Here is a 126,772-nt window from a genome sequence, read left to right on the forward strand (position 1 = left end):
CTTTTCAGTCATAGAGTTTTTAGATGCCCTCTCCCCACCAAGATATTAAATATATGTTGTTGACAATAAGAGTTAGCAATAAATAGTTTGCATCAACCCTAGGTGATTATTTTTGCTCATCCATATCTTCTTCTTTTCTTTTTCCTTTGTTTATATATATATTTTACAAAAGCAAAGTTTTACTTCAAAAAGAAAAAAGGAAAGTTACTGTAAGGGTGTGGACCGTGTGGTGATTGATTTGTGAATTCTGAAAACTCCTATATTTTATAAAGTTGCTTAATAAGTTAATATAGCCTATAAATATTCCTTTAAAACTATATTAAAGTAGTATAATCTTACTTTGTCCGCTTGTTAATGTGGCATAATATTTTACGTAAACTATCTTCAATCGTGTCACCAACTTTTAGTAGAATGATCATAATTTATAAAGTAATATTGCTCTTCACACTATATTTTTATAACAGCTTTATACCTGATATGACGTGTTTTAAATAATTTTTTATATCAATAATTTAAAAGAAACAAAAATGTTAGGCACTTAAAATACGTCACATCAGTCGATTGATGTGACGTATTTTAAATAGCTTTTTATATTAACTTAAAAAATTTGAAAGTATTTTTTAATTTAAAAAATGTTACATCAAGTAGAGTGAAAGTCTGGCGTAAATAGTAACGTTACTCCAGTTTATAATATATGAGAAATGATCCCTACACTCATTTCTTACAACAGCTCCACAACAAGCTAACGTGACTGGTAATATTTTATTATTTTTTTGTTTTGTTTTCATTTCTTTTTGTAAAAAAATAATAAAATATTACCAGTCACGTCAGCTTATTGTAAGACTATTATGAAAAATAATTGTAGGAATCATTTCTCATAATATATATAGTCTACTCACTCATGAGTCATGAACCACGAGAAAGTGGCAAAAGTTTCTTTATACTTGCCATTCAATTTTTATAGCAGGTGACAGACAAAAATCCAAAAGCGAACCAAGGAAAAGTAAAGAAAACTTACTTTTATTTTTTACTTTTTATTTTTTGTTCTAGATTTTGACGAAGTCTCCTTTAACTTGGTTGGCCCTTTGTGGGGGCAGATGGGAGTAAAAGGTGACAGATAACTGTATTAATGTAGAAGTTAATGAAGAAGAAGAATTATTTGTTTTGGACATTTTTATTATGCATAAATTTTGGTGACTTATTATTGTTGGAAATCTTGAATTGGAATCCTGATTCATTAACTCACTTTTCATTTCAATTAATTAGATATTATATATATTGAGCTTCACTCGAGAAATAGTTAAAATGATTATTAAATGATTAAATTTATCATTTTTCTAACAAATTAAGCTTTTAGATCAAGTATGAGAGTACGTAGGAGTGTTAAAATAGAGTTTTTACGTGTTTTCACACCCGGTTTAGACTCTCAAAAAATGGACAAATTCCATATATTTTCTAATAACGTACAAGATTTGTCACTGTAGAAAGAATAATGGTAATCCCGCCATTAACAACTTCATTTAAGAATTTCATAGCAATAGAGATACACATCCGAGGAAGACGGAATTTAAATGATTAGATTCATTAGTTATTTTTATCAATTTAAACTTTGAGAATAATTGATTATCTATCTATTATAAGCTTTGGTGTCCGAAAATCTTTTGAAAATTATTGACAAGAACATGTTTCTCTGACTCTGACGACTAAGGTGGATCCAAATCATTTAGAGCACTCATATTGGATCATGTAAAAGCCCCTCTAAATCTATAATAGATAACAAATTCACAAAAACACCCCTCCATTGGATTATCTATCCTAAATCTAAAATAGAGTTTTGGTAGATTTGTGAATAGTGCAACTCTACATGTGGAGTTGCACTATTCACCAATCTATCTATTATTTTATTGTTTTGTACATACAAAAAGTGAAAAAAGTAAAATGACAAAAAGTAAAAAAAAAAGTAAAAAGAATAAAATAAGAGTAAAAAAAGAGTATAGAATTAAGAATAGATAATCGGATGAAGTGTGCATTTTAAAACCCATTAGCTAAACTAGATAAAGTGAATTTTAATTACCTATTTTAGATTGAAATATACACGATCCAATGTGAATGCTCTTACGTTAGAATACATGACATAAATTTTCTCAACTTTTTGTCAATCAGCTTCGGTTTCAAAAATTTATGATTACCTTTTGTTTCTCATATTATATATATATATACACTATGTCAGTCGTAAACTGCCTCCCCACGTGGTCAACATTGCTTACTCTCAGTGTGAACATAAAGGATGCCCAGGCATAATTTGGAGCTAGGGACAGAAAAATCTTTGCCTACAATATTTGATATAATTTAGAGTTTTTTTCTACTTAAATCCAGTCTATGATACACAAAATAGCCTCTCGGACTATGGTATAACCAGCCGAATTTGCAACCCTCTTGACATGTGCAACACTAGCTCTATGATCTCAACTGGCGCAAACTCATTTTGCTTACTCTCAGTGTGAACATAAAGGATGCCCAGGCATAATTTGGAGCTAGGGACAGAAAAATCTTTGCCTACAATATTTGATATAATTTAGAGTTTTTTTCAACTTAAATCCTGTCTATGATACACAAAATAGCCTCTCGGACTATGGTATAACCAGCCGAATTTGCAACCCTCTTGACATGTGCAACACTAGCTCTATGATCTCAACTGGCGCAAACTCATTTTGATTTCATCAACTATGTGTCCAATTTGGCTCCAATTATTTCCATTCGCTTTAATCGTCGTTACAATTTGTAAGGTACCCCCTTCAAAATAATGTCATTAAAACCCATTTCTCTGCTTAACTCAATTAACGGCATGTAAAGCGGCCAAAGTTTCGGTCACAATTGGTTCAGGCAACACGTTTTTAGTAATTCTACGAGTTGCTAAGGCAATGCCTTCATAGTCCCTCATCCCAATTAACTTCGTTAATTAATAAAGCACGAAGTTTAAGAGAGCTTAGAGGATCTTCCACTGACGTAAACATGACAATGAATGAAGCTTGACATTAAAATAGTAACAAAAAATGAAGCACAAGATAGTAAGAGTGGGAGACCGGCTGAATTAAGTATTAATTAAGTTAGTGATAACTATAATTATATTAGAAAATTAAGACTATGTTTCAAAAATAAAAATAAAATAAAAAAATGTTGACGATGTTTTGAAAACTGTCCATAAAATAATAAATTACGACGGTTTCAATTAAATTGTCTAATTTTTTTTTCCCTGTTTTATTTTCAAACAGGTTTTTTTTTTTGGTTAAAAAAAAGAAGAAGAAGAAAGAACTAGATCTCTCTCCCTTTAAAATAAAATAAATAAAATCTCTCTCTCTCTCTGGCCGGCGACTGAGATCGGTGACGGGAACGGCACGACGGGATCTAGACACGGAGTCGGTGACGTTGCTGACGTTGAATTTAAAGCAGAAGGTCGGATCTCTGACCGAAACCCACGCCCGATTGAAATACGTGCATTTCAGGCTTGTTCTCTCTTCCTCTCTCTTTTTCTCCTCCCCTCCGGCCTCATCATCACCATTCTCTTCCAAACCACCAGACAAATCTTGGTTTTTTTTTTTGGGGGGGGGGGGTAAGTGAAATTCTTCAGTTTGATTTACATTTTGTGTTTGTTTTGGATTTGGATTGTGATGATTCACGGCTGGTTTGGATTGTTTTGGGTTTGATTTGTGAAGAATTTTTTGACACCCGGGATATGTACCCAGTGACCGAATCTTCTGTTGATTTCCGGTGGAACCCGAAGGAGACGAGCAGTGACCTGTCGAACTCAAGAAGAATCGAAGAAGCCCGATTCTCTGATGAATTTTTGGTAGAACCGGAGCTGCTTTTCGATGGATATTTCGGTAGAACGTAGAAGCTTTGACCGCTGGACACAAAAAATAATAATATTCATAATAATAATAATAACAAATTGTTGATGGTTTTGTCCAAACCATCTGAAATTGCATATGGTTTGGCCTAAACCGTTTATAACACAGAATAGTAACTTATTTTTCTGGACGGTTTGAAACCATTAAAAATAAAAAATAAAAAAAATGTATGAACCTTTTTTACGATGGCTTTTTGCAATTTCAAATGCTTGAAATTTTTGTAGTTAAAGATCGGTGGAAGCATAATGATCGCACAACATTCTCCAAAGTTTAGGTAGGAAAATGGGTAGCTTTTATGATTTTCAAACTCCATACTGTAGGAAAACATGGACACATGCAGCGTCTATTTTCTTCTTCTAATTAATGGGAGCAAAAAAAACCTACTCCTGTCTCTTCAATCAATTGTTAATGGGTATTGCAGTGTACGTGTCCACAAGATTTCATATATTTGCATGTTGGGAAGGGTGTGAGTCAATAATAAAACGGAAAACATGGATTTAGTAGTCCCATGCACCTCAAGATCAGAATCAAAAGCAACAATTAATTAATGATAATTAAGATCAAGGGATCTGAATTCCATTGCTGATCATGCTTAGTATTTATAATATGATTAGTAAAATTGCATCTAGTAAAAACTTCATTTATTACTTTTGATTTTTTATTATTTTTTATAATTATATCTTTAAATTTTAAAAAATATCAATTTAATTAATGTATTCATCTTTCATTAATTCTTAACTAACGCTTAAATCATTGTCATTTTTTCTCTTTTTTTTATTTCCTAAAAAAAAATGAGGAATATTTTAAGAATTTTGACGCTCCTTAGTTAGGATTGAACGGAAATTTCTAATGGGGTGAAATAAAAAAAAAAAAAAAAAAAAATTGGAATGGAAGAGAAATACACTAAATTGACATTTTTTAAAATTTAAGAGTATGATTACAAAAGTGATGAAAGATCAGAGGTGATAAGTAGAATTTTCTCTTTATAAGATTTACACTTGATGATAATCATAGGGAAACAAATTTCAACAGATGAATTATGTTGATGTAGGATGAACTGATGACTGGACTGCTGAGTGTAGCTGATGTAGCAGATGCTGAATGGTCTGCTGCACTTGTTGAAGTGACAAATGAATTATCTGCATTATTAGCAGCATATACGAGAACATCCTTAAAAAAATGAGGTGGTTGTTCTATAAATACCTCCTCTTTTAAAAAGCAATGTAAGAAGGGAAATAATATTTACACTTTTTGTGCACAACAATTACACTCACACAAGACACATTGGAGTAGGGCCCACACACTGAGCCCCACTCCAATGTGTCTTGTGTGAGTGAAGTTGTTGTGAAGGTGATGTGTAAGTATCATTTTCCATGTAAGAAATTAGCATTAGACAAATCCAATTGTTTAAGAGGCCAATAAAAGAACAGCAAGAGCAAATCATGATCTGATGATTGGTAGATGGTCAAAGCACATCAGATATATGTTCTAAGAATTGTATAATCTGGAAGTTTATTGAGAAGAGTTAGTTTATAAAACTCCTATACTTTATAAAGTTGCTTAATATGGTCTATAAATATTCCTTTAAAACTACATTAAACTAGTATAATCTTACTTTGTCAGCTTGTTAATGTGGCATAATATTTTACGTAGACTATCTTCGTGTCACCAACTTTTCGTAGAATATGATCATAGTTTATAAACTAATATTACTCTTCACATTAAATTTTTACAACGGCTTTATACTAATTGATATGACGTGCATGTTTTAAGTGATTTTTTATGTTAATAACTTACAAGAAACAAAAGTGTTAGTTATTTAAACACGTCACATCATCTGGTAATACTAAATTTTTAGACCTACTCAGGGGCGGAGCCAGCCCCCCCAAGTTGGCCAAATTGAAAAAAAAAGTTTTGAGAGGCCAAAATTAGAAAAAATAACAAAATTTGGTGTAAAATTTTAATTTTTTTAAATTTTTTTTAGTTTTTTTGGGGAGAACCTTGGGGCTTGGGGGGGCCAGGTGGCTCCGCCCCTGGACCTACTTCATACCAACTGATATAATGTGTTCTAAGTGACTTTTCATATCATCAACTTAAAAAAATTAAAAATATTTTTCAATTTAAAAAACATAACATCAGTTAATGTGAAAATCTATTGTGAATAGTAACGTTACTCTAGGTTATAACATATATTATATATATTCTACTCACTCATGAGTCATGAACCACGACAAAGTGGCAGAAGTTTCTTTATACTGCCATTTAATAGTAGGTGACAGGCAAAAATCCAAAAGCGAAACAGTCAAGGAAAAGTAAAGAAAACTTACTTTTTTAATTTTTTAACTTTTTAATTTTTTAATTTTTTGTTAGAGTTTGACGAAGTCTCCTTAACTTGGTTGGCCCTTTGCCGGGGCAGATTGCCGGGAGTAAAAGGTGACAGATAACTGTATTAAAGTAGAAGTTTTTTTTTTGATGAATTGTATTAAAGTAGAAGTTACTGAAGAAGAAGAATTAATTGTTTTGGACATTTTTATTATGCATAAGTTTTGGTGACTTATCATGGTATTGTTGGAAATCTTAAATTCGAATCGTGCTTCAATTCAGTACGTAACTCACTTTTCATTTCAATTAGTTAGATATTATACGTATAGAGCATTACTTAAGAAATAGTTAAAATACTTATTAAATGATTAAATTTAATTATCGTTTTTTTTTTATCAAATTTAAACTTTTAGATCAAGTATGAAAGTATGTAGAAGTGTTAAAATAGAGTTTTTATGTGTTTTTATGCCCTTCTAGACCCCGAAAATGGACAAATTCCTTTTCTTTTTCTAATAACATGCAAGGATAATGATCTTGGTATTAATTACTTCATTTATGAATTTTATAGTAATAGAAATACATGTTTGGCGGAGACAGAATTTAAATGATTAAACTCATTTTTTTTTAATCAATTTAAACTTTTAAAATAATTGATTATCTAACCATAAGATAATGATTTCTCTTCTATCAGAGTTTTCTTACTAGACTATAAATTATAAGCTTTGGTGTCCGAAAATCTTTTGAAAATTATTGACAAGAACATGTTTCTCTGACTCTGACGATCGATAATGGTGGTTCCAAATCATTTACATTAGAAAACATGACATAAATTTTCTCAACTTTTTGTCAATCAGCTTCGGTTACAAAAATTTATGATCACCTTTTGTTTGCCCTGCATGTCTCATATTAGTCATATATATATACTGTGTCGGTCGTAAACTGCCCCACCACGTGGTCAACATTGAATACTCTCACAGTGTGAACATATAGGATGCCTAAGCATAATTCTCGAGGTAAGATGTGACACATAAAATAACCTTTCGAATTATGGTATGAGCAGTTGAATTCGCAGTCCTCTTAACATGTTCAACGCTAACTCCATGATCTCAACTGGCGCAAACCTATTTTGATTCCATCAACTATATATATGTCCAATTTGGCTCCAATTAATCTCATCCGCTCTAAACGTCGTTACAATCTGTAAGGCATTCCCCTCCAAAATAACGTCATTAAAACCATCTCTCTATTTAACTCCACGGCTTGTAAAGCAGCCAAAACTTCAACCACAATTAGTTGAGTTAACACGTTTCTAGCTAGGAGTACTTCGTGAAGCTAAGATAATGCCTTTATAGTCGCGGACAACAATGCCAATTTCAATACGTCCATGATTCTTATCCACAACATTATCCTAATTTCGTTAATTAGTAAAGCACAGGATTTAAGAGAGATTAGAAGGTGATCTTCCATTGACGTAAACATGACAATGAATGATGCTTGAAATCAAAATAGTAACAAAAAATGAAAAATTCACAAGATATTAAGAGTGGGACACCGACTTAATTAAGTATTAATTAAGTTTGTGATAATTATAATTATATTAGAAAATTAAGACTACGTACGCTTTCAAAGATCGGTGGAACAATAATGATCACACGACAATCTCCAGAGTTTAGGTAGGAAAATGGGTAGCTTTTTATGATTTTCAAACTCCAAACATGGACACATGCAATTGTCTGTTTTCTTTTTCTAATTAATGGGAGCAAAAAACACCTACTCTTGTCTCTTCAATTAATTGTTAAATGGGTGTTGAAGTGTACGTGTCCACAAATTTTATATATTATTTGCATGTTGGGAAGGGTGTGAATCAATAACAAAACAGAAAACATGGATTTAGTGAGTCCCACCACAAGGTCAGAATCAAAAGCAACCATTAATAAATGATGATGAAGATCAAGGGATCTGAATTCGATCCATTGCTGATCATGCTTACTAATTATAATATGATAAGCACAGTTGCATTTAGGAAAAATTTTCATTTATTACCCTTGATTTTTCATATTTTTGCAGTCATATACACTCTTAAATTTTAAAAATTGTCAATTTAGTATATTCATCTTTCATTTTTTTTTTTTTTTTTTTTTTCAGTTTCACCTATCTGTTACGATTTTTCATCAAGTCTTGTCAAAATTTTCAAAATAAACCTGTTTCTATAGATAAAGATTCATGCATAGGTATTTTTGTAATTTTTTTTAATCCTTAACCCACGCCTAAATCATTGCCATTTTTTTATCTTTTTGTTTTTTTTTCCTAAAAAAAATGAGGGATATTTTAGGAATTTTGACGCCTTTTCGTTAGGATTGAATGGAAAATTCGAATGGAAGGGTGAAATTGAAAAAAATTGAAATGAAAGATAGATATACTAAATTGACACTTTTTAAAATTAAAAGGTATGATTGCAAAAGTGATGAAAGATCAGGGGTGTGGTAAGTTGAGTTTTCTTTACACTTGATGATAATCATAGAGAAAAAAATTTACAATAGATGATTTATATTAATGTAGGATGAATTGATGACCGGATTGCTGAGTGTGCTGATGTAGCAGATGCTGAATGGACTACTGCACTTGCTGAAGTAACAAATGAATTATCTGCATTATTAGCAGCATATATGGGATGTTGCTGATACGAGAACATCCTTAACAAAACGAGGTGGTTGTTCTATAAATACCACCTCCTTTAAAGAGCAATGTAAGAAATTAACATTAGACAAATCCAATTGTTTAAGAGGCCAATTAAAATGAACAGCAAGAGCAAATTACATGAGCTTATGATTGGTAGATGGTCTAAGCACATCCAAATGTTCTAAGAATTATATAATCTGGAAGTTTATTGAGAAGAATTAGTTTGAGGAAGATGAGAATGTACTAAAAGTGCTAGCTAACTCGGTTTCAACCAAGTGTCTATACTTCCTCTTTGCTATGCCATTCTGTTGGGAGGTGTAAGGACATGAGATTTTGTGTATAATTCCATTGGATTCCAATAAGTGTTTGATTTGATTAGAAGTGAATTCCCGGCCTCCACCATCGAACTGAAATGCTTTGATTTTGGTAGGAAATTTATTTTCAACAAAGCATTTGAATTTAATAAAAGCAGTTAGTGCTTCATAATCATTGAAATGTCTAGATGATGGAGTAAAAGGAAGACGGTTACTCTTGGCCAATTGGCAAGACTCACACACTAAAACATTACTGGCAGTGCTCTTAGTAGGTAAACTACATTGAGAGTACTCTTAACAACTGAAGAATTTTAGATGATGGATGTTCCAAGAGGAAGTGCCAAATTGAATGATTAGCAGAAACTTGATTGGATACAACTCTTCTCTAGTTGGCCCTTGCAAAAGATTCTGGCCCTGAGATTGTCCTTCCAACAAAATAGTCTGAAATTAGTTTAAACCGGAAATTATTATTTTTGCAAAGTCTTTGAATGGAAAGAAGATTGGATGCTGCATCAGGACAATGAAGGATATTTTTCAAAGAAAATTGGGAGTGAGATTGTTTGGAAAGAGAAGAACCAATGTGTGTGATTATCAAGCCATAACCATTGCCTATTGCAGTTATATGGTTGTTTTGCTCCACTGTCTGCATACCACGTTTGATCCCCATCATGATTTGTTTTGGCATCCATAACTGCCAACTAATTAAGCAGGAGGATGTCGGCCTTGGTAAACAAAATCCATTCTATGGAAGCAAATTTGACAAGTAGAAACTAGAAGTCTGTGAATTGTTCTGTCTATGAGCATCTACATGTTTATTCTTGCGGTATGACTAGTTCTTGGGCTTTTGAGAGTACAGTGCAAAACTCCTTGCATCCTGCTCACTTGGGTGTCGATGGTTAGTAATTAACATCTCATAATTCAACAACTCAGTTTGAAATTCATCAAATGATAATGTAACATCTCGAGTAGCAAACGAGGAAGAAGTGATAATTAAATGGATGAAAAGAAGAGTTCAAACCACTTCTGACATTGTTGCATTCAACCAGCTTAACAAGTCTTGGTCCTTTTGCCAGAGAACAAAATCTGGATTAAGTTTGGAAGCTTCCTTGCTGTGAGAATCAGCAAGAACACTAGCTAATATGTGGACTGGCATCTTTGAGGCATTGATTTGAATCCGCATTCTTCTGAAAATTTTCTCCAATGGAAAAGAGACAAGCCATCCCCATCAGAGACAGATCCACAATGGGTATTAGCATGATCTATTTTAGGATAATTATGGATATTGAGATCATTACTCTAGTCTTCAGATCCACTATCAGGATCAACAGTAGCATCATAATGCTTCTCTACTGCCCATACAGATTGAGGACATAGTCCCCTAAATCATTATATAATTCTATTTGTTCACATTTTAAAAGATAGTTGAGGAAGTAGAACCTTTTGATCAGGATTTTATATATTGGACCTACTCGACCAGTAGAGAACATAATGCTTCTCTACTGCCCATACAGATTGAGGACATAGTCCCCTAAAAGAAAACCTGGTCGAGTAGGTGCAATATATAAAATCCTGATCAAAAGGTTCTACTTCCTCAACTATCTTTTAAAATGTGAACAAATAGAATTATATAATGATTTTTAGAGAGATAAGTACTCAAACTTAGACTTCTTTTAACGAACACACTAGTACTTATGTTAATGTTTGCCTACACAACAATAATGAACAATATGCATACCTATCACTAAGGCAGGAGAAAACAAAATCAAACTCTTTCAATTAGATTATAATTAGCTAGTTTGAATTTTAGCAAACAAGTGTGCATGTATATATATATATATGAACTGAAGTGCTAGATAAATGTCATTTGAACAAAAAATGGTAATGCTTTCATTACATAAATAAAATTATTTTGGACACTTTGTTTTTCGGATAAACAAGTATTGAATTAAAAGAACCAAAATACAAAGAGAGATCAGCAAGTACCCACAAAAGAGAAACTCACCAAAAACCAAAGAGTAAGGTAGTACAAACAGTACTCCAGCCCAATGTTCACTCAGGTTCAAGAAGGACATGACAACAAAATAAAGATAAAGAATAGAGAATTGAGAAGAAGCTGCCAACCTCATCAAAGAAGACTCAAGACCGAGATGCTCCACATGAAACCAGTTCTCACATATATACAACACTCTACTGTCTCCGTTCACTTAAAATCCACATACAATCAGGGATATATCATATATGGTATAGGTGGTGGACACTAAATTTGCATTCACCACATTCAAAACAATAGTGGCAATCATCACATCTAGAGTCTTCAATCTTTTGCACAAAAGTGAGAGGGTGCGGGTGATATTCATTTGTGTTGCTACTTTCAATTGTTATGTATGGATAGTTCCCAAGAACACATTCATGTGAACGGAAAAATTGCATTCTTTATAATAATAGAACCAGTGCTTCCGGTCTCTTTCTTCTTCACAAATTAGACAATAATATTCTCTATAATCGTTTTCAAAGAAAATTGGGAGTGAGATTGATAAAGAAAACCTCAAAAAACCCTGTCGCGATGCTCTGCCAACTATCCACTATATTGGTACTCTCGTATTACTCTTTATGCCAAAAAGAATATGAGTCATTTGTTCTAATAAAAACTTTGAGATCTACAATAAACGTCACAACAATTTCTACCATTAATTTGTATAACATGAGTAAACTCTTTTTGAAATGCAATCATCTTAGAATATAAGAAAAATATTAGTGAAGGGTTGGTGATTATTATTTAATTCCAATTAGAGACTAGCTGAAGTCAAATTCTGACTCATGAGAGAACCATGCAGAGGGGCCACTTTTCCTCTTTTTCAAGAGTAGAGCATTGTTACTCAGGAAAAAAAAATGCCCCTGGTGCTGTTCCAAAAATGCCCCTGATGCTGTTCCGCTAGGGGAGGGAGGTTCGCATGCCTCCATCCTCCTAGTGCTGTTTTGACCTCCCACCCCTTAGGGTGATGGAGTGTTTTTTGGCCCTCCTTGGTACACCCAGTGAAGGCTAGGTTTCTCCCAGCCATTATGGCTGTGGTGTTTTTGTTCCATCCAGTAGATTGGTGGTGGTTGACTCTTTCCTAGCCTTTATAGGCTAAGGTGGCTTGTTTTGTTTTGTCTGTTCTTTCTTTCGTTTTTGGCAAGATAGTTCATCTCAAGATGTTTTCTCTGGGGGAGTGGTCGAGCTAACGTGTCGTCGACAGAGTGATTTTTGGCCGGTTTTTTCACCTTCTTTTCTTTGAATTTGGAAGCCAAATCTACACTTCTCTACCGACTTCTGCATGACATGCGCTCTCCAGTAACGTTCCTTGTCGTCTTCTGCTCCTGCTGCCGCAAGCTCCGGTCGTGTCAGTCGTCTGTGATCGGCACGTGGTGCCCACGCGCCTGGGAGCTTTCTGCTCTTTAGTGAGCGTGAGGACCACGCTCCGCCTTTTTCAGGCCGTGCACGGTGGCAACTGGTTCTACAGTGTCGGATCTTCTTCTGGGTGGTACCGCCGTCCAGCGTATTTGGCCTCCTTCCCCCACTGCCGACAACTTGTTTTGGGTGTTTCTGCTTGTTTGTGTTTGTGTTATTCTCTTGTTTCTCCAGTCACAGCCTGTTTATGTTTGGATCAAATTTTATGGGAATATTTGTTGGCTATTTGCTAGATCAGCCCTCTTTCTTCAGAAAGTGAGCATTATTGTAAGAGAAGCTCAAGTGTCATTCTTGTAAAATGCGTATTTATGCTTAGACAGCTGTTTTACTAAATCAGATCATTTTAGCTTAGAGAGTAGGGGGTCTTGTCCCTTACTTTCAAGTTATATGTCTTTGGGCTTTTTGCATAATTAATAATAGCTAGTACATGCTATTTGTTTAAAAAATAAAAATAAAAATTTGACTGATGAGGCATGCTGCATGTGTTGTGACACAGGACAACTTTTGTAACTTGTAAGTTTCATTTCTTGGTGATTATATTATTTAAATGGGATATGTCCACCGATAAAAAAAATGTTGCTACCTGCTAAAGGTTGTCAATTATATATTTTTGTGACTTGTTGCCATCATCCGTCAAGCTGGTAATCTTTACTTTTATCCTTTAATTGCAGCCGCTATCTTTGAATGTCATCCCTTGAATCCAGAAGTTCTGGTTATTGCCTTTATTTATTGGGTTCTTAATCTAATCCTTTTGCTTTTGTTTACAGCCTTGTGCCACTTTTAGAGAAGTCTGGATACCTTTTCAAAATAAAGGTTCTTAATCTAATCCTTTTGCTTTTGTTTACAGCCTTGTGCCACTTTTAGAGAAATCTGGATCCCTTCTCTCTCTCTCTCTCTCTCTCTCTCTCTCTATATATATATATATATATATATATATAATTATATATATAGTTACAGCCTTGTGCGACTTTCATAGAGGTCTGGATACTTTTTCTCATATATATATATATATATATATATATATATATATATATATATATATATATAAAAGGTTAAATACGTTTTTGTTCAGGTTTAAAGACTTTATTTTTTGTCCCTCGATTATGATTAAAGACAGAGATGATACTTTCGTTCAAAAATTGACAGAAGTTCACATCAACACCCAGTGGCAGAGCTAAGATTTTAATTGAGGGAGGTTAAGATTTTATATATATATATATATGATTGAAAAAGAAAAAACCTAAAGCAGAAGAAAAATTGATTAAAAATATTAAGAATATACCTAGTGAAATAAATAAACAATTTAATAAAATTTAATTATTATTTAGAACATATAAATATAACTTACAATTTATTTTGTCACTGTATCTAGAATTTGATTGGAGCTCAATAAAATTATTGTTGTTTTCTATAATTTCAAGTAACTATCATTATATATATATACACAATTAAAATATATACAAAAACTACATATATTCATAAATAATTAAATATAAAATTAATTATCAAAAATAGCAATTTAGATATTAAAAAAATTAATTTAAATGATCAATCTAAATATAAAAGCTTAATTAATGTAAAGTTTTGATTATACACCTGAATTTTTTTAAGAAATAGTGGAAAGGAATTTTTTAAGAAATATTCGCAAATGAGGCTTAGAAAATAAAATTATGTTTCACAATCTGACAAATCAATATTAAAGTTGGCGTCACTTTTCAGAGTTTGCCAATTTGGAAATTCATAGTAAAAGTTGCAATTAAAAAAACAATTGTTGACTCGTCTCGATTGACCACTATAGAATCTTATCTCTAGGGTTTTTTTTTTTTTTTTTTTTTTTTTTTTTTTTTTTTTTTTTTTAAAGATAAATCTTATCTCTAGTTGAACGTGTAGCCATATGCCCAAAGATTTCTCAAGTTGGCACATGTTTCTAAAAAGAGTTATGATTCACTACCACCTTAATATACAACTTTTCACTACTTTATCTATGTGGCAAAGTAGTTCTTCACCTTAATTTATTTTTAAAAAATAAAAAAACTCAAAAAGTAGTGGGCACCATCTTGCCACATAGGCAAGGTGGTGAAAAGTTGTATATTTGAGTAACATTGAATCATTACTCTTCCAAAAAAGAGAGAACAGATTTAAAGTCGCGCGGCTTTTGGAGTTTGTTATCATAGTTAAACGGTGCGTTTGAAGACATTAGTTAAACGGTACGTTTTGGAAAAAAAATAAACAATGATTGCGTCGTCTTCAACCTTCCTCTTCTTCGACCTTTAATTTCCTTAGACCTAGTTATTACAGAACGTCTGAAACAATCATTGAAAGAAAATCACGAATTCATGGGTCGTGAATTTCGATCATCCTGGAAACAATTTGCCCCCTGATAAGTGGCTGAGGGTGGGCAACCAAGGCATCAAGTGAAATTTTTTCAAAGGTAAGAAAATTTTTTGGGAGGTGAGGGGGGCATTTGACCCTCTTGACCCCTACCCTCTGCCTCTGTCAACACTTCTTTTAAAAAGTTTACACGTGTTCTATGCATAATTAAAAATAAAAATAAAATTAAAAAAACTTTAAGAAATTAAAAGCTTAAAAAAAAATTAAAAAAATTTTTTTGAAAAAAAAAAAAGGTAGGGTGGCCGAAACCACTCTCAATGGCCAAATCCTAAACCTTTTTTTTTTTTGGCCTTGTGGAAGTGACCGAATCACCTCCATGGGCCACTCCCAGTCCAAACAGGAGTAGTTTCGACCACTCTCATTTTACTTTTTGGGGGTGACCGAACCACCTCCAAAGGTTATGGGGTGATCGAACCACCTCCAGATCGGCCATGGAGCCGCCCCTCTTTTTTTTTTGTTCAAAAAGTTTTTTCTAAATTTTTTTTTAAAGCTTTTAAATTCTTTTAAGTTTCTTTTTTAGTTTTAATTTTTTATTTAGGTATATGACACATGTCAATTTCTTAGAGATGTTGACGTAAACTTTCGTCAATTTTTAGATGAAAATTAGATAAAAGTACCAACTTTATATTTAATCATAAACAAAATATCATCAATGATACAAAATAAACCACGACAAAATAAAATCTTTAAATCAAAAACGCATTTAACCTATATATATATTCTACGTTCTATACTTCTATAGTTCTATTATATGAAAGTTGATGAGGATGATGTAAGCTTTGGATTTTGGAGAAGACCGTCTGATCAAGGTTTCGGCGATACTTGTCAAAATCCTCAATGGATTATCACAACCCAAAAAATAATAAAAATAATGAGACAACAGTCTGCAACTCTGGCAAAAGATAGCAAAGAACATGAACGGATATTTATTGTTATTCCAAATGTTTTTTTTTTTTTTTTTTAAATCTTTAAATTTTTCTCCCATTTCAAATAGATTTTTTTTATTCACTCATATCATCCAATCAATTAATAATTTGTCACATGACTGCATCAATTAATTCTATGCCAATTGTATTTGTCACGTGACAACGTGGTCCGGTTATCTCTATTTTTTTTTTTAAAAAAATAAAATTAATTTTAATTTTTTAATTTAAAAAATATTTATAATTTAAAATAATTATGTCTTAACATGCACTTACAGTTAATACATGATATTCTATACAAAAACTACATAACATTAGTTTATTAGTCTGACGTTACATGCTGTTAATTAAATGGACGGTAAGTTAACGAAAAAAACTTTAAAACTATATAAAAATTTTATTAGTTTGACGTGACATGCCGTTAATTAAATGGATGGTAAGTTAACAAAAAAAAATTACTTATTTAAAACCATATAAAAACTTGAAGAGCTAATTATCGAACTTGAAAACTTGAAGGTAAATTGAAATCGCGTCAAAAACTATGAACTAAATTTAATTTTTCCCCCTAAATAAGGTTGCTTCATGTTCCAGTTGTCTTGAAATTAACAGTTATGTCAAAGAAATCAAAATACTGCTTACTGAAAAAAACCACAATCAATGGAGGATGCAAAAATTATTATTTTATACTTACTACACAGAGCCCATTAAATAAGTTTTTTAGGGGATGAATTTTTTTTTTTTTTTTCATTTGAGAGAAATTGAGTTGCTGTGGAGATCTGGGAATTGATTCTTGCTCACGCACTCTGTTTGCTTTAATTTTCTGTTTGCTTTAAAATTTTAATAAATAACTCAGTCACACAACTTTTTAAAAATATAAAATTAATTTTTATCTTTACGTCACAACAATATTTTTACAAATAAAAAAATATCATTTAAAACATATTAAAAAACATAGCATAGAGTTTTCTTTAAATTATTTGAAAAAAAAAAATTACAATTTCATCTATTAAATTGATATGTATTTAAAACACACATAATTCTCGCATGCATACATATATATACTCTATTAAAAATGCATATAAAAATCATATGTGTTGGACTTGTAAACCTGATACTTGGCTCAATATCAATCAATTGATCGACTTGAGGCTGAGATTAGTTGCATGGTATTATCACACATGGTCCCCTCACTTGACACGTCAATTATTGTCTTCATGATTCCCGACGAACATGAAGCAATCACATGATATAAGCATAGAAGTGACAAACATCAGGTAATTAAAAGAGGACTTTCGTTTCTTTCCTTTACACATGCATTGTCTTTACTTTCTTTAAGATTATTTCATTTGATTTCTATACAGACTTAAATATGGGATCTATCTCTTGCCAGTTCACTCCTACAAACCCTTACTAAATTTTTCTCTCTAGCTTTCATGTACTTTAATTCGATCGTGTTGAGATCTCAACACGTTGTTAACTGTTTTAATAGTATTCATTTTAAATACATATCAATTTAACCAACCGAATTGAAAAAAAAAAAAAAAAAAAAAAATGACTCCTAAAAAAACACTTATCCTTTTTTACCTACAGCATTTCCAAGACCTCACAAATCATCGAAGAGCCCTTTTACTACAAAGACGACTATGCCAAACAAACTTTGTGCCCCACTCACGAACCTCACTTGAAAAGGCATTGATGCATCAATCATGCATGCATTTCCTAAATACCTTTTCAAATACTAGCTTTGTTATTTTTTTAAGAAATAAATATAGGCAAAATGACTAGTGACTCTGTTTACTAATTATTTTTTTAAAAAATAAAAATAAAAGCATTCAAAATTACTTTCATCTTTATAACATATTAAACCACTTTTAACATCAACCACATTATCTAGTAATATTTCTAGCAACAGGGTGATGAATCGCGCAGAAAATAAGATGATTAATGACAGCTAGTGTATATGTTTTTCTCTTTAATTTCTTCACTGACAAAAATAAAAGTTAGTTAAGTCGCATAATTTCTTCTTTGTGATATTTGCAGCTGCAGTTGCAGTCACAGTACCAACTTGCAGCTTTCATGATTGGAGGAAGCTGTTCATGCATGTGAGCCCCCATGCTAGCTGTCGTGGAGGGGGCTGTCATATACTTATACATTAATCTTGTTGCTAGTATAAGGCTAACAATTCAAATTACAAAGCTCACCTGCAGAGATTGTGGTGGTCGATTTAGTGGATCATTACTTTGTCTGAAGATGTGGTTCGAACAGTAAATTGTTGGAGATTCGATCGGTCCCGTATACTTTGCATATACGGCGGTGGTTAATGCATGGATCATTACTTTCTTTGAAGATATAATTCGACCAGTAAATTGTTGGAGATCCGATTCCAAATATATAGAGCATTACTTTCTCTGAAAATGTGAGCCACTTGATTGGCACAGCACTTAACTGTCGTGGGACACCAGCATTTATAGATGATGAGGTAGCATTTTCACACCCTTCAAGCAAGTAGGAGGCTGTATTAATTATAGCGATAAGTTGATGGTGATCGATCATGATAGTCTTATGGATAGTGATATAGCATGTCACTCGATCTTGGAGTCTTGCTCTCCCAATATACAGCATTTAACTGTGATAACGTGAAAAACTTAAGAGAAATATCTTTTTCCGAGCAGGCCAGGAATCTGTGGCAGACTTAATTAAATCATTGATCATATATACCAACGCATCATCGTGGAATACCTGATCTGTAGGGAATTCATAATTATCGATCGTGACCCTAGCATCATATTTCCACCAAGTTTAATAAAAACATAAGTGCAGTAGGTCTGCAAATATATATCTTGATACATATTTCAGCACGGACAGACAGCAATGGTCACCTGCAAAAAAGAATAGAGGAGACAGCTAGGGTGTACAATATTGCTGCCCCGCTAGTGGGAGAGTCTTCAATGATTAAGTCAGATTTTTTTGTTCTTTTTTTTTTTGTTCTCAAGTAATGTGTCACTATCCTACGCAATTTATTGTTTTAAGAATATGTCATGGAATGGTCATACATCACTTAAACAATCAACTTTTTAAGAAAAAAATTTGAAAAGAGTAACATTTGTATTGATTGCTTTTGCTTGTCCTAGCTTGGATTTCCCAAAGGATTTCCCAATACTGTATGTAGACTTTGGTAACAAATGTTCTTGAATAGAGAACTCATATGAATTTTACTTGCCCAAGAAAATTTTGGGTTATCTATCCACTTATTTGGTCTGGTAAACTTCATAAAAACATATAATTAAGGATCCCTTACAATTTCTTGAAATTGTATATTTTAAAATTAGGAATAATTACACTTAACCCCCCTGATTTATCCACGGTGTGGCGATTTACCTCCCAATGTACCAAAATTGGTACATGACCCCCCCGAACTTGTCAACGTGTGGCAAAATCAACCTTCCGTCCAATCGACCGTTCGTTTGGACGGAAAATCAGTCACGTGCAAGTTACGTGACCGTTTAAGACAGAGACCCTCCCCAAGTCACGTGACTTGCACGTGACCAACTTTCCTTCCAAACGAACGGTCGATTGGACGGAAGGTTGATTTTGCCACACGTTGGCAAGTTCGGGGGGGGTCATGTACCAATTTTGGTACATTGGGGGGATAAATTGACACACCGTAGATAAATCAGGGGGGTTAAGTGTAAATTTGTAATTATCCCTTAAAATTATGTGAATTACTGTTGTTCCTTGCTTTCAATGGCTTGAAAAAATGCTACCTATTAAAAAAGTAGCATGTTTCCAATGAGAATTGAATATATTTTCATTAAGTTCTTGTGTTTTATGTTGTAAAAAAAACTTTGAACCAAAAGCTATTTTTTAATTTTCTGAAGAATAAGTGTATTTTCAAAAGTGAAAAAAGAACTATTTTGGGAGAAAATCATTTTTGGCTGCCTATATAATATGCCATATTTTTAATAAGTAGCATTTTTCAAACTGTTCTATGCAAAGATGCAAAGAACAGGTTGAATTCACATAATTTTATAATCTATAATTTATTTAAAATTATAAAAAACCGTGATCAATAAAACCATCATATTTATTGTTTGGATTACTATCCATCCGAATAGAATATTCTTTCAAGCATCATGAATATTTCATTAATTATCAGAATTGGCTATCGACTTCATGCAGTACTTCACATCATCGAAATTAAATGAAGTACCAATAATGCATGTAGAGCTAGCCTTGATTATCTGGTTTTCTTGGGGTCTCCAGTCACTAGCAAGTATGGAAAAATAACACGTACACCAATCCCTATAAAAATAAAAAATAAAAAATAATGTACATCAATAATATAATTCAAGAAAATTACAAATTAGCCTTTCAAACTGTCAGTCGTTTTGCAAGTAATCTTATGAACTGCCAAAGATTGGACTCTAACTCTCCAAACTATCAAAAAGTTTTCAAAATGCCTATTTTATCGAAATATGCCTATAATACCTCTGTTTCGTATTATTTTTCAATTAAAAATTAATAAAAAATTAAAAACTAAAAAAAATATAATTTTTTTTTAATTTTTAATTTTTTTAATTGAAAAATGACCAAATGCCAGGAGTATTATAGGCATATTTCGACAAAATGAACCCTTTCAAATCTTTTTGATAGTTTGGAGAGCCCGAAATTAATTAAACGTTGATAATTTGTAAAATTACTTACTAAAATGCTAAGTGTTTGAGAGGTTAAATTGTAATTTTTCAATATAATTCTCTGCACTTTATATATGGCATTATATGCTTCGTTTAGCTTAGAATTAAGTCCCCAGTTCCTGTCCTCCACACGTGTGCATGCTCTGATATCAAAGCCCTCCACACGTGTCATCCTACTCGAGAGGCCGGCCTATAAATACTCGAGGTCGAACCACTTGCACCCCATATCATACATCCTCAATAATGGAGGGTCTGATCATTAGCGGGTGCACCACGTCCACCGGCACCCATCGCCGTCCTCCCCTTCACAGCCTTGAGCCGTCGCGCCTGACGGGTTTTAATCGTGTGTTTGCTGCAGTTTATACATGTGCCATCCTCGCCTTGATCTATCACCGTTCATTCAAACTCATCCACTCCGCCACCTTACCCTCCTTCTCCATCTCCCTCTCCATGCTAATCTCCGATCTTCTTCTTGCTTTCATGTGGGCTGCCACGCAGCCTTATCGGTTGCGTCCAATCCACCGTAAGGAGTTCCCCGACAACCTCGGAGAGATCGTGAAAGAATCAGATTTCCCTGCACTCGACGTGTTCATATGCACCGCCGACCCCTACAAGGAGCCGCCGATGGGCGTGGCAAACACGGCCTTATCCGTGATGGCGTATGATTATCCAACGGAGAAGATCTCCGTCTACGTATCGGACGATGGAGGCTCGCAGCTCACTCTCTTTGCTTTCATGGAGGCTGCTAAGTTCGCAAGCCACTGGTTGCCGTTTTGTAGAAAGAACAACGTAGTTGAGCGGAGCCCAGAAGCATACTTTGCTTCGAGTAGCCCTTGGAGCTCTGAGGCTGAGAAGATTAAGGTAAAACACAGTAAATTAAGCTTCTTGATATATTCATAATTTGAGGTTTAAGATTAAGTTTCGATGTTCGATCATCTCGATCTGCTTAAATCACTTTTCTGAGTTTTCTCTGTTACTTATTACTTCTATTCATCTTCTTCGACTTTACTGGCTGAAGTCGATCTATTGAAAAATGATTGCTGTATGCATTGACCGGATCAGGAGTCCGGCATCAATTTAACCATTTTTAGGCATTGAAATACTTGAAAAATACTACAAGGTAATTGAAAAAAAAAAAAAAAAATCTTTCTGAAAGGATTTAGACTTTTAGAGACACATCTTACTTACAAAATCAAAATACAGTTCCGTGTGTAGAACTTTTTTATAATATAAAAGCAAGAATTTGATGAAAATATATGTAATTTTTAATTGTATGTAACATGCAACCTTTTTAATATATTGTATTTTTCAAACATTTCGTTGTTCAAAAATAGCTTAAATTGCATAGTTTAAAAATTTACAAACTTTAAAAAAAAGTGTAAAGAATCCTAATCCCCATTAACCATTTGGTAGCTGGTATTGACATGCGGTTTAATTGTCATTCAAGGTTACGTCCCATTAATGCAACTTATCTATCAAAAAAGAGAGAATATACAAAAGAACAAAAATGGCAAAAAAAAATAAAAAAAGAAAAGAAAGAAAGCTGCAGTAACAAGAACCAACTTGCAAGGAGTGTAGACAAGACGACAAAATTGAACCTGTACGTACGTAACAAAAAAACTTTGCCCTATTTTGGACATTTCCAATAATTAAGAAATTGAAAGTTACAATGTTGTCCAGAGTACTCCAAAGAGTTGGGTCACGATTTTGACCTTCTAGATACCTATTAGAAAAAATTATTCTTGGTATTTTTGGTATCTTGGTATATACCAAAGAGGGGAGAACGTTGCTGCCCATATTCTTGCTGATTGGGTGTTCAACATGATTTTAATAAAATAAGACTTGATTGTATTCTGAATTGTATTTGGGGGCTGTTTCTTCAGAGTCAGTACTCTGTTTTTGTAAAGTGTTTTTGGCTCTGTTGGTTTTTTTTGAATGAATTCTAGATCTATCATATAAAATAAAATAAAAATTAAAAAAAAAAAATGAGAATAATTATTCACATAGCAAATGAGAAAGTGACTACTCTCTAAATTAAAGAATAGAAATTCCGCAAACCAAACCAATCCTTAGTTTTTAAAATACTTATCGGTGAAACATGCAAGGAACCTCAATTTTTATTTTGTTTTGTATATGTTTTTAGTTTGGGTTAATTATCTTTAACCCCTTCAATTACCATTCATTTACACGTCATCGATCTCCATGAACTACAACTTGTCACATCCAAGTATCCAACCACCTTAAGGCTTAAACTACCAATCATTGGCCAAAAAAACCACCTCACGGCCTTTAGTCAATATATTGATCATGTGACATACACATGCTTTTTTGACTCGTAAAATAATGAAAGTACCCTGAGTTTTAAAACTAAATTTACTTAAATACTCCTAAAGTGAAAAAAAATTCAAAAAAGGGCCACCCTCACCCAAGGTCGGCCGAATCACTTCTAAACACACATGCTCTTAAGTGATTCAAACAAGTGTAGTTGGTCTACTCCCTTTGTGGTGGGGGGTTGTCCATATCACCCCCAAGAAACACCCCTCGAACCACCCCCATTTTTTTTTTTTTTTTTTTAAGTTAAAATTTAGTTTATTTTTTTTATTACTTATATTCTTACTTGAGGGTATTTTCGTCATTTTTTGTCAAAAACTTATGTGTCATACACACTGACATGGTTGAGATTAGGGGGTCAAAAGTAATTAACCCAGATTTTTATTTTTATTAAAGCTAATAGATAGCAGCAGCTTACACATCATGAGTAGTACTTTTCAATCCATCGACATTCCACTTCTTAGAACCTTTAATTAACACATACAAGTTAAGTTAAGTTTGATTTGATTGCATCAAATTAAAACTTGTATTATTTTATCTATAAATTAAAACAAATTTTTTTAGGTAATTTAGCATCCTTTTAAATGATAATATATAATCTCTATTTATGGCTTCATATGTTACAGACAATGTACGATAGCATGAAATTCAGGGTAGAGAATGCTGTCGAGAGAGGGAAAGTCGGAGATGAGTACATCACCGGAGAAGAAGAGCGCAAAGCGTTTCTCAAATGGACGGATGGATCCACACGCCAAAATCATCCCACTGTTATTCAGGTTCGTATTGTGAATATGGTAATTAATTATATATGATCCCTTGAGCCAACATATATGGTAATTTTTTCTAATTAACATAAATTTGAAAAATAGAAGAACTCATGATGTTAATTTAATAATTTTATTAAAGGAAAAACTGCACTTGTAACTTCTGATATTTCATCATTTTGCAATTAAATATTTAAACTTTGAAAAGTGTCAATTTAGGGTATTAATCTTTCAATTTTTTTTTTTTTTTTTTAATTTCAACCCTCTATTATAATTTTCTGTTAAATCTTGTCAAAATTTTTAAAATATTCCTTCGTTTTTTTAGGAAAAAAAAAAAAGAAGAAAAAAATTGCAAGAATTTAGGTGTTGGTCAGCATTTAATGAAATTTGCAAAAATACCCAAGCCTAAATTTTATTTTTTATATATATAATTAAATGAAAAATTCTAACGGATGGTTGAAATTGAAAAAATTGAAAAATTAAAATCCTAAATTGACACTTTTTAAAGTTTGAGCACTTAATTACAAAAGTGATGAAAAATCTGGAATTATAAGTGAAGTTTTTCCTTTATTTAATATTCTAACCTCTCTCATGTGTGGGCTTAAAATCTCCATCAATTAGTGAGGTCCAACATGTTGAAATGAAAGGTGAATTACGAAGATAAGATTCAAACTCATAACTTTTACTCTGATTTCATGTTAAATATCTATTTATTTCAAAAGTTTAAACTGATAATAAATATTGAATTTATTAAATTAATTAATATTCTAATAAACTATAATTAAGCAGGTTTTGTTGGAGAATAGCAAAGACAAAGACATCACTGGCCATTTGATGCCAAACCTCATCTATGTCTCTCGAGAGAAATGCAAGACTTCACCCCACCATTTTAAAGCTGGTGCTCTTAATGTCATGGTAAGCATCCCTACATATAAGCTAGTCATGCAGCATCAAATTGAGATTTCCTACAATTGAGATGTTCGAATTGACACAATTGGGGCAGTCTCAAAGAAAGGCGGACTGCGAGGCCCACCTGCCAAGTGCAACACCCCTCTATATGGGTTGCCTGAATTTTGTGCAATTTGAATAGCCAATTGTACGGAATCATCATTCTTGTTATATATTTTGTATACACAATTCGAAAAGCTAATCGTAAGAAATCTCATCTATGTTTCTTTTGTGACCATGTAGCTTCGGCTGTCAGCTGCCATGACCAATGCTCCAATAATCCTGACCCTAGATTGTGACATGTACTCCAATGATCCCTATACGCCTCTTCGTGTGCTATGTTACATACTCGACCCTCAAGATCGGTCCAAATTAGGATACATTCAATTTCCTCAACACTTTAAGGAGATTAATAAGACTGACACCTATGCTTGTGAGTTTAAAAGTCTGTTTCAAATCAATCCAGTGGGTTTTGATGGACTAGCTGGGCCTAACCATGTCGGAACTGGGTGCTTTTTTCTCCGGCGAGTGTTCTTTGGAGGTCCCTCGAAGTTGTTATCACCGGAAATCTCCGAATTGGGACCATACCATGTTGTGAACAAACCTATTCGATCCCAACCAATCATGGAATTGTCAAATAAGGTGGCGAGCTGCAATTATGAGAACCAGACCAAATGGGGTTCTGAGGTAAGCTTTATTTGTTGTGGTTATCTTTTTATTTTCTTCAAATATACCATTTGGGTTGTATCTTATGTTACGGTTCAAGAAGGCATTGACCACATTCACATGATATACCAAAGAAATCTGATAAGGATTTTCTGTATAATTGCCCGTATAAATTGTTGTAATTGTAATTCGGGTAACCCCATAGAGAGAAGGGTTGTTGGGTTGGATTGGGACTTCCTCTTATCAAGTTGTTCTAATTTTTTGTGTAAAATTCGGACAACTTAAGAGGGGAGTTGTGGGGTTTATTTGCTCTAGATAGGTGGGTCCCGCATCCTAACCTGCTTTCATTACCCAAGGTAGGTGAGCTTTGCAACTCCTATTGATACTTCGGACAACCCGGGGCTTCTACTTGTCTAAGACAGGTAAGCTTCGTAACTCGCTCTCTATGGGAGTACCTGGATTAATAGAATTTGGACAATAAATTGCAAATGATTCTAATCCAGAAGAATTAGTCATCTTTGAGACTTCCAATTGCTTTAACTTATAGGCTAATTCCACCTAATATACATTTTTTGTAAGACTTAATGCATGCTTATACAATACTCATAATTTAGAGTATGATCACATCTTACATGTTTGCAATTCTTAATTAATTGATCATTAAAAATTCTTTGTAGCAAGGCAATTTTAATAATAAACTACATTTAATTTTACCTCTTTTTTTTTTGTTCTTTGTAAAATGTACAGATGGGTTTCAGATATGGATCACTGGTTGAGGACTACTACACAGGCTACCGGCTGCAGTGTGAGGGATGGAAGTCCATATTCTGTAATCCCAAGAGGGCAGCATTTTTGGGTGATGCACCCATTACCCTTATTGATTTGCTAAATCAACAAAAGCGATGGGCCATAGGCCTACTTGAGGTGGTTTTCTCTAAGTTCAGCCCACTAACCTTCGGGATCAGATCCATGGGTCTTCTCATGGGCCTTGCTTATGCCCATATTGGGATGTGGGCATTTTGGTCGATCCCAATCACCATTTACGCCTTCCTTCCTCAGCTAGCTCTCCTCAATGGAATTACCATATTCCCAACGGTATATATGTACTTGCACCTGATTATTATAAGGACAAAAAATTTCTACAAATTAGTTTATAGAAAATTCCATACAACCCACATATAAAATTGACATGTGTCCCTTGGCATGTGAGAAGCACATGTTATTAAAGATTGACATGTGTAGAAAATTTCATACAACCTACATATAAGATTAACATGTGTCCCTTAGCATATGAAAACACATGTTATTTTAATAGCATGTGTTTCTCATATGCTTTTTTTTAATAGCATTAATAAAAAAACATGTGATTCTCACATGTTTAAATGACACATGTTGCTCGTATATGTGAGTTGTATGAAATTTCCTATAAACCAATTTGTAGGAAATTGTTGTCCCTATTATAACTCACTTTTCTTTTCTTACCCTCAATTCATGACTACTAGTAAACTCTGGACCTCTGCTTTGATATTTTGTAAAATCACTACTTATCCTAAAAAATTAAACTAATAAAAAATAGTAAATTTAAGGAGAAACTTCACTTAACTCCCCTAAACTTCGATCACTTCTACGATCTCCTCTCCAAAGTTTAAAAACTCTTAATTTAGTGTATTGAACTTTTAATTCTTTGCAATCTCACATCTCCCCTTAGGGTTTGAGGTTAATTAAGTTAAATGGTCAAAGAGTAAAATGATCGTTATTCCACCATAAATTTTGTAATATTATAAAATTACTCTTAAATTACTATTATTTAAAAAAAAAAAAAATGTAGGTAATTTTGAAATTTTTCCAAACTCTTCTGTTAGAGTTTGACGAAAAATCCTAACGGAGGGCCAGGTGAAATTGAAATTTTGTTAAAGTTTGATACACTAAATTATAATTAAGAGTTTTTAAACTTTGGGAAGAACACTACAAAAGTGATGAAAGTTCATGGAGGTTAAGTGAAACATTTCTTAAATTTAATTATTTAATTAATAATTAACATTTATCATGTAATTGATAATTGTTCTTTAATTATAAATATGTTGCAGGTATCAGAGTCATGGTTTCTATTGTATGTGTTTCTGTTCATAGGAGCCTACGGACAAGATTTCCTTGACTTTATCTTCTATGATGGAACTCTCCAAAGATGGTGGAATGATCAGAGAATATGGATGATAAGAGGAGTGACATGTTACTTGTTTGGATTCTCCGAGTTCTTTCTCAAGTCCTTTGGCATTTCCACCCTTGGTTTCAATGTGACAAGCAAAGTGGTTGATGATGAGCAAAGCAAAAGATACGAGCAAGGAGTGTTTGAGTTTGGAGTTCCATCGCCCATGTTTGTGCCCCTAACAGCTGCTGCAATTATCAACTTGGTCTCATTTGTTTGGGGGATTTTGCTGGTTTTCAGAGGCAGCAAATTGGAGGAGCTGTTTCTGCAGATGTTCATAGCAGGTTTTGTGGTGGTGAACTCTTGGCCAATCTACAAAGCCATTGTGTTGAGAACTGATAAAGGAAGGATGCCTGCTAGCACTGCCATAATTTCAACATTTCTGGCACGTGGTCTTGTTTTTGCAGGTTCTCTCGCTCTGGGAGGCTGAGATTATGAACTTCGCTTTTAGTATTTACTAGCTCATAACCAGCGCTATGTGCGGAATTCTTTGTTATAATTTAATTTCAGAATTTAAACATATTTTTATCATATTTTTTTATTATTAATCCATAAAAAGTAAACAAATTTAAAATATTTATTCATATAAGTCTAAGTTGAAATTCGACTTTTATATATGATAGTTATTAAAAGAAGAGAAAATGGTAGAAATTAGTGAGAATTTAATGATAATCAAATTTGACGTTTCTATTTAATGACAGTAAAATATGACGTTTCATCATATTTCATCGGTCCATGTATTTCACTTGAAATACATGGACGAATTCAATATAAATGTTACTTAAATGACAAGTTTTCTACTTAAATGACCAATTCAAAGTTTAAAAAATATATGTTCACTCTACGTGTCATAATTCTAGGCTAACTCTAAGTTGAAACTTGACTTTTATATATATATATATAAGTATTGCTTGCAAATTAATGTTATTGTTAGAATATTAATTAAATGATTGAATCTTTATTTTTTATTTAGTTTAAGCTTTTAAAATAACTAATAATTTAAACAAAAAATGCGAGGTTCTTTACGAACCAAAAAGCATATTGAGTGTGTGAAAATTGCAATGCCAAAGAGAAGAAAAATTGCAGCAACAGAGGGCACTCTATACAGCATTCTCCTCATGACCAGTACTCGATCCTGATCACATATACAGCATTCTATCATCTCTACATGTTCTTCCAAATTAAATTATGAATATCAAAATTTTCAAAATATTCTGATGTTTATTTTTTAAATATAATTTATCAAAATTTCTAAAGATTCAGGCATAGGTATTTTTGCAAATTCTATTATTAAATTCTAACCAACGTTTAAATCTTAACATTTTTTTTTTCTTTTTTTTTTCAAAAAAAAAACAATTTTAAAATTTTTGATAGAATTTAATAAAAAATCCTAACGAAAGATCCATAATTAAAATTTTCCGAAAAATAGATACCTTAAAAAATCCTAACGAAAGATCCATAATTAAAACTTTCCGGAAAATAGATACCTTAAAGAAACACACATTGGACCATGCATGGAGGTCCCATCGTACATGTTTAATTGGACTTAGGCCTGCTCGCCAGAGTCTTCTTTTTCTCGAGAATATCCTGCGACTACAAGAAAGAATTCATTAGAAACTAACTGGAAGCAGAAACCAGAAGGAGAGAAAAATTCAGTAAAAGCATCAAATTGCATAATAAATAATAAATTAGGAAAAGATCTGTCTAATTCATAACCCTAATTCAGATTTACACATTATTATTTATTATGTAAAGGTATCAAAGCAATCTATATGAAGGTAGATTAGCTTTACAATTGTACTTCTATTGCTTCCAGAAGCAACACTTGCCTTCCTTTCTGCTGGGAGCAGAAACAATTAATTTCCACATAACCAAACAGTAACTAAACTAGCCATTGAAAAAGCTTCAGTGCCAAGAATAAATGATTTAATTGGACTTATATTCAACAATATTTTTTGATGAACATGCATTGAATTAAAAGAAACAAAATACAAAGAGGGAGACCATTAGCAAGGACCCCCAAGAAAGAAACATAGCAAAAACCAGACAGTAAAGTAGTACAAACATCCCAGTCGAGTGTTCACTCAGGTTCAAGAAGGACAGGATAGCAGAATAAAGAACAAGCTGCCAACCTCATCAAAAGACTCAAGACCAAGATGATCCACATGCATGTGACGACCATTCCTTTCACTTAGTTTCCACATACAATCAGGGAAGTAAGGTCTAGGAGGATGTGTTAAAGTGTTCCACATTGCTAAGAGATCCTTGTCTTGTAAACTTTATAAGTCATTGACACTCCTCCTCTTTAAAAGGCGTCTTTTGAGAGTGAGTAAGGCCCATAAAGTTTTACATGGTATCAGAGCAGGTTCCTTTGACAATGATGGGCTTTTCCCTCCCGTTGTTGAACACGTGTTTGGCCAAAGATACAACACGTGAGGAGGCGTGTTAAAGTGTCCCACATTGCTAAGAGATTCTTGTCTTGTAGACTTTATAAGCCATGGACACCCCTCCTCTTTCAAGGCATCTTTTGAAAGTAAGGCCCATGGACTTTTACAGGATGGATACTGATTTTGCATTGAAAACATTCTAGTGCAACGTCATCAAATGGGTTCCGACAACCCTGACATTCGGGCGACTCTTTAATCTTTTGGACAAAAGTGAAAGGATGTTTGTGATATTCACTTGTGTAAGTACTTCCAATCATGATGCATGGATAGTTTTCAATAACACATTCGGGGTGAGCGGGAAAGTTGCAATCTTCACAGTAATAGAACCAGTGGTGTGGGCCTCTTTCTTCTTCGCAAATTAAACAATAAGATTCTTTATAATCTCTAACACAATACTATAAGTGAGTTGGAGGATATATGTATGATATTTATGCCTTGCAATTGGTGCATGCAAATACATACTTCTCGTTGTCCTTAGGACAAGCTTTGCATTTTCTTTTAGAATCTAGAGCAAGATAAAAGAAGTGTTCATGACCTTCGTGATCAAGGGTTTCTAGAATTGAACCGCATTGAACGTCAAGGGTACTTTTTCCATCAGGACACCAATCAAGGTCACGTTTGTAGGCGAAGCCACGATGATGTCGAGAACAAATATGACAAAAGAACACGACACTATTGGTAGGTGCCTGTGGGAGGAGGGTGAGCGTGTGAAAATCGTGACGTCGGTGTTGCTCAATCCTTATGGGAAGTTTAGTACATCGAGTATGAAGAAAGAAGTTACATTGTGCACAGCCGTAAAATGGGGCCAAAATTATTAATTCCACACATTCTTAACAAAGCTTATCATCCTGGATCTCATCATCGTAGAGGATTAACTTATGTTGTTGATGACTAAAATGTTGGATCTTCCTAGGATTAGGGTTTTTGTCATTTGCTTGAAAGAGCGCCTTGATCAAATGAGTTGCATGGCCAACAAATTTTTTGAGCATTAACTCACTAGTTGTAGGCAACTCTCAATACATATCCCAAAAACGTTTTACGCAATCCAAGTGGATAACATACCTACATTCTTGACAATGGTAAGCTGCATACTTCGTATTTACTTTTTCAAAACAAATTCTACAGAACATGCCGTCGCACTTCTTGATTTCATGAATTGAATAGATGAGGTTGAGAAAGTGATTGTGTAGCTTAATCTTGACGGTACGTGGAATTTTAGTACTTCTTTTGTAAACCAAGAGTTTGCAGATACTACATAGGTAGGCAATGTTCTTGATTTCCTTTCCACAAGCTTCGCAAGTGAACTGGAACTGCTTCAAGATGGGGGGAATCATTAGGAATAATTGGAAAGAAGTTAGCGCATTTGATGTCAAGTCGAAAGTTACAAGAATAACATTCATAAAAGAAAGGGCTATCGTGAGACATACAACAATCATCACAACTATTCTTGTATAGCCATTGGAGAGTAAGAGTATGGTCTGAGTGCAAAAGGGTGACTTATCTGCTGAGATAGCTCGGTGCATGATCTGTGAATGACGAAGTTGTGCATTCGGAGACGGAGCATTTGTAGGCGGGAGCACCCAATACTAGTCCGTGGCACCCGGAGCAAGCAACTTGGTTGTTGCCATCATTTAATTCAAGCTTTTCTGTGAAGTCCAAGCAATGATTGTCGCTGTATGAGATCCTGTGAACAAGGCGGTTACCACATTCCACACAATTTTAAAGGGAACCCCATATTGGTTTGCGGCACGACCTGTACGAGCAATCAATTTTCTTCTTACCATCTTTTTTTAGCTCTTCTCGATCTGTATATCAAGTGGTGCCAAGGATAGCAACTATCATGACCGTAGTACTGCTCTATCTCTATGAAGATATCTCACAAACTCACACTTTGTGTCTCTTACATATGAAATCTTGATACAAAAGATGGGTACGCACCAAAGCAATTGAAGAACGACAATTTGGAAGAGGAAAAACAAAAATGCTACCAATTTAGAGGAGCATCTAAAATGATATATATTAGTGCATTTTTTTTCTATATATTTTGGGTCTTTTAAAATGTTAAACAAATACAATTAAAGAATGATTAAGAGAGATAAGCCAAGCTTAGACATCTTTTAACAAACATACTACTTACGATATTTGGAAAATAAATGTAATGATGTCGATGTTTTACCGCTATGAAAGAAAACATTTGGTTTTTTTTTTTTTTTTTTTTTTTTTTTTTTTTTTTTTTTATGAACAATTATTGAATTAAAATAAACAACATACACGGAGGGAAACCATTAGCTAGGACCACCAAGAAAGAAACACCCAAAAAACCAAACTACATGCCCAGCTAATTGTTCACAAAGGTTAACGTTCACTTAATCTCCCATACATAATCAGGGAACTAAGGTCTCTTGATTTCCACAAACAATCAGGGAAGTAAGGTTTAGGAGGATGGACATTCATGAATTTGCATTGGCTACATTTTAGGACCACGTAATCTAAATAATCTTCGCAGGCAGAATATTTGGGGCAGTATTCAGTCTTCTAGACAAATGTGAGAGGGTGCGGGTGATATTAACTTGTTTTTGTACTTCCAAATGTCATACATGGATAGTTAAGTTTCCAAGAGGACACATTCGGGGTGAGTGGGAAAGTTGCATTCTTTACAGTAGTAGAACCAATGCTCCTTGTCTCTTTTTTCTTCGCAAATTAGACAATAATATTCTCCAGAATCATTTTCAATAGCGTAGGTGAGCTTGAGGAGATGTGTATCATATTTATGCTTCACTACCAGCGGAAGATTTGCACATCTGATTCCCAAGATGAAATCACAACTGGTGCATACGAATACATACTTCTCGTTGTCCCTGGGACAAGCTTTGCATTTTCTATTCTGAGGGTCCAGAGCAAGGCAAAAGAGATGTTGATGACCTTCGTGTTCAAGCGTTTCCGGAATTGAACTGCATTGAATGTCAAGGAACCACAAAAGTTCATGACTAATACTGTAGGCGAAGCCACGACGTTGACGAAAACAAACACTACAAAAGAACACCCCACTCATGGTATGTGCCCGTCGGAGAAGGGTGAGCGTGCAATAGTGGGCAAGTCGGTGTTGCTCAATTGTTGTGGGAAGTTCAGCACATCGAATATGGAAAAAGAATTGGCATTGAACACAGCTATAGAACGGGGCCGAAATTATGAATTCCGTACACCCTTCACAAAGCTTATCATCCTTGACCTCGTGATCGCAGAGGATTAACTTAAGTTGGTGATCATGACTGAAACGTTGGATCTCCCCAAGGTGAGGTCCTTCGTCGTTTGTTTGATTGAGCGCCTTGATCAAATGAGTTGAACGGCCAATGGAATTGTTGGGCACTGACTCACTAGTTGCAGGCGATGACTCCTCGTAAATATACCTAAAACGTTTTAGGCATTTCATGTGGACACGGTAACTACATTCCTTGCAATTGTAAGATGCATACTCTGTATTTATCTTGTTGCCGCAGATTCTACAGAACATGTAGTCGCGGTTATTGATTTCATGAGGAGAATAGATGAGGTTGAGGAAGTGATTGTGTAGCTTAATTCTGACTGTGCGTGGAATTTCAGCATATCTTTTGTGAACCAAGAGTTTGCAAATACTACATAGGTGGGCGATGTTCTTGATTTCCTCTCCACAAGCTTCGCAATTGAACTGGACCCGCGGCTTCCAAATAGGGGAGAATTCGTGTTGGTGACAGTCATTAGGATTAGTTGGCAAGCGATTAGCACATTTGATGTCGAGATTGAAATCACACGAATAACAATTGTAAAAGAAAAAGTGATCGTGAGATGTACAACAAGCATCACAACGTTTATTACGCTGCCACCTGAGAAAAAGGGTATGGTGTAGGTGCAGAGGGTGATTTATTTGCCAAGATAGCTTAGCACATGATTTGTGAATGACGAAGCCGCTGCATTTAGAGACGGAGCATTTGTAGGCGGGAGCACCCAATAGTACTGGTTCGTGGCACATGTAGCAAACAACTTGGTTGTAATGGCCATCATTTAATTCTAGCTTTTCTGTGAAGTCCAAGTAATGATTGGTTGAATTGTATCTGTGAACGGGGGCGTTACCACATTCCATGCAATTGTGGAGGGAACCCCATATTGGTTCGTGGCACCACGAGCAATCAACTTTCTTCTCACCGTCTTTTTTCAGCTCTTCTCTGTATATCAAGTGGTGCTCATCATAATACTTGTCATGAGTGCAGGACGTACTCCATCTCTCTGATTGAAGATGTCTCACACACTCACACTCTGTGTCTCTTCTTACATGTGCTACTCAAAGCACACAACCGAGAGGGAGAGGGAGAGGTGGTTAGAATTGAGGGATGATGCGAATTGCGAGATAAAAAAAGATGATAGGTGCAGTTGCAAAAATGTATTGATTTTGAAATTACTAAAAGGTATATGTTCTTGCTAGTGAGTCCCAGTTAGTTTGCCATTCAATTGAATCAATTTCACGAGACATTAATTTGAATTTATCTTCCGTCTTACACTATCCTTTGGGTTCCAATACTATTATCTTTTGATCGTTGCCTTTCTTTAAAGAAGATCTTTTAGCATTTACGTTTGTCCCAAGCTTTTAGCTTTATATATATATATATATATATACACGAAGCTTTTAGATTTGACTATGAAAGTTTTATAATTGCAATGGAAAAAGAGAGAAAAAAAAAATTATTGGAAAACTCCGCTTATTACTCTTGATCTTCATCATTTTTGCAATCATACTCTTTAAACTTTAAAAAGTATCAATTTAGTGTATTCCTCTTTTAATTTTATTCAATTTCAATCATCCTAATCGATGAGTGTAAAAATTTTCAAAATACACATTTTTTAATAAAAAATAATAATAACAACAACTGCAAATATTTAGTCATTAGTCATGATTTAATAGAAATTATAAAAATATTTATGCTTAAATCTTTGAAAAAAAATATATATATATATATATATATATATATATATATATATATATTTTAAAAAAATTAACAAAATTTAAGAGAAAACTTTAATTTTCTTTGAAAAGCTTTAGATTCCGTTGCTTTAATTTTCTTTGAAAAGCGATAGCTTTAGATTCCGTTGCTCGGTTGAATGAGGCCAATTGCGGTGAACTCCACACCATGTGATTGATTCAAAGGACTCAAGGAAAAATCAAATAAAGTAGGAAACTGATCATATATTTTGACACTTGCATTATTCGAAAAAGGAGACTCGTAAATCACATCATTTGGTAGTCTGTGGTGTCACCAACAAAACTTTTTTTTCTTTGTTTTTTTCCTTCCCTTTACAGTTTACGGAGTGAAAAGATAGATCTTTGGGATCATTCGTCAAAGGTGGCCAATTGTGGTCCATTGTTTTTGTTCTTTGGTTATTTTCCTCCTTGCCTTTTACACTCTGAAAAGAGATAACGTTAGATTCTGTTGGTCGATGAATGTTGGCCAATTGTGGTGGATCCACACCATGTTATTGGATTAGGATTCAGTGAACAATAAAAAGTTGGAAACATTTTCACTACTTGTATTATTTGACACAGAAAATTTGAAAGGGAACTTGCACTGAAGTCTTTGGAATCACCTTGCCAGTCCACCAGCTATGCTGTATATTATTTAATCATTTTTAATGACATGATAATCTGCTTATTATTGATACAGTTTTCAGCATGCCGACGATCCCCCTCCGATGCCTTAGTCAAAGAATATTGATTGTGATTTTTAGAGAGACAGTGTATTTGAGATAATTCAGTCCATTTTGTACTTGGGGTAGCAGCATATTTATAGGTATATAGTTCTCAACCGCATTGTTCCACATTCATATCATGATTGAGTGGGACTCTTAGTGGGATGAGATAGAGGTTGAGTAGGAGAGTGGGACACTTACTCTTCATAAGATATTTGAATCATGTATCTTATCTCATGTGTTCCAAATATAGCCTTCAAGGTGTTATAGGATTCTGTTAAATTCTAGTGACTGAACGGGTCAAGTTGGGCCATAAAGATCAACTAGGCCCTCGTTCGGAAATAGGCCTATTTGCCTAAAGGATGATAATTTTCCTAATGCTTATCATGTGACAATATACATATTATTATTAAATTTGTAAAATTTAATCTAAACTATAAAATTATGCTTAAATGGAAAGGATCCTTATCTGAGAAATTAGGTACGGGATCATATTACAATCAAGAAATTAGATTTTGGCCCTTGGGGGTGGCCGACCATAGGCCACAGGAGTTCGGCCATTTTTGGGCCTAGTCAAACCACCCTCGGTGCTTCGGCCACCCCCAAACGCCAAAATCTAATTTGTGTTTTTTCTCACTTTGGCCCTTGGGGGTGGCTCAGATTTTTTTTTTAAATATATATAAAATAAATCATTAAAATAATAATAATAATAATAATAAATGGTAGCCACGTCAGCGCTGAGGTGTCGCGCATATACGCCGACACCTATAGAATGACATGGCTGGACGTTAGTTTTTTATGGAAAAATAGACGAAGGTACCATTTCCGGGGGTGGTCGAAACCACCCCCATTTGGCCAAGCCACCCCCGTTAGGCCTGGGGTGGCCGAACCACCCCTGTGGCCTATGGTCAGCCACCCCCAAGGGCCAAAGTGAGAAAAAAAAACACAAATTAGATTTTGGCCCTTGGGAGTGGTTGAACCACCGAGGGTGGTTTGACTAGCCCCAAAAATGGGGGTGGCGGGGCCCAAAGGGGTGGCTAGAATTTTTATTTTTTTATTTTTTATTTTTTAAAAAAAGGCTTAAAATTAAGAACCACAATTCTTTTTTTCCAATAGATACCCCTGTAGTTTTATAAATTTCACGACGTGCCCCATGTGGTTTTAATAAATATCGGAAATGATACTTTGTTTTTGTAATTATATCACAAATGGTACTTTGTACACAAACAATATTTGGTATACCTGTTTTGAACCAAAAGTAACCTATATGCATGTTGTGTATCAAAATAATATGTTGACTAGAATTGAACTCTTCATAAAAATAAAAAAAACACACAATCAATCCTATGTAACAATTGGAAACACAAAATAATCTGCGCGCCCAATTGATATAACCCAAAAAATGAACAAATGTTTGTTACTTAAACACAAATTTTTTTTCCAATATATATCCCTATGGTTTTATACATTTCATAATTTGCCCCTTGTGGTTTAAATAAGTATCAGAAATGGTACATTGGTTTTATAAATATACCACACATGGTACAAAATTAATATATTTTTGTCCCCAAGAGGTAGCTTAATCGGTTGCGGACCACGCCTCATGAAATTGAGGTTACTTGTTTGAATCCCCCTCCTCCTCTTGTGTGAATATGTCAAAAAATAAAATAAAATCAATATATTTTGTACCATATATATATTTTAAAGATTTTTTTTCAAAAAAATAAAATAAAATAAAATTGTTGGGGTGGCTCGGCCACCCCTTTGGATCACATGGGGTGGCCGACCACCCCCATTTGACCTGGGCGTAGCTCAGCCACCTCCAGCTCGGCCGGTCTGGGGGTGGCCGAACAACCCCCGTGGCACATGGGGGAGGTTTGGCCACACCCAATGACCAAAACCTAGTTTGTGTTTTTTCTCACTTTGGTCCTTGGGGGTGGCCGAACCACCCCCATGGGCCACAAGGGTGGTTCGGCCACCCCCAAGCCAAATGGGGGTGGTTTCGGCCACCCCCAAAAATGGCTTAGCCACCCCAGAATTTCTTTTTTAATAAAAGAAATCATTAAAATAATAATTTTTTAAAAAAAAAAAAATAAAAATAGCCACGTCAGCACTAAGGTGAACCATGGGGACAGGTGTCGCGCATGTACGCCAACACCTGTAGGATGACATGACTGAACGTTAGTTCTGGCTTTTCCCATAACACATGTACCAAATTTGATAAAAAATAAAAATAAAAAATTGAAAGGATAAAAATAAAGGTCGTAAAGCACATGGATGTATTAGCTATTTAACCTTCTTTTTTTTTCAAGCCAAAGCTGTTGAAAAAGGAAAGATTTTCTTCCTGGTTTATCTCCCAAATTTTCCTTCCTCTATTAGGGTTTAACAAAAAAATCTTAATAGAATGGTGAGATTGGAAATTTTTTTAAAGTTCGATATACTAAATTAAGAATTTTTAAACTTTGGGAAGAACACTACAAAAGTGATGGAAATTCGGGGGAGTTAAGTGAAGTTTTCCCTAAATTTAATTATTTAATTAATATTTAACATTTATCATGTAATTGATGATTGTTCTTTAATTATAAATATGTTGCAGGTATCAGAGTCATGGTTTCTGTTGTATGTGTTTCTGTTCATAGGAGCCTACGGACAAGATTTCCTTGACTTTATCTTCTATGATGGAACTGTCCAAAGATGGTGGAATGACCAGAGAATATGGATGATAAGAGGAGTGACATGTTACTTGTTTGGATTCTCCGAGTTCTTCCTCAAGTCCTTCGGCATTTCCACCCTTGGTTTCAATGTGACAAGCAAAGTGGTTGATGATGAGCAAAGCAAAAGATACGAGCAAGGAATGTTTGAGTTTGGAGTTCCATCGCCCATGTTTGTGCCCCTAACAGCTGCTGCAATTATCAACTTGGTCTCATTTGTTAGGGGGATTTTGCTGGTTTTCAGAGGCAGCAAATTGGAGGAGCTGTTTCTGCAGATGTTTATAGCAGGTTTTGTGGTGGTGAACTCCTGGCCAATTTACAAAGCCATTGTGTTGAGAAGTGATAAAGGAAGGATGCCCGTTGGCACTACCATAAGTTCAATATTTCTGGCATGTGGTCTTGTTGTTGCAGGTTCTCTCACTCTGGGGGGTTGAGATTATGAACTTTGCTTTTAGCATTTATACATAAGCATTGCTTGCAAATTGACATTAATGTTAGAATATTAAATAAATGATTGAATTATTATTTTTTAATTAGCTTAAACTTTTGAAATAACTAGTAATTTAAACGAAAAATCCCTGGTTCTTTACGAAAATTGCAACGCCAAAGAGAAGAAAAATTGCAGCTACAGAGGGCACTCTATACAGCATTCTCCTCGTGAAGCCAGTCCTGATCACATATACAGCATTCTATCATCTCTACATGTTCTTCCAAATTATGAGTATCAAAATTTTCAAAATATTCTTGTATTTATTTTTTTTAAAAAAATTATCAAAATTTCCAAAGATTTAGGCATAGGTATTTTTGCAAATTTCGTTAAATTCTAACCAACGCCTAAATCAAAACAATTTTTTTTTCTTAAAAAAAATTAGGGGTATTTTAAATTTTTTGATATAATTTAATAGAAAATCCTAACAGATGACTCCTAATGGAAACTTTTCGAAAAATGAATGCCTTAAATTAAGATGTTTTGAAGTTCAAGTATATTATTTCAAAAAGGGTGAAAGTTCGGTACCTATAAGTGAAGTTTTTTTAAAATAAATTAATTAATTAATTAAAGAAAAAAAAAAAAAAAAAAAAAAAAAAAAAAAAAAACCACATTGGACCATGCATGGAGATCCCATTGTGCATGTTTAATTGGACTAAGGCCTGCTCGCCAGAGTCTTCTTTTTCTCGAGAATATCCTTCGACTACAAGAAAGAATTCATTAGAAACTAACTGGAAGCAGAAACCAGAAGGAGAGAAAAATTCAGTAAAAGCATCAAATTGCATAATAAATAATAAATTAGGAAAAGATCTGTCTAATTCATAACCCTAATTCAGATTTACACATTATTATCTATTATGTAAAGGTATCAAAGCAATCTATGTGAAGGTAGATTAGCTTTTCAAGTACTTCTATTGCTTCCAGAAGCAACACTTGCCTTCCTTTCTGCTGGGAGGCGAAACAATTAATTTCCACATAACCAAACAGTAACTAAACTAGCCATTGAAAAAGCTTTGCCAAGAATAAATGATTTAATTGGACTTACAGTGAACAATATTTTTTGATGAACAAGCATTGAATTAAAAGAAACAAAATACAAAGAGGGAGACCATTAGCAAGGACCCCCAAGAAAGAAACATAGCAAAAACCATACAGTAAAGTAGTACAAACATCCCAGCCGAGTGTTCACTCAGGTTCAAGAAGGACAGGATAGCAGAATAAAGAACAAGCTGCCAACCTCATCAAAAGACTCGAGACCAAGATGATCCACATGCATGAGACTACCATTCCCTTTCACTTAGTTTCCACATACAATCAGGGAAGTAAGGTCTAGGAGGATGGACACTGATTTTGCATCGAGAACATTCTAGTGTCACGTCATCAAATGGCTTCCAACAACCCTGACATTCGGGCGACTCTCTAGTCTTTTGGACAAAAGTGAAAAGATGTTCGTGATATTCACTTGTATAAGTACTTCCAATCGTGATGCATGGATAGTTTTCAAGAACACATTCAGAATGAGCGGAAAAGTCGCATTCTTCACAATAATAAAACCAATGGTTCGGGTCTCTTTTTTCTTCGCAAATTAGACAATAAAATTCGTCGTCACAATATCTTACAACAGTACTATAGGTGAGCTTGAGGAAATGTGTGTCATATCTATGTCTTGCTACCAGTGGAAGATTTGCACATCTTATTCCCAAGATGAAATTGCAACTGATGCATACGTATACAAATTCCTCGTTGTCCTTAGGACAAGCTTTGCATTTTCTATAATTAGAATATAGAGCAAGGTAAAGGGAATGCTGATGACCTTCGTGTTTAAGGCTTTCCGGGATTGAACCACATTGAACGTCAAGGGTTTTGCCCCCCAAACATGTGTTACATTCATAGGTGAAGCCACGATGATGACGAGAACAAATATCACAAAAGAATACGCCACTCTTGGTAGATGCCTGTGGGAGGAGGGTAAGCGGGTGGAAAAAATCAAGTCGGTGTTTCTCAATCCTTGTGGGAAGTTTAGTACATCGAATATGGAGAAATAAGTTGCACTGCACACAGCTGTAAAACGGGACCGAAATTATTAATTCCATACACCCCTCACAAAACTTATCATTGTTGATATCATCATCGCAGAGGATTAACTTATGTTGTTGATGACTGAAATGTTGGATCTCCCGAGGATGAGGTCCTTTGTCCTCTTCTTGATTGAGTGCCTTGATCAAATGAGTTTCATGGTCAACGGATTTATTGGGCACCGACTCACTACTTGCAAGCAACTCCCCGTACAAATTCCTAAAACGTCTTAGGCATTCCGTGTGTAAAGTATAATTGCATTCCTGACAATAGTAAGCTGCATACTCTGTATTCACCTTTTCAAAGCAAATTCTACAAAATATGTTTTCATGCTTCTTTTTGATTTCAGGAAGAGAATAGACGAGGTTGAAGCAGTGATTGTGCAGCTTAATTTTGATTGTGCGTGGAATTTCAGCACATCTATAGTGAACCAAGATTTTGCAGATATTACATACTCTGTACGCAAGGTTCGTGATTTCCTCTCCACAAGCATCACAATTGAACTGAATCCGCCTCAAGATTGAGAAGAATTCATGTTGGAGACAGTCATTAGGACTAACTGGCAAGGGGTTATAAGCACACTTGATGTCGAGTTTGAAACTGCACGAAGTACAACGGTAAAAGAAAGATCTATCGTGAGATCTACAACAAATATCACAGCAATTTTTGTTTAGCGGTTGGAGAGAAAGAGTACTATGAGGGTGAAGAGGGTGGTCTATATGATAAGATAGCTCAGTGCATGATTTATGAATTAGAAAGCTGCATTCAGAGACGGAGCATTTGTAGGCGGCACCCAATACTGGTTCATCGCACCCAGAGCAATAAACTTCCTTTTTGCCATCATTTTCCAGCTTTTCTCTGAAGTCTAAGCAATGCTCGTTGGATGACAGGTGAACGGGTTGGTTACAACATTCGACGCAATTGTGGAAGGAACCCTGTATTGGTTCGTGGCACCACAAGCAATCAACTTTCTTCTTCTTCTCACCATCTTTTTTCAGCTCTTCTCTGTAGATAAGTGGTGTCTACGATAGAAAGAGTCATGAATGCACAACTCCATCTCTCTCTCTCTCTCTCACACACACACAGTACTCAACCGAGTCCGAGAGGGAGAGATGGTTAGAATTGAGATTTGCGATAAAGATTAATGTTGTTACGGAATGTGCATGGCAAGTTCCTTTGTACAATGGCATATACTGTGAAAAGATAGAGCTTTACGGAGTGAAAAGATAGAGCTTTGGAATCATTACACCACACAATTCCACTTTTCTTACTCCAATTGAATTTACCGAGAAAATGGGGACTTATATGCTGTGGCACTCGAACGAAGAAGGCAATGGTTGAACAGTTCAGATGATAACTAAGCTACAATATACAAATCTAACGGTTGATATTAATTAAAACCATAACTGCCCTTTAAGCAATTATATACCCTGAGAAAATAAACCCCAACTGCTCCATTATGATGCATCGATCAGAGAAAAAGGCAAAGACATGCCTCTGATAACGGGCAGTTATTAAGTGTGGTCACTCGCACCTTATAAAACCGAATGGACGGTTGAAATGATAGGAACTCTACTGGTCTAATAATCCAACGGTTGTTAATCACAAAAATCTGGAAAAACGGTGTAAATGTTTTACACCCAGCTGAATTTCAATGCACTGACTGCGTCTTACGAGTCTAAGCATATTTATTAACAAGACAAAAGCTTAAAATTTTTTTTTAAAAAATAAACAGAAAAGAAGGTCGAATTACGATACAATGCGAGAGTGGTTGGGTGCACGCGGATATGTACAAATGCATCTTACGGACAAGATTTATTCTATTTACATTGTGATTTAGTCAACGGTCCTTACAAGCTCATACTAATGCTGAACGTTAAAGCGAAATACACCCAATTGCCTTTTGTATATGCGTCTGAAAACGCGGGTCCCACCATGTTAAACAAATGCAGCCGGTTTGAGAGTAGCAATAAATGCTACGAAACTCAAGATTCACACCTCTTATCATCATTTAACCTCGAAATTCAAACCTATTTTCAAAAAAGTATTCGGGTTTTATTCGGCATGGTTGCGGGTATCGAGTTTTCGAATAAAAACTCGGTTCGAATATTGAATTATATTCGAACCAAACACACCTAAATAACTCAAACTCAAACGTTGTTGTTTCTTTACCAAATGTTAACGTCATTTTTGTCATTTTGTTGGTCCTAATTAGAGGAGATTGACATTTAATTTTTTGTAGTTTAAGAAAAATATTGACTCAATTGACAATTTGAAAAAAAAATAAACATTGACAATTGAATAATAGTTTGAAAATAATAGTTATACTTTTTCAATTATAATAATATTTTTCTTCTAAACACCAAAATGCTATTAATTATTTACTAACGTTAACGGTTGTAATTATTATAACAAAGAGCCAAAAAGAGTATACATTACATGCACAGTCAATTGCTCTTTCTACATCACTCTCTCATAATTTAGAATGTAGAGGGCCATTTCCATCCAAAAAGTTTATCATCCTTTGTTGAGCCAAACGATGTCGCACTCTCAAAAGTAGCACGGCCTGATGGATGGCCAAAACAAAAGATGATGGAAAACCCTTAAGGCAATCTAGAAAGCATGTGGGTGGGTGAAAGTCGAAACCCCTTGTAATAGATGAGGACAAAAATTTCTAAGTCCTTTTGTAAAATATTATATACAACCCGCATATAAAATTGACATGTATTTTTTGGCATATGAGAAGTACATATTATTTTAATAACATGTGCTTCTCACATACTTTTTTAATAACATTAATAAAAAAAACATGTGCTTCTTACATGTTAAAAGGACACGTCATTCTTATATGTGGGTTATATAAAATTTCCTACAAACTGATTTGTAGAAAATTTATGTCCCATTAACAACATCTTCGTGGCAAATTCCATTGTTCAATTAAGGGCATTGTGATTTGTGAGAAGTCCAACCCAACTGGCCAAAACTCACAAACCAATGACCATACATAAGAGCTGCATATTCTTCATATAAATTGCAGCATATCACTGACAAACAGGATCCACTTGCCTTCAAAATATTGCACTTCATAAGAAAAACCCCAATTAAGTTTCTAAATGCACAAGCACATAATTTATACAGCAACGTGCTTTGTGCTGGTAGCAGAATTCTAATTTAGAACAGTCTAAAACCATGTCATGCTTGTTTTCTGAATGTTTTTGAACTTGGATAGCTCCACAGTCAACTGGGAAGTTTACAGTTTACACACAGGAAACTGCAGTAAAGATTCAACAAAAAACTCACTCTATGCGGCGGCGCTTCTTTGCAAGATTCTCGAAAACCTGGCGGACATCATCAGCTGTGATTGGCTTCGATGAGTCCTTTGACTCCTGAAAAGGAAAGAGAAGGGAAAAAAAAAATTACCAAACAAAAGGAAAATGCATATGCATACATGTTGTCACAGTACCTTAAAATAAAAAAATGGAACAAAGAAAACGCCAACTTCCATGCCTTCCCTTGGCCCATTCTGCACTATAAAAGCAGTATATAGGCCATTAAGAAGTCTATAATCAAGGACATACCAGGAAAGAAGGAAGCTCATCTTTCATATTTTGAATACCAATTAGAATCTCTATTTTCTCTATATGACCAAGTTTATTAAGTAAATTTAGCTCAGTTCCCTCCTGTTGCTGCAACTTTTCTTTCCTCTTCTGCGTTGCCATTTTCTCATACTCCGCAATTGAGTCCTCCTTGTCAAGCAGAAAAGCTATACGCTTCTTGCTGTAAAGAACTAAGCATTCTTCACATCTGCAGAGGACATCGCGCCAAGTTTTGGAAAGAAACAGAGGTTTACTCTCTAAAACAGGAGAAGCAGCCCCCAGGTTAACTCCAAGAACACAGGTTGTATATGGACAGGCATCTTTTATGCTTTGATTTGAACCTTCATTCTTCTGAGAATTTTCTCCCAGAGACAAACCTTCCCCATCAGAGACAGATGCAGAATCGGTTTTAGCGTGATCTTTTATAGGATAATTATGAGCATCGACGTCATTCTCTAGTTTTCCAGATCCACTAGCTGACGATGTACCTTCTGACACATTCTTATCCTTGTTAGTATCAACAATAGCATCACACTGCCTCCCTGCTGCCCATATGGATTGAGGATAGAATCCCAAAAAGGAAAAGGCGGTTGAGCAGGCCCTACATATAAAATCCTCATACAGAGGTTCACCTTCCTCATCTCTTGGAACTTGTGGTACAGTAGAAAGATGGGTATCAATTGAAAAAATGACAATTTGGAAGAAGAAAAAAAATGCTAAGCCAATTTAGAGAAGTATCTAAAATGATGTTGGTGGTTTTTTTTCGCCCCTTTTTTAGTCTACAGAAGGGGAGCAGAAGTTTTAAAATTGTGGCTTGTCTTTAAAGAATGATTCAACAAACCACTTAAATGGGAAAAGAAGTGGAATGACGTCGAAATTCACAGGCACAAAAAGGAACAGTTTGCATATACCTTATCCACTGTGGCAGGAAAAGTTAAAATGAAACTCTTTGAAATAGAATGTTAGTTTCAGTTTCAGCAAACAATTGAGTACATAAACAGGATGAAGTGTTAAATAAATGACATCTGGAAACATAAAAATAAAAAAAGGGTAATGCTTTCATTATGTTAAGGCTAACTTTCTTTCAATGAATGGTGGGCACAAACAAAACATAAAATTGATGATATCACATAACACACAAAGAGGCGAGGGCCTCAGAGTTTGTGAAGAAGAGAGGCTCCCAAAAGCTCGTCTAATTGCAACCGAAGCCTAAATTTCACATACAAACCCAAGGTATGCAACTATAGCCGATAATCAATAATTTTAATACAAAGTACAGTGATCAAAAGGGTTTATGGATGCTTAAATACAATATCAATATATTAACAATATTTCCTTTTATTAGGGTTGAGCTTAGAACATCACGGATCCAGAATAAACGAACCCTTTCAACTGATGACTTATGATCTTAAGCCACATCATTTAACTAATCAACTTTTATTTTTACAGTATAATGGGATGGGGTGAAGACAGTACCAAAAAGACAGCTTCAGAGAATAACCAAATTTCTCAACAGAAAATACCACCCACGACAGATGGTGAACCCCAAAACATGGACTGGCTCGTGGTTGCCATGACTAATTGTAGGTGAAACCATAAGATGATTCATGAAAGGTAAAAAGAACAAACAACAAAGGAAATAAAAATGATTTGGAGCCATTGTGAAAGCACAAGCAGCTAACCTCATCAGAAGGCTCAAGACCGAGATGCTCCTCGTGAAACCAGTCCTCACATATACAGCACTGTATCATCTCTACTTGTTCTTCAACAACAGGATCAGGATAGGGCCAACCACACGTGCAGTATGAACCTTTGAAGTTATGATTATACAAATTCTCAACATTCTCTATATCTTTATTTGGGAAAAGCTTGCAGAAGAACTCCCCAAATTTTGAATTTCCAGAGTCACACCTAAACTTTCACAGTTCCACAATCTTGTTCCAGTAGAGCAATAGAAACCACCATTAGATATAAGCATAGAGAAATTAGACAAGGTCAAGTATCCTTTAAAGTCTTTACAGAATTGATAAATATGATATGCTTAGTTTACATTAGTATTATAAATCTTCAGATAGTAGGCATAATGGATATATCAGTTCATAGCACAACAGATACCATCAAAGCAAAAGATTCGAGCAACGAGTGTTTGAGTTTGGAGTTCCATCGCCCATGTTTGTGCCGCTAACAGCTGCTGCAATTATCAACTTGGTCTCATTTGTTTGGGGGATTTTGATGATGAGCAAAAGATACGAGCAAGGAGTGTTTGAGTTTGGAGTTCCATCGCCCATGTTTGTGCCGCTAACAGCTGCTGCAATTATCAACTTGGTCCCATTTGTTTGGGGGATTTTGCTGGTTTTCAGAGGCAGCAAATTGGAGGAGCTGTTTCTGCAGATGTTCATAGCAGGTTTTGTGGTGGTGAACTCCTGGCCAATTTACAAAGCCAATGTGTTGAGAAGTGATAAAGGAAGGATGCCTGTTGGCACTGCCATAATTTCAACATTTCTGGCTTGTGGTCTTGTTGTTGCAGGTTCTCTCCCTATGGGGGGCTGAGATTATGAACTTCAATTCGCTTTTAGTATTTATACATAAGCATTGCTTTCAAATTGATGTTATTGTTAGAATATTAATTAAATGATCGAATCTTTATTTATTTTTAATTAGTTTAAGCTTTTGAAATAACTAGTAATTTAAACGAAAAATACTTGGTTCTTTAGGACCAAAAGCATATTGAATGTGTGAAAATTGCAACGCCAAAGAGAAGAAAAATTGCAGCAACAGATGGAAATGGTCAAAAGAAAATATCCAATAAAAGGTAGAACACAAAAAAAGGCGAAACAATTAATTTCCACATAGCCAAACAGTAACTAAACTAGCCATTGAAAAAGCTTCAGTGCCAAGAATAAATTATTTAATTGGACTTACATTCAACAATATTTTTTGATGAACAAGCATTGAATTAAAAGAAACAAAATACAAAGAGGGAGACCATTAGCAAGGACCCCCAAGAAAGAAACATAGCAGAAACCAGACAGTAAAGTAGTACAAACATTCCAGCCGAGTGTTCACTCAGGTTCAAGGACAGGATAGCAGAATAAAGAACAAGCTGCCAACCTCATCAAAAGACTCAAGACCAAGATGATCCACATGCATGAGACTACCATTCCCTTTCACTTAGTATCCACATACAATCAGGGAAGTAAGGTCTAGGAGGATGGACACTGATTTTGCATTGAGAACATTCTAGTGCCACGTCATCAAATGGCTTCCTACAACCCTGGCATTCGGGCGACTCTCTAGTCTTTTGGACAAAAGTGAAAGGATGTTCGTGATATTCACTTGTATAAGTACTTCCAATCGTGATGCATGGATAGTTTTCAAGAACACATTTGGAATGAGCAGAAAGGTCGCATTCTTCACAATAATAAAACCAATGGTTCGGGTTTCTTTTTTCTTCACAAATTAGACAATAAAATTCGTCGTCACAATATTTTACAACAGTACTATAGGTGAGCTTGAGAAGATGTGTGTCATATCTATGCCTTGCTACCAGTGGAAGATTTGCACATCTTATTCCCAAGATGAAATTGCAACTGATGCATACAAATACATAATCCTCGTTGTCCTCAGCACAAGCTTTGCATTTTCTATAATTAGAATATAGAGCAAGGTAAAGGGAATGCTGATGACCTTCGTGTTTAAGGATTTCCGGGATTGAACCACATTGAATGTCAAGGGTTTTGCCCCCAGAACATGTGTTACATTTGTAAGTGAAGCCACGATGATGACGAGAACAAATATCACAAAAGAATACGCCACTCTTGGTAGATGCATGTGGGAGTAGGGTAAGCGGGTGGAAGAAATCAAGTCGGTGTTGCTCAATCCTTGTGGGAAGTTTAGTACATCGGATATGGAGAAATAAGTTGCACTGCACACAGCTGTAAAACGGGACCGAAATTATTAATTCCATACACCCCTCACAAAACTTATCATTGTTGATATCATCATCGCAGAGGATTAACTTATGTTGTTGATGACTGAAATGTTGGATCTCCCGAGGATGAGGTCCTTTGTCCTCTTCTTGATTGAGTGCCTTGATCAAATGAGTTACATGGTCAACAGATTTATTGGGCATCGACTCACTACTTGCAGGCAACTCCCCGTACAAATTCCTAAAACGTCTTAGGCATTCCGTGTGGAAAGTATAATTGCATTCTTGACAATAGTAAGCTGCGTACTCTGTATTCACCCTTTCATAGCAGATTCTACAGAATATGTTTTCACGCTTCTTGATTTCAGGAAGAGAAAAGACGAGGTTGAGGAAGTGATTGTGCAGCTTAATTTTGATAGTGCGTGGAATTTCAGCACACCTATAGTGAACCAAGATTTTGCAGATATTGCATACTCTGTAGGCGATGTTCGTGATTTCCTCTCCACAAGCATCACAATTGAACTGAATCTGCCTCGAGATGGAGAAGAATTCGTGTTGGAGACAGTCATTAGGACTAACTGGCAAGGGGTTATTAGCACACTTGATGTCGAGTTTGAATCTGCATGAAGTACAACGGTAAAAGAAAGATCTATCATGAGATCTACAACAAATATCACAGAAATTTTTGTTTAGCGGTTGGAGAGAAAGAGTATGAGGGTGAAGAGGGTGGTCTATATGATAAGATAGCTCAGTGCATGATTTATGAATTAGAAAGCTGCATTCGGAGACAGAGCATTTGTAGGCGGCACCCAATACTGGTTCGTCACACCCGGAGCAATAAACATTAACTTCCAGCTTGTTGCCATCATTTTCCAGCTTTTCTGTGAAGTCTAAGCAATGCTCGTTGGATGACATGTGAACGGGTTGGTTACAACATTCGACGCAGTTGTGGAAGGAACCCCGTATTGGTTCGTGGCACCACGAGCAATCAACTTTCTTCTTCTTCTCACCCTCTTCCAGCTCTTCTCTGTAGATAAAGTGGTGTTTACGATAGAAAGAGTCATGAATGCACCATTCCATCTCTGTCTCTCTCTCTCTCACAGAGTACTTACTCAATGCACACAACCGAGTCCCAGAGGGAGAGATGGTTAGAATTGAGATTTGCGATAAAGATTAATGTTGTTACGGAATGTGCATGGCAAGTTCCTTTGTACAATGGCATATATTGTTAAAAGATAGAGCTTTGGAATCATTCCGTAATTGGCGGGTCAACTTTGGCCAATTGCGGCCCATTGTTTTTGTTCTTTCGTTTTTTTTTTTCCATGGTGGATCCCATTCCATGGTTTTTTTTTCTCCTTGCCTTTACACACTGAAAAAGAGATAACGTTAGATTCTGTGGTTGATGAATGTTGGCCAAATGTGGTGGATCCACACCATGTTATTGGATTAGGATTCAGTGAACAATAAAAAGTAGGAAACATTTTCTATACTTGTATTATTTGACAGGGAAAACTTGAAAGGGAACTTGCATGCACTGAAGTCTTTGGAATCACCTTGCTAGTCTACCAGCTATCCTGTAAGGTCCCCAAAAGAAATGGTCCCCCCAATTAAAAACACCCCCCCCCCCCCCCCCCCCCCCCCCCCCCCCCCGGGGCGGCGCACGGAAGAAAAAGCTAGAAATATATTTACCTTACTCCGAAGAAAGGATGCATGACCTATTGATGGACTCAACTCTTTTTAAATCCTAGGATAGAAATTAAGATAATCAGAAAAGAAATGAGTGTTTTCAGTCCGCTGAGCCACCACTTGGCCGGTTTGGTGGTCGAACCACTCCATGGTAGAAAAAAGAAAAAAAAAAATAATGTTTGATCGGTTTTGGCCTGGGGTGGTTGAACTACCCCCAAGAGCTACGGGAGTGATTCGGCCATCCCCAAAAGTCAAAACCCATCAATTTTTTATTTTTCTTTTTGCCATGGAGTGGTCGAATCACCCAATGAACCATCCCTCTTCTTCTTCTTTTTTATTCTTTTTTTTTTTCAATTTTCTTTTTTAAATTGTATTATTTTTTATTATTTATGTATAATTTTTTAAAGATTTTTATTTTTAATTTTTAATTTTTTTTTACATAGTGCCACGTGTCAACCTCAGCGACACGTATCGTTAATATTTGGACAAAAAATGTAACAGAGGTACCAAACAAATTTTTACCCCTAACTCAAGTACCACTTATAAAATAAATAAAAATTCAAATACTAAATTTATAAAAATCTAAAATTTATAACAAAGTGAACCAAAAAGAGTATATATGATATGCACCGCCAATTGCTCTTTCTACATCACTCTCTCATAAGCATTGTAGTTTCCAAGGCAATCTATTGAACTCAGATATTGATAGAAATAATTGACGAGTAGTCAGATTTATTAATCAAATTAGTGAAAGTTGTAAACAATGAAAAAAGTAAACCCACACTTAATCTTCCTTCCTACTAACTTCCCATACTACCCTTCGGTCCCAATATATAATTATCTTCTTGATCCTTACCTTTCTCTGGAAAATGTTGAAATAATTTAGGATGTAGAGGGCCATTTCCAAATTCCATCCAAAAAGTTTATCATCCTTTGTTGACCCAAACGATGTCGCACTCTCAAAAGTAGCACGGCCAAACAAAAAAATAATGGAAAACCCTCAAGGCAATCTAGAAAGCATGTGGGTGGGTGAAAGTTTAAACCGCTTGTAATGCTGAACGATGAATTGTTTTTCTCTTAGAATGCCTATTATTGTAACATTAGCCAGAAATTATAACAATGCCATTAATAACATCTTTGTGGCAAATTCCATTTGTTCAATTAAGGGCATTGTGATTTGTGAGGAGTCCAACCCAACTGGCCAAAACTCACAAACCAAATGACCATACATTAGAGCTGCATATTCTTCATATACATTGCAGCATAGCACTGACAAACTGGATCCACTTGCCTTCAAAATATTGCACTTCATAAGAAAAGCCACAATTAAGTTTCTAAATGCACAAGCACATAATTTACACAGCAACGTGCATTTGGTAGCAGAATTCTAATTTAGAACAGTCTAAAACCATGTCATGCTTGTTTTCTGAATGTTTTTGAACTTGGATAGCTCCACAGTCAACTGGGAAGTTTACAGTTTACACATGCAGGAAACTGCAGTAAAGATTCAACAAAAAACTCACTCTATGCGGCGGCGCTTCTTTGCAAGATTCTTGAAAACCTGGCGGACATCATCAGCTGTGATTGGCTTCGATGAGTCCTTTGACTCCTGAAAAGGAAAGAGAACCTTAGGCGTCAGGAACACGGGTCTTCTCATGGGCCTTGCTTTTGCCCAGCATCAGGTCCACAGTCGAGGAAGTTTTACATTTAACAAATGGATATATAGTTCTTCACGCGGCAGCATTTCTTTACAATATTATCAAAAACCTGGTGGACGTGATGAGCTATATATGAGAAGGGGAAAAACGATTCCTCCAATTCATTGCTATCCTTATGAACATATGAAATCTTGGTGGATTTTCTTTTCTATTTTGGGTCATTTAAAATGTGAACAAATACAATTAAAGAATGATTAAGAGAGATAAGTCAAGCTTAGACATCTTTTAACAATCATACTACTTATGATTGGAAAAGAAATGTAACGATGGATGTCAATGTTTTACCGCTACAACAGAAAACAATTTTTTATTTTTGGATGAACAATTTTTTTTTTTTTTTTTTTTTTGAACGAGAAGAAAGTGCTCTCATTAAAATCTGGAAAAATACATCAAATAATGATCCAAAAAACTAAGGATCTTAGGGACTTGGTTGTTCCCTAAAAACAATGCTACTAACACACATAGGAGTGTCATCCAGCCAACACAAATCTACAAACTTAGAAGAGGCCTCTTTTGCTAGAGTATGGGCTGCCATATTACAAGAACGAGGGATAGCATGGAAACTGATGGACCGAAAATATTGCTTCTCCAAATAAATACTCTCAATAAAATGGCCCACTTTAGAAAAACTTGACGAATTAGACTTTATCTCCTTTACCACTTGAGCCGCATCCCCTTCAAAGATTACATCCCAAAAACCCACTTCTTTACTGAATTTTACCGCATGTAGTGTTGCCATAAACTCCGCTGTTTTTGGATCCGTCCGGGCCCGTATCGTGATACATTTCGCACCCACACATAGACCATTACTATCTCTAGCAATGATACCCAAACCAACCCAATCCTTTGCCACATTTATAGACGCATCCCAATTTACTTTTAAGACCCCCGCAGGAGGAGGAGACCACTTATTCGGTCTATTTCTGTTCTCATCATTTCTCTCCACCTTCGAAAACACTTCATGATCTATCATATTACACCTTTTGAAAGACATCCATGCCTTCATAGCTTCACTGTAGACAATATCAGGATGCTCAAAGCGTTGTTCAAAGATCCAAGCATTCCGACGAAGCCAAATACGTCTTGCTGTGGTTGCCATTAGATCCAGTTCGTCCTTTGTACATCGGTCCATACAATAAGCAAAGAGACTCTGAAAATCAGCTCCTGCAAAACAAAATTTTTGGAAACAAGAAGAAGAACACCCCCAAACATCTTTGGCAGCTGGGCACGACCATAAGGCATGGAGAGCATCCTCATCTTCAACTTCACAGCACGGGCATAGTTTATTTTCTATCGCCTTCCTCTGAAATAGATTACATCTAGTAGGGAGGACTTCATTGCAAGCTCTCCAAATAAACATTTTAACCACATTAGGGGCCCCTAAACTCCACAATGTCTTCCAAATATCTTTATCCTTACCAGGAATTGAACATTGTCCCCTTTTTGATTCTTCCACTTCCACTCCCAAATGATAAGCGCTACGCACCGAAAATTCGCCATTCACAGTGCCTCTCCATATTAATTTGTCCGCAGGCAGTAATGGGTTTAAAGGAATACCTGAGATCATTTTTGCTTCCTCCTCCCCAAATTCTGCCTGAATGAGATCCTCCTTCCATTTCCTCAGGTCATAGTCTATTAAGTCAGCCACCAAACAGTTCCCAGTTAAGCTTCGTGGTGAAGACTGAACAGAATATGAGGAAGGGGTTGGTAACCACTTTTCACCCCAAATCTTTATCGATTGACCATCCCCTACCCTCCACTGTAGCCCCTCAATTAATAGCCCTTGAGCATTAAAAATACTCCTCCACACGTACGAAGGTTTGGATCCCAACTTTGCTTCAAGAAAGGAAGTTTGAGGAAAGTACTTGGCCTTTAGAATCTTGCCTGCCACCGAATCTGGGTCTTGCATTAATCTCCAGCCCTGTTTTGCTAATAAGGCTTTGTTGAAAATAACAAGATCCCGAAAACCAAGCCCCCCTTTTGTTTTAGATCGACCCATTTTTGACCAACTCATCCAGTGTATCTTTGAGTTTTTTGACATATGACTCCACCAAAATTGCTGCATCATCTGATTCAGTTCCTTACATAAAGTAATGGGAAGTTGAAAAACTCCCATACTATAAGTAGGAATGGCTTGCACCACAGCCTTCAATAAGACCTCCTTCCCTGCTTGTGATAAAAAAGAACACTTCCAATTTTCTAGCCGTTTTGATACCTTTTCAATAATATCTTTAAAAGTTTGTGTCCTGGATTTTCCAACAAACGTAGGGAGTCCCAAATAAGAATCAATCCGGTGTGCTTCTAGTAAACCCGAAAACTCCAAAATTTCTGATCTTCTGCTTTGGCTAGTATTCCTGCTAAAGAAAATAGAGGTCTTGGACATATTTAGCTTCTGCCCCGACCCTTTTTCATAAATACCCAAAATGCGAAGCAGCCTTCTCCATTCCACCTTGTTTGACTTGCAAAAGAGGACACTATCATCTGCGAAGAAAAGGTGGCTTAACCTAGGACCCCTTAGAGAGGTTGGGACCCCTGTTATGACCCCCTTTCCCTCAGCCTTGAGAAGAAGCGCACTGAGAACTTCACCACAAATGAGAAAAAGATAAGGGGAGATAAGATCCCCTTGTCTAATCCCCCTTGTAGGTTTTATGCTTCCAACAGGATTGCCATTTACTAGCACTGAGTAAGAGACTGTCCGTATACATGTCATCACCCAACTCACCCATTTACTTGCAAAACCCATCTTTAACATAGCTGCCTCCAAAAAAGACCATTCCACACGGTCATACGCCTTACTCATATCGAGTTTAAAGCCCATATAACCTTCCTTACTCCACATCCTAGTTTGCATGGTGTGCATGGTCTCATAGGCGGCAATGATGTTATCACTTATTAACCTTCCCGGAATAAAAGCGCTCTGATTGGGAGATATAATTGCAGGGAGGACTGTTTTCAATCTATTAGCCAACACTTTAGAAAGCAATTTGTAAATAACATTACATAGGCTAATTGGTCGGAACTCAGAAACACTACCAGGATTGGAAATTTTTGGGATTAAAGCAATGTAGGTGGAATTTATCCTGGGATCCAACATTCCAGAATTGAAAAAATGAATAATAGCTGCACATACCTCTTTGTGGATCAGTCCCCAATTTTGTTGGTAGAAACAAGTACTAAAACCGTCTGGGCCTGGAGCCTTTAGAGGAGCCATTTGTTGAAGAGCCCCAGAAATCTCCTCCACTGTTACTTCTGCCAGCAAAGACACATTCATTGATTCTGAGACTTTTTGGTCCACGGCCTGGATACATTGGTCCACTTCTAGGAATGACTCCCCAGTGAAAAGGTCTTTGAAATACGAGACAAAAGCATCCTCAATCTCCCCCTGTGTTCTGCATAATTGCCCAGACTTGTCTTTAATCACTGATATCCTGGATGAACAATTATTGAATTGAAATAAACCACATAAAAGAGGGAAACCATTAGCAAGGACCACCAATAAAGAAACAAAAAACAAAAAAACAAAAACAAAAACAAATTGAGTAGCTGATTGTTCACTCAGGTTTAAATTCACTTAATTCCCACAAACAATCATGGAAGTAAGGTCTAGGAGGATGGACACTGAAATGCATTAGTTACATTTTAGGGCCACGTCATCAAAATTTCGGCAACATGCATGACATATGGCGGAGGCTTCAGTCTTTTGGGCAAATGTTAGAGGGTACGGGATTCCGGCGAAGGTGGCCGGATTCCGGCGACATTAACCGGATGTTGTCGGATTCCGATACCGGCAATATTTTGATGGTGGTCGGCTACTTGAATGTGAAGGTCGACTATGTCGTTTAAATAGATCGACCACGTCTAGCGTCTTCCGAAAACAATTTACGCTTTTAAAAAGCGTAAATCATTTTTCGAAATTTACTAAGCATTTTTTGTCAAACAGAAATCATTTTCCGGTTGACTATTATTTTCGCCCCTACCAAACATCGAAAAATGCCGAAATCATTTTACGCCGAAACAAACGGAGCATAAGTTGGTGATCATGACTAAAATGTTGGATCTCCCCAGGGTGAGGTCCTTTGTCCTCTGCTTGATTGAGTGCCTTGATCAAATGAGTTGAACGTCCAATGGAACTGTTGGGCATCAACTCACTAGTTGCAGGCGACTCCCTATAAATATGCCTAAAATCTCTTAGGCATTCCGTGTGAACATGGTAACTACATTCCTCGCAATTGTAAACTGCATACTTTGTATTTACCTTGTTGCCGCATTTTCTACAGAACATGTCATCATGCTTATTGATTTCATGAGGCGGAGAATAGATCAGGTTGAGGAAGTGATTGTGTAGCTTAATTTTGACGGTGCTTGGAATTCCATCACATTTTGTGTGAACCAAGAGTTTGCAAATACTACATAGGTTGGCGAAGTTCTTGATTTCCTCTCCACAAACTTTGCAATTGAACTGGACCCGCCTCCAAATAGGGGAGAATTCGTGTTGGTGACAGTCATTAGAATTAGTTGGCAAGCGATTAGCACATTTGATATCGAGGTAGAAATCACACGAACGGCAATTATAAAAGAAAGAGCGATCGTGAGATTTACAACAAGCATGACAACGTGCTTTATCTGCTGAGATAACTTGGCACATGATTTGTGAATGACGAAGCCGCTGCATTTGGAGACGGAGCATTTGTAGGTGGGAGCACCCAATACTGGTTCGTCGCACCCTGAGCGAACAACTTGGTTGTTGCCATCATTTAATTCCAGCTTTTCTATGAAGTCTAAGCAATGATTGGTTGAATCGTATCGGTGAACGGGGCGGTTACCGCATTGCACCCAATTGTGGAGGGAACCCCATATTGGTTTGTCGCAAAACCAGCAATCAACTTTCTTCTCATCGTCTTTTTTCAGCTCTTCTCTGTATATCAAGTGGTGCGCAGGAGTTTCATCATGATCGCAGGACTCCATCTCGCTGAAGATCTCTCACACACTCACTTTATGTCTCTTACACGTGCTAGTCAAAGCACACAACAGAGAGGGAGAGGGAGAGGTGGTTAGAATTGAGAGAGCATGCAAGATAAAGATGATAGGTGTAGCTGGTGGGTCCCAGCTGAAAAATGTATTGATGAAATTACTAAAAGGTATATGGGCAATGAAAAAACCTGAATCCATAGTTATCTTCCTTCGATCGGTTCCAATCGTTTAGAATTTTTTGAGGGCAATTTTGACCCAAAAAATGATCATCCTAATGTGACTAAAACGTACCATATACAAAAGTTACAAAACTTGGAATAAAGATATATCTTTATGATAAATAAAATCAAAGAGGCAAACAAAGGTTGGCTTGGCTTGCACTCACCGAATACTTATTGATGATTTAGGTCCAACTCATCGAATTTCGTGTTAATTAAATATAAAAATGTAATTCTCCTTTTTAACACCAAAATCAAAAGTAAACCAAGAATAAACAAGATTAGACTTTTTATTGTACACAAAAAATATTGAATTATAGTTTGAGTGTAAATGCAAGAGAACTAGAGGAGTGATGCCAAGCAAGTGGACAAAGAAGAAAAGCCAACAAAACTTGCTTTCAGTATCTCCCAAACATTTTCTTGGGGCTAATCTAAATATTTAAGACTTTTTAATTAAAATATTATGGATTAATTTTTATATCAATACATCTTCTGTTGATGAACTCACAAGACATCTCTGATCTTCCTCAATATTAATCAAATGCTTGCAACTTGACTTTTTGAAATGCAAAATCATCTTATAAATATAAGAATTAAACATAAATATGAGTGAAGATCGGTTTTTATTAAATGAATCTATATTAATTCCAATTAGAGATCAATAGTTGAAGTCAAATTCTAACTCCTGAGCTAGGCATGTTTAATTGTTGTGAGACCGAACAACTTTGTATATAAGTTTCATTTCTTGATTATTAGAAGTATTATTTAATAGGTTCCCTTTACGGACCTACTCGATTTATTCTTTTTGTATTTTGTTACTTGCTCATTGGTTCACATCAAATTCTGTGTTCTCTAAACGTTGTTTTTATAACGATATTCTCCTTGTGAACACCAAAATGTGGCAAATTTTATTCTAGACTTCCTTTTTTTTTTTATGGGGGGCAAACAAAAAATTCAAAAGTAAATAAAGGAAAAGCAAAAGAAAGCTTAGACTTGTTATTGTACACAAATTAAGAATATCGAATTTTAGCTTGAGTATAGAGTGGACTAATGCAGCATGTGATAAAAAGCAAGAGAAATGATGCAGGGTTTTGAAATGCTTCGTGCTTCCCTCAACCTTAACGTGTAAACCATGTCAACTTTTGAAATTGAAAAATAGATATATCAATTGACATTTTTTAAAATTTAAAAATATTAGTATAAAAAAATAAAAAAATTAAAAATTAAAGATGATAAAGGAAGTTTTCCCGAAAATATATACCGTCAATTGCTCTTTCTACATCACTCTCTCATAGTTTTCATTTTTTTTTTCTTTTTTCTTTTTTGTTTTGCCATTTAGTCCATTAAACTAATATATTGATAGAAATAATTGAGTAGAGCCGTCAGATTTATTAATAAAATTAGTAAAAGTTGTTAACGATGAAAAAAGCTGGGACAGCTGTCCCGTAAACCCACACTTTTAATAATCTTCCTTCCTACTAACTTCCCATACTACCCTTCGGTTCCAGTATATAATTATCTTCTTGATCGTCTCCTTTCTCTGGAAAATGTTGAAATAAATTAGAATGTAGAGGGCCATTTCGATCCAAAAAGTTTATCATCCTTTGTTAAGCCAAAAAATATCGCACTCTTAAAAGTAGCATGGGTTGAATCTTTCATCATCATGTTACAGTAGCTGATGCCTGATGCCCCCCCAAAAAAAAAAAAAAAAAAAGGCTATTAATTATTGAGTAATGCTATATTTTCAACTCTTTTACAATTTGTTAATGCGCGGCAACATATAACAAATATATATATATACACTTGTCAATCACTTTAAAAACAAAATTTTAACATCATTCAATCACATACTAAAACGTGCCAACAAACTATAAAAAAAAGTTTTAAACTCTCTGTATGTTACCAAGAACCCTAAGAATAGAGTTTTCGCCATGTCAATCAATTTCTGAGGGTCTGTTTAGGTTTGTAAATTAAAAATGTGTGAATTGATAACATAATTTTTAAAAATAATGTTGAACGTTTGATAAAATCGAAATTTTTCTTTTAAAATCGCAGTTTAATCTTTAAAATTCTACGTTTCAAAAAAAAATATCTATTGCCTGCATTTTGAAAAAACAAATTTTCTACATTTTCAAATCGTAAATTTTTTAAAAGGCAATTTCAAAGCATTCATTTTCTACGATTTGGTTTAAAATCACATTTTTTATCTACGAAATCGCATTTCCAAATACACCTTAAGTTATATGCAGCCACGTAATAAAGTAGGCATATCAAATCCACAACCTGTATAAAATTTCTATTACATTCAATAAAAATAAAGGAAAAAGAAAAAGAAGAGAGGTGGAAAGTATCTCAAATCATTCACGGGTGGAGGCCACGGCATACGCCAACCTTTGGCGGCCTTTGCAAGAGGGTGGAGGTCCACCCTCACTATCTTTTTGTTAGATATAATTAAAAAAATTCATATATATTGTAGGTTTGATGTGTTTTTTTCTTTTTTTTTTTTAATAAAATAATTAAATCTAAAAGCATCAAAAGTCGGGACGATTTTTTTATTTATTTCTTATTATATAATCTGCTTAATGGACAAGTGAAATGATGAAAAGCAAAAAGACAAAAGAATCATGGAAGAAAAAGCTAATTGAGATTAAATTCAGGTAGGATATGTAGTATTTCTTAATTCTTAGGTCGCTTATTTTAAATTGATATGTACCAGTCATGACAGCACATAACACAGAAAAAGAAGAAAGAAATGGCTTGCAGTGTATACAAGTTACAGGGGGTGATGTGCAAGTCATCCCAGAGGCCAAGCTAATTCTTTGGTTGTAAACTGATTCGACTACCCTAACTTCATTTTTGTTGGGGATTGAATCATCCTCTTTGACCATAACGGTGATTTGGCCATTCCCAACCCAATCATCGAAGGAGCTCGAACCACTTCATTTGGCGACAAGGATGGTGCGACATGGTTCAGTTACCTCCAATAGCTGAGTTGGAGTGGTCGAACCCTTCTAGTTGCTTTCTTGGTTGCCCAACTAAAGGTCAAGGGATCAAGCAATTCCTCGTTGCTTGTCTTAGTCTAATGTTAAGTTTCTTTTGATGTAAAATAGTTTTTGTCGTAAAATATTTTTGATGAAATCATTTTCAAAAAAAAAAAAAATTTTGAAAATATTTTCTGATGATTTGGTTAGCACGAAAAAATTAAGAAAAGTGAAAATGTAACTGTCACCGAAACCCGCCAACGTCCGGTCGCCGTTGCCGGACTCCGGAGAGCATGTGTGGCTAGATCCGACCAAAATGGCCGAATTTTGGCCAAATCAATGCCCAGATCCATCCAGATCCGACCGGATTCCGGTCATTTTGGCAAGACCCAATTAGATCCGACCGGCTTCTTCTGAACATGGCCGAATTCCAGTCAGATTCGACCGGAATCCAGTCCACCAGCATCCGGCGATGGCGGCCAAATTTTGACCCCGATAATATTCTAGTGGCCGGATGTTGCCGGATTCCGGCGTCTCTTGGATTCCGACGACCAACTATTGCCTAATTTCGACAATCGAATATCAAACGTGCATGTAAAGACGAAGAGTTTAATTTCGAAAAACAATTTACAATTTTTAAAACCTTAAATCGTTTTTTAAAAATTAAAAAAACTTTTACAATCAAACCGAAAATAATTTTCGTTGATCACTATTTTCGCTCCTACCAAATACCGTAAAATGCCGAAATCATTTTACGCCGAAACAAACGGAAGATTACTCTAAATACAATGTATGAATAACATGGAACGGTGTGGATTTACGCTTTTAAGGAAAAACAAAAAAAAAAAAAAAAAAAAAAAAAAAAAAAAAAAAAAAAAAAAAAAAAAAATTCAAATTGAATAACAAAATTGACACCCCCCACCTAAAGATGCCTAATATTCGAGGAATACTTCGTTTATATATATATAATCGAATATTCGAGGAATACTCTGTTCTCTCACTTAACAATGAGTTTCGCATGCAAAATTCATGACTAAACCCAACCATTCATATAAAAAGAGAAAGTGTTACTCTGGGGTATGGGATAATTTTTGCTAAAAATCTCATATTTCGTGGCTTCCCTCACACCCCAACCAATATAGACTAAAATAAAAAGACAGACACTTTAGAACTGAAAAACATTCCAGCCAACATTTAGAACAGTGAATGTCAATGCGCAGAGGTAACATTTTTTTAAAAATAAAAGAAGACAAACATGCATGTATGTATTTATGTATGGTATCAACAACATATTTCTTCTGCCAGGGGAAAAGAAGAAAAACATGCATGCATGTATTTATGTATGGTATCAACAACATATTTCTTCTGCCAGGGGCAACCAAGGATCAGACCTTGTCTTCATATAAATTGCAGCATATCACTGAAAAACAGGATCCACTTGCCTTCAAAATATTGCACTTCATAAGAAAAGCCCCAATTAAGTTTCTAAACGCACAAGCACATAATTTACACAGCAAAGTGCTTTGTGCTGGTAGCACAATTCTAATTCAGAACAGTCTAAAACCATGTCATGCTTGTTTTCTGAATGTTCTTGAACTTGGATAGCTCCACAGTCAACTGGGAAGTTTACAGTTTACACATGCAGGAAATTGCAGTAAAGATTCAACAAAAAAACTCACTCTATGCGGCGGCGCTTCTTTGCGAGATTCTCAAATACCTGGCGGACATCATCAGCTGTGATTGGCTTCGATGAGTCCTTTGACTCCTGAAAAGGAAAGAGAAGGGGAAAAAAATTGCCAAACAAAAGGAAAATGCATAAGCGTACATGTTGGCACAGTACCTTAAAATAAAAAATGGAACAAAGAAAACGCCAACTTCCATGCTTTCCCTAGGCCCATTCTGCACTATAAAAGCAGTATATAGGCCATTAAGAAGTCTATAATCAAGGACATACCAGGAAAGTACGAAGCTCATCCTTCATATCTGCAATACCATTTAGAATCTCTATTTTCTCTATATGACCAAGTTTATTAAGTAAATTTAGCTCAGTTCCCTCCTGTTGCTGCAACTTTTCTTTCCTCTTCTGCGTTGCCATTTTCTCATACTCCGCAATTGAGTCCTCCTTGTCAAGCAGAAAAGCTATACGCTTCTTGCTGTAAAGAACTAAGCATTCTTCACATCTGCAGAGGACATCGCGCCAGGTTTTGGAAAGAAACAGCGGTTTACTCTCTAAAGCAGGAGAAGCAGCCCCCAGGTTAACTCCAAGAACACAGGTTGTATATGGACAGGCATCTTTTGTGCTTTGATTTGAACCTTCATTCTTCTGAGAATTTTCTCCAAGAGACAAACCTTCCCCATCAGAGACAGATGCAGAATCGGTTTTAGCATGATCTTTTATAGGATAATTATGAGCATTGACATCATTCTCTAGTTTTCCAGATCCACTAGCTGACGATGTATCTTCTGACACATTCTTATCCTTGTTAGTATCAACAATAGCATCACACTGCCTCCCTGCTGCCCATATGGATTGAGGATAGAATCCCAAAAAGGAAAAGGAGGTTGAGCAGGCCCTACATATAAAATCCTCATACAGAGGTTCACCTTCCTCATCTCTTGGAACCTGTGGTACAGTAGAAAGATGGGTATCAATTGAAAAAATGACAATTTAGAAGAAGAAAAAATGCTACGCCAATTTAGAAAGTATCTAAAATGATGTTGGTGGTTTTTTTTCACCCCTTTTTTAGTCTACAGAAGGGGAGCAGAAGTTTTAAAATTGTGGCTTTTCTTTAAAGAATGATTCAGAGAGAGAAGTCAAGCTTAGACACCTTTCAACAAACTACTTAAATGGTAAAAGAAGTGGAATGATGTCGAAATTCACATGCACAACAAGGAACAGTTTGCATATACCTTTATCCACTGTGGCAGGAAAAATTAAAATGAAACTCTTTGAAATAGAATGTTAGTTTCAGTTTCAGCAAACAATTGAGTACATAAACAAGATGAAGTGTTAAAAAAATGACATCTGGAAAAAATAAAAAAAAGGGTAATGCTTTCATTATGTTAAGGCTAACTTTCTTTCAATGAATGGTGGGCACAAACAAAACATAAAACTGATGGTATCACATAACACACAAAGAGGCAAGGGCCTCAAAGTTTGTGAAGAAGAGAGACTCCCAAAAGCTCGTCTAATTACAGCCGAAGCCTAAATTTCACATACAAACCCAAGGAATGCAACTATAGCCGATAATCAAAAATTTTAATACAATGGGCAGTGATCAAAAGGGTTTATGAATGTTTAAATACAATATCAATATATTAACAATATTTCCTTTTATTAGGGTTGTGCTTAGAACATCACGGATCCAGAATAAACGAACCCTTTCAACTGATGACTTATGATCTTAAGCCACATCATTTAACTATTTTTACAGTATAATGGGGATGGGGTGGGGACAGTACCAAAAAGACAGCTTCAGAGAAGAACCAAATTTCTCAACAGAAAATACCACCCACGACAGATGGTGAACCCCAAAACATGGACTGGCTCGTGGTTGCCATGACTAATTGTAGGTGAAACCATAAGATGATTCATGAAAGGTAAAAAGAACAAACAACAAAAGAAATAAAAATGATTTGGAGCCATTGTGAAAGCACAAGCAGCTAACCTCATCAGAAGGCTCAAGACCGAGATGCTCCTCGTGAAACCAGTCCTCACATATACAGCACTGTATCATCTCTACTTGTTCTTCAACAACAGGATCAGGATAGGGCCTACCACACGTGCAGTATGAGCCTTTGAAGTTATGATTATACAAATTCTCAACATTCTCTATATCTTTATTTGGGAAAAGCTTGCAGAAGAACTCCCCAAATTTTGAATTTCCACAGTCGCACCTAAAATTTCTCTTGGTCCACAGTTCCACAATCTTGTTCCAGTAGAGCAATAGAAACCAACATTAGATATAAGCATATAGAAATTAGACAAATTCAAGTATCCTTTAAAGTCTTTACAGAATTGATAAATATGATATGCTTAGTTTACATTAGTATTATAAATCTTCAGATAGAAGGCATAATGGATATATCAGTTCATAGCACAACAGATACCATTTCCATGATCTGTCCAACAATCTGATAGAATATAGAATTTGAATCCACCCAAGCAACCAGTCCAAACAAAAAACAATCATAGTTCAGTTAAGGGGAAAAAACAGTAACCTATTTTTAAGACCATATTCAAAGTATCCAAAAACAAAAATGGTGGTTTGAAATGTATGTCAGACAAACTTAAAGCAATTCATGTTTGTTAAAAGAAACAAGAAAGCAAAAATATTATATCCACAAAAGGAGTGGCTGAAACCCAAGCAAATTCCAGGTCCAAAATATCATGGAGATGAAACCCATATCAAATCCCATAATATCACTATTATGAATTTTAGCCGCTTGATACATTTTCAACAAGTATGGATCTGTTAAAAAGTTCATCACCAGCCTTCACAAATGATCATAACAGAACAATAAGTACATGCTGAAAAGACACAATTATGACATGGAGCTAATTCAAGTAGGTGAAACCATAAGAACTGATTTTGCATTTATCCCAAAAATAAATTCTCTTTTTTTTTTTTAGGCAAATTAAAATATATAAAAAGCAAGAAGAAATTTCATGAAAATAGGTCATTATAGCATGTATCGAACATCTATTCTTTGAAAGGGAAAAAAAAAAAGTTAGATCCCTCTACCCTCATGTATCGAACATAACATTTTGCTTGGCCATTATAACATTATACTATCATTCACAACAAAAATCACAGGCACAATTCATTCGGGAAAAAAATTATGTAACTAAACAATCCTTAGACCTATTAGCTATTGGAGTAAGAATACCTCATGGCCATCATGGCAAGACAAGGAGCAAGCAGTGCAAACTCCAGCATTTCCATCTGGGGTGCAAGTCAGGCATGAAAAAATTGCCTGCCTCTTCATATAACCATTAGTATAAGTACATTCTTTGCCCTCATCACCCCCCAAAACCAGGTCCGCTTCCTAAAAGTCAAAAATTAATGAATAGAAAATAGTTTAACCCAAAAAATGTGTAAGTGCAATATATAAATGACATCAATCTTTTACAATATATGGGGGAGGGGTGGTTGGGACAGAAGATAGGAGATGAGACATAACTTGGGCTTACAAGAAGACTTGAGGCCCAATATGGATCCGTTTGTTAAAATTTTTGTTTTGGTATTCACTATTCACCTTTATGTCACATTAAAACATTTTTTTTCTAACCAAAAGCAAAAAACACTCCCCAAAACACATTAAGAAACATAGCTTAATGATTTTGTAGGTTTTCCTATATAATGAACTAAACTGAGTTAAACATTGAGTAGTAGTAAGGATCAGAAACTAAATCTACTTCAAAAGCCCAATTGAGATGCATGCTTCAGACAGAATTTTTTATTACGTGAAGGTATCCAAGCAATCGGCATTCAAAACAAAGAGGCTGAATAGGAAAAGAGGGAAAATTGTCAAAAGAAATATCCAATAAAATGTATAGAAGACAAAAATGTGAGCTAAAGAGGAAAAAACATGAGCTCCCACCAAATATATTTCCAGCCAAAGCCATCTGACAAGTAACAATCCATTGTTGATGAAGCAAAATAGTTGGGCAAAAACTTGAATTAAGAGGCCAAGACATTTTCGGTTAGCTTAGCTTTTCAAGTACTTGTATTGCTTCCAGAAGCAACACTTACCTTCCATTCTGCTCGGAGGCAAAACAATTGATTGCCACATAACTAAACAGTAACTAAATTAACCATCGGAAAAGCTTCAGGACCAAGAATATGTGATTGCCATTACACTCAACATCATCCAAATAACTAATTTTCCAGTCTTAGGTGTTCAATCCACAGTAACGAGCCACATAATTTACAGAGATTTTCTAAATTCATCAACATTTGAAACTGCTAACCAAAAAATAACTAATAATTTGAATTATATAACTTTTCTATTAGAATAACAAAACGCGGCACTTAACTCTTCCTTATACATATATCTATTTGAGCACAATTTATTCATCAGAAATTCAACGCAAACCTAAAACCACAAACACAACATTTTTTTTTTTTTTTTGATAAGTAAATGAACCACAAACACAACATTTAATTCAGAATCCCAAATTAACATCTTTTCCTCAGTTCTCGTAGCAACCAAAAGATTATAAACCCTGACCACTAAAATATCAAATAGAAAAACTTCGATTATGTGTGAGAAAGAAGCAGACCAGCTCTTGCTCTTCAACGCCCTTAAGGTACTCGTCGATCGACACGGTCTGCTCAGCTTCATCGTCAAACACATCCGCCATTTTCTTCACCAACTACGTTACCAATAATTGCCACGCTCCGTACCCGAGATTTCACTGAAACAAACCACAAAGTTCAATATCAGTGAAAGAGATCGTTGAAAAATGTGAACTTTTTGGGTGCCCTAGAAAATGAAACCCTAGATTCGACAAAAAATAGGAAAGGGGAATTTCGAAGAAAGGTACCTAAGATATTTCTAGGGCACGCAGATGTCGATGAGACTGAAAGAGAAGAAGAAATGGGTTTCGACGAGAGAGAGATAGAGAGAGAGAGAGGTTATGAGGGCTGAGATTGGAGAGTTAGGGCTTTATATGTGGCAAGGACTATTGGGACATTTTCCCGCCAGATCGTGTCACCCTGAGGGAACCTAGGTGTGTTTCCACAAATCAAATGCGTGATATATTCCCTCCAAATTGTGAGTTTTTTTTTTTTTTTTTTTTTGGGGATTTCCTTGTGCTTTATGTTTAATGTTTTCTTTCATCTCTCTCTCTTTCTTTCTTTTTTTCTTTTTTTTTCTTCATTTTATGTATGTAATTATCAGTACCTCCATATGTTTACATGATCTTTTTTTTTCTCAGAAAAGTGAAAGATTAGTAAAATAAAAGCAGATATTTACCTTTTAGGGTTATAAAATGTATATGATCTTTCATGTATACTTTGGTTACGTCTTTGCGCTTTTCCAATAAACTTAAAATTATCTATAAAAACAGTGAATTCATTCCATTTACGTTTAAAATGAATTTAATGAATGATTTTCTTGAATAATTTACTAATAAATTCAAAACAATATATATAAAAGAAATGATACATTTATTTACATCTGTTATATATTTTTTGGGTACATATACATATAATCGAGTTTCAAATTTATCATTAGATTTGTGGGGTTTAACGTGGATCCCATAAATCTAAAGGTAAATTTAAAAATGAGATGTATAAAAAATGTATAGAAAATATAAAAATATCATTTTTCTATGTAAATAAAAAATAAAAATAAAAAAAAAATTGACAATTTATGACTTGATTTAGCTAGCTTTTACTCTTTGGGAAACGAGCTTAACCTGAGTTGAATAACTTTTTTATTTAGACTTTGCTTTGGTTCATTTTTTGAGAGTCATTAAAAATGAAGTTAGCCTTTTTATTTTCAAAACATAAAACAAAATTAGGAAGATAATGGTTTAACATATCTTTCTTTATTATGCCCATCCCAATTTAACCTAACCTATTGAAAATATTTAGGTTTTAGGATGATTATTTTCTTTGGACTAATAATGCATCATTGGGCTTACAATGTACATAATCATACTATCCATAATTATCCACATCAAAGCCCACTGCTGGGATGGGCCTCCATGGGTACACAATCAAATATTGCAGAAAGCAAAAGGCAATGCTCAGTTAGTCTTAAGGAAAGGGTGACAATTTCTATTTGAATATTGGGTTTGGTTTAATGTGTATAATATTGTATAATTTAATTAAACGGGTCAGATCTCTTAACTTTAACTCAAAAAATAAAAGGAGTATCTTTAATTTTTTTAAAGTACTTTTCAAGTTGGAAGTATCATTTGATAAATACAAATTTCTTGCGGCGATTACAGTTATTGAATCTACCAAACTACTCCATTTAATACGGCATTTGGTTTACCAACTCAACGGGGATGCCCTAATTTTTTTTTGTTTTTGTTTTTGTAATCCTAATTATGTCCAATTTGGGCAAAAAAAACAAGGAAGAAGGTGTGTAGAGTTCATAAGCTTGTCTGGCAAACCATTCTAACTCTCATTCTATTTTTTTTCGCTTTTTCCAAAAAAAATTAAATAAAAAAATTCTAATTTTTTTACACTTTTTATATCACATCAATGATTTTTTTATTACTATTCAAATAAAAAAAAATTCACTACAAAACAAAAAAATTTCACATTTTTATAAAACATTATTAAATTATATATCACATTAATTACTTCTTACTACTATTCAAATAAATATTTCAAGAAACAATTTCTTACCTAACAAGCTAAATATTTTGGGCAACCCAAAAGATATAGGGCTCACCTACCCGATGCACTTGGATCCACCGTCCACACCTTCTTTCTTATTAATTCTCATCTCGAATGGCATGGAATTTAGACAGGAAATTCCACAAAATATCCTTAGTAACTCAAGGAAATTTAACCATAACCACTCTTTGGAATCACCCTTACTATATGGACTTTATTGGTGATCCAAGGGCAGGCAAGTGGTGTAGTTATTGGATTAGGATTTTTTAGAATTTCAAATTATGTGAATTCATATCGTTTTTTATATTGAACGGAGTGAAAAATGATAAACATTAAAGATATAAAACGTTATCAAGACTAAAAAAAAAAATTCCAAAAGATTTTTTCTTCAATTTTGAGGAGACGTTTCTTCTTTACTAAACCAAAATATAGTTTTTTATTCAAAGTTTTTATACGATATAAAGTGTAAAAGCCTGATAAAAATATATTCAATTCTCATTGTTAACATGTCACATTTTTAATATGTAACATTTTGCACGCTGTTTGATACATGAAACGATATAAATTTACATAATTTGAGAATCTACAATTTTAAAAAGATTATAAAGAATTTTTATCCGCATTTATCATGTTGTTAGGGTATGGAAATCGTACGATATTATTTCCTGGGATACCATTGTCAAGGTGCATTCTCAAGCTTTGTTTGTTAATTTTTTAATTTTTTTTACTTTTGTTTTTTCTTTTCAAAACAACATATTACCGAAAAATCTACAATATAAACAAAAAAATAATAAAATATTACCCGCCACGTCAGCTTGTTGTGGGGTTGTTGTGAGAAATGAGTGTAGGGATCATTTCTCATAAAATAATTACAAAATACTTAAAACTATTTTCACTTTTTAAAAAAAATAATAATAATAATAATAAAACAATAACAAACAAAGCCATATTTTGACTTTTAAATTGGAATAGGAAAAGGGGCTTGATACATTCACAACTCCCACCTAATTATTGCACAACTTCAAGACATATTGAGGTGGGGCCTACACAATGGGTCCCACCCCAATTCGCTTTGGGGTTGTACGAGAGTTGGGTGGGGATTGTGATTCTAGCATTTTCCATAGAAAAAAAGACTTCTTCAAACTATGGATTTTTAAAATATATAAGGTCTTTTTCCGTCTTTATTGTTCTTTTGTTGTTTCCCCTGCATTATGGAGTAGGAAAATGCTAAGTATTAGGGTATCTAATTATCTTATTTATTTTATATCGATTGACATGATGTGTTTTGACTAATCTCTCATCTCTTGTAAATGAGTTTTAAATGATAAATAAGTGTGAATAGTAGCATTTTACTAAATATATGATGTAGGTTTTTAAAAATGAATAGTTTGATTTTTTTTTTTTAAACATATAAGTAAGTTATAATGAGGTAATCAAAAGAAAAATTAAGGATATATTATTAGGTGATCAAATATATATATATATATATATATATATATATATATATATATATATATATATATATATATATATATATATATATATATATATATATATATATATATTAAAAAAAATTACAAAAGAAAAAAAGAAAAGAAAAGCAAATTATTCTTACATTTGAAGGAAAATTTACAAAAAGAAAATACAGGCTATTTTGACTTCAAAGAGTCCTATCCCATATAGCTTTATTAAACTATCTAGCTTTCGGGCTTAAGGAATGTTACAGCATCTTCTTGTGTTTTTCTGAAATGGCATAGATGTAATTTTTTTAATTAAAAAATTGCAACTATGCTATCCAAAAGGACATAAATATAATTTTTTAATTACATCTATACCATTCCAAGAGAACAATAAGAAAACACCAGAAGATGCTCTAGCATTTCTCTTCCGGCTTTCCTTCACACCTCCCGAATATTTTGTAGCTTCCACTTTCGCACAAATGGCCTCCTTCCAAGTCTTCTTGTCCACCTTCTTCATCTTCTTCGTCCTTCCTCACATAACTTCAAGCGCCATAATTTGCAAAACTTCGTCTTGTGGTGGCAGGGAAAACCTGCTCGTCAACTTCCCTTTCCGTCTGAAAGACATGAAACTGACCAATCGTGCGGCTATCCGGGATTCGATCTCTCATGCAACAACCAAAGCCAGGCAATCCTTACTCTCCCTTATTCCGGTGACGTCGTTGTCGAACACATCGACTACAACAAGCAAGCAAGCAATATATATCGACGACCCAGATCACTGCTTTGCTAGACGCTTCCTGCAGAACTTCACTCTCTCGGGCTCTCCTTTCCAATTTGCAGCTGTCGGAAACTTCACCTTCCTCAACTGCTCGGCCAACAAGACAACGGTGTACGAGTACGGGTATGGGCGGGTCATTCCTTGCGTTAGCGGCAATGACTATAACATGAATACAGAAAACCTTTGGGCTTGGGGGGCCATTAGACATGCCCCAAGCTTCTTAGTGGCTCTGTCATTGCTGATAAGTCCTATAACTAGTCTCTTATAATTACATATCCGATAAAGTATAATATTTCTAATCAAATCTCTTAACTTAAAGTGATTTGATCCCATGAAATATTTAAAATTAGATTAATCTAATCTTTATCAAAGCAAATACAATCCTCTTCAAATCCATAACTTTAACTTTAGAGTAATTTTTTTTTGAACGGTTTAACTTTAGAGTAATTCTACACTAAAAACGTACGGAAACATAGAAACATAGCGGATTAGTCTCTTTTTTTTTTTTTAATACCTTTTCATATTTTTCTGAATATCAAAAAGGGTTGACTAACTTAAGGGGGAGTTAAGTGTAGAATTAGAATCTTAATTAGTTATAATACTATATTAAATTATTATTTATTTTAAGATTTTAAATTGATATATAATAATAAATTAATTATTTAATTAACATTGCAATAGTTTACGCAGCTAAATTTCGGCTCAGTTCTTTTTTTATTTCCTGAATTTATGTTTGGGTCAGAAAAATGCAAAATTCAATCCAAATAAATCCGCACACAAAAACCAGCAAAAACCGAGGAAAAAATAGTCAGAAAAATTAGCTAGTGAAAAACCACTCACCACTAAACATGAATTTTAAAATATATTCAATTGTTTCAAACTATAATTCACATTTCTAAACATGTTTTTTCAATTTTGTTTTTTGTTTTCTATACCATTTAAACATAATTTTAATTTTCTTTTATTCACGATTTTAAAAACAACTATAAAAAAAAATAAAAAATAAAAATAAAAATCGTACATTCAATCGATCGAACCAAATAAGCCACTTTCCACCTTATGTTTAGAAGGACTTTCAATTTGTTTAGATAAGTAAACTGTATTGGATCCTTTCTTAATTAATTGACTATACATATAGGAGATTCCGATCGGGTGCCCCTCATGCTAGCTATTATTTATTCTTTTGTCCATTTCATAAAAATCTTTGCTTTTTTAAATGGGAGTAGGAAAGACTCGTTCAAACTACGTATTTTAAAAGTAGAAGGGTCTTTTTCCTCCTTTCTTTGCCCTTTCGTCTTTAGCTTTTTTTTTCTCCAAGCACTATATCAAGTCAAATACGAGTTTTCGTGGAAAAATGCTCTAAAAAATTTGTAATTTTCTGATGAACAGTCAAGCATTTTGAATGAGTGAGGAAAAAAGAATTAATTAATTGGATGAAATACAAGATAAACAGTTGTGGTGCGTTTGAGTTGGATTAATTTTTTTTTTTTTATTTTTTAGTTGGGTTCAATTTTTTAAAATTGGGTTAAAACGGAACGGGTAAAACATGAATACAATTTTAATTTTAAAAACCCACACAAACATCATTTTCAAACATAATAAAATATAATACAATATAATTAAACACCCAAAGATACCCTAAATGGTTGAGGTGTGTTTGGTAAAAGAGTTTTGTCGTGAATTTTTCGTTTGAATAAAAATAAGAAGTAATTAATGTAATATAAAAATGAAATGAGATTTATTTATTTTTTTGTGAAAAAAAGTGAAAAAATTATAAGTTTTTTGTTTGAATGCAAATAAGAAATGATTAAAGTGATATAAAATTGAAATGAGATTTAATTTTTTTGTAATGCTCTATTTGTTTCGGTATAAAATGATTTCCGTTGTAAAATATTTTCAGGGAAGTTATTTTTCAGAAAAATATTTTCCGTCGAAATTATTTTTCTGTGTTTGGCGCGTACGGAAAATTACAAATATTTTTTATATTTTAATTTAATCATATTAATTTAAAAAATTAAATTTTATTCACAAAATAAAAAATGTTAATATAAAAAAATACAAATTCCGGCACAAAACGGCCAGATCCGGCTTGATAGCTGGAGATCCGACCGCTCCGGCTAGTTTGGCCGGAATCCGGCGACGGTTGCCGAATGTCGCTGGATTCCGACACCGACCAGTGTCGGAATCTGGCTTGTCAGAATCCGGTGATAGTCAACTGTTTGAACGTAAAGGTCGACTGCATTGTTTAAAAGAGAGTCGACTGTAACTATTATCTACTGAAAATAATTTACGCTTTTAAAATGTGTAATTCATTTTCTGAAATTTATTAAGCATTTTTTGTTAAACGGAAATCATTTTTTGGCTGACCATTATTTTCACCCCTACCAAACATCGGAAAATACTGAAATCTTTTTTCAGAAATCATTTTACGTCAAAACAAACGGAGCATAAAAGAAAATTGAAAATATATATATTTGCTAATAATTTTGAAAAGGTGTTAATTTATTTTTTTAAGAAATGAAAAAGAAAGTCAAAACGGAGCTAAAACCATTTGTCAAACACTGCCCTCTTTTTCTAGACATTTTTACTTTTCCTGCCCCTTCTACATGTTCAATATTCTATCTATATGTCAGAAGCATTGAATTCTTTATAGGTCTTTTGAATTTTTTAGACAGAATTTTGTGGTCCTCGTACGTCTTTAAGAGAAGGGATAGTAATTTGTGTTAGCTTACTTGTTTGAGTCGTATGATGCATGTGTACAAAATTATATGAATTAATTATAATTTGATATATATAATTAAATAGGTTAGATCCGTTAATTAGATCTTGTTAATTTTATATTAGGTTTATATTAAGTTTGTGGATCATATAAAAAAATTAGTATCATTTATATCACGTGTTGAATTTATGTCATGTTGAGCCATATGTATAAGATTATATATATCAACCCTAATTAACTTATTTAATTAAATGAGTCACACTCCTCAACCATAACCTACAAATTTTATGTGGAGTTCGTGTCGAATTGCGAGTCGTGTCCAAAATTTGAAGCTTTGCTTTTTTTGTTTTTTTTTTTTTTTTATAACCATTCACTCATTCATATCATGGATGATAAAAATCTTGAACATGTTCAGTTATTATAATGTCTTTAAGGAATATACTTCTTACAAATTAGGTTATATACTTCTTACATATTAAGGAATATATGATAATTTTATATACTTTCTCCCATATTAAAGTTATATATTTCTTAATTATTAAAGAATATATGATAATTTTATAGAGTAAATTAAAAGAAATTTGTCAAATCCAGTTAAGAAGAAAACTCTATTTGTTATAAAATTAGCCATTCAATTTTTTGGTTTTTTAAGATATAATTAAGTGAGGTATAATTAAAATATGAAAATTAAAGCTAATAGTAAAATATTTAGGTGAACAAATATGAATAATTTAATTTATTTATTTAAAAAAAAAAACAATTATTCTCTCATTCACAACATTGCTGTCACGATGTAATTGGAGAACTTTTCCTTGAATATTTTTCACAATATGTATAGGCAGCTCTTTTGACTTTTTCTTTAAAAAAAAAAAAAAAAAAGCTCTTTTGACTTTGAAGAGGACTCCACTACTCCCTAGCTATCCCATGTGGCTTATTAACCTTTTCCTAATCCCCCTGAGCATAATATTGTTTTTTCGCTTCGACTTCCGTATATGGCTTCCTTCCTTGTCTTCTTCCCCACCTTCTTCTTCCTCCTCCTCTTCTTCTTCCTTCCTCGCATAGCATCAAACGCCATAATCTGTAAACCTTCATCTTGTGATGGCAACCAAAACGTGCCTGTTCAGTTCCCTTTCCGACTCAAAGGCTCTCAAGCCCGAGCGTGCGGCTATGATCCGGGATTCGATCTCTCATGCGACAACAAAAGCCGGACAATCCTCCGTTTACCAAATTCCGGGGACATCGTTGTCAAACACATCGACTACTTGGACCAATCAATATATATCGCCGACCCAGACAACTGCTTTCCCAGACGGATCATTCAAAACTTCACCGCTTCGGGCTCTCCTTTCCAGATCGACTACCTTTACAGTCTTACCTTCTTCAACTGCTCCTCTTCTAACGCGGCGATTATGTTTGGGTATTTACAAGTAGATTGCCTTAGCGGCGATGACTATATAGTCTGGGTCATACCGACCGATTACCTTGATCAGGCTTCGCCACTGCCGGTGTCGTGTAGAGCAAATTGGACGGAATCGTTTCTCTCGCTACGGTACGGGATGGTTCGGTTGAGTTGGGGTGAGCCCCGTTGCGGAGGATGTGTAGCTCGCGGCGGAGACTGTGCCCGTGAGAATGCTACGAGCCCGGATGTTGGATGCTTTAATGTTCCAAGCAAATTAAGCAATGGTACGTACGTTTAATTGTCTCATCAAATTGCTTTTGCTAGGAACGTCCGTAGGCAAACATAGCAGATTTGGTCTTTTCTTTTCTTTTTCTTTTTCCTGATTTTCTTGACATTTATAATTCATCCAAACATAAAATAGGAAAACGACGGTGCATGGGCGCAACTATAAATTTAGGTTGGAAGACAAAACTAAAATAAAAAAAGCTGTTTAGGAGGGGTAAAAAACTAATTTCAGAGAATTTTTTTAAAAAAACATGCAATTTTGGATGAGTTTTTGAAATTTGCTACCACCGGGTGCAGTGGAAACGGAGCCACTACCTTATAAAATAAAGGGTAATATTATTATTTCACTTTTTTAAATAATTTTACCCATTGTTTAAAAGGGACCGATTCTTTTCTATTTCAAATTTTTCATTTCATTTGAAATATAAAAGATCCGTTTGCGGGTGTAGTTTTGCCCCCGAGTGCATCGGGGGCTTGGCTCTATTTAACTAGTTCTAGCACTTCAATTACAACTTGGACCAAGTGATTGATTTTATTGTCTTCTTAGATCGAGTACAATGAATTGTCCGTATTATATGAAATACCGAAAAACAAACGGCATTTACCTACTCGAACAGCCTATCTGAATTGTTGAAAACTTGTTCGAATAGGTGAAGTCTTTCCTACCATCTCATGTTGCACCCAATTCCAATCCCATATTCTTTGAATGTAAGTTGTTTTGTAAAAAAATTTTTAGTAAAGTAATTCAAGGAGGATTAAATATAAATTTTAGATGAAACACACCTACTTTGTATGGTTTAATATTATGGGATACCATTAGTAGGGTCACTAGGATGTGGAGTACTATTTTGTCCATTTCATAAAAGTCTTTGTTCATGTTTGGTAACCATTTATTTTCCTTTCTCTTAAAAAAAAATCAAACTCCTTTCTCCAAATTACTAATCGTACTTTTTTTTTTTTTTTTTTACTCTCTTAAAAAAAATTTAAAACCTATTTTAATTTTATATCACATCAATAATTTTTTTCTAACATTTTTCGTTTCAGAACTCTTTTCCAAACCCACCCAGCCTGGAGTGCGAGAGACTTCTTCAAATTTTGTACTTTTTTAAATGTCTTTTTTCTTTGCTTTTTTGTTTCTTCTTCGTGCACTACATCGAGCTAAAACGTGTTGAAACTGCAAAAGTACTATATGAAATTTGAATGCTATTCCAATATTGGACTTTCAAGTAGTTGGTGTGAATGCAAGAGCAAATAAAAAACAAAAAACAAAACTTGATAAAATATCTATCTTGATTGATTGATTAAATATCTATTCTGGGTCTTCTAACATTGTTTGTTCGTTAGCATAATAGCTTTTGCCTTAGCCCCTTCAACCATATTTATTACTTGCCATTTCTGATATTTTTGTTACAACTTAAGTACAATTTTAATTTTATATATATATATATATATATATATATATATATATATATATATATATATATATATATATATATATATATATATATATATATATATATATGTTTTTGTGTGTCCATTAATTTCTTGCATGTGTGAGTTTTACTAAATTAAGCAGCACGTCACGTATTCAAATCATGAAGAAAATGACTAATGAAGATAGAGTAAATTGGAGTATATTTTAAGAACTGAATAGCTAAAATTAATATAAAAATTACAAAATTTTTGAAATGGAGAAGGTTCTTGTCCACTCACGCCGACCTGCCTATCATTATCCGATGATGCTGGAAAAATGCTCTAAAAAATTATTAATTTTCTGATGGACAGTCAAGCATTTTGAATGAGTGAGGAAAAAAGAATTAATTTATTGGATGAAATACAAGATAAACTGTTGTGGTGCGTTTGAGTTGGGTTAAATTTTATTTTTATTTTTTTGTTATTTATTTTTATTTTTTTTTAGTTGGGTTTAATTTTTTTAAATTGGGTTAAAACGGAACAAGTAAAACTCGAATACAATTTTAATTTTAAAAACCCACACAAACAACATTTTCAAACATAATAAAATATAATACAATATAATTACACACCCAAACATATCCTAAATAGTTGATGTGTGTCTGGTAAAGAATTTTATCGTGAATTTTTTGTTTAAATAAAAATAAGAAGTAATTAATGTAATATAAAAGTGAAATGAGAATTATTTATTTATTTATTTTTTTGTGAAAAAATTATGAGCTTGTTGTTTGAATAGAAATAAGAAATGATTAAAGTGGAATAAAATTGAAATGAGATTTAATTTTTTTTGAGAGAAAATTGAAAATATATATATATATATATATATATATATATATATATATATATATATATATATATATATATATATATATATATATATATATATATATATATTTGCTAATAATTTTGAAAAGTTGTTAATTTCTTTTTTAAGAAATGAAAAAGAAAGTCAAAACGGAGCTAAAACCATTTGTCAAACACTGCCCTCATTTTCTAGACATTTTACTTTTCCTGCCCCTTCTATCTATACGTCAGAAGCATTGAATTCTTTTTAGGATCCAGTTTCTACCAATCATAAGGTCTTTTGAATTTTTTAGACAGAATTTTATGGTCCACGTACGTCTTTAAGAGAAGGGATGGTAATTTGTGCTAGTCTACCTATTTTGAGTCATATCCACATATGAATATAAAATTATATGAATTAATTATAATTTGATGTATTTAAGTAAATAGGTTAGACTTTTCAATAATATTTTGTTAATTTCGTATTAAGTTTATATCAAGTTTACGGGTTATATAAAAAAATTGGTATCATTTATATCGCATATTAGATTCATATCATGTTGAGCCACATATATAAGATTAGATAAGTCAACCCTAACTGACTCATTTAATTAAATGAGTCACACCTCTAAACCATAACCTACAAATTTCATATTAAGTTCGTGTCGAATTGCAAGTTGTGTCCAAAATTTGCAACCTTGCTTTTTTTTTTTCTTCTTTTTTTAACCATTCACTCATTCATATCATTGATGATAAAAATTTTGAACAACGAGTTTAGTTATAATAATGTCGTTAAGGAATATACTTCTCACAAATTAGGTTATATACTTCTTACAGATTAAGGAATATATGATAATATTATATACATCCCACAGATTAAAGTATTACAGAATGTATGATAATTTTATAGATTGAATTAAAAGAAATTTGTCAAATCCAATTTAGAAGAAAACTCTATTCGTTATAAAATTAACCGTTCAATTTTTTGGTTTTTTAAGATATAATTAAGTGAGATATAATTAAAATTAATAAATGAAAATTAAAGCTAACAGTAAAGCATTTAGGTGAACAAATATGAATAATTTTTTTAAAAAAAAACAATTATTCCCTCATTCACAATATTGCTGTCACGATGTAATTGGAGAACCTTTCCTTGAATATTTCTTCACAATATGTATAGGCGGCTCTTTTGACTTTGTTCTTCAAAAAAATAAAAAATAAAATAAAAAAAAGCTCTTTTGACTTTGAAGAGGACTCCACTACTCCCTAGCTATCCAATGTAGCTTATTAACCTTCCTAATTCACTTCGACTTTCGTGTATGGCTTCCTTCCAAGTCTTCTTCCCCACCTCCTTCTTCCTCCTCCTCCTCTTCTTCTTCCTTCCTCGCATAGCATCAAACGCCATAATCTGTAAACCTTCATCTTGTGATGGCAACCAAAACGTGCCTGTTCAGTTCCCTTTCCGACTCAAGGGCTCTCAAGCCCCAGCATGCGGCTATGATCCGGGATTCGATCTCTCATGCGACAACAAAAGCCAGACAATCCTCCGTTTGCCGAAGTCTGGGGACTTCGTTGTCTTACACATCAACTACTTGTACCAATTAATATATATCGCCGACCCAGACGACTGCTTTCCCAAACGGCTCATTCAAAACTTCACCGCTTCGGGCTCTCCTTTCCAGATCGACTACCTTGACAGTCTTACATTCTTCAACTGCTCTTCTTCCAACGCGACGATTATGTTTGGGTATATGGTAGAGTGCCTTAGCAGCGATGACTATATAGTCCAGGTCATACCGACCGATTACCTTGATCAAGTTTTGCCGCCGGTGACGTGCCGAGCAAATTGGACGGAATCGTTTCTCTCGCGACGGTACCCGATGGTTCGGTTGAGTTGGGGTAAGCCCCGTTGTGGAGGATGTGTAGCTCGCGGCGGAGACTGTGCCCGTGAGAATGCTACGAGCACGGATGTTGGATGCTTTAATGTTCCAAGCAGTGGTACGTACGTTTAATTGTCTCATCAAATTGCTTTTGCTAGGAACGTCCGTAGGCAAACATAGCAGATTTGGTCTTTTCCTTTCTTTTTAGTAAAGTAAGTTAAGGAGGATTAAATATAAATTTTAGATGAAACCACACCTACTTTGTATGGTTTAATACTATGGGATACCATTAAATTAATTAGTAGGGTCACTAGGATGTGGAGTACTATTCTGTCCACTTCATAAAAGTCTATGTTTATGTTTGGTAACCATTTCTTTTCCTTTTTCTTAAAACATCAAACTCCATTCTCCAAATTACTAATCACTTTTTCTTTTTCTTTTTTTTCTTTTTTTTTTTTTTTAATTTTTACTTTTCTCTTAAAAAAAAATTTAAAACTTATTTTAATTAACTTTATATCCCATGCATCAATCATTTTTTTTCAACATTTTTCGTCTCAAAACTCGTTGCCAAACCCACTCAGCCTTAAGGGTGAGAGACTTCTTCAAATTTTGTATTTTTTGTAGTATGTCTTTTTTCTTTGCTTTTTTGTTTCTTTCGTGCACTACATCGAGTTAAAACGTGTTGAAACTGCAAAAGTGCTATATAAAATTTGAATGCTATTCCAATATTGGACTTTCAAGTAGCTGGTGTGAATGCAAGAGCAAATAAAAAACAAAACTTGATAAAATATCTATCTTGATTGATTGATTAAATATCTATTCTGTGTCTTCTAACATTGTTTGTTCGTTAGCATAATAGCTTTTGCCTTAGCCCGTTCAACCATATTTATTACTTGCCATTTCTGATATTTTTGTTACAACTTAAGTACAATTTTAATTTTATATATATATATGTTTTTGTGTATCCATTAATTTCTTGCATGTGTGAGTTTTACATAAAATTTGCATCATTTAATATTAAATTAAGCAGCACGTCACGTATTCAAATCATGAAGAAAATGACTAATGAAGATAGAGTAAATTGGAGTATATTTTAAGAACTGAATAGCTAAAATTAATATAAAAATTACAAAATTTTTGAAATGGAGAAGGTTCTTCTCCACTCAACGCCGACCTGCCTATCATTGTCCGATGATGCTGGACTCAAGCTGTCTTTTTTTTTCTTTTTCTTTTTTTGCCAGTCTTTTATAATCGTTGACGTATGTATAGGTGCCACTCATAGACAACCACTATTCTGCCATTACTCGTGTGCCACGAGGCCGGCCCATAGAAATATAGAGAGCGTTGTTCCTATTATACCCTCCAGCACACGTGGCTGTCACCTTTTTCATTGGAGGACTTATCTTATAGATATTAAGCATCCCCACACGCTGACATGCAGAATATTTTGGTGCTTCCGGTCACCCCCGATCCTCAAATGGCTTCCTTACAGTATTTCTTCTTCTTCTTCTTCTTCTTCTTCTTCTTCTTCTCCTTTCCGCCCGTAGCATCAAGGATCATACTCTGTGAAACTTTATATTGCGGTGGAATTGGCCCTCCCGTTCAGTTCCCTTTCAGATTCAATGACCAACCGAAAGCTTGCGGCTATGCCGGATTCGATCTCTCATGCACCAACCAGAACCAAACAATCCTCACCCTCCCTCACGCCGGCGACTTCGTCGTCCAAAATATCGATTACTTGGAGCAAACAATAGATATCACCGACCCAGACAACTGCTTTTTCCGACGGACCCTGCAAAACTTCACTCTCTCGAGCCTCTCCGGCTCCCCTTTCCGGACCGACTTTTTTAGCTGGAACTTCACCTTCTTAAACTGCTCCTCCGACGTGACAAACATGTCTAGGTCTTGGCCGATTCCTTGCCTTAGCGGCGACGGCTTTAACGTCTCGATGACACCGACCGCTTACGATGGTACTTTGCCGCCACCGGCGTCGTGTAAAGCAATATTTACTGCTTTGCTTCCGGAAATGTCGCCGTTACAGTCGGTCCAGTTGGCTTGGAGTGAGCCGAGTTGCACTAAATGCGTAGCGCGTGGTGGAGACTGTGTGCGCAGTGATACGAGCCTCGATGTTGAATGCTTTGTCAACAGTCCAAGCAGCAACATTGGTACGTTTTAATTGTTTCACTAAAAATTGTTTTTTAAGGTATTAATTAGACTGTAAATTAAATTATAAAATTCATAGTTTTCAGTAATCTATTTTTTATTTTTAGATAAATAATAATTTAATATAGATTATATTAAAGCGTCTCACATCACTAAGATTTCTTTTACCCAGACACTTTATAAATCATAGTGTACATTCCTTTCTCAATGTGTATTTTGAGAATGTCAATGGGCCCGTTAACTTTTTACATAGTATCAGAGCCACATGTTTCTTATGTGATGGGTCTTTTCCTCCTGTTGTTGTCTACGTGTTTGGCTATTAGTTAACACAAGTGAGGGGGCTTGTGAAAGTGTTCCACATCGTTAAGATTTTTTTTCATTTAGGCACTTTAAAAGTCGGTGTCCCTTTCTCTCTCAATGCGTCTTTCGAAAGTATCAATGGGTCCATAAACTTTTCACATATTATAATATGATTAATATTTATGACTTCAAATCCTTGCGGGCCTTGTATTCTTCTCCACTCCTCGTTGGTTAATTCTTCATTTCTTCTTACAATTATTTCACAGAAGAATAGAGAAAAAGAGGAGGTTTGATCGTAGTCAAACTGACTAGGTCCCACATTGCTAGTTGTTTTGGGTGGAAGATCGCTTTCTTCAATAATCATGAACAACTTGAACACTTCCACAACATGAAAACACACACACACATTTATACAATTTGAGATCTTCAACAATTAATAATCTTGAGCAATGCAATTGTTTATTTTCTATATATAAGTGGACAAACAATTGTGAAAGTTTCTGTTAAGTAGGCGGACTTCATTGAATAAAGATTCTCATGAAACCCAAAGTTTTGAGCAGTTTGCTGCAATGTTTAGACAAATGGATTAATTTCATAAAGCTTTTCATATTTACTGTCTGTATTACTAACAATTCGGATGATAAATTGCTAAAAATCTGAACCCGAGTTTATAAAACTTCTCACAATCCTCTGTAATTCAATTAAAATAATTGTAGAGAAATCCCGATTCCCTACGCACATGCCACATCCCATGGTTGTACTTGGTTGGGTGGTATATATACATCACTTTCTTCGAGAAGCAAGACCAAGTCTAACATTCTGCAGCACTAAGGGCATCTCCAGTAGACTTGCTATTTCCTTCAAAATAATCAAAGTTGACTTTTATTAGTAAATTTTATTCTCCAACAAAATGGCTATTTTAACCATTTCTCTAAACATATGAACAGTGAATAGCCAACACTGGCTATTCACTGTTCATGTGTTTAGACTTTTTTTATTAATAATTTCTCTCTCCCTCTCTCCCTCTCCGATTCCTCTTCGTCCCTCTCCGTCCCTTTCTGTCACTCTTCGTCCCTCATCTAACAATGGAAGCAATAGTATGAGCCCCAATCTTCCATGGATCGACAATGGGTGACGTTCGGTGGATGGGTCGACGCCAGTGAAGCTGAAGGTGGATTCCGCCGGGGTCTTGATCGGCAGTATGAGCCCCGATCTTCCATGGATCGACGATGGGTGACGTCCGGTGGATGGGTCGACACCAGTGAAGTTGGAGGTGGATTCCGCCGGGTTCTTGATCGGCTTTAGCTGTGCCCTTTTTCCGGTGGATCGGTCTTGATCGATGCTAATAGGTGATTCCGTTGCTCTGGCCGTGGGTGGATCGACGTCGTGTGTGTAGTGGTTGAACGGCGTTGATCCGGTGGTTGAGTTGTGCGGTATTGAAGTAGAGAGTGTGGTGCGGTGGGTGCTTCTTCTTCGTCGTAGTGCAGTGGGTTGGGGTTGGGGGAGACTAGAGAGTGAGACAGAGACCAAAGCATAAGAGAGAAATGAAAACAAAAATTAAAGAAAATGATTAAAAAATAATATTTTAAAAAAGTAGAGAGTGAACTGTTAAAGAGAAATTAGGATAAATAGTAGTTAAAGTAGAGAGTTATTCTTTTTTAATAGCTATTCTAACTTTTATTACTGGAGATGGCCTAATTAACACCATTCACACAGAGGACGGTTCCATTTGTTTAATTTGGTGGGAGATCGCTTTCTTCAAGAACCGCGAACAAGTCTAACACTTTTCAACCTAACCACATAAAGAGACAGGGTCCAGATATCAATTCTGTCAAAACAATTGGTAGGCGATGATCAAAGTCCACGTATGATCAATTCTGTCAGAACAAAAACCTCCGACGGAGTGGTGTAATGGCATTCAAGTTTAATAATGGGGTTAGGTCTTGAGCTCGAATTCTGAAATAGAAAGTGTTTGGTTTACCATCTTATTGGCTTGAGTATCGCTAGTATTTTCGGTGAGACTAAAGAGTAAAATCATGGTTCTATTGAACTTGAGGAATCGCCTGCGGTTTTTTATTGTCTATGTCCCTTCTGTGCAATTGACCAGCAGGCAGGTACTATCATGGTCACGCTCAGGTAGAGTAGTCACTCTGGTCGTCTCCTCTGTCTTCTTTGAGTAAAAAAAAAAAAAAAATCTGTCAAAATTAAATCGCATAAGGGATGGTTCTAATGCTCCCACAGCTCTAATTCTTTGGGTGGGAGTTGGTTTTCAACCTTGAAAGCATGCCGTAGTCAAAGCAATGATGTCGGTATTTTCTCTGTTTCAATCTGGAGGGCACTGTGCAAAGAGAGATTCAACAAACTCGGAGGTTGACCACAAGACCACCATCTTGCATCTTTCAAAAGTTAACCTCAAAAAGTCCTCTATGCAGTCATTCAATTTTCAAACTTTGAACTTAATGCCTTTCAAGATCATTGACATAAATCCATGCATTAGAATTATACAAATAGACTTTGCCATAATTGGCATGTAGAGAATGTCATGACCCAACACAGAGAAAGCCTTAGGAAAAAGACAAAGTGTAGAACTAATCTTAAAATGCTTTAAAATTTTCTATAAGAAAACATGATCTCTCTAATTTTCATTATGGGGTCATGCGGTGTGTGCAATTTTATTAAATTTAGCTCTTACTTGATTTAGTATGTAGGGACTACTTATATATGATAATGAGGAGATTATTGCTTATACTAATAGATTTTTTAAAGTTAAAGGCTTAATGAATTAATTGTTGAACTTGGTGTTGCCCCAAATAAAACATTAATTCTGGCTCCGTTGTTGCTATATAGGTCACTATTAAAAAAAATCACATCTATTATTGGCTATTAAATAAACGCTAATAAATTGATGATAATTTTCGGCGTGTATTTATATAGTCGAGAATGGTAATACCATTGGCGACAATTATTTATAAAGCACCGGTGCTTATGCTATAGCTTGTATTGGATTCATATCTCGCTTTTTAACAAATTGGTTAACTGTTTGTTGATATTTTATCTATGATCAATTAGTTTACTGTAATTGTTTCCTCTTTTAGGTGGTCTTCCAAGGAGTGCCAAGTACGGCATAATCATAGGCGTGGGAATACCCGGACTGCTGTGCATCATTGGGCTCTCATGTTACCTTTGTGGCAGAATCAGGGTTTATAGACGTAGACACCAAGCCAATATGGAACTCACTAGCATAATCTCGCCGCAACAACAGAGCGTCTTTGCGATGGGTCTCGACGGGCCAACAATAGAATCGTACCCAAAGACACTGCTCGGTGAGAGCCGACGATTACCCAAACCTAGTGACAACACTTGCCCCATATGCTTGTCTGAATATCAGCCTAAGGAAGAACTGAGGACTATACCGGAGTGCAATCATTATTTCCATGCTAATTGCATAGACGAGTGGCTAAAATTGAATGGAACGTGCCCTCTTTGCCGGAATTCGCCTGATGGGTCGGCTTTGGTTACACCTTCATCGACGTCGTCATCGTCTTTGTCGTTGGCATCTTTATGATCATCATAAACTATTGTGAAAACATTGTATATATATATTATTTGTTCAAGGTAAATTGAGAGAGATTTATCTATGTTACAAAGGTATTGTGTTGTTCGTGTTTTGTGCTTGTAAGCAAGACACAAGCAACAAGTGTCACACATTTTCAATTACGTACTGAGACACTCTTGCTTGTCATACTATATTATAAATATGTCAACTTTACTAAAAATGAATAAATATGTCTCTTTTTCGTAGGACATATAAATTAGGAGATTCAAAGTACTATTGAAGAAATAGAATCATGAGCATATAGGCCTGTTTCATTTATACACAAGTCGATCGATCTCAACATTCATTGCAATATAAGATTTTCGTCCAATTATATTGTACAAATTGATTTCATTTTCTAATATTCACCGCAAAATAATGCTCCGTTTGTTTCGGCGTAAAATGATTTCTGGAAAATGATTTCAGCATTTTCCGGTGTTTGATAGGGGCGAAAATAATAGTTAACCGGAAAATGATTTCTGTTTGATCAAAAATGCTTAGTAAATTTCGGAAAATAATTTACCCTTTTTAAAAGCGTAAATCGTTTTCCGAAGACGCCAGACGCAGTCGATCTATTTTAAACGGCACAGTCGACCTTCACGTTCAAGCAGCCGACCACCATCGAAATATTGCCGGTTTCGGAATCCGACAACATCCGATTAATGTTGCCGGAATCTTGCGACGGAATCCGGCCACCTTCGCCGGAATCCGGTCAGCCAGATTCCAGCAACCAATCTGACCGGAATCCGGCAGACCGGCTGGCCGGATTTGGCCAGAGAGCTGGATTCCCGCCGGCCCTGGCCAGAGAGGCCGGCCGGCCTTGGCCAGAGTGGCTGGATCCCGGCCGGCCCTGGCCAGAGAGGCCAGTTCCCGGCCGGCTGGCCCAGATTTCGACGAAATTGTTCGGATTTCGGCCTTTATCTCGAATTTTGGCTATATTAGCCGGAATCAGGTAAAAATTATCAGAATCTTGTCGGTCAATGACCGAATCTCGTCATCGATGATTTTTATATTATTTAACATTAATATTTTTATGTTGTGAATAAAAATTGATTTTTATAAGTTAATATGATTGAATAAAAATATAAAAAAATATTTGCGATTTTTTGTACGCACCAAACACCGAAAAATGGTTTCAACCGTAAATAGTTTCCTGAAAAATGACTTCCCTGAAACCATTTTACGACGGAAACTATTTTACGTCGAAACAAACGGACCATAAGATTCAATCAGATTCTAATATTCTACAAAGAGTTATTTTTGTAATTTTCAAAAAGTAAATAGCGACCAATCACTTTTCTTCCTTAATAGAGAGGAGCCTTAAAATTTAAAATAAGGCTGATAACTTTTGACTCGACCCAAACCCAACACACAAACACAAATTCTCACCCTTACTTCAAAGTAACAAAAATGGTGGTTTGAAATCTATGTCATACAAACTTAAAGTGTTGGTATAGTTTCCGGTACGGTGACGTGTTGCCTTGTGATTCGTTGCCTTCCTCGATGTTCGTTCTCCTCGTAATCTGCAAAATAACAAACGACTCGTCGGGGGTGCCGACCGGACCCCCATTCCGATGCCTAAGTCAGTTCAAACTTATTTTCTGGAGAATATCAGTAATCTCAAGAGTTCAGAGAATCTGCTTGTGTTCCCTTAATACCTGACGCCGTAGTCTTATTTATAGACTCACAGTTCACAGTTATAAAACCGCTAGAGTGCTTGGAGCATAATCTAATTAGGAGTCTGAGTCCTAAATCACATAGTCTTGAATCTTATCTTTCTGATTAGGAGTCTAAGTCCTAGATCACATAGTCTTGAGTCTTACCTTCATAGAATTCAAATTGGGTAGTAGAGTCCAAACTGGATATGACACTCTCTTTAGCTAATGTCATTCTATTAGGTACCTTATCCCATATTTGATGGGATAGAAGTCTATCTTGATATATTTTGAATATCCGTCTTTTTGGAGATAACGACTGGTCTTGTACTTAGGTCTGATCTGGCCGGGCCAACCCGATGGGCTCGGCCCCCGATACTACCTTAGGCCCACGTGTCTTTGGAGCTGATTATTACTCCAACAGTTACCCCCCTAATTCTCTTATTTGAATTTAGAATGTAAGAGAATTAAATACCTCAGTTTCTGAATCTGGATCTTCCATAATCTGTATCTGACAATTGCCGCCTCTTTCAAAGTAACTATGACGAATAATACCTCGAATCTCTGGAAGGATTAGAATTCCTGCTCCTTGTCGATCTAGAACTGCTGTCAGAGTTCTAATTGGACTCTGATCCTTTATTAGACTTCTAATCTGATATCTTCTTAGACTTTTGATTTGATCATTCTTCTTATCTGATTTGACCATAAGTCCTATCCCAATTCTACCAGGGATAACTGATACCTAATTTCCCTGAAGTAGTTGCTAAATGTTTATCTCCTCCTTGGATCAGGTCACGGCCTAATCACCAGCCTGGCGAGGATTCTGACTTCCTTAGGTCGTCGGGCGTTTTCTTTCCCAAAACACCCAGCCGAGAAATTCGCTCCTTGAAGCGTCTGATGGTGAGCTCGGTCTTCCATCGAAGTGAGGATCGAAGCCGTGGATCCAACTTGTGATCTGTCATAGTACTAATAGCAACTTCTCATAGATATCTTCTTCATAAATGCCTCTACATAATATTTTCGGTCGGGCCAAAGTTGTAAAAATGATCTCTTACTCTCGGTAGGAGATGGGTCAGACTGATGTAGTTGATTTCACCAAGATTGTGGTGAAATGCCACTCTGAGAGAACACTTTGCGTACAACTTTCCTGAGATCAAGGTTCTGTCTGACAAAAAATGGTAAACCGTTGAAGAAAAGGCTTAACATACCCGAAGCTTCTTCATCGGTAGTGCTTCGTAGACCGCTTCCACAAAAATCTCTCTTGGGGGCTTCGGAGGCCCAGACTAGCACTGAGGCTTTGGTTGTCCAAGACGTATAACGATTAGGGGCTTCTGCCGGCCCGAGGTTTTGTGCTTGGCGTACCGAATCTTCTAATCTGAACACCATCTAGCTTGGTCTCACTTGGTTATTTTTTGTAGAGGTGATATCCCCGTATGGTTTGTTATAGGGGTTGTGTCCCCGTATCTTTGTTCAAGTTGCTCCTGAGAGATCTTAATTTGAGAGTTTAGTGTAGCTTCGGTGATTTTCCCTTTGTAGAAGCTTTAACTTTGTTGAGCTACCCCCCATAGCTTTAGTCCGCGACCGCGGGCTAAGTCGTTCGAGGCGGATAGTCAAGTCCTCTTGGTATCCTGGACGATGGTGTAAAAGAGATCTCGGAGTTCGGAGTGAGTCTCAGGGCTTCAACCTGTAAATACTTGAACTTTCCTTTTCAAATGTATCTTTTCTTTTTCATGTAAAATTTTTTTGTAATGAACAAAATTTCAATGTTAATGAATGGAAGTCTTGGACATTTTGACTTTCACTTTCCTTATCTTGTTAGCCGTAGAATATCATAATTTTTCAAACTGAATTGAACATCTTTACCTGGAAAAAGTTTAAAGTTTCTCACTCAAAAAGTTCTTCCGAGACATATCTCGGTTTCTTATGAATCTTACTTTTTATACTAGAGTTACCTCCAAAACTCGAACAAACAATCGGTTTGTTGAAAAATTTTACAGAGGAGAATAAAAAAACTATTTGCATCAAAGTGTTGAGTCTTACTTGATGATTTTTTAAAGAGGTTTTATCCTCATACCTTCCTGAAGCTTTTCCTTCCTAAAACTTTATCATTCTGCAGCTTTGTCATCCTAAAGCTTTGTCGTTCTGAAACTTTGTCGTTCTGAAACTTTATCTCCCTGAACCTTTTCCTTCCTGAAGATCTGTCTTTCTAAACCTTTACCTTCCTGTTTGTTTTCCTGAAGCTTTATCTTTTTGAATCTTTATCTATTTTTATGCTTTATCTTTCTGAAGTTTTACCTTCCTGTTTACCTTAATGAGCTACCCCCCATAACTTTAGTCTGCGACCGCAGGTTAAGTCGTTCGAGGTGGGTAGTCAGGTCGCTGAGCTTTACCTTTCTTTTCGGAAATCTTTGTAACCTGTAAAAGACTTTATATATTATTGAAATGAAATCATAACTTGAAATCTTTACCTTTTAATTTCTTTATCTCTGAATGCTCCAATCTTTTAACGTCTGGAGACCTCCAACCGAGAGGTTTTCTTGCCTTGGTGTCCTTTCCATAATCATTTCGGGTCGTCCGAGGAAAGGACTCGGGCCGATTCTATCTTGGATGTTCTTGTCCTTCCGAAAACCTGCAATCCTGCCGTTGTATCCTTTGTTGGACTAACCGTTAGGTTTTTCTTGCTCTCGGTGTTGGATAGACAGAGAGACTTTTTTCTTTTTCTGCTCTTGGTGTTGGACTAGCCGAGAGACTTTTCCTGCTTTCGGTGTTGGACTAACCGAGAGGCTTTTTCTTTTTCTGCTCTCGGTGTTGGACTGACCGAGAGGCTTTTCCTGCTCTCGGTGTTGGACTAACCGAGAGGCTTTTTCTTGCTCTCGGTGTTGGACTAACCGAGAGGCTTTTCCTGCTCTAGGTGTTGGACTAACCGAGAGGCTTTTCCTGCTCTCGGTGTTGGACTAACCGAGAGGCTTTTCCTGCTCTCGGTGTTGGACTAACCGAGAGACTTTCCTTGTTTTCTCTGCAAGGTTGTCTCCTTGGCTCTCGGTGTTGGACTGACCGAGAGACTTTCCTTGTTTTCTCTGCAAGGTTGTCTCCTTGGCTCTCGGTGTTGGACTGACCGAGAGACTTTCCTTGTTTAATTTGTTGTAGGGGTTGTCTCCCCGTATCTTTTCTGCAAAAAGGGTTTACGAAGCACTGCATATACTAAAACAAAATAGCAGAATGCACAGTAGCACCATATATTCTTTTCATCCGTCGGGATGATTTTGTGATCCTTTCATTCACGACAGGAGTGAAGCCTCAACATATGAGTCTATTTTATCAAAATATATATACATTTCGGCAAAGCGTACAAGTGCATGCATATATATATTTTTTCCTGGTTGGTAAAAACCAACATTTATCCATGAATCATAGTTGTAAAATAAGAGTATGAACTTATCTGGTGAATTCAATGAAGATGAACCGTCTTACTTGGAGTTCCTTATCTTGCACGCCACTCGATATGGGGCTCTTTGGGAGAGTTCCTCAAGCTGGACCTCCGGTTCGGATTGGTCCCTCGGCATGTGACTGTGCACTTCGGAGGATGGTAAATTTGGAGGGGTCCTCAAAGTGTGCTATTTGGAACTAGGAGCTCGGGCATAGTCTCCTCGGGATAGTACCCTCGGAATAATACTTTCGGTATGTTTCATCTCGGTACATACTTTTCGCCTCGGTAGAATACCCTCGGATCAAACTTCTCGGATTATACTTTCTTCTCGGTATATCACCTCGGATCTAACTTTTCGCCTCGGTAAAACATATCTCGGATCTAACTTTTCACTTGTGTAGAACACCTCGGAACTAACTTCTCGCCTCGGTAAAACACATCGGATCTAACTTTTTTTTTTTTGACATTTCTAGAAAATCACAAACAAGGCCGGCTTAACCGGCTTTTGAACAAGAGAATGACCGAATTGCCAAATCTCGCCTCAAACAACCAGATCGATGAGTCTTGCTTGCAGTTTTAACAAACCCATATTTGGCAGGTTTTCTGACTCGGTGGTCAAGCAGATCATCCCCACTGCCGAGGCCGTACAAGCTATATGGCCTCCACCTAAAAAATTGGGCTTCAACCCATCACAGGAATCTTTCTGGACAAAGCATTTCAGAAAAGCCATACTAACCATAAGGCCCACCAATGCCACCATATCATACCCAGCAATCTCTCCTTAACTTGGATGGCACGTGGCTTTTAACCACGTGGTCTGACTACCAAATATTAGTGGTCACAGCAACAATGGGTTAGGGGCCTGGAAAATCTGGTCCCCTGCCGAGATGTCCTCGGGCTCCACTGCTCCAGCACAATCCGGCGATGGAGGGATGATCCGATCCGGCAACGGGACGTCGTGCGAGATGGTGCTGATCTCAAGGAGCTGTCATGTCTCGCTGGAAGCGATTGGGTTTATTCAGAGGAGCAACGTGTGCTTGATGGGCGGGCTACGGGCTACGGGCTCCGGCCGGTGGCGGCGTGAGCTTGCGGAAGTGCATTGTCCTCGAAGAAGGTGTGTATGCTGCTCCAGCGCCGGATCTTACCAACCCTCAGAGTGACCGAGTTGAGGACTTCGCGACCGGTTTCTTGACCCACCGAACTACTCTCAGTTGAGTTGTCAGCTCTGTGGACAACCTTGATGTTACTATGAACCATGTCCCTGAAACTAGGGATCCGAGGTGAGGAGGTTCTTGACTTGGTTCCATGAAGCCGGTGGTTTCTTTTGAGCTAAGGATCCGAGGACGTTCATGGTGGGGGATTCTTCATCACCTGACTCAGCATCATTGACAAGGATCTGAACTTGGCCGAGATGAGCCGGCGTGGATCTTCTTTTGGAGCTCGGACTGAAACGCAAATTTAGAGGCCGTGCAGGTTTTGGTCTCGCCTTCTGGTGATTTCGACTCCTGTTGGATCTCCCATTGACGAGTGTCTCTTCTGAATTTTGGGACTTGCTTGGTCGGTGACCAGTAGACACCAACCTTCCTATATGCCGAGCCTCTTGCCGATACACCATGCAAACCTTTTACGATAAAGGCCTGGGCTACGATCTGTTCATCCTCGACAACCATGGTTCGGTAGCTAGGAAAGTCCTGGCTGCAATCTGGTTCCACCATGAGCTCTAGAAAACCGTGTGGTGAGCTGTTCTAATTCCATCTCCGGCAGTCCGGCGGGTCACCGTCAGGGCCCGATTTCATGGACGTGAGCCAAGTGAGAAGATGGTGCAGGTCCGGGTGTCTACTTGAATCATCTGGAGACGAGCTTGATCTCCTACCATCAATCACCATCGGCCAGAAAACTGAAGATTAGGGCTGTACATCGTTTAGCCCGTGAAGGCCAGCATTGATCCGGTGTGACGGCAGATCCTCCACCAACTGACTTAGCACCACCAGCAGCAAGGCCAGATCGTGATGTTCTCTGGCGGCAGAAGGGGAAGAGCCGACTAGCCGAGGGGTTCTCCGTTCATCAGGGAAGAAACCATAGCCGGACTGGGTTGGACATACCCATCGGTTTTTTTTTTTTCTTTGGACCGACCCGAACTCTCCTTTCTTCTTCTCTGTATATTTTTTGTTAGTCTGGGCCAACCCATTAGAACGAATTGGACTAGGCTCAATCCCCCAAGCCTAAGCCAATCGACCTTGTTGCCTTTTTCTTTTTTGTATAGACTGTATGTGCTGTAGCCTTTCACGTGAACTCGAGACCTAAAAAGTGGATAAATTTTCAAAAGTTTCTATGGTTGACATGAATGGTCAAAGCTGCATCTAAGAAACCTCCAAAATTTTCACACCACTCAAGGCAGAATCATATATGGGCCATACGATAGTCTCTAAAAACGTAGAAAAACACAAGTTAAATCAAACATATCTGGTATATACGACAAGGTCCAACATTGGTTTGATGTGCGTTAAAGCAAGCCCGAAATAGATGGATGTGGATTTGGATCTACCATTGTACTTCCCCAGAAACGCACGTTGGAGTTGTGAACATAATTTCGATACTGTGATGATTATGGATCTGCTATGTTTGGACCCAGATCTATTGCATGTAAGCCAAGATTTGCGTAAATCTGCTTCTCTTGACAAAGGTGTGATCTAATTTCCGGTCACCGTTGCGGATTTTTTTTTTGAAGGAACTATGTCGTTCCCACAGACGGCACCAAACTGTTGGTACAGTTTCCGGTACGGTGACGTGTTGCCTTGTGATTCGTTGCCTTCCTCGATGTTCGTTCTCCTCGTAATCTGCAAAATAACAAACGGCTCGTCGGGGGTGCCGACCGGACCCCCACTCCGATGCCTAAGTCAATTCAAACTTATTTTCTGGAGAATATCAGTAATCTCAAGAGTTCATAGAATCTGCTTGTGTTCCCTTAATACCTGACGCCGTAGTCTTATTTATAGACTCACAGTTCACAGTTATAAAACCGCTAGAGTGCTTGGAGCATAATCTAATTAGGAGTCTGAGTCCTAAATCACATAGTCTTGAATCTTATCTTTCTGATTAGGAGTCTGAGTCCTAGATCACATAGTCTTGAGTCTTATCTTCATAGAATTCAAATTGGGTAGTAGAGTCCAAACTGGATATGACACTCTCTTTAGCTAATGTCATTCTATTAGGTACCTTATCCCATATTTGATGGGATAGAAGTCTATCTTGATATATTTTGAATATCCATCTTTTTGGAGATAACGACTGGTCTTGTACTTAGGTCTGATCTGGCCGAGCCAACCCGATGGGCTCGGCCCCCGATACTACCTTAGGCCCACGTGTCTTTGGAGCTGATTATTTCTCCAACATAAAGCAATTCATGTTTGTTAAAAGAAACAACAAAGCAAAAATACTATATCCACAAAAGGAGTGGCTGAAACCCAAGCAAATTCCAGCTCCAAAAATATCATAGAGATGAAACCCATATCAAATCCCATAATATTACTATTATGAAGTTTAGCCGCTTGATACATTTTCAACAAGTACGGATCCGTTAAAAAGTTCATCACCAGCCTTCACAAATGATCATAACAGAACAATAAGTACATGCTGAAAAGACACAATTATGGCATGGAGCTAATTCAAGTAGGTGAAACCATATTAATTCAAGAGGCAAAGACATTTTCAGTTAGCTTAGCTTTTCAAGTACTTGTATTGCTTCCAGAAGCAACACTTACCTTCCATTCTGCTACCTCGGAGGCAAAACAATTGATTGCCACATAACTAAACAGTAACTAAATTGACCATCGGAAAAGTTTCAGCACCAAGAATATATATGTGATTGCCATTACACTCAACATCATCCAAATAACTAATTTTCCAGTCTTAGGTCACTACAAAAAAAACTGTAATTTGCCGCGTGTCTACAGTAACAGTTACTGTAGACACGCGGCCAACTGGCCGCGTATCTTAATAACTACGTGACAGATTGTTTGCGAAAAACAAGTAGGCGCGTGTAAAAAATACACGCGGCCAATTGGCCGCGTGTATTTTGCACACGCGGTCAATTGGCCGCGTTTATTTTTTACACGCGGCCAATTTGCACACGCGGCCAATTAGCCGCGTTTATTTTTGACACTCGGCCAATTGGCCGCGTGTATCAAATAAACATGGCCAAGTGATTCAAAATTCCCTCCTTTTCTTTTTTTCTTCTGCAGCTGCACCGCCCGCATTGTTTGACTTTTCTTTATCATTTCTTTTTTCTTTTTCTTTCTTCCTTCGAGGATAATATTAATGGCCGGTTCTTTCTTCTTCTTTTTTCTTTGTTCTTTTTTCTGCCTTCTTCCTTCTTTCCCTTCTTCCTTCTTTCTTCCCCTTATTTCTTTTCTTCCCCAGCCTTATTTCTTCACACAGTCACAGAGAGCCAGAGAGGGAAATGGAAGACGGAGACCGAGAGAGCTGGAGATCCGGTCTGTGGTATGATTTCCGCGTGTAATTTTTTCTTTTCCTTCTTTCCCTTTTTCCCACGCTCTTCGTTCCTAAATCTCCTTTTTTTTTTTTTTTTTTTTGTTCTTTTCTTCACACAGAGGGAGATGGAAGAGGGAGACCGATCGGAGCTGGAGATGGAAGAGGGAGATTGATTTCCGGCGACCGATTCTCAGGGATTGGTATTTTTTTCTGGTTTTATTTCCTGCGATTTGCTGTTGTTTGGGTTTATTGAATTTGATTTTGGGTTTCGGGCGTTTTGGTTTGATAATTTCCGGCGAATTGGTTTGATGATTTAGGGTTTCTCTTGTATTGATTTTTTTTTTTCCCATTTTGGGTTTTATTTCCGGCGTGACGTTGTTGTTTTGGTCCCGGCGTGATGCTGTTGTTTTTTTTCCCATCTTGTATTGATTTTGGGTTTCGGGCGATTGGGTTGAATGGCCGGGTTCTTGCTATTTTTTCTGGCTTCTTGCTGTGTTTTCTGGGTTTGGGTGTAATGAATTTGCTGTTGTTTTGGTTATGGATTAATGGGAGAAGAAAAAAGACCGGCCTGGCCTGGCCGGATGTATGCCAGATTGGAGAAGAAAGGATACCGGCCTGGCCTGGCCGGATCGATGTATGCCAATTTTTTTTTTTAAAAAGGACAAAAATTTTAGCCGCGTGTATTGAAATACACGCGGCTAGAATTTCAAAAAAAAATAAATTCCTGTCAGCCACGTATTTTTTGCAAGTTGCTAAATGATACATGGCTAAATAGCCACATATATAAAGGGACACGCGGCTAATTGTGCATTTAAACACAACAGAATTTACCACGTATAATTGGTTGTGGCTAAATGCAATTAGCCATGTGTATGACCCCATACACGTGGCTAATTGCAAGTGGCTAATAACAAAGTTATTTGTAGTGGGTGTTCAATCCACATATTAACTTAACAAACTACCTTTCGAACACGACCGAAATGCTAACGAGCCACATAATTTACAGAGATTTTCTAAATCCATCAACATTTGAAACCGTTAACCAAAAAATAACTAATAATTTGAATTATATAACTTTTCTATTAGAATAACAAAAGGCGGCACTTAACTCTTCCTTATACATATATATCTATTTGAGCACAATTCATCCATCAGAAATTCAACGCAAACCTAAAACCACAAACTTAATTAAAACAAAATTAGGAAGATAATGGTTTAACATATCTTTCTTTATTATGCCCGTCCCAACTTAACCTAACCTATTGAAAATATTCAGGCTTTAGGATGATTATTTTATGAGTAATTCTACGTATACATTAAATGTCCATGAAAAATAAGGTGGCTTTTAAAATTACAATTTGATTAATCATACGTCCAATAGTAATTTTAAAAGTCATCTAATTTTTTAATAGATACTTGATGAACGCTTAATATAAATATAAAATTACTTTTATTTTCTTGGTCAACTTAAAAACATTTGAAGTTGCTAATATTTTACGATGTACATAATCATTGGGTTTACGATGTCTTTCTTTGGACTAATAATGCACCATTGGGCTTACGATGTACATAATCATACTATTAGAACGTATGATTATCCATAATCATCCACATCAAAGCCCACTGCTGGGATGGGCCTCCATGGGTACACAATCAAATATTGCAGAAAGCAAAAGGCAATGCTCAGTTAGTCTTAAGGAAAGGGTGACAATTTCTATTTGAATATTGGGTTCGGTTTAATATGTGTATAATATTATATAATTTGATCAATTTAATTAAACGGGTCATGTCTCTTAACTTTAACTCAAAAAATAAAAGGAGTATCCTTAATTTTTTCAAGGTACTTTCCAAGTTGGAAGTATCATTTGACAAATACGAATTCCTTGCGGCGATTACAGTTATTGAATCTACCAAACTACTCCATTTAATATGGCATTTGGTTTACCAACTCGATGGGAATGCCCTAATTTTTATTTTTTTTACTTTGTAATCCTAATTATGTCCAATTTGGGCAAAAAAACAAGGAAGAAGGTGTGTAGAGTTCATGAGCTTGTTTGGCAAACCATTCTAACTCTCATTCTATTTTTTTTTTTTTCACTTTTTTCAAAAAAATTAAATAAAAAACATTCTAACTTTTTTACACTTTTTATATCACATCATTAATTTTTTATTACTATACAAGTAAAAAAAATCCACTACAAAACAAAACTTTTTCACTTTTTTATAAAGCATTATCAAATTGTATATCACATTAATTACTTCTTACTACTATTCAAATAAATATTTCACGATACAATTGCTTACCAAACAAGCTAATTATTTTGGGCAACCCAAAAGATATAGGGCTCACCTACCCGATGCCCTTGGGTCTACCCGATGCACTTGGGTCCACCATCCACACCTTCTTTCTTATTAATTCTCAAGGACAATTTAGAAAAATGATAGAAATACATCACTTTTACAACAAGTTTACAACAGCCCTCTCACATGGGGTGGGCCCCACACACTGTACCCCATGTGAGAGGGCTGTTGTAAACTTGTTGTAAAAGTGATGTACGGGAATCAGTTCTCGACAATTTAACCATAACCACTCTATCGAATCAACCCTACTAGATGGACTTTATTGGTGATCCAATGGCAGGCAATTAAGTGGGGTATTTATTGGATTATAATTTTCAACATTTTTAAAGAAATTTTAAATTCTCAAATTATGTGAATTTAGATCATTTTTTTAATCTAATAGCGTGAAAAACGATAAATATTAAAGATATAACACGTTATCGAGAGGGAAAAAAAAAACATTTCGAAAGACTTTTTCTTCAATTTTGAATAGACATATATTTTTTAATAAATCAAAATATAGTTTTTTATTCAAAATTTTTATACGACATAAAGTACAAAAGACTAATAGAAATATACTCAATTCTCATTGTTAACATGTCACATTTTTAATATGTAGCATTTTGCATGCGGCTTGATGTATGAAATGACATAAATTCAAATAATTTAAGAATTTACAATTTTAAAAAAATTATAGGACATCTTGATCTGTATTTATCACGTTATTAAAGTATGAAAATCGGGCGGTATTATGTCCTGGGATACCATTGTCAAGGTGCATTCTCAAGCTTTGTTTGTTAAATTATTTTATTTTTTTCACTTTCGTTTTTTGTTTTCAAAACCAAAATATTATTGAACAATCTAAAATATAAAATAATTACAAAATACTTAAAACTATTTTCACAATTTTTTTTTTTAAAAAAAACAATAACAAACAAAGTCGATCATATTTTGATTTTTAAATTGGAGTAGGAAAAAGATCGACTTCTTCAAACTATAGATTTTTAAAATATATAAGGTTTTTTTCCGTCTTTATTGCTCGTTTGCTGTTTCCCCATGCATTATGGATTAGGAAAATGCTAAGTATTAGCATATCTAATTATCTCATTTATTTTATATTAGTTGGCATGGCGTGTTTTAAGTAATCTATCATCTCATGTAAATGAGTCTTACATGATAAATATGTGTGAATAATAGCATTTTTACTGAATATTTGATGTAGGTTTTTAAAAATGAATAGTTCAATTTTTTTTTTTAACATATAAGTAAGTTATAATGAGGTAATCAAAAGAAAAATTATGGATATAATATTAGGTGATCAAATATGTATTATTCAATGTGTGTGTATATATATTAAAAAAAATTACAAAAAAAAAAAAAAAAAAGAAAGAAAGAAAAAAAAGCAGATTATTCTTACATTTGAAGGGAATTTTAATAACTAAAAGAAAATGCATGCAGGCTATTTTGACTTCAAAGATCCTTATCCCATGTAGCTTTATTAAACTATCTGGCTTTCCGGCTTTCCCTAGCTCACACCCCCTGAATATTTTGTAGCTTCCACTTTCGCACAAATGGCCTCCTCCCAAGTCTTCTTCTCCACCTTCTTCATCTTCTTCTTCCTTCCTCACATAACTTCAAGCGCCATAATTTGCGAAACTTCGTCTTGTGGTGACAGGGAAAACCCGCTCGTCAACTTCCCTTTCCGTCTGAAAGGCATGAATACCGACCAATCGTGCGGCTATCCGGGATTCGATCTCTCATGCAACAACCGAAGCCAGACAATCCTCACTCTCCCTTATTCCGGTGACGTCGTCGTCGAATACATCGACTACTACGAGCAATCAATATATATCGACGACCCAGATCATTGCTTTGCCAGACGCTTCCTGCAGAACTTCACTGTCTCGGGCTCTCCTTTCCGGTTTGCAGCTGTCGGAAACTTCACCTTCTTCAACTGCTCGGCCAACGAGACGATGATGTACGAGTACGGGTATGGGCGGGTCATTCCTTGCGTTTGCGGCGACGACTATAACATCTAGATCACGGCGAGTCGCTACAGTGAGACTTTGATGACGATGCCGTCGTGTCGGGTAATTTTGATGGATTTGCTTCCTGTGCCACTGTCACCGTCACCGATGGTGCAGTTGACTTGGGGTGAGCCCAGTTGTGGAGAATGTCTAGCCGGCGATGGATACTGTGCGCGCAAGAGTGCTACCAGTCTGGATGTTGGATGCTTTAATATTGTTCCAAGCAGCAATGGTACGTTTACTTTTCCGATCAAATGAAACACAATTATCTGTTATCAAATGAAACACAATTATATGTTTGAATCGTATACGATTAGAGTAGGTAATTATGAGATTTATATGACGAAATGAAAATTGAACTATCCAATCACTTATTCGAGAAGTAGGGGCAGAGCCAACCTCTCCAATTTCAGGGGCCAAATTGAAAAAAAAAAAAATTAAAAAAAAGTTGGGAGGCCAAAATTAAAAAAAAATAAAAAAATTAGGAGTAAATTTTTTTTTTTTTTGGGTAGAACCTTTGGGCTCGGGGCCAGGCCCCAAGCTCCTTAGTAGTTCCGCCACTGCCAATAAGTATGGATGAAGTATAATATTTTTAATCAATTTCTTAATTTAGGGTAATTTAATCTCATTAAATATTTAAAGTTAGGTTAATATAATCCTCATCAAATCCATAACTCTAGGGTAATTCAACACTAGAAATGGAGGAAAACATAGAAACACAGCGGATTAGTCTCCTTTTTTTTTCTTTTCATATTTTTCTGAATATCAAAAAGGGTTGAATAACTTAAGGGGGGTTTAAGTGTAGAATTAGAATCTTAATTAGTTATAATACTATATTAAATTATTATTTATTTTAAAATTTTAAATTGATATAGAATAATAAATTTAATTATTTAAGTAATATTACAATAGTTTACGCAGCTAAATTTCGGCTCCATATCGTTAGTCGAGCACTTATGGGCCTTGCCTTCTTTTGTGCTAACTTTAGAGCATATTTGTTAGTGCTGCAGTGCATGCTTGGAAGTACGCCATAATTTTCAATTCAGTTCTTTTTTTTATTTCCTGAATTTATTTTTGGGTCAGAAAATGCAAAATTCAATCTAAATAAATCCGCACACAAAAACCGAGGAGATACTTGTTGCCAAAACACAATTCGCATGCAAAAACCGAGGGAAAAATAGTAAGAAAAAATAGTAGAAAACAACTCACAACTAAACATGAATTTTAAAATATATTCAATTTTTTCAAACTATAATTCACATTTCTAAACATGTTTTTTTCAATTTTTGTTTTTGTTTTTTATACTATCTAATTTTTTTATTTTTTATTTTTTTTTATGTGCAATTTTGAAAACAATAATGTATTCTAAATATAATATTATTGATATATATTTTTTGGTTTAGGTTATTTGTATTCGATTTATGTTTACTTGTATATGTTGACTTATTCAAATACAAATAAGAACTTATGTATTATAAATAATTAAATTATTAAATATAATATAGCTCTTTGAACTTTCCTCAATAAATATAGATCATAAGCATTTGTCAAACACTGCCCTCCTTTTCTAGACATTTTACTTTTCCTGCCCCTTCTACATGTTCAATATTCTATCTTTACGTCAGAAGCATTGAATTCTTTTTAGGGTCCAGTTTCTACCAATCATAAGGTCTTTTGAATTTTTTAGACAGAATTTTATGGTCCACGTACGTCTTTAAGAGAAGGGATGGTAATTTGTGCTAGTCTACCTATTTTGAGTCATATCCACATATGAATATAAAATTATATGAATTAATTATAATTTGATGTATTTAAGTAAATAGGTTAGACTTTTCAATAATATTTTGTTAATTTCGTATTAAGTTTATATCAAATTTACAGGTTATATAAAAAAATTGGTATCATTTATATCGCATATTAGATTCATATCATGTTGAGCCACATATATAAGATTAGATAAGTCAACCCTAACTGACTCATTTAATTAAATAAGTCACACCTCTAAACCATAACCTACAAATTTCATATTAAGTTCGTGTTGAATTGCAAGTTGTGTCCAAAATTTGGAACCTTGCTTTTTTTAACCATTCACTCATTCATATCATTGATGATAAAAATTTTGAACAACGAGTTTAGTTATAATAATGTCGTTAAGGAATATACTTCTCACAAATTAGGTTATATACTTCTTACAGATTAAGGAATATATGATAATATTATATACATCTCACATATTAAAGTATTACAGAATGTATGATAATTTTATAGATTGAATTAAAAGAAATTTGTCAAATCCAATTTAGAAGAAAACTCTATTCGTTATAAAATTAACCGTTCAATTTTTTGGTTTTTTAAGATATAATTAAGTGAGATATAATTAAAATTAATAAATGAAAATTAAATCTAATAGTAAAGCATTTAGGTGAACAAATATGAATAATTTTTTTAAAAAAAGACAATTATTCCCTCATTCACAATATTGCTGTCACGATGTAATTGGAGAACCTTTCCTTGAATATTTCTTCACAATATGTATAGGCGGCTCTTTTGACTTTGTTCTTCAAAAAAACAAAAAATAAAATAAAAAAAAGCTCTTTTGACTTTGAAGAGGACTCCACTACTCCCTAGCTATCCAATGTAGCTTATTAACCTTCCTAATTCACTTCGACTATCGTGTATGGCTTCCTTCCAAGTCTTCTTCCCCACCTCCTTCTTCCTCCTCCTCCTCTTCTTCTTCCTTCCTCGCATAGCATCAAACGCCATAATCTGTAAACCTTCATCTTGTGATGGCAACCAAAACGTGCCTGTTCAGTTCCCTTTCCGACTCAAAGGCTCTCAAGCCCCAGCATGCGGCTATGATCCGGGATTCGATCTCTCATGCGACAACAAAAGCCGGACAATCATCCGTTTGCCGAATTCTGGGGACTTCGTTGTCTTACACATCGACTACTTGTACCAATTAATATATATCGCCGACCCAGACGATTGCTTTCCCAGACGGCTCATTCAAAACTTCACCGCTTTGGGCTCGTGGTGGAGACTGTGTGCGCAGTGATACGAGCCTCGATGTTGAATGCTTTGTCAACAGTCCAAGCAACAACATTGGTACGTTTTAATTGTTTCACTAAAAATTGTTTTTTAAGGTATTAATTAGACTGTTAATTAAATTATAAAATTCATAGTTTTCAGTAATCTATTTTTTATTTTTAGATAAATAATAATTTAATATAGATTATATTAAAGCGTCTCACATCACTAAGATTTCTTTTACCCAGACACTTTATAAATCATAGTGTCCATTCCTCTCTCAATGTGTATTTTGAGAATGTCAATGGGCCCATGAACTTTTTACATAGTATCAGAGCCACATGTTTCTTATGTGATGGGTCTTTTCCTCCTGTTGTTGTCTACGTGTTTGGCTATTAGTTAACACAAGTGAGGGGGCATGTGAAAGTGTTCCACATCGTTAAGATTTTTTTTCATTTGGGCACTTTAAAAGTTGGTGTCCCTTTCTCTCTCAATGCGTCTTTCGAAAGTATCAATGGGTCCATAAACTTTTCACATATTATAATATGATTATTTTTTTTTTTTTTGAAGAAATATGATTAATATGATTAATATATATGACTTCAAATCCTTGCGGGCCTTGTATTCTTCTCCACTCCTCGTTGGTTAATTCTTCATTTCTTCTTACAATTATTTCACAGAAGAATAGAGAAAAAGAGGAGGAGGTTTGATCGTAGTCAAACTGACTAGGTCCCACATTGCTAGTTGTTTTGGGTGGAAGATCGCTTTCTTCAATAATCATGAACAACTTGAACACTTCCACAACATGAAAACACACACACACATTTATACAATTTGAGATCTTCAACAATTAATAATCTTGAGCAATGCAATTGTTTATTTTCTATATATAAGTGGACAAACAATTGTGAAAGTTTCTGTTAAGTAGGCGGACTTCATTGAATAAAGATTCCCATGAAACCCAAAGTTTTGAGCAGTTTGCTGCAATGTTTAGACAAATGGATTAATTTCATAAAACTTTTCATATTTACTGTCTGTATTACTAACAATTCGGATGATAAATTGCTAAAAATCTGAACCCAAGTTTATAAAACTTCTCACAATCCTCTGTAATTCAATTAAAATAATTGTAGAGAAATGCCGATTCCCTACGCACATGCCACATCCCATGGTTTTACTTGGTTGGGTGGTATATATACATCACTTTCTTCGAGAAGCAAGACCAAGTCTAACATTCTGCAGCACTAAGGCCATCTCCAGTAGACTTGCTATTTCCTTCAAAATAATCAAATTTGACTTTTATTAGTAAATTTTATTCTCCAACAAAATGGCTATTTTAACCATTTCTCTAAACATATGAACAGTGAATAGCCAACACTGGCTATTCACTGTTCATGTGTTTAGACTTTTTTTATTAATAATTTCTCTCTCCCTCTCTCCCTCTCCGATTCCTCTTCGTCCCTCTCTGTCACTCTTCGTCCCTCATCTAACAATGGAAGCAATAGTATGAGCCCCAATCTTCCATGGATCGACGATGGGTGACGTTCGGTGGATGGGTCGACGCCAGTGAAGCTGGAGGTGGATTCCGCCGGGGTCTTGATCGGCAGTATGAGCCCCGATCTTCCATGGATCGACGATGGGTGACGTCCGGTGGATGGGTCGACGCCAGTGAAGTTGGAGGTGGATTCCGCCGGGTTCTTGATCGGCTTCAGCTGTGCCCTTTTTCCGGTGGATCGGTCTTGATCGATGCTAATCGGTGATTCCGTTGCTCTGGCCGTGAGTGGATCGACGTCGTGTGTGTAGTGGTTGAACGGCGTTGATCCGGTGGTTGAGTTGTGCGGTATTGAAGTAGAGAGTGTGGTGCGGTGGGTGCTTCTTCTTCGTCGTAGTGCAGTGGGTTGGGGTTGGGGGAGACTGGAGAGTGAGACAGAGACCAAAGAGTAAGAGAGAAATGAAAACAAAAATTAAAGAAAATGATTAAAAAATAATATTTTAAAAAAGTAGAGAGTGAACTGTTAAAGAGAAATTAGGATAAATAGTAGTTAAAGTAGAGAGTTATTCTTTTTTAATAGCTATTCTAACTTTTATTACTGGAGATGGCCTAATTAACACCATTCACACAGAGGACGGTTCCATTTGTTTAATTTGGTGGGAGATCACTTTCTTCAAGAACCGTGAACAAGTCTAACACTTTTCAACCTAACCACATAAAGAGACAGGGTCCACGTATCAATTCTGTCAAAACAATTGGTAGGCGATGATCAAAGTCCACGTATGATCAATTCTGTCAAAACAAAAACCTCCGAAGGAGTGGTGTAATGGCATTCAAGTTTAATAATGGGGTTAGGTCTTGAGTTCGAATTCTGAAATAGAAAGTGTTTGGTTTACCATCTTATTGGCTTGAGTATCGCTAGTATTCTCAGTGAGACTAAAGAGTAAAATCATGGTTCTATTAAACTTGAGGAATCGCCTGCGGTTTTTTATTGTCTATGTCCCTTCTGTGCAATTGACCAGCAGGCAGGTACTATCATGGTCACGCTCAGGCAGAGTAGTCACTCTGGTCATCTCCTCTGTCTTCTTTGAGTTTAAAAAAAAAAAAAAATCTGTCAAAATTAAATCGCATAAGGGATGGTTCTAATGCTCCCACAGCTCTAATTCTTTGGGTGGGAGTTGGTTTTCAACCTTGAAAGCATGCCGTAGTCAAAGCAATGATGTCGGTATTTTCTCTGTTTCAATCTGGAGGGCACTGTGCAAAGAGAGATTCAACAAACTCGGAGGTTGACCACAAGACCACCATCTTGCATCTTTCAAAAGTTAACCTCAAAAAGTCCTCTATGCAGTCATTCAATTTTCAAACTTTGAACTTAATGCCTTTCAAGATCATTGACATAAATCCATGCATTAGAATTATACAAATAGACTTTGCCATAATTGGCATGTAGAGAATGTCATGACCCAACACAGAGAAAGCCTTAGGAAAAAGACAAAGTGTAGAACTAATCTTAAAATGCTTTAAAATTTTCTATAAGAAAACATGATCTCTCTAATTTTCATTATGGGGTCATGCGGTGTGTGCAATTTTATTAAATTTAGCTCTTACTTGATTTAGTATGTAGGGACTACTTATATATGATAATGAGGAGATTATTGCTTATACTAACAGATTTTTTAAAGTTAAAGGCTTAATGAATTAATTGTTGAACTTGGTGTTGCCCCAAATAAAACATTAATTCTGGCTCCGTTGTTGCTATATAGGTCACTATTAAAAAAAATCACATCTATTATTGGCTATTAAATAAACGCTAATAAACTGATGATAATTTTCGGCGTGTATTTATATAGTCGAGAATGGTAAAACCATTGGCGACAATTATTTATAAAGCACCGGTGCTTATGCTATAGCTTGTATTGGATTCATATCTCGCTTTTTAACAAATTGGTTAACTATTTGTTGATATTTTATCTATGATCAATTAGTTTACTGTAATTGTTTCCTCTTTTAGGTGGTCTTCCAAGGAGTGCCAAGTACGGCATAATCATAGGCGTGGGAATACCCGGACTGCTGTGCATCATTGGGCTCTCATGTTACCTTTGTGGCAGAATTAGGGTTTATAGACGTAGACACCAAGCCAATATGGAACTCACTAGCATAATCTCGCCGCAACAACGAAGCGTCTTTGCGGTGGGTCTCGACGGGCCGACAATAGAATCATACCCAAAAACACTGCTCGGTGAGAGCCGACGATTACCCAAACCTAGTGAGAACACTTGCCCCATATGCTTGTCTGAATATCAGCCTAAGGAAGAACTGAGGACTATACCGGAGTGCAATCATTATTTCCATGCTAATTGCATAGACGAGTGGCTAAAATTGAATGGGACGTGCCCTCTTTGCCGGAATTCGCCTGATGGGTCGGCTTTGGTTACACCTTCATCGACGTCGTCATCGTCTTTGTCGTTGGCATCTTTATGATCATCATAAACTATTGTGAAAACATTATAAATATATATTATTTGTTCAAGCTAAATTGAGAGAGATTGATTGTTCTATGTTACAAAGGTTTTGGGTTGTTCGTGTTTTGTGCTTGTAAGCAAGACACAAGCAGCGAGTGTCACACAATTTCAATTACGTACCGAGACACTCTTGCTTGTCATACTGTACTATAAATATGTCAACTTTACTAAAAATGAATAAATTTGTCTCTTTTTTTGGTAGGACATATAAATTAGGAGATTCAAAGTACTATTGAAGAAATAGAATCATGAGCATATAGGCCTGTTTCATTTATACACAAGTCGATCGATCTCAACATTCATTGCAATATAAGATTTTCGTCCAATTATATTGTACAAATTGATTCATTTTCTAATATTCACCGCGAAATAAGATTCAATCAGATTCTAATATTCTACAAATAGTTATTTTTGTAATTTTCAGAAAATAAATAGCGACCAATCACTTTTCTTCCTTAATAGAGAGAAGCCTCAAAATTCAAAATAGGGCTGATAGCTTTTGATACGACCCAAATCCAACCCGCAAACACAAATTCTCACCCTTACTTCAAAGTAATAAAAATGGTGGTTTGAAATGTAAGACAAACTTAAAGCAATTCATGTTTTTTAAAAGAAACAACAAAGCAAAAATACTATATCCAAAAAAAGGAGTGGCTGAAACCCAAGCAAATTCCAGCTCCAAAAATATCATAGAGATGAAACCCATATCAAATCCCATAATATTACTATTATGAAGTTTAGCCGCTTGATACATTTTCAACAAGTACGGATCCGTTAAAAAGTTCATCACCAGCCTTCACAAATGATCATAACAGAACAATAAGTACATGCTGAAAAGACACAATTATGACATGGAGCTAATTCAAGTAGGTGAAACCATAAGAACTGTTTTTGCATTTATCCAAAAAAAAATAAAAAATTCTCACTTTTTTTTTTTTTTTTTTTTTTAGGCAAATTAAAAATATATAAACAGCAAGAAGAAATCTCACAAAAATAGGTCATTATAGAAAGGGAAAAAAAAAAAAAAAAAAAAAAAAAGTTAGATCCCTCTAACCTCATGTATCGAACATAACATTTTGCTTGGCCATTAGAGCATTCCCATCAGTTTCCCTATCATTTTCCTTATATTTAGGGAATAAAACTACTTTTTACTTCCCTATAAAAAAAACACCCCACAATAGATTCCTTAAATTTTTTCCATATCAATTGAATACTATTTTCTTATCTTATTTTATTATTTTTTCTCTTTCTTATTTTATTTCTTTTTTCTTTTTTTCTCTCCTCCTCTCTCTCTCGTCTTCTCCAAAAACTTCCTCTCATCTTCTCTGTCCTCTCTCTCTCTCAAAACCCATCACCTTCATCTCTCATCTTCTCCGTCCTCTCTCTCAAAACCAACTTAGAAATCTCTTCCAAAAATTCTAGGAATGCGATTTTGCGAAAATTTTAGCTCCGATCTCTAAGGTAGGGCTCGAATCATGGATTGAAGCAATGGATGTGGATTCGTCGTCGATGGTGTCGGAGACCGATCACGATTCAGGGGTGCAAAACCACAATACGGCGTCGTCTCCGGTGGATCTCCGTTGGGTCGTCGCCGGCGAAACAAGGGCCGAATTTCCAGTGAGTTGATGGAAGAGACACGAAACAGGGGCCGAATTCCGGTGGGTTGACGGAGAGTCGATTTTCCGATTTTCTCCAATGAATAATCTGATTGCTTTGTTTGGGAGACATGGATTTGAGTTTTTTTTTTTTTTTTTTTTTTGTTTCTGATTGTTCTCGTAATTGGATTTTGTGGATTTTGTGTGGTGATTAAGGTGGTTATTTGTTTGTTTGATGAGAAAGTGAAGGAACATCAGCAAGAAGTTGTTTCTCGGTCATCTTCGGACGCGGGAAGGGGGAAGGAGAGAGGACAGAGAGGAGAGAGCCGGTTTTTTTTTAATAAAATAATGGATTGGGAAGCACTGTTGCTTCCCAACCAAAAAATCCAAAATTAGGGTAGCTGCTGGAGGTGCGATTTTGGTGTTTTTTGTGATATTTTTCCTAAACATAGAGAAGGGACTCACTTTAAAGAACTTGATGGGAGTGCTCTTATAGCATTATACTATCATTCACAACAAAAATCACAGGCACAATTCATTCGGGAAAAAAAATTATGTAACTAGACAATCCTTAGACCTATTAGCTATTGTAGTAAGAATACCTCATGGCCATGATGGCAAGACAAGGAGCAAGCCGTGCAAACTCCAGCATTTCCATCTGGGGTGCAAGTCAGGCATGAAAAAATTGCCTGCCTCTTCATGTAACCATTAGTATAAGTACATTCTTTGCCCTCATCACCCCCCAAAACCAGGTCCACTTCCTATATATAAGTAAAAAATTAATGAATAGAAAATATTTTAACCCAAAAAATGTGTAACGGCAATATATAAATGACATCAATCTTTTACAATATATGGGGGAGGGGTGGGTGGGACATAAGATAGGAGATGAGACATAACTTGGGCTCACAAGAAACTAAATCTACTTCAAAAGCCCAATTGAGATGCATGCTTCAGACAGAAATTTTTACTACGTGAAGGAGATGCATGCTTCAGACAGAAATTTTTACTACGTGAAGGAGATGCATGCTTCAGACAGAAATTTTTACTACGTGAAGGAGATGCATGCTTCAGACAGAAATTTTTATTATGAGAAGGTATCCAAGCAATCCGCGTTCAAAACAAAGAGGCTGAATCGGAAAAAGAGGGAAAATCGTCAAAAGAAATATCCAATAAAAAGTATAGAAGACAAAAATGTGAGCTAAAGATGAAAAAAACATGAGCTAGCTCCCACCAAATATATTTCCAGCCAAAGCCATCTGACATTTTAATTTGTTCATGAAGCAAAATAGTTGAGCAATTATGAAACTTGAATTAAGAGGCAAAGACATTTTCAGTTAGCTTAGCTTTTCAAGTACTTGTATTTCTTCCAGAAGCAACACTTACCTTCCATTCTGCTCGGAGGCAAAACAGTTGATTGCCACATAACTAAACAGCAACTAAATTAATTAACCATCGGAAAAGTTTCAGCACCAAGAATATATATGTGATTGCCATGGCAATCACTTCAAATTGCCACGTGCAGTTTGACACGTGTACAGTATTGTACACGTGTCAAACAGTTTGACACGCGTGTCAGATGTGGACGTCATTAACTGCACATTTTGACATGTGTATATCAATACACGTGTCAAACGGTTTGACACGTGTATCTCAATACAAGTGTCAAACTGATTTTTTTTTAAAAAAAAATTCCAAATTGTTAGCCACGTGTATGCTAAATGTGTGTGTGTATATATATTTTAATAAAAAAATGAAAAATTATATATTTTTCTTGATACGTGTTAAGAATACACGTTGCCAAAATCAAAAATATTACTTTAAAAAAAAGAAGAAAAGGACAGATCTGTTCTTTTCTTCTTCTTCTTTTTTTATTGTTTTTTTCCTTCCTAATACGTATACAATATACCTATACGAAACACATGCAGAACCAACTCGTCGTCCACTTAGAACTGGCTGGTGGTCCAGTATTGACGGAGAGAGAGAGAGAGAGAGAGAGAGAGAGAGAGAGTGAGAGAGAGTGAGAGACAGAGAGAGCGAGAGACAAAGACTGAGAGAGCGAGAGAGAGAGCGAGCAAGAGACGTTGGGAAGGCCGACCACACGGTGGTCGGGAAGCTGGCCAGTGGTCCAGTGTTGACGGAGAGAGAGAGAGAGAGAGAGCGAGCGATACAGTGAGAGAGAGAGAAAGAACAGTGAGAGCGCGCAGAGAGAGTGAGCGAGCGAGAGTATATAAATTTTTATTTTTTTTTTTCTTTTTGAAACTTAAATTAAGAACAAGATCATCATGTGGGCGCGGGATAATTCCCGTGCGCCTACGTACACCAATCTGGGACGTGTATTTAAATACGCGTCCAATTTGACACGTGTATTTAATACGCGTGTCCAATTGTTGAAATTCTATTTAATAAAAAAAATTATATTTGAAAAAAATAACAGTTTGACACGTGTATTTAATACACGTGTCCAATTGGACACGCGTATTAAATACACGCGTCCAATTGTGGCGGCTGTAAAATTAGACACGTGTCTCATAAGACACGTGTCAAATTGGACGCGTGTCTACAGTAACCGGTACTGTAGACACGCGTCCAATTGTCAGTATTTTTGTAGTGCCATTACACTCAACATCATCCAAATAACTAATTTTCCAGTCTCAGATTAACTTAACAAACTACCTTTCGAACACGACCAAAATGCTAACGAGCCACGTAATTTACAGAGATTTTCTAAATCCATCAACATTTGAAACCGTTAACCAAAAAATAACTAATAATTTGAATTATATAACTTTTCTATTAGAATAACAAAAGGCGGCACTTAACTCTTATACGTATATCTATTTGAGCACAATTCATCCATAAGAAATTCAACGCAAACCTAAAACCACAAACTTAAAACAAAATCAGAAAGATAATAGTTTAACATATCTTTCTTTATTATGCCCGTCCCAACTTAACCTAACCTATTGAAAATATTCAGGCTTTAGGATGATTATTTTATGAGTAATTCGATCTACATATACATTAAATGTCCATGAAAAATAAGGTGGCTTTTAAAATTACAATTTGATTAATCATATGTCCAATAGTAATTTTAAAAGTCATCTCATTTTTTAATAGATATTTGATGAACGCTTAATATAAATATAAAATTACTTTTATTTTCTTGATCAACTTAAAAACATTTGAAGTTGCTAATATTTTACGATGTACATAATCATTGGGTTTACGATATCTTTCTTTGGACTAATAATTCACCATTGGGCTTACGATGTATTATCCATAATCATCCACATCAAAGCCCACTGCTAGGATGGGCCTCCATGGGTACACAATCAAATATTGCAGAAAGCAAAAGGCAATGCTCAATCAGTCTTAAGGAAAGGGTGACAATTTCTATTTGAATATTGGGTTCGGTGATATTAAAGTATAGGTATAAGATTATATAATTTAATTATAATTTGATCAATTTAATTAAACGAGTCAGATCTCTTAACTTTAACTCAAAAAATAAAAGGAGTATCCTTAATTTTTCAAAGTACTTTCCAAGTTGGAAGTATCATTTGACAAATAAGAATTCCTTGCGGCGATTACAGTTATTGAATCTACCAAACTACACCATTTAATACGGCATTTGGTTTACCAACTTGATGGGGATGCCCTAATTTTTATTTTTATTTTAATCCGAATTATGTCCAATTTGGGCAAAAAAACAAGGAAGAAGGTATGCAGAGTTCATGAGCTTGTTTGGCAAACCATTTTAACTTTCATTTTATTTTATTTTTTCACTTTTTCCAAAAAAAAATCAATAAAAAACATTCTAATAACTTTTTTACACTTTTTATATTACATCAATAAATTTTTATTTAAATAAAAAAAACCGACTACAAAACAAATTTTTTTTCACTTTTCTATAAAACATTATCAAATTGTATATCACATCAATTACTTCTTACTATTATTCAAACAAATATCCTAGGACACAATTAGTTACCAAACAAACTAGATATTTTGGGCAACCCAAAAGATATAGGGCTCACCTACCCTATGCACTTGGGTCCACCGTCCACACCTTCTTTCTTATTAATTCTCATCCCGAATGGCATGGAATTTAGACAGGAAATTCCACAAAATATCCTTAGTAACTCAAGGAAATTTAACCATAACCACTCTATGGAATCAACCCTACCATATGGACTTTATTGGTGATCCAAGGGCAGGGAAGTGGTGTATTTATTGGATTAGGATTTTTTACAATTTTAAAGAAATTTTAGATTCTCAAATTATGTGAATTCAAATCGTTTTTTAATCGAATGGCGTGAAAAATGATAAATATTAAAGATATAACACGTTATCGAGACCAAAAAAAAAAAAAAATCATTTCCAAAGACTTTTCTTCAATTTTAAAAAGACGTTTCTTCTTTACTAAACCAAAATATAGTTTTTTATTCAAAGTTTTTATACGACATAAAGTGTAAAAGCCTGATAAAAATATACTAAATTAATTCTCATTATTAACATGTCACATTTTTAATATGTAGCATTTTGCACGCTGTTCTATACATAAAACGAAATAAATTTACATAATTTGAAAATCTACAATTTAAAAAAATAAAATTATAAAGGATATTGATCCGAATTTATCACGTTGTTAGGGAATGGAAATCGTACGGTATTATTTCCTGGGATACCATTGTCAAGGTGCATTCTCAAGCTTTGTTTGTTAAATTATTATTATTTTTTTCACTTTTGTTTTTTCTTTTCAAAACCAACATATTACCGAACAATCTAAAATATAAAATAATTACAAAATACTTAAAACTATTTTCACATTTTTTTCTTAAAAAAAAAAAAAATAACAAACAAAGCCATATTTTGACTTTTAAATTGGAATAGGAAAACTACTTCTTCAAACTATGGATTTTTAAAATAGATAAGGTATTTTTCGGTCTTTATTGTTCTTTTGTTGTTTCCTACGCATTATAGAGTAAGAAAATGCTAAGTTTTAGCGTTCTAATTATCTTATTTATTTTCTACTGGTTGACATGACATGCTTTAAGTAATTTTTCATCTCATGTAAATGAATCATACATGATAAATAGGTGTGAATAATAGCATTTTACTAAATATTTGATGTAGGTTTTTAAAAATGAATAGTTTGATATTTTTTTTTTTAACATATAAGTAAGTTATAATGAGGTAATCAAAAGAAAAATTAAGGATATAATATTAGGTGATCAAATATGTATAATTCAATATATATATATAAAATTACAAAAAAAAAAAAAAAAAAAAAAAAAAAAAAAGAAAAAAAAGAAAGAAAAAAAAGAAAAGCAGATTATTCTTACATTTGAAGGGAATTTTACTAACTAAAAGAAAATGCAGGCTATTTTGACTTCAAAGAGCCTTATCCCATGTAGCTTTATTAAACTATCTGGCTTTCCGGCTTTCCCTAGCTCATTCCCCCTGAATATTTTGTAGCTTCCACTTTCGCACAAATGGCCTCCTTCCAAGTCTTCTTCTCCACCTTCTTCATCTTCTTCTTCCTTCCTCACATAACTTCAAGCGCCATAATTTGCGAAACTTCGTCTTGTGGTGGCAGGGAAAACCCGCTCGTCAACTTCCCTTTCCGTCTGAAAGGCATGAATACCGACCAATCGTGCGGCTATCCGGGATTCGATCTCTCATGCAACAACCAAAGCCAGACAATCCTCACTCTCCCTTATTCCGGTGACGTCGTCGTCGAATACATCGACTACTACGAGCAATCAATATATATCGACGACCCAGATCAATGCTTTGCCAGACGCTTGCTGCAGAATTTCAATCTCTCGGGCTCTCCTTTCGGGTTCGCAGCTGTCAGAAACTTCACCTTCTTCAACTGCTCGGCCAACGAGACGATGATGTACGAGTACGGGTATGGGCGGGTCATTCCTTGCGTTAGCGGCGACGACTATAACATCTGGATCACGGCGAGTCGCTACAGTGAGACTTTGATGACGATGCCGTCGTGTCGGGTAATTTTGATGGATTTGCTTCCTGTGCCACTGTCACCGTCACCGATGGTGCAGTTGACTTGGGGTGAGCCCAGTTGTAGAGAATGTCTAGCCGGCGATGGATACTGTGCGCGCAAGAGTGCTACCAGTCTGGATGTTGGATGCTTTAATATTGTTCCAAGCAGCAATGGTACGTTTACTTTTCCGATCAAATGAAACACAATTATCTGTTATCAAATGAAACACAATTATATGTTTGAATCATATACGATTAGAGTAGGTAATTATGAGATTTATATGACGAAATGAAAATTGAACTATCCAATCACTTATTTGCGAATTATCCGAGAAGTAGGGGCAGAGCCAACCTCTCCAACTTCATGGGCCAAATTGAGAAAAAATTGGGAGGCCAAAATTAAAAAAAAATAAAAAAATTAGGAGCAATTTTTTTTTTTTTTTTTTTTTTTTGAGGTAGAATCTTTGGGCTCGGGGCCAAGCCCCAAGCTCCTTAGTAGCTCCGCCATTGCCAATAAGTATGGATGAAGCATAATATTTTTAATCAAATTTCTTAATTTAGGGTAATTTAATCTCATTAAATATTTAAAGTTAGGTTAATATAATCCTCATCAAATCTATAACTCTAGGGTAATTCAACACTAGAAACGGAGGAAAACATAGAAACACAGCGGATTTGTCTCTTTTTTTTTTTTAATACCTTTTCATATTTTTGTGAATATCAAAAAGGGTTGAATAACTTAAGGGGGGTTTAAGTGTAGAATTAGAATCTTAATTAGTTATAATACTATATTAAATTATTATTTATTTTAAAATTTAAAATTGATATATAATAATAAATTTAATTATTTAATTAATGTTACAATAGTTTACGCAGCTAAATTTCGGCTCCATATCGTTAGTCGAGCACTTATGGGCCTTGCCTTCTTTTGTGCTAACTTTAGAGCATATTTGTTAGTGCATGCTTGGAAGTACTCCATAATTTTCAATTCAGTTCTTTTTTTATTTCCTGAATTTATTTTTGGGTCAGAAAATGCAAAATTCAATCTAAATAAATCCGCACACAAAAACCGAGGAGATACTTGTTGCTAAAACACAATTCGCATGCAAAAACCGAGGGAAAAATAGTAAGAAAAAATAGTGGAAACAACTCACAACTAAACATGAATTTTAAAATATATTCAATTTTTTCAAACTATAATTCACATTTCTAAACATGTTTTTTCAATTTTTTTTTATTTTTTATTTTTTATTTTTTATTTTTTTTATGTACAATTTTGAAAACAATAATGTATTCTAAATATAATATTATTGATTTGTATTTTTTGGTTTAGGTTATTTGTGTTCGATTTATGTTTACTTGTATAGGTCGACTTATTCAAATATAAATAGGAATTTATGTATTATAAACAATTAAATTATTAAACATAATATAGCCTTTTGAACTTTACCCTATAAATATAGGTCATAAGCCAAACCACGTAAATTCTGTCTCTTTTCTCTCTTTTGCTTTTGCTATTATTATTCTTTTATTCTATTTTAGATTTATATACAAATCTCAACAACTAAAAAAAATTCGCATATTCAAACAAACCCAAATAATTCCACTCTCCGCTTTGTGTTTAGAAGGATTAATTTTCAATTTGTTTGGGTATGTAAACTCTATTGGTCCTTTCTTAATTGACTATAATTCAGCTAACAGTATATATATATATAGGAGATTCCAATCCGGTGTCCTCATGCTAGCTATTATTTATTCTTTTGTCCATTTCGTAAAAATCTTTGCTATTTAAATCGGAGTAGGAAAGACTCGTTCAAACTTCGTATTTTAAAAGTATAAGGGTCTTTTTCCTCCTTTCTTTGCTCTTTCGTCTTTAGTTTTTCTTTTTTTCTCCAAGCACCATATCAAGTCAAATAAGAGTTTTCGTCGAAAAATGCTCTAAAAAATTATTAATATTCTGATGGACAGTCAAGCATTTTGAATGAGTGAGGAAAAAAGAATTAATTAATTGGATGAAATACAAGATAAACAGTTGTGGTGCGTTTGAGTTGGGTTAAATTTTTTTTATTATTATTATTATTTTTTAGTTGGGTTCATTTTTTTTGAATTGGGTTAAAACAGGACGGATAAAACCCGAATACAATTTTAATTTAAAAAACCAACACAAACAACATTTTCAAACATAATAAAATATAATACAATATAATTAAACATCCAAACATATCCTAAATAGTTGAGGTGTGTTTGGTAAAGAGTTTTGTCGTAAATGTTTTGTTTGAATAAAAATAAGAAGTGATTAATGTGATATAAAAGTAAAATGAGATTATTTTTTTTTTGGGTGAAAAAAAGTGAAAAAATTATGAGTTTTTTGTTTGAATAGAAATAAGAAATGATTGAAATTTGAAGTGATATAAAATTGAAATGAGTTTTAATTTTTTTGTGAGAGAAAATTGAAAAAATATATATATTTGCTAATAACTTGGAAAAGATGTTAATTTCTTTTTTAAGAAATGAAAAAGAAAGTCAAAACAGGGTTAAAACCATTTGTCAAACACTGCCCTCTCGTTCTAGACATTTTTACTTTTCCTGCCCCTTCTACATGTTCAATATTCTATCCATATGTCAGAAGTATTGAATTCTTTATAGGTCTTTTGAATTTTTTAGACAGAATTTTTTGGTCCACGTACGTCTTTAAGAGAAGGGATAGTAATTTGTGTTAGCTTACTTATTTGAGTCGTATGATGCATGTGTACAAAATTATATGAATTAATTATAATTTAATATATATAATTAAATAGGTTAGATTCTTTAATGTTAATTTTATATTAGGTTTGTATCGAGTTTGTGGATCATATAAAAAAATTAGTATCATTTATGTCACGTGTTGGATTTATGCATGTCGTGTTGAGCCATATATATATAAGATTAGATAGATCAACCTTAATTGACTTATTTAATTAAATAAGTCATACCCTTTAACTATAACCTACAAATTTCATGTGAAGTTCAAATCGAATTGCGAGCCGTGTCCAAAATTTGCAGCTTTGCTATTTTTTTTTTTTTGTAACCATTCACTCATTCATATCATTGATGATAAAAATCTTGAACATGTTCAGTTATTATAATGTCGTTAAGGAATATACTTCTCACAAATTAGGTTATATACTTCTTATAGATTAAGGAATATATGATAATTTTATATACGTCTCACAGATTAAAGTTATATATTTCTTACATATTAAAGAATATATGATAATTTTATAGACTAAATTAAAAGAAATTAAGAAATTTGTCAAATCCAGTTCAGAAGAAAACTCTATTCGTTATAAAATTAACCGTTCAATTTTTTTGGTTTTTTAAGATATAATTAAGTGAGGTATAATTAAAATTAATAAATGAAAATTAAAGCTAATAGTAAAATATTTAGGTGAACAAATATTAATAATTTAATTTATTTTTTTATTTTTTTTTTTAAAAAAACAATTATTCTTCTCATTCACAATATTGCTGTCACGATGTAATTGGAGAACTTTTCCTTGAATATTTTTCACAATATGTATAGGCAGCTCTTTTGACTTTGTTCTTTAAAAAAAAAAAAAAAAAAAAAAGAAGCTCTTTTGACTTTGAAGAGGACTCCACTACTCCCTAGCTATCCCATGTGGCTTATTAACCTTTTCCTAATCCCCCTGGGCATAATATTGTTTTTCGCCTCGACTTCCGTATATGGCTTCCTTCCAAGTCTTCTTCCCCGCCTTCTTCTTCCTCCTGATCCTCTTCGTCTTCCTTCCTCGCATAGCATCAAACGCCATAATCTGTGAACCTTCATCTTGTGATGGCAACCAAAACGTGCCTGTTCAATTCCCTTTCCGACTCAAAGGCTCTCTATCAGCCCGAGAGTGCGGCTATGATCCGGGATTCGATCTCTCATGCGACAACAAAAGCCAGGCAATCCTCCGTTTGCCGAATTCTGGGGACTTCGTTGTCGAACACATCGACTACTTGGACCAATTAATATATATCGCCGACCCAGACAACTGCTTTCCCAGACGGCTCATTCAAAACTTCACCGCTTCGGGCTCTCCTTTCCAGATCGACTCCCTTTACAGTCTTACCTTCTTCAACTGCTCTTCTTCCAACGCAACGATTATGCTTGGGTATATACGGGTAGATTGCCTTAGCGGCGATGACAATATAGTCTGGGTCATACCGACCGATCTCCTTGATCAGGCTTCGCCACCGCCGGTGACATGTCGAAAAATGGCGTTTTTGTTTCCCTTGCTATGGCATGGGATGGTTCGGTTGAGTTGGGGAAGGCCCCGTTGCGGAGGATGTGTAGTGCGCGGCGGCGACTGTGCCCGTGAGAATGCTACGAGCACGGATGTTGAATGCTTTAATGTTCCAAGCAATGGTACGTTTAATGGTCTTTTCATTTCTTTTTCTTTTTCCTGATTTTAGATGAAACCACACCCACTTTGTATGGTTTAATATTATGGGATACAATTAATTAGTAGGGCCACCAGGATGTGGAGTACTATTTTGTCCATTTTAAAAAAATAAGTTTATGTTTGGTAACCATATCTTTTCATTTTTCTTAAAAAGTTCGAACTCCTTTCTCCAAATTACTAATAACTTTTCTCCTCCTCCTCTTTTTCTTCTTCTTCTTCTTCTTTTTTTTTTTTTTTTTTTTAAAAATAGATTAAAACTTATTTTAATTAACTTTATATCACCTCAATCATTTTTATTCACATTTTTCGTCCCAGGACCCTTTGCCAAACCCACCCGGCCTGGAGTTGTCTTTTTCCTTTGCTTTTTTGTTTCTTTTTCGTGCACTACATCGAGTTAAAACGTGTTGAAACTGCAAAAGTACCAAATGAAATTTGAATGCTATTCCAATATTGGACTTTCAAGTAGTTGGTGTGAATGCAAGAGCCAAAAAAAAAAAAAAAACAAAAAACAAAAAACAAAACTTGATAAAATATCTAGGAATTCGGGCGTCTTTATTGATTGATTAAATATCTATTTTGGGTCTTCTAACGTTGTTAGTTCGTTAGCACAATAACTTTCGCTCTAGCCCATTCAACCATATTTATTACTTGTCATTTATGATATTTTTGTTACAACTTAAGTACAATTTAAAATTTTATTTATTTTTATATATATATGTGAGTTTTTGTGTATCCATTTCTTGCATGTGTGAGTTTTATATAAAATTTGCATCATTTAATACTAAATTAAGCATCACGTCACGTATTTAAATCACGAAGAAGATGACTAATTAGATAGAGTAAATTGGAGTATATTTTAAGAACTGAATAGCTTAAATTAATATAAAAATTACAAAATTTTTGAAATGGAGAAGGTTCTTGTCCACTCAACGCCGACCTGCCTATCACTGTCCGATGATGCTGGTCAAGCTGTCTTCTTTTTTTTTGCCAGTATTTTAATTAATTATCAACCTCTACTTTGGACACTTTATGAGCGTTGGCGTGTCTACGGGTGCCACTCATAGACAACCAGTATTCTGCCATTACTCGTGTGCCACGAGGCTGGACCATAAAAATATAGAGAGCGTTGTTCCTATTATACCCTCCAGGTCACGTGGCTGTCACCATTTCATTGGAGGATTTATCTTATAGAGATATTAAAAGCATCCCCACACGCTAACATGCAGAATATTTTGGTGCTTCCGGCCACCTCCTCAAATGGCTTCCTTACAGTATTTCTTCTTCTTCTTCTCCTCCTCCTTCTTCTTCTCCTTTCCGCCCATAGCATCAAGGATCATACTCTGTGAAACTTCATATTGCGGTGGAATTGGCCCTCCCGTTCAGTTCCCTTTCAGATTCAAAGACCAACCGAAAGCTTGCGGCTATGCCGGATTCGATCTCTCATGCACCAACCAGAGCCAAACAATCCTCACCCTCCCTCACTCCGGCGACTTTGTCGTCCAAAACATCGATTACATGGACCAAACAATAGATATCACCGACCCAGACAACTGCTTTTTCCGACGGACCCTGCAAAACTTCACTCTCTCGAGTCTCTCCGGCTCCCCTTTCCGGACCGACTTTTTTAGCTGGAACTTCACCTTCTTAAACTGCTCCTCCGACGTGACAAACATGTCTAGGTCTTGGCCGATTCCTTGCCTTAGCGGCAATGGCTTTAACGTCTCGATGACACCGACCGCTTACGATGGTACTTTGCTGCCACCGGCGTCGTGTAAAGCAATATTTACTGCTTTGCTTCCGGAAATGTCGCCGTCACAGTCGGTCCAGTTGGCTTGGAGTGAGCCCAGTTGCGCTGAATGCGTAGCGCGTGGTGGAGACTGTGTGCGCAGTGATACGAGCCTCGATGTTGAATGCTTTGTCAACGGTCCAAGCAGCAACATTGGTACGTTTTAATTGTTTCACTAAAAATTGTTTTTTAAGGTATTAATTAGACCGTTAATTAAATTATAAAATTCATAGTTTTCAGTCATCTATTTTTTATTTTTAGATAAATAATAATTTAATATAGATTATATTAAAGCGTCTCACATCACTAAAATTTCTTTTACCCAGACACTTTATAAATCATAGTATCCCTTTCTCTCTCAATGTGTATTTTGAGAATGTCAATGAAATATCAGAGTCACATATTTCTTGCGATGATGGGTTTTTCTTTCATGTTGTTGTCTACGTGTTTGGCTATTAGTTAACACAAGTGAGAGGCATGTTAAAGTGTTCCACATCGTTAAGATTTTTTTTTTTTTTTTCATCTGGGCACTTTATAAACCAGTATCCCATTCTCTTTCAATACGTCTTTCGAAAGTATTAATGGGTCCATGAACTTTTCACATATTATAATATGATTAATATTTAGGACTTCAAATCCTTGCGGGCCTTGTATTCTTCTCCACTCCTCGTTGGTTAATTCTTCATTTCTTCTTACAATTATTTCACAGAAGAATATAATAGAGAAAAAGAGGAGGAGGTTTGATTGTAGTCAAACTGACTAGGTCCCACATTGCTAGTTGTTTTGGGTGGAAGATCGCTTTCTTCAATAATCATGAACAACTTGAACACTTCCACAACATGAAAACACACACACATCTATACAGTTCGAGATCTCCAGCAATTAATAATCTTCAGCAATGCAATTGTTTATTTTCTATATATAAGTGGACAAACAATTATGAAAGTTTCTGTTAAGTAAGCGGACTCATGAAACCCAAAGTTTCGAGCAGCTCGCTGACATGTTTAGACAAATGGATTAATTTTATAGGGTTTTTTCATATTTACTTTCTGTATTACTAGCAATTCAGGCAATAAATTGTTGAAAATTCAAACCTGAAGTTATAGAACTTCTCACAATCCTCTGTAATCCTGACAAAATAATTGTAGAGAGATCCGATCCCATACACACATGACACATCCCATGGTTGTACTTGGTTGGGTGGTATATATATATACATCACTTTCGTCTAGAAGCAAGACCAAGTCTAACATTCCGCAGCACTAATTAACACCATTCACACACAGGACGGTTTCATTTGTTGAATTTGGTGGGAGATTGCTTTCTTCAAGAACCGTGAACAAGTCTAACACTTCCCAACCTAACCACAGAAAGAGACACAGTCCACATATCAATTCTGTCAAAACAATTGGTAGGCGAAGATCAAATTAGTCCACATATGATCAATTCTGTCAAAACAAAAACCACCGACGGAGTGGTCTATTGGCATTCAAGTTTAATAATGGAGTTAGGTCTTGAGGTCGAGTTCTGAAATAGAAGTGCTTAGTTTACCATCATATTGGCTTGAGTAACGCTAGTATTCTTGGTAGGACTAACGCCTGCGGTTTTTTATTGTCTATGTCTCTCCTGTGCAAATGGCTAGCTAGCAGGACCTACTATGGTTACGTTCAGGTAGAGTAGCTACTCTGGTCGCCTCTTCTGTCTTCTTTGAGTTAAAAAAAAAAAAAAAAAAAAAAAAAAAAAAAAAATTGTGAAAATCGCAGAAGGGAGGGTTCTAATGCTCTCACAGCTCTAATTCTTTGGGTGGGAGTTGCTTTTCAACCTTGAAAGCATGCCGTAGTCAAAGCAATGGTGTCGGTATTTTCTCTGTTTCAATCTGGAGGGCACTGTGGAAAGAGAGATTCAACAAACTCGGAGGTTGACCACAAAACCACCATCTTGCATCTTTCAAACGTTAACCTCAAAAAGTCCTCCATTCAGTCATTCAATTTCCAAACTTTGAACTTGCCTTTCAAGATCATTGACATAAATCCAAGCATTAGATTTATACAAATCAACTTTGCCATTGGCATGTGGAGAATGTCATGACCCAACACTAGAGAAAGCCTTGGGAAAAAGACAAAGTGTAGAACTAATCTTAAAATGCTCTAAAATTTTCTATAAAAAAACATGATCCCATCTCTAATTTTCATTATGGGGTCATGGGGTGTGTGCAATTTTATTAAATTTAGTTCTTACTTGATTTAGTATGTAGGGACTTATATATGATAATGAGGAGATTATTGCTTATACTAATAATTTTTTTTTAAAAAAAATTTAATTACAAAATTCGGTTTGAATTGTCAAATTTTAACAAAATAAACAAGTAATTGTTTAAAGTTAAAGGCTTAATGAATGAATCTTTGAACTTGGTGTTGCCCCAAGTAAAACATTAATTTTGGCTCCACCACTGCTATATAGGTCACTATTAAAAAAAAAAAAACACACAGCTATTATTAGCTGTTAAATGAACGCTAATAAACCGATGATAATTTTCAGCATGTATTTATATAGTCAAGAATGATAAAACCATTGGCGACAATTATTTATAAAGCACCTGTGCTTATGCTATAGCTTGTATTGGATTCATATCTCACTTTTTAACAAATTGATTAACTGTTTGTTGATTTTTTTATCTATGATCACTAAGTTTATTGTAATTGTTTCCTCTTTTAGGTGGTCTTCCTAGGAGTGCCAAGTACGGCATAATCATAGGCGTGGGAATACCCGGACTGTTGTGCATCATTGGGCTCTCATGTTACCTTTGTGGAAGAATCAGGGTTTATAGACGTAGACACGATGTCAACACAGAACTCACCAGCATAATCTCGCCGCAACAACGGAGTGTCCTTGCGGTGGGTCTCGACGGGCCGACAATAGAATCGTACCCAAAGACACTGCTCGGTGAGAGTCGGCGATTACCCAAACCTAGTGACAACACTTGCCCCATATGCTTGTCTGAATATCAGCCTAAGGAAGAATTGAGGACTATACCGGAGTGCAATCACTATTTCCATGCTAATTGCATAGACGAGTGGCTAAAATTGAACGGGACGTGCCCCCTTTGCCGGAATTCTCCTGATGGGTCGGCCTTGGTTACGCCTTCATCGACGTCGTCATCGTCTTTGTCGTTGGCATCTTTATGAGCATCATAAACTATTGTGAGCTAGATCATTGTATATATATATACATGTGAACATTTGTTCAAGTTAAATTGAGAGCACTGTCTTGCTTGCCATACTGTATTATAAATATGTCAACTTTACTAAAAATGAATAAATTTGTCTCTTATTTATAGAACATGTAAATTAGGAGATTCAAAGTACAATTGAAGAAATAGAATCATGTAGAGCGTATAGGCTTGTTTCATTTATACACAAGTCTCAACATTCATTGCAATATAAGATTTCCATCCAATTCTATTGTACAAATTGACTTCATTTTCTAATATTCACTGCAAAATAATATTCAATCAGATCCTATTCTACAATAAGTTATTTTTGAAATTTCAGAAAATAAATAGCGACTCACTTTTCTTCCTTAATAGAGAGAAGCCTTAAACTTCAAAGTAGGGTTGGTAACTATTGACACGACTCGAACTAAACACGCAAACACAAATTCTCATCCTTAATTACTTCAAAGTAACAAGAAATTAGAGACAAAAGAAAAAGGCCCGGCCTTCATTAAGCATCAAAGATCTCTTTTTGGGAAATATATCATGGTGATTTAATTTCCTTATTCAAAGAACTTAAGAGAAATAAGAGGAGGGGGCCGGAAGCCCTAGTACTCCAAAACCCCAAGTGTTAACTTTCATCGTCAATGGGACAACACAAATTCTGATCACTCTCTCAGCTCAAGCAAGCATATATATGCTCATGACAGATCGATCTAGACCGTAAGCTTTCTCTACGTACCCTCTCTCTTTCTTTCTTTTCTTCTAGTTTTTGTAAAATTATTTCAATGTTATCGTGGTACGTACCTTACTACCTTACATATAAGAAAACAACACATTCATGTTAACAAGAATTTGAATTAATTAGAATTATAATCCCATGGTTTTTCAGATGACAAGAAATTAAAATATTATATTAATGTTATAATATATATATAGTAATTAATAATGACAATCATGACTTAGTGAAGATGGTGTTTGTAGTGTGGTTGTAAAGGCAGTAAGTGCTAATGAAGGCGGAAACGTTAACGTTAATGATGTCGAATTGGCAATAACTTTAGAGGCAAATAGCATAGTGATGATCAGGGGTTGAACATTATAATATTTTAATAGGGGTTTTCGGCATCTTCAGCAATAATAGCCGAGTACAACTCTCTACTTTAATTAGCTACTGTTTATTCTATATACTAGTCTCTTTAACAAATTATCTATTCTACTCTTTATTTTATTTAAATATTATTTTGTATATAAGAGAGCGTGAAAGAAAGAGTGAGAGAGAGTGTGTGAAAGAAGAAAATGGTTGAAGAGAGATAAAATAATAAAAAAAACTGTTTGTCGTGTGAATAGTGAATAACCTCTTCTACCTATTTACTATTCACACTAGAAGAAAAAACTCTATTCTACCTATTATGTTGGAGACGAAAAATGACTCATAATAATGAAATTTAACTATTATGAGTCAATTAGAACTAATCTTAAAATGCTCTAAAATTTTCTATACAAAACATGATCTCTTCAATTTTCAATATGGGGTCACGGGGTGTGTGCAATTTTATTATGTGGTATCAACTTAGTTCTTACTTGATTTAGTATGCAGGGATTTATATATGATAATGAGGAGATTATTGCTTATACTAATAGATTTTTTTTTTTTTAAACAAAAAAAATTAATTACAAAATTTGGGTTGTATTGTCAAATTTTAACAAAAAAATAAACAAGCTAGTAATTGTTTAAAGTTAAAGGCTTAATGAATTAATCTTTGAACTTGGTATTGCCCCAAGTAAAACATTAATTCTGGCTCCGCCAGTGCTATATGGGTCACTATTAAAGAAAAACACAGCTATTATTGGCTGTTAAATAAACGCTAATACACCGATAATAATTTTCAGCATGTATTTATATAGTCGAGAATGGTAAAACCATTGGCAACAATCATTTATAAAGCACCTGTGCTTATGCTATAGCTTGTATTGGATTCATATATATCTCACTTTTTAACAAATTGGTTAACTGTTTGTTGATATTTTATCCATGATCAATTAGTTTATTGTAATTGTTTCCTCTTTTAGGCGGTCTTCCAAGGAGTGCCAAGTACGGCATAATATAATCATAAGCGTCGGAATACCCGGACTGTTGTGCATCATTGGGCTCTCATGTTACCTTTGAGGCAGAATCAGGGTTTATAGACATAGACACCACGCCAACACATAACTCGATCACCAGCATAATCTCGCAGCAACAACGGAGCGTCCTTGCGGTGGGTCTCGACGGGCCGACAATAGAATCGTACCAAAAGACACTGCTCGGTGAGAGCCGGCGATTAGTGACAACACTTGCCCCATATGCTTGTTTGAATATTAGCCTAAGGAAGAATTGAGGAGTACTATACCGGAGTGCAATCACTATTTCCATGCTAATTGCATAGACGAGTGGCTAAAATTGAACTGGACGTGCCCTCTTTGCAGGAATTCGCCTGATGGGTCAGATTTGGTTACGCCTTCATCAACGTCGTCATCGTCTTTGTCGTTGGCATCTTTATGATCATCATAAACTATTGTGAGAGCATTGTATATAAATTATTTGTTCAAGTTAAATTGAGAGAGATTGATTGTTCTATGTTACAAAGGATTTGGGTTGTGTTTTGTGCTTGTAAGCAGGACACGAGCGGTGAGTGTCACGCATTTTCAATTACTGATGTGACACTCTTGCTTGCCATACTGTATTATAAATGTGTCAACTTTACTAAAAATGAATAAATTTGTCTCTTCTTTGCTCGGATTCTCTTCCCTAATACTCTCCTTCAAGTTGGAGTGAATATTGATCACGACATCCAACTTGTCAAGCAAGTGATGAAAATGTGTCAAAACTCGGAACCTAGTGTTTAAGTAAATGGATCGACAGTTTATTGATTGGTAATTAGGTATGTGAAAAGTTTGAATTGTGTCGTTTTGTAGCTTTTCCCAAATGATGTGGCAAAAAATTTCGAACTGCTTTGTTCTTTCATAGAAGACGTACGAGATTTGAATCAATGTGAATGGGTTCTTTGTTGCCACAATACAACTTTGCTTAATGTGAATGCAAGATATGGAGACATACTATTTTCGTGCAGGCTCCCTTCTTGGCTCCTCTGTAGCTTAATTCACTAGTTTGACCTAACAAGTAGAATATTTAATTGAAATTGAGATAAACCATATAATCAAGGTTTGAATTTAGGACCTCCGCTCTAATAACGTCTCAAGAGCATCTTAGAGATTACATTGAAAAATAAAACTTATAAAAAAAAAAAAAAAAAAAAAAAAAAATAGCTTTTTAGCAAAAGCTTCATTTTTAAACTTTTATCAAAATGCGTTTTGACCATTTTTAGAATAAAAAAAAATAAACAAATATTTTTGAATTTTGTATAAAAAATGTCAGCTTT

The 126,772-nt window shown here is 35.2% G+C and overlaps 11 protein-coding genes, 1 long non-coding RNA gene and 1 pseudogene across 15 annotated transcripts; 7 read left to right on the forward strand and 6 right to left on the reverse strand.

The window, feature by feature from the left end:
• The first annotated feature begins 20,889 nt into the window (after positions 1–20,889).
• LOC133854460 (cellulose synthase-like protein G3) lies at positions 20,890–28,114 on the forward strand. 2 transcript variants are annotated; one of them, XM_062290685.1, is made up of 6 exons: positions 20,890–21,540; positions 23,637–23,786; positions 24,564–24,689; positions 24,966–25,409; positions 26,136–26,483; positions 27,519–27,752. In XM_062290685.1, exons 1-6 carry the CDS (start codon positions 20,923–20,925, stop codon positions 27,600–27,602), a joined length of 1,770 nt encoding a protein of 589 aa, XP_062146669.1. In that variant the 5' UTR covers positions 20,890–20,922; the 3' UTR covers positions 27,603–27,752. The 2 variants fall into 2 exon arrangements, with proteins under 2 accessions (XP_062146669.1, XP_062146668.1); XM_062290684.1 differs by having other exon boundaries at positions 20,891–21,540; positions 27,476–28,114.
• A 4,532-nt stretch (positions 28,115–32,646) lies between these two features.
• On the reverse strand, positions 32,647–33,552 carry LOC133854544 (uncharacterized). Its single transcript, XM_062290780.1, has one exon. It carries the CDS (start codon positions 33,550–33,552, stop codon positions 32,647–32,649), a length of 906 nt encoding a protein of 301 aa, XP_062146764.1.
• Positions 33,553–37,881: 4,329 nt separating this feature from the next.
• On the forward strand, positions 37,882–38,901 carry LOC133854545 (cellulose synthase-like protein G3). Its single transcript, XM_062290781.1, has 2 exons — positions 37,882–37,902; positions 38,353–38,901. The coding sequence occupies exons 1-2, from the start codon at positions 37,882–37,884 to the stop codon at positions 38,899–38,901; spliced, it is 570 nt and encodes a 189-aa protein (XP_062146765.1).
• Positions 38,902–39,857: 956 nt separating this feature from the next.
• Positions 39,858–42,498, reverse strand: LOC133854546 (uncharacterized). The gene is made up of 2 exons (XM_062290782.1): positions 42,460–42,498; positions 39,858–42,052 (listed from the first exon to the last, which is right to left on the reverse strand). Exons 1-2 carry the CDS (start codon positions 42,496–42,498, stop codon positions 40,235–40,237), a joined length of 1,857 nt encoding a protein of 618 aa, XP_062146766.1. The 3' UTR covers positions 39,858–40,234.
• Positions 42,499–44,076: 1,578 nt separating this feature from the next.
• On the reverse strand, positions 44,077–47,154 carry LOC133854548 (uncharacterized). The gene is made up of 3 exons (XM_062290784.1): positions 46,306–47,154; positions 44,609–45,274; positions 44,077–44,416 (listed from the first exon to the last, which is right to left on the reverse strand). Exons 1-3 carry the CDS (start codon positions 46,375–46,377, stop codon positions 44,327–44,329), a joined length of 828 nt encoding a protein of 275 aa, XP_062146768.1. The 5' UTR covers positions 46,378–47,154; the 3' UTR covers positions 44,077–44,326.
• Positions 47,155–47,780: 626 nt separating this feature from the next.
• Positions 47,781–49,634, reverse strand: LOC133854549 (uncharacterized). Its single transcript, XM_062290785.1, has one exon. It carries the CDS (start codon positions 49,632–49,634, stop codon positions 47,781–47,783), a length of 1,854 nt encoding a protein of 617 aa, XP_062146769.1.
• A 2,125-nt stretch (positions 49,635–51,759) lies between these two features.
• On the reverse strand, positions 51,760–56,923 carry LOC133854551 (uncharacterized). Its single transcript, XM_062290786.1, has 3 exons — positions 56,349–56,923; positions 52,416–55,386; positions 51,760–51,849 (listed from the first exon to the last, which is right to left on the reverse strand). The coding sequence occupies exons 1-3, from the start codon at positions 56,921–56,923 to the stop codon at positions 51,760–51,762; spliced, it is 3,636 nt and encodes a 1,211-aa protein (XP_062146770.1).
• Positions 56,924–61,440: 4,517 nt separating this feature from the next.
• Positions 61,441–66,837, reverse strand: LOC133854853 (uncharacterized). The gene is made up of 6 exons (XM_062291119.1): positions 66,679–66,837; positions 66,415–66,549; positions 65,019–65,177; positions 63,797–64,057; positions 62,083–62,751; positions 61,441–61,893 (listed from the first exon to the last, which is right to left on the reverse strand). Exons 2-6 carry the CDS (start codon positions 66,493–66,495, stop codon positions 61,804–61,806), a joined length of 1,260 nt encoding a protein of 419 aa, XP_062147103.1. The 5' UTR covers positions 66,496–66,549; positions 66,679–66,837; the 3' UTR covers positions 61,441–61,803.
• A 3,590-nt stretch (positions 66,838–70,427) lies between these two features.
• Positions 70,428–70,994, forward strand: LOC133854552 (putative RING-H2 finger protein ATL21A). The gene has a single exon (XM_062290787.1). The coding sequence runs from the start codon at positions 70,428–70,430 to the stop codon at positions 70,992–70,994; it is 567 nt and encodes a 188-aa protein (XP_062146771.1).
• A 3,396-nt stretch (positions 70,995–74,390) lies between these two features.
• LOC133853813 (putative RING-H2 finger protein ATL21A) lies at positions 74,391–85,539 on the forward strand. Of its 3 annotated transcripts, none has more exons than XM_062289841.1 (2): positions 74,391–75,128; positions 84,824–85,532. In XM_062289841.1, the coding sequence occupies exons 1-2, from the start codon at positions 74,438–74,440 to the stop codon at positions 85,291–85,293; spliced, it is 1,161 nt and encodes a 386-aa protein (XP_062145825.1). In that variant the 5' UTR covers positions 74,391–74,437; the 3' UTR covers positions 85,294–85,532. The 3 variants fall into 3 exon arrangements, with proteins under 3 accessions (XP_062145825.1, XP_062145827.1, XP_062145824.1); XM_062289843.1 differs by lacking the exon at positions 74,391–75,128 and adding an exon at positions 78,669–79,383 and having other exon boundaries at positions 84,824–85,539; XM_062289840.1 differs by lacking the exon at positions 74,391–75,128 and adding an exon at positions 80,626–81,430 and having other exon boundaries at positions 84,824–85,489.
• A 9,191-nt stretch (positions 85,540–94,730) lies between these two features.
• Positions 94,731–95,434, forward strand: LOC133854893 (uncharacterized). The gene is made up of 2 exons (XR_009896875.1): positions 94,731–94,905; positions 95,016–95,434. It is a non-coding gene; the product is annotated as an uncharacterized LOC133854893 (long non-coding RNA).
• A 3,324-nt stretch (positions 95,435–98,758) lies between these two features.
• Positions 98,759–106,516, forward strand: LOC133854892 (putative RING-H2 finger protein ATL21B; annotated as a pseudogene).
• Positions 106,517–113,316: 6,800 nt separating this feature from the next.
• On the forward strand, positions 113,317–123,533 carry LOC133853814 (putative RING-H2 finger protein ATL21B). Its single transcript, XM_062289844.1, has 2 exons — positions 113,317–114,085; positions 122,858–123,533. The coding sequence occupies exons 1-2, from the start codon at positions 113,398–113,400 to the stop codon at positions 123,325–123,327; spliced, it is 1,158 nt and encodes a 385-aa protein (XP_062145828.1). The 5' UTR covers positions 113,317–113,397; the 3' UTR covers positions 123,328–123,533.
• The last annotated feature ends 3,239 nt before the right edge of the window (positions 123,534–126,772 follow it).

This window comes from Alnus glutinosa, chromosome 13 (genome assembly GCF_958979055.1).
Source record: "Alnus glutinosa chromosome 13, dhAlnGlut1.1, whole genome shotgun sequence".
NCBI classification, from domain to species: domain Eukaryota; kingdom Viridiplantae; phylum Streptophyta; class Magnoliopsida; order Fagales; family Betulaceae; genus Alnus; species Alnus glutinosa.

Excerpts from the sequence above, each read along its gene's own strand:
- LOC133854460 (XM_062290684.1), top strand. The coding sequence starts at position 20,923 with ATGGAGGGTCTGATCATTAGCGGGTGCACCACGTCCACCGGCACCCAT. Across the intron at positions 21,541-23,636 it reads CTGAGGCTGAGAAGATTAAG|ACAATGTACGATAGCATGAA; the intron begins GTAAAACACAGT and ends CATATGTTACAG. Across the intron at positions 23,787-24,563 it reads ATCATCCCACTGTTATTCAG|GTTTTGTTGGAGAATAGCAA; the intron begins GTTCGTATTGTG and ends ATAATTAAGCAG.
- LOC133854544 (XM_062290780.1), bottom strand. The coding sequence starts at position 33,552 with ATGTTCTGTAGAATCTGCGGCAACAAGATAAATACAGAGTATGCATCT.
- LOC133854545 (XM_062290781.1), top strand. The coding sequence starts at position 37,882 with ATGGGGACAGGTGTCGCGCAT. Across the intron at positions 37,903-38,352 it reads TGGGGACAGGTGTCGCGCAT|GTATCAGAGTCATGGTTTCT; the intron begins GTACGCCAACAC and ends AATATGTTGCAG.
- LOC133854546 (XM_062290782.1), bottom strand. The coding sequence starts at position 42,498 with ATGCATCATAATGGAGCAGTTGGGGTTTATTTTCTCAGG. Across the intron at positions 42,053-42,459 it reads TTGGGGTTTATTTTCTCAGG|ACACCACTTATCTACAGAGA; the intron begins GTATATAATTGC and ends TTTCTATCGTAG.
- LOC133854548 (XM_062290784.1), bottom strand. The coding sequence starts at position 46,377 with ATGATACAGTGCTGTATATGTGAGGACTGGTTTCACGAGGAGCATCTC. Across the intron at positions 45,275-46,305 it reads TTGAGCCTTCTGATGAGGTT|CCAAGAGATGAGGAAGGTGA; the intron begins AGCTGCTTGTGC and ends GTACCACAAGTT. Across the intron at positions 44,417-44,608 it reads ATGAGCTTCCTTCTTTCCTG|GAGTCAAAGGACTCATCGAA; the intron begins GTATGTCCTTGA and ends TTTCCTTTTCAG.
- LOC133854549 (XM_062290785.1), bottom strand. The coding sequence starts at position 49,634 with ATGGAATGGTGCATTCATGACTCTTTCTATCGTAAACACCACTTTATC.
- LOC133854551 (XM_062290786.1), bottom strand. The coding sequence starts at position 56,923 with ATGGAGTCCTGCGATCATGATGAAACTCCTGCGCACCACTTGATATAC. Across the intron at positions 55,387-56,348 it reads GTAGTATTTGCAAACTCTTG|GATATCAGTGATTAAAGACA; the intron begins GTTCACACAAAA and ends TTGTTCATCCAG. Across the intron at positions 51,850-52,415 it reads TGGATGACACTCCTATGTGT|GAGTCAAAGGACTCATCGAA; the intron begins GTTAGTAGCATT and ends TTTCCTTTTCAG.
- LOC133854853 (XM_062291119.1), bottom strand. The coding sequence starts at position 66,495 with ATGGCGGATGTGTTTGACGATGAAGCTGAGCAGACCGTGTCGATCGAC. Across the intron at positions 65,178-66,414 it reads GCGTTGAAGAGCAAGAGCTG|GAAGCGGACCTGGTTTTGGG; the intron begins GTCTGCTTCTTT and ends TTTGACTTTTAG. Across the intron at positions 62,752-63,796 it reads GTCTTGAGCCTTCTGATGAG|GTTCCAAGAGATGAGGAAGG; the intron begins GTTAGCTGCTTG and ends ACTGTACCACAG.
- LOC133854552 (XM_062290787.1), top strand. The coding sequence starts at position 70,428 with ATGGCCTCCTTCCAAGTCTTCTTGTCCACCTTCTTCATCTTCTTCGTC.
- LOC133853813 (XM_062289840.1), top strand. The coding sequence starts at position 80,701 with ATGCAGAATATTTTGGTGCTTCCGGTCACCCCCGATCCTCAAATGGCT. Across the intron at positions 81,431-84,823 it reads CAGTCCAAGCAGCAACATTG|GTGGTCTTCCAAGGAGTGCC; the intron begins GTACGTTTTAAT and ends TTCCTCTTTTAG.
- LOC133853814 (XM_062289844.1), top strand. The coding sequence starts at position 113,398 with ATGGCCTCCTTCCAAGTCTTCTTCTCCACCTTCTTCATCTTCTTCTTC. Across the intron at positions 114,086-122,857 it reads TATTGTTCCAAGCAGCAATG|GTGGTCTTCCTAGGAGTGCC; the intron begins GTACGTTTACTT and ends TTCCTCTTTTAG.